Genomic DNA, 114,849 nt, shown 5'->3' with positions numbered 1-114,849 from the left:
ATCCAGACCCCATTTTTCATCTGTGATATCCCAATAATGTTACCAGCAATACTGGTGGGGTTTTGGTTTTTTTTTCAAACTCTGCCTGCAAGCTATCTACCCTCCCCCTTACCTCTAATCCTCCAACAATGCCTTTTCTGTGGGAGAGGGGACCTTGTTTTCATGTCTTTCTGCCCTGGAAGAGTGTACTCTTTGAGGTGAGTGTAGATTTTTCTATACTTTTTTCTTTCCTTTTGGGGGGAGGAGGAGAGTGTTGCCTTGTGTGTGCATGTATGAGATGAGGGAAATTCCTACTAGAGGTTTGCCTTTAACCTGAGTAAAAACCCTCTGCACATCTATTTGGCCAACCTACTCTATTGGTCCTAAAGTAGGAACCTGGCCTCCAAAAGGCAGTTTTGATTTAGATTTTGTCAACAAATTTGCTGATTTTCTGGCCACTATCAGATAAACTGAAGAGGAGCTCTACCTGAGTTTCTTCCTCAAGGTGATTGAGGAGTTCACAGAGATACATTTTAAAAAAAGCTGTTGCAGCAGTAATAGTTTTCTTTACAAAAAGAAAAGTAGAACTCAAGGGCCCCACCCAGATGCAAACGATGTGTTAATGAAGGTCTCCATACATCTTGATCTTTAAAAATATGCCAGCGCCTGCTGGGGGGATCCAACCTAGAACCTGGCCAAATGCAAACAATGTGTGAGCAAACATCTCTATACATTGTCTCTATACATCTTGATCTTTAAAATTATGTCAGCCCTTGCTCGGAGATCAAGATAGAAGAGTATGGATCTTTAAAAATTAGCCAGCGTCTGCTGGCAGGTCCAACTTAGAAAGCGGACACAGAACACCCTAGAGCAGAGACAGGTATTAACAATCTAGTGCTTAAGGAGATAGAACAATGGGCATAACTTTGAGCAAAAGTAAGAAATTTAGCAGGTAATAAAAAGGTAAAGCCTGTCTGAATGGGAAGACCTAGGTAATTGGACTTGATTAATTTGATGTAATGTCTATTAAAATTCTTAGGTGTGCATCTATACTAATAATATGTAGAATTGAATGGCATTGGATTGATTGTGGTAAGTTTGATCAGCTAGCAAATAAGCTTCTCAGCTTGGGCTTGAAGTTGTGGGGAAGGGGAGAGTAGTTAGGATTTAAACTGCGCTCTGAGTTTTCCCATGTTTGGAGAATGAGCCACCTGTTCCCAAGGAAAGAAAATTGAAGATTTAAAGGGACAGGACCTCTCCCAGGCCTGAAAGTGTTGTTCCATGATATTTGTGCATGTATGTGTGTGTGTAATCATTTCCAGACCTGGAGGGAAGTTGAGATCCTTTAATAATAGAAAATGGAGCTCATTAGCTTATGTACAGCTATAATTGTAATAACTGCTTTGCATGAAGAAAAAAAGAAATGAGATTTTTGTATAAGAAATTAATTTACACAAGCAGTCTGATTACAGTGCAAATGTGAGTATATTGATGGTAAAAGTTGGTGTGAATGTACTTTGATTCCCTTTCATATAAACAGTAAGTTGCAAGGTTGCTTAATGGTATGTGTGTGTATACATATGTGTTACCATTTCCAAATCTGAAGGTGAGAGATCCTCTAATAATAGTACAAAATGGAGCTCATTGGCTTATGAAAAAGCTTCCTGAAATACCTATGATTGGTTGGCATGAGCAAGCATGAAGGTCTGGTTGCAGTATGAATGTGTGTGCCCCCAATGCCCCAGGGAATAAGTGAAGGGATCCAGAGACCTGTGATTGTCTGTGTGTATTTTCCCCCTCTTCCTTCTGAGTCATTCTTTGGGGGGAAGCAGGAAAGGGGGGGAGTGTGAGTGTCTGCTCATTTTTATCATGAGTGTGTGTATGAGATGCCCCCAGTGATACCTATGAAGGCTGTATATCCCCCTCCTTCTTTCCCTCTTTCCTTTTTGGGTCATTAAAGGGGGCTGCGGTTTTTCTGCTCACTTTAACACCATCTCTCTCCCTCTCTCTCTCTCTCTCTCTCTCTCTCTCTCTCTCTCTCTGATTTCGAGATATTTTGCTGACATTTGTAAATGTTTTAACATACTTAATGAGAATTTGCTTCCATCTGAATGGAATCTGATATTTTGGAGTATTGACTCAAAGTACCTCTTTTTTTTTAATTGCAATTTTTGGGTTTTTTTGAAGCTGTTCTTCTTCCCTCCCTCTTTTACGCCTGAGTGCATTTTTAAATGCTTATGAGTCAAGGTGCTCTATCCTATGATATTTTGCTTGTTTCTTTGTTTGCAACATAAGTTGTTGTCCCTCTTGGAAATTTACTCATCATTGCAAAAGTGTTTCAATTATAGAGGCAGTGGGAATGTCATGTTCCATAAAATTTACATCGTCTGCCTTCTGAAATAATGTTTGGATTTCCACACTTGGACAGAATGGGGGAAATTCCACAAGAGATTAAAGATGTGTCTGTAAAGAACTATATACTTGGCTTCTCCTCTTCTTCACCTCAGAAACAAAGGACTGCTAGCTCAAACCATAACTCTCAAATTGGCTGCTAGTGATTGCATCCTGATAAAACCTGACATGAGGGAAAAAAATTAGCCAAGCCTGGGACAGACTCTACCAAGCCTGACTGATTACACTTGCCAGCAAACTAAGCCTAGTACCATCCACCAGATATGAAAGAAAGGACCCTGAGATGGACAAGACCTAAAGATTCTTTTCAATCCCCAGAAGACTAAAGACTACGGGAAGGGTGGAAATTGATTATAAAGTTCTCTTTCTTTGTTTCCTTTAAAGAAATTCATTGTAAGGTTTTCTTTCTTATCTCATTTATATTGTAATCGGTTTAATGTATTCATGTAAGAATTGTATTTGAGAATGGCTAGCACAGCAAGTTCTGAACACCTTAGATTTCTGTCTAGTGGGAGGGAAATTTTGTCCAAAATGTCTGTATTTTCTGTATTGCAGAAGCAGCTACAAACAGAGAGAGAGAGAGAGGGAGGGAGGGAGGGAGGGAGGGAGAGACATAGAGAGAGCTCATTCAGAATTAGATTGAAACTATCTCCTCCACACAAAGCTTCTCCTAGGTTGATTTTTGCCCTAGCAGAAAAACCTAAGCAGTGATATCTCCCTGTTAATCCCATGGAGGTGGGTCAATTCCCCTCAGGTAATTCCCCCACTTAAAGTGTAGCAGAAAGGATCTTCAAAACCATGACTGACTCAAAAATGATGCTGCCCCATCCCTTCGAAATGGGCAGCCTGTAACTTAAAGGAAAAGCATGGCTGTGAGGAATTTTGGGACTTCTGCTTGCTTGAAACCTGTCTGGAAGCTCACAGAAAGTGATATCTGATACTAATTGGCATGGAAAATTGGACACTGTAAATTTCTTTCCAGAAATTGTGCCCTGGCTACTAGACCTTCATGGTTGAAAGCTCTCTGGGAGCCACTGAAAATATCCTTCTGCTGTCTCTCTCAATGGCTTTCCACCAGGAAAAAAAAATTAAGTCTCCCTGACCTGACCAGTTTTATTTTTTTCCAAGAACGTGTGTGTCCCACTCACATTTTTTTAAAAAGTAGGGATTATGGGAAGTTATCATCCAGCCCTCTCCCAGAAAAATGAAATATCCTAGGAAATATTGAAATGGCAGAATATTATGTTTCCCTAGATGTGAAAAGGAAGAAACATGTTTTAAAGAGAGAATAGCTCCCTGCAGCTTCCTGCCCCCACCCCCTTTGTCAATGGGCCATTAAGAAGGCCAAGCCAGTCCCTTTACATAATAAAGAGTTCTCCCCTTCAGCTCCAGGGGGATGGGATTAAGGCATGATAATATTGGTCCTTTACCCAACTCACCACATGGCATCTGAGAACTCAACCAAACCTGGATTCAAAACAGAGCCTAGAGAGCTCAATATCAAAGGCCAGAGAGGGCATAAAACCAGGGACCCAGCATCTCAGCCTCCCTTCTCTTCTCCACCAACGTTGAAGCATGCAATCACCTTTTTCTGTTCAGGACTCAAGCCATGTAGTCCTATCCACCATTAAAACCATCTTTCCAAGCAGCCTCCATGTCTCCAGTGTCTTTTTCCCCAGTTGGAGCCGAACTCAGAAGGACATTTCTTTCAACAATCCATCTGAACCTTTAGTTAGTTTTGTAATTTCCCAAAGTAAATAATCTAATTAGACCCAGAGGTGGGTTGCTCCCGGTTCGGCCAAACCGGTAGTGGTGGTGGTGGGAGGCTCCGCCCACCAGAAGCATTGTGTGCATGTATGTATGAACCGGTAGTAAAGCGGTTAGCAACCCACCACTGATCTAATCATTCTTTTGCTGTTTATTCCCTCCCCATCCCTCTATATTTTTAAGTCTTTAAACTTGGATTTAAAACTTATTTTGCTAAGGATTAAAGGAAACTTTCTTGGTACAATAAAACTTGTTGTCCAAAGGTTCCTAATAGCTGAAAAGCAGTTAACAATTCCAAAAATTATTGGAAAAAGAAATATACAAATATAGTGCCCTTTTAAAAGTTTGAACAAGATGGCTTTTGTCTCATCTTCCAGGGCTCTAATGCAGATGACATTGTTGTCTTACAGTCTGCTCACAAGAAACAACTTTTTGGAGTACTTGAGGACAATCTTACTAATTCCTCTCCTTGTCTGGAGAGGAAGTACAAAGAACTGGTCTAATGGCCAGCTCTTCATTCTGCTGCAGTGATTGCCATTTGTACACAAAGACATTATGGAGGCAATATCAGATGCATCACTACAAACTGGACATTCCTTTATATTATCTTATTTTTCTTAAATATTAGTTTAACTTTATTGATAGATATCCATCCTTAAAAGCTAGAAGCTCAAGAGTTAAAATATGTGCATTTAACTTTACACAGAATTAAATAATGAACTGATTGAGATATTTGCAAAAGATGACCATTATGAGAATATAAGCAATTTTAATGGGGCTACTACCTCTGAGGGTCTTTTATAGCAGCGAAATAACCCCCAAACACCATCACCTTTGTTTATAAAATCATTTTGTAACAAAGACTGTGGCTGTATAAAGACAAGCTTTGATCTTGTTTACATTAGAGGGGGACTCTGAATTTATATATTCATCCCTCAAAAAAAAAAAAGAAGAAAGAAATCCCCTCCCTCAAGTTTTCATTACAGTACTTCACTACAGGAATTTAAAACTGCCCTCCTCTTTTAAGGGATGCAGCATTTACGAAGGGAATGGGGCTTCTTTTCAGAAACACACCCTAGGCAGGAATCGAGTTTTGGGATTCTTGATTATGCAATCTAAATCCTTTCTCTGACGGTGGCAGGTGTGCGATCTGCGTTTGTTCGCAAGCCCGCTTTTGCTCATAACCACTGACAAAAATGTGGTGCGTCGCCGCTTGCCTTTCTCACTTGACCTTGTAGTCATTCTTCAGTTGCTGTATTCGCTGCTCCACGTCCCCAGCCTTGGTCTAAATTTTCTATATTATAGCATGGTGAGGAACCTGCCCTTTGCACGAGCCAAAGTGGTATTGGAGCTTGAAGCCAGCTTTGTATTGTCGGCGAGTAACTGTAACCATTTCACTACAGCGTGTATTATTCCCAAAGCTTAGCTTCTCTAACAGGTGCTACAGCTCAATTCTCCATTTCAGATCCAAGATTATGAATGCCGGTTCACATTATTTAACAGGTCTGACTTTAGAAAAGAATTGATACCCAGCGGAATGGGAAAGTTTGTTACACTATACTACTGCAGCCTAAGGGCTATTATACAAACCATTTGTGAACGTTTTAATATCACGCACCCAACCTTGTGCTTACTCTATCTCTAACCGGTTTAGGAATAGTTTGGTCGGTAGTACCTACATACGGGGATATGTTCTGGTCCTTTAATAATCAGCAATTGCTCCCGATACGCTAATTAGTTTAGATAACACATCCGGTTCGCTGGGCCTCCGAAAGAAAACACCTGCCTATAAATATTGCATAGCTTCCCTATCTGCCTTCCTAGCAAACGCAACAACAAAAAGTCGTTGTTATCCTGCAAGACATTCAGCTCCCCAACGGGACAGCAAGCTAAGAGATTGCCCTTGTCTGTGCCTCTCTCTCTTGGCCTCGGGACGGAAGTTGCCTTTCTAGTTGCTCCCTGGATGCCAGTCGAGAGCCAGCAATAACTTTCCTCTCGGCGCTTATCCTCTTTTTAGACGCCCCGCGTTCCCACATAGGAGAAGACAGAAAGCTCGGGACTCAGCTAGAGTGAGAGCCCGGCGTGAATGAAACGCCGCGCGCCAACCAATTGGCCCAGCAGACGCCCACCACCGCCAGCTGCAATTTAATTGAGTTGAGCAGTTTCATTCAAGGCCGCGCAAGAACCCGTTTTCAAACTAACTATGGAGACCGGGGCTACTCAGTCCGGGAACTACAAAGCCGCCAGCGGGTAAGGCTATTCGAGGGGAAACATTGTAGACGTAGTTTTAAATAGGAGAAGAGCTGGAGATATGAGAAAGAGCAAAGGGGAGAGGCTTGTCCCGGTTTTTATTCCTCTCGGCTGCAAGTTGCTCAGGGCGGGGTAGAACAAGCAGTGTGTATTAGGGACATTTCGCAGACGGCGTTTTGACGGAGAAAAGCTGCCTTCGGGTCTTGCATTTTCAACAGACACTACTATTTTAAGGGTTAACAAATTTAGGTTCTTAGTTACTCTGTTCTTAATTATCCTCGCAAAAACCACGCGCGTAGCCACGCGAGCCCTTTCCTGACCACACTACTTCCAACCCGTTCTGTGTTTGTACAACCTAAGCTAACTAGATGGTTAACAAAAGCTAGCAATAGGCGACGTTCTCCAAAACGAAGGCGCCAGCGCTCTTCAGCACAGTCAAATCTGGACTCGGGAGGGTCTCTCTCCTGTATTCCTTTACCCCGCCTCTTCAGCTGTTGACAGTTGAAGGTGGAGTTGGAGCCTGGCCGGCGACTGGAAGGGGAGCAAGTGGGAGGCGAGTCTCTTGCTTAGTTAAGGCGGCAGGATAAAGTGAAGGGTAGCTCCTTGGGGGCGACGGCTGGGTGCCGGCAAGCTGCTGGGCTTCGCATGCCACGGGGAGCAGAAGGAGCTTTTTGGCCCAGAAGCCGTTTAGCCTCGCTCCTCTATCGCACAGACTAACCAGTGATTGGGGAATTATTCCAAGTTTAGTGTTACCATGAAACCATAGTTTAAAAGATTCCAGGAGCTGCAGTGCAATGTAGCATATTTATTATTGGTGGACTAGGAAGAAGGGAGACTCATGTTTAAATTCATTCTTAACCATGGAAATTTACTAGGTGATTCTGGATTAGCCACTTTGCCTAATTAACTTTACAGGGTTCTTTTGGTGGGGATAACATGTTAGAGATTTCCATGCCAAGCTACCTTGACGTCTAAGAGGAAAGATGAAATATAAATATAAAATATAAATACTGTACAGTAGTAGTGCTGGATGGGGTTGATATGGCAACTGGAGAAGAGTGTAGTAATTATGTTCCTCTGGTGTTTCATAGTTGGAAACATTCCTAAAACTATTAACTCTGTTTAACTTTAAAAATAGACATGCTCCATATATTTGGTTTAGTTCTTTTGAAAGGAACTCTGATACTTAAGTCATACAACTAAGAGAGAACAGTTGACTCATATTGTTTTATTACAATAAGGTAACAAAAATACATGATTTGATATTGTATAAATGTTAACTATATTGTTTAAATTGTTATACGAGAGCATAAACTTATAATAGAAAAATTTAAAAAGTAGGCACTAAATATTTTTAATAAACAGAAATAAATTAGCCAAGCTGAAAGCTCTTTTCCTTAGTTAAGTAAATGAAAGAGTATCACCCATCTACTGTTCCAAACCATAAGTATTTATTCATGGTTTAAAGAAGACATGCCTTTTAATAACCAGGTGTTTAAATGTGAATAGTATTTATTGCCTTCCATGTAAAACCATACAAATATGTGACAATGTGAGCTTTGGAATGACTATTTTTAAAACCATAGATAAAAGTACTTAGAATAACACCCAGTTTTCAACAATGTGTAGGCTTTCAATCTCTGATTTGCCTGTGAACTAAATATTTGTAGTATAAAATTCTAATTAGAATTATAAATTCTAATTCACAGTTTCTAATTCAGAGTGAAATAAATTATTTCCCCATCTCAGTCTGGTTTATGTACTGTAAAAGAAACTCAAGAAGAAACTAATTTATTACAGTGTTTGTATATGAATTTTAAAGATTTTGGAGACGATTATGAGGCTTGTCTTCTGCTAAGTTAGTTTGTTAACTGTGTCTCTGTAATAATTACAGTGCCTCAATTCACACATAATATTAGGCTATGAGCCACAGTTTGCAAAATATTTTGACAAAGGTTTACAAACCACATTATTGCCTACTGTAATTTGTCATGTCCTAGGCTTCTTTTCTATTGCTACAGTTAAATGAATGTTCTAGTTCAATTTATATCAAAACTTAACAAAAATTAACTTTTTGTTTGCTGTTGTGTAGACTTAGATCTTTAAATACACTTGTAAATATATAATGGTACATAAAGATCTAGGGGTACACAACAGCAGAACAAAAAGTTTTCAGAACGAAAAAAGAGATTTTAAAAGGTTGAAAATTTAAATGGAATAAAATAATCTGTAGCATTTAGCCAAGATCTGAATTGCTGGGCCCTTAAAGCTTTTTTTTATTGGAAATCGATAGAGCCTGAGGATATGTTTTTGTGATTTAAACCTCTGGCCTGTATGTTTAGAGTGTCACTCAACAAGATATTTGCAATATTTCGAGACCTAGGACCTGATTTTTATCCAACACTCATTGTGAAATCTGTTACAGTTGTGGATTATGAAAGTTAAATTGTATGTAAATCAAATATAGCTGTTTATGAGTTTTTACACAGAAAAATGTTTGTTTTATGAATCTGTTAGAGATTTGTGATGGCTAAAATGATGAGCTAGATAGTTTTGAAGTTATCTATGAGCAATGTTTCTATTTTTCTTTCCTGATGATAAATCCCATCTAGTTTTGTCTCTGCATTATAAAATGTTCTGAAATTAGATGTGCAATTTGAAAACAGTTGCACTCCTTACCCTCTAGTGACCAGGGGATGCAATTATAGAAAGAGAAGTTATGTGTGCCATTGGTGTTAAAAGAAGATGTATCATTTTAGAAAGTTGTTTATATGCAGAAGGTACTTTTAAAAACTTTTTATCATACTCTTTTTCTTGTGGCATTCATCAGGTTGTTAGAATGGTTAATTACTAGGGGTCTGCAAATTTTTAGAGAGATGTTTCATAAGGTGTATTTTTGTAAACAAAAGCATCTCTGAATTTTTAAAGCAGCTGCATGTTTTGCAAAATTCAGATGGCTGCCTCAGTTCATGCAACATTTCTGCCAGTATCAGCAGAAAACCAGCTATTCATTCATACAGATATGTAGTTACAGGTAGTCCTCGATTTAACAACAGTTCATTTAGTATCTGGCAAGGGAAAAAACCCCAAGAGTTAGATATAAATTACTTCAAGATGCTAAGGAAAGAGGAGGTTTGGGTTTATCAGACTTGAAATTGTACTTTGATGCTTGTTGTTTGGTTGGCTAAAAGAGTGGATTAATCTTTAGAATAAGAGGTTACTCAATTTCGAGGGCCATAAATTAAAATTTGGATGGCATGACTATTTATGGTATAATGAAGTTATAGTTACACTATAATCTAAAAGAAAATTTCTATAAGATAATGTATCATTGGTATTTATATAAATCTGTGATGGCGAACCTATGGCACACATGCCACAAGTGGCACATAGAGCCCTCTTTGCGGGCACTCAAGCTGTACCCAACTCAGCTCCACTGTACATGCGCATGCGCCTCCTGCTGGCTAGTTGATTTTCAGGTCCCTGCTGCGCATGCAGGAGATGCACGTGCACGCACAAGATGATGGAGCGCATTGCATTTTGGTTGTGGGCACGTGCGCACTAGTGCGCGCATGCTTTTGGCACGTGAGGAGAAAAAAGGTTAGCCATCACTGATATAAGTTGTTAAGAATGTATAAAGATGTTTCAAATGAATATTGGAAAGATAAATGTAAAGAAGACACCTTTTATCATTTATGGTGGTTTGTGATAAGCAAAGAAATATTGGAGTAGGATTCATATCTTAATACAGAAAATTCTCAAAGTGAATATAAAGATAAAACCAGAAACTTCTCGAGTTGACGGCGCAGGAGGGTCCAGGCTTGAGTTGTTCAATCCTTATTTGCCCAAGAGACTAAGTCAGAATTGAAGCCACGTCTCCAGCTTCCCCTGCTGATATCCAATTCCAATTCAGTCTTGCCCGAAAAGAGATGTAAAATTTTTGACTGTGAGTGAAAATTGGTTTCTTTCTTAGAATAGTTTTTCATTTATTTATTTTTCTTTCATTTATCTTTAATGTTATTAGTGGAAGGAAGACGTTTGAACTTGGCTCACAAGTTCTTTCCCACCTATTTGTGTTAGAATAGTGAATTGTGCGGGCTGGATCCTCCTTGAGGTTCCCAGGTTCCTCGCAAGTAAGCAGCCGGCTGTGCCGGCCATTGGAGTCTATTGCGGCTCCGTTTGGCTTGATTCCGATTACTGGCTCATAAGGTTTCCCTGCGTTGCCACTGGTTTACGGGCTGCAGCGGGCGAACATCGAAGCTGCTGGTGCAGGAGCACCAGTGTGGTGCGCCGGCATTTCCGCGTAGCCGGAGAGATGACAAGAAGGCGTGATTGGCGCCGCCTGGACTTACGGGAGAGCTGCATGGCTGACCGGACGTTCTTGGGGCCATTTGCTCACCGGCACTGCTAGTTTTCCCCAAAGGCTTCTCCCTTGTGAGGGAGGCCCTGGGGTGGCCAGTTTTTGGGAGACCTTAGTGGGCGGTGGCCATCTTGGGGACGTCCTTGTAGCAATGGCCATTTTGTTAGTGACCATGAGGCGGCAGCCATTTTTGAGCATCCAGTGGGTCACATGGTCGCCGGCCATTTTGTTTCTGTTTTCTTGCTACCACGAGTGCCGGCTCCGGTTAGAATAGTCGCAGATTACTGTGCTGGTTCCTGAACTAGGTAGAGTGAGGCCTTGGGGCACGGAGATCGCTACAGTGTCATGGCTGATTCCCTTGGTTAAAGTAGCTCTGGAGTTACTTCAGCAGCTCCCTCTAAGAGCTCCAAGAAGAGGAAGGGTTTTCCCCAGGATCCTCCTCCACTGGTGAAGCACGCTCCACCCAGGCAAGGGGGTTCAGGGGATAGGGAGAAGTCCAGGCATGGAGGCAGAGATAAGGCTCCTCTTTCTTTGGTGAGGTCCCCCCGTTCCAAAGGGCGGCTCCACTTTCTCCATCCCCTTCTCCTTCAAGGATTTCTGGATCCCCAAGGGCCAGTTCCATCTCACCCCCATTTTTGGAGGTTGAGGACGAGAAAGGCGAATACCATCCACTTCCACGCATTATGCCTGCTCCTGAACCAGGACACAGGGACTCGCTGGCCCCCAGACCTGGGCCCAGTCATGACATTGGGGAATTTGAGGACTTGCCTGATAACATTCAATCTCTTATTCAATGAGCCATTGCACATGGCATAGCCCTCCAGGGTTGCCCACCTGACCAAGCCGATAGAGAGCTGTTGGAGGCCAAGTGCAGACATATCCAGACGTATTTCTTGCCCAGACAGAACACAGAGGTCTCTCCTTCGCTGAAGAGTGATGTTTCACTCCAGGAAGAGGAGGAACAAAAAGAGATGGAGCTTTCTGATGATGAAGGTTTGGCACCGTATTCCCCTGCCTTTGCAGGTTTGTTTCCTCCTAATTTGTTCCGTTCCTTGCTATTTAAAGCCAGGAGCACTGCAGCCTCTGAGACAGAGGAGGACAAACAGAAGGAGAAGGAGGCCGGGACTGAGGCTTCGACTTCTAAAGCAGCGCCAAAGAAAACATGTTTCTTTGTGGAACCCGTGGCGCGGAAAGAGGTGATCCCTGCACCGAAACTATTTCTGGATGTCATCCAGAAGCAGTGGGCCAAGCTAGATACTTTCCCCACCCCAGGTGGGAATGACAGACGGTTCTATAATATGGAGCCTGATTTCTCCCAGGCATTACAGGTTCCAGAGGTGGACGCTCTTGAAGCCGCCCTGGCTTCTCTAACCCCCATGGTGGTGAGTGATGTGGCTGACAACTTAAAGGCAGAAGATAAGAGGACTGAACTGGTCTTGCATAAGACTTTCCTGGTGGGCAACTTGGGCAATTAAGGCTGCTTCCTCTACCTCCTTCTTCAATCATGCCACGCTGATGTGGCTTGAGCAAATGCAGGACATCAGCAAGGTCATGGCTGCGACTCAGTTTTCGGCGGATGCGACCTTGAACACTGCTAAGTTTGCCTCCAAGGCTCTTCCTCTGTTTCAGTTAGGCAGATGGTGTGGCTTCGAAACTGGCAGGCAGAGGCCAAAGCGAAGTGGAAGCTGGTGGCCGGCCCATTTGTGACTGGCCCATTTGTGAGAAAAAAGCTATTTGGTGAGGTTCTGGACCTAATCCTCATTGAGGATAAGAACAAATGTAAGGTTTTGCCTGCCACAATTAAAAAGCAGGAACACAAGTACACACCATATACACGTAGGGTACCCTATAGGGGTATGGATCCAGATTATCATTACCAGCCTAGAAACTTTCAGCCACATCAGGACAGGAGGCAGGATAGGTCTTCCTACAGGGATATGTCACGTTTCCAACCCCAGGGTAAGTGGCCGCCCTGTCCCCCACCAGAATAAGTGAGTGGGTCTGGTGTTGTTTGCCGATTGATGGGAGAATATTACTTCGGATCTCTGGGTCCTCAATATGGTAAAGTTTGGCCTGCGACTGGAATTCCTATCCGTCCCCCTGAATTCCTTTCATACGTTTACGTCCTCCAAATGCGCACTTAAGAGATAGCTCATGCGCCAGGCGATAGACCATCTGATGGAGATTCAGGCGGTAGAGGTGGTTCCCCAGGAGGAGCGGGACAGGGGTTTTTATTCCAACTTCTTTGTGGTTCCAAAGTCCTCTGGGGGTTGGAGGGTGATCCTTGACCTGAAAAAGTCAAACTACTTAGTTTACAAACGGTTTAAGATGGCCTCCCTTTGTTCCATTCTGGAAGGTGTCAGGGAGGTGACTACCTTACTTCCATTGATTTGACGGAGGTTTACCTTCATGTATCTATCCTCCCTGAGCACAGGAAGTTCCTTACGTTTTCCTACGCTGGTAACCACTACCAGTATAGGGCTCTTCCTTTCAGTCTTGCCTGGCTCCCAAAACTTTCACGAAAATCGTGGCAGCCCTGGCTGCTCACCTCAGAATGGTTCCCATCAGACTTCATTATTATTTAGATGATATCCTTCTCCAGGCAGAGTCACCGGAGCGGTCCCTTCAGGATCTAGGCCTGACAGTGAAGACCCTGCAGAGGTTTGGGTTCTCCGTAAACTTCCAGAAGAGCCACATGTGACCTTCTACCAGACTGTTGCATTTGGGAGTGATTATAGATTCCTCCTCCAGCATGGTGTTCCTTTCCCAGGATTGCAGGGCTTGTCTAGTGAAACTGGTCAACCAGGTGCAGAGAGAACGGTGTGTGCCCATAGTCAGTTGTTGGGAAAGATGATTTCATATATAGATCTTGTCCCCTGGGCGAGGCTCCATGCTAGAACTCTCCAGTGGTTCTTGCTCCCGTACCAAAGGAGCAAGCGCAGTGCCTCATCTTTTCAAGTTCGAGTAAACTCCCACGTGAGACTCTTAGGTGGTGGGTTTCCCCAGCGCTAGCCAAAGGGCGTATGTTCAGGGAGCCAGAAAGACTACTCTGACCACGGACGCGAGCCTTTATGACTGGGGGGGCGTTGCTGGGGAAACAGCTTGCCCAGGGTCGCTGGTCCCCTTTGGATCTTGCACATAACATAAACTGGCTGAAGCTGCGTGTGGCTCATCTTGCCCTTTGACACTTTCATGTCCTTGTAGAGCAAAGACACATCCTACTTCTGACAACAACATGGCCATGAAGGTGCATGTAAACAGGCAAGGAGGGACTCATTCCAGAGCCCACTGGATGAAATATCAGCGCCTGGGCCATTGGGCAGAGAGGCACCTGTCGTCCATCAAGGCGGAGCACATATCTGGAGACACCAATCACCAAGCAGATTGGCTAAGCAGGGCCACGGTAGACCAGACGGAGTGGCAGCTGGAACCGGAACTGTTCAAAGAGATTTGCAGAACTTCTTTGCGTCCCTAGAAAACACCCAGCTCCCCAGGTTTTTCACCCAGTTCCCGACTCGGGGAGTGGAGGGGAGCAGTGCCCTATGCAGCAGGTGGTCCCTGGGTCTGCTTTATGCGTTTCCCCCACTTCCACTGATTCCAGGGATTTTGGGGAAGATAGTGAAGGAAGGGGTGGAGGTAATCATGGTCACCTCATACTGGCCATGCAGACCTTGGTTCGCGGACCTCTTAGGTCTGTCCATTGTCAAACCCTGGAGAATCCTGCAGAAGAAGATCTCCCTACACCAGGGGGTGCTGGTCCATCCGGAGCCTCAATGGTTCCAGTTGACCGCCTGGTATTTGAGAGGGAGATCTTAAGGGAGGCAAGGTTCTCCTCGTAGGTGATACGAATCATCGTGGCTTCCAGATGCCCAGCCATGACCAGGATTTATAATGCCATGTGGTCCACTTTTTGTACTTGGTGCTGTAAGGCGCGTGTGGACCCCAAACGTCCCTCGCTCCCTAATATCCTGGAATTCCTCCAGGATTGGCTTGATAGGTGGTTGGCCCATAACACACTTCGGAGACAAGTCTCGGCCCTGGTGACTGTCTTGGTCTTGGATGGGAGAGCCTGGGCTCTCATCCGGTGGTGAAGAGATTTCGACGGGGGGGGGGGGGTGGCTAACCTTCGGCCACCGGTAATTCACAGGTTCCCATCTTGGGAGTTGTCCACAGTCCTCCTGGCCCCAGTGGATCCCCCCTTTGAATCGCTGAGGACTGTGTCCTTGCAGTTCCTCACTTTAAAGTGTCGGCTAGGAGGATTTCAGGGCTAGGTGCCTTCTCTGTCAGGTAGGACCTTTGTATTTTCCAACCTAACGGTTATACTGAGGCTTGATCCCACCTTTATCCCCAAGATAAATTCTTATTTTCATAGGACCCAGGAGTTAATTTTGCCCTAACCCCTCTCATAGAAGGGAGAAGTCGTGGCACAAGCTGGATGTATGGAGAGCCCTCCGTATTTATATAAAGAGAATGGTGCCCTCCAGGAAAATGGAGGTGTTGTTTGTTTCTTTCCAGCCTTCTGCCATGGGGTCACAGGTGTCCTCCTCTACTATTGGATGCTGGTTGCGAGCTTGTATTGCCAGGGCTTATGAGGCGAGAGGCAAACTGGTACCACTGGGGATGACGGCTCATTCGACTAGGAGTGCGGCCACCACGGCCGTGTGGAACACTCAGGCCCCAATTGGAGTTGTTTGTAGAGCTGCGACGTGGGTTTCCCCTTCACCTTTTATTAAGCATTATAGATTGGATGCGTTTGCATCTGCAGAGGCATCATTTGGGCATAGCGTGCTGCAGGGAGTACATGTTCCCTTGGATGCCACGAACCAGTGAGTTCCCGCCCTAAGGACTGCCACTTTGGTATGTCCCATTCCTGGACCCTCCTGCGCCATCAGCTGGAGAAGGAATGTTGGTCCTACCTGAACGTTCTTCTCAGTGTGGCCCAGGACGGTCCAGGTCCCATCCTAGTTGTTGTTTTTGGTTAGGTCCAGGTCCCCGGGGCTACTAATGCTGCGGGCAGAGCCTGCTCTTCTTTTGTTTCTCTAGTTGGAGCTGCGCCTCATCGGAATTGGATATCAGCAGGGGAAGCTGGAGGCGTGGCTTCAATTCTGACTCAGTCTCTCGGGCAAATAAGGATTGAACAACTCATTCCTGGACCGTCCTGTGCCACGCTGAGAAGAACGTTCAAGTAGGACCAATGTTCCTTTTCTTCTGGGTCTAACGAAAAAAGACTTGCTTTGATTAAAGGAAAAAATGCAATTACTTGGAATTAACTACTTGGAAATCGCTTTAGGATTTTGTGCTTGAGGTGGGGAAAAATGGTTTTTATCAATTGATAATTCGTTATGTAAAAGTAAAATGTTGAGGTTTGATATTATTAACTTATTCTATTGCACGAAAGAAAGTCGAAAGTCAATGTCTTTTCTTTTTTCCCATTGCCCCACACTTTTCCTCTCCCTTTTTCATCTCCTATTTTCCTCCTATTTTCTTTTGAATTTTCATGTTATGTATTATAAAAAACAATAACAATAATAGAAAATTTATCAAACATAACCACCAAGTAAACAAACAGCTTATAAGAAAGCAGAAAACAAAAGTCTTGAAAGGAGAAAAGTTGTTAATGGTTTGTGTCTACAACAAGAATCAGTCATTCTTTTTTAGAAATTTTTACATGATTCTGTATATGCACAAATAACCTCACCTTATTGAAATCTTAAGATTTTTAAATCACTGCAAATGAATTTTTAAACAAAGTGTGTGTCCTTTAACAAAGAGATTGTTTAAATAAATCACTGAATCCTAACAATTCATTTAGTAACCATTCAAATTACAACTGCACTGAAAAAAGTTACATGACCGTTTTTTAGAAATACAACTTTGCAGCATCATTTTGATCATGTGATCAAAATTCAGATGCTTGGCAACTGGTTCATATTTATAACCATTGCAGTGTCCCAGAATCATGTGAACACTTTTTCCGACTTTCTGATAAGCAAAGTCAATGGGGTAGCCAGATTTACTTAACAACCAGGTTAGTAGCTTATCAACAGCAGTGATTCACTTACAACTGTGACAAGAAAGATCGTAAAATGGATCAAAACTCAACTAATGTCTCACTTAATAGCAGAAATTTTGGGCTCAATTGTGATCTTAAATCGAGGATTACCTGTATTAAGATTGAGTTTGCAAACTAAAAGATTGAAGGTTTCAAACCTCCCCTCCCAAAAGTCGTCTGGGTTTATGTACCTCAGCCTAGGTTCCTTCCTTATTGTATCTTTCTGGTAATTATTATTGTATTATTGAAGAGGAATAATTATAGCTGACATTCTGGAATATGGTAATCAAGAGACAGCTTTCCAAGCAAATCCTTGCATGACTGGAGGAAATAAATCAGAAACCAAAGACAAAGAGTTAGAGGAATGCCAGATTTCTTGGGAGAGTGTCTTCTGAGTATTTGACAATGTACTTAAAAGTTGACTATTACTTTTCAGTAGCTACCAGTAACTGTATAAATTTGGATCAGTTTAGACGAAGACTTGGAATTTGATTGAGATAAACGTTTCTGACAATCTAAATTCATGTCTTAACTCCAAGCCTTGTTTGAGTTCCTGAAACCCATTTTGGCAGAGCGTTAACAATTTGCTGCTCAATCTCCTAACGTTTTATCCTATTTCCAGATTGCATTATATAAGTAGTTCTCACTTAGGTTTTTGATTGTTCAACATTACAATGGGGCTTATGCCTGGGCCTCCAGTTATGGCTGTTGTAGTGCCCCACAATTATGTGATCAAAATTAGGGCACTTGACAACCTGCCCACTTTTACAATCAAACAGTGTCTCCCCCATCTATCTCTCTTAAATGTGTTATGTACTCATAACATATGAGTACATGTTATTGCTGTGGTATGTTGGTAAGAAGTTTGGATCACAAGTATTCCTCAACTTACACAATTCATTTAGCAATTATTTGAAGTTACAATGATGCTGAAAACAGTGATATGACTTGCACTTACAACTATAGCAATAGCAATAGCAACTATCACAGTGTCTCCATAGTCATATGATTGTGATTTGGAAGCTTGGCAACTGTTCCACATGTACAAAAATTGCAGCATCTTCCAGTCATGAGATCGCCATTTGCAAACTTCTCAGCCCGTTTCCGACAAGCAAAATCAATAGGGAAGCTGCCTGGAGGTTGCAAGTTGTGGTTATATGATGCCTTGCTTAATGAGCATTGGTGATTTGCTTAACAATCACGCAAAAATGTCATAAAAATTGGGTGTGATCCTTATCATTAATGCGTCACTTAATAATGCATGCTTATTGATGAATTTTCTATTGTGGAAAATAGAAATTCCATTCTATTGTGCTCATAAATCAAGAACTATCTGTATAACACCCTCCTTCCCTGATTGAATTGTGAGCCGCCCTGAGTCCCCTTCGGGGAAAAGGGCGGCATATAAATGTAATAAATAAATAAATAAATAAATAAATAAAATTTTTCTATGTTAGCACCTAACTAAATATAGGTAGTCCTCAACTTATAATCACAATTGGGACCAGAATTTCTGTTGCTAGGCAAGGCAGTTGTTAAGTGAGTTGTGCCTGAATTTCTTACCTTTTTTGCCATGGATGTTAAAAAAATCGCTGTAGTTAAGTGAATCACATTGTCATTAAGCAAGTCCAGTTTCCATCATTGAGTTTACTTGTTAAAAGCACTCTTGAAAGTTGCAAGTGATGATCACACGAGCTATTGCAACCATTGTAAATATATGCAGGTTGCCAAGTGCCTGAATTTTGATCCTGTGACCGTGGGATATGCAGTAGTCATAAGTAGGAGGACCAGTCATAAGTCACTTTTTTCGATTCCATTGTAACTTTCCATTGTAACTAAATAAATAGTTGTAAATCAAAGATTGCCTGTATATGCTGAATTATTTTTATATTACTCAAGTTTAAACAAATTGTTACTTTATTCATCAACTGAAAACAGCCCGATTAAATTACTTTCTTTAATTATTTAACAATGTAATTCAATTAGGAAGAATCATTTGTGTGAGAAAGAATGAATGAAAAGGTTTTTATGAAGTGTCTGATGTTTATTTACATTGTTATTTTAATTACTTTCCCCTATCTTTAAGTATTTAATGAAATATTATCTAATTTAGAAATTAACAATACTTCTATAGATGAAAAAATGGTTTTAACAGCATATTTGTGTTTTAGCTATAAATATTACTTTAAAGCTTTTTAAATGAAGTTTTCTTAATAAGCCGTTTAACTACATATAATTTTTGACTGTGATTATTCTTGATCTATTGATTTCTATAGTATTTGCACTGTTTAAAAATATAAATTCATTATAAAATATCTAATTAAGTACTCCTAAGAAATTCTAAATTATGGCTATTTGGAAATTCAATAGCTCATGAATTAGCTATTTCTTTTACACCTAATAGGTCATTTTCATAGTATTAATTGAAAGAAATTGGATAATACGTTGATACATTATGTCTATTGCTTTTGACAGAGGTACTTTTTTCCTCCTGAATATTAAGGGAATATATTAAATTCTATGTAAAATATAATATAAGCTACAATGTAAAAAGTAAGTGTTGTAAATGGGGATATTGTAGGGTCTCCTGCTTGGGCTTGGGGTTGGTCTAGATCAGTGGTCCCCAACCTTTTTATCGCCGCGGACCAGTCAGCCTGTGATAATTTTACCGTGGCCCGCTGAGCGCGCGCAGGGGTGGGGGGGAGGGGTGGGGGGGCGTTGTTCACGATGACACATTGATTGTTTATATATCAGATTGTTTTGATTAAACAACTTTTATTTTATTGTATTTAAACATGCCTTACAAAATAAAATACAATTACATAAATATAAAGTGCTTTAACATTTTAACAGTTAAACTTTAACTAAGCTCTCTAGTTACTAGAATCTACTGAATCAATGAGAACCCTGAGCTTGTTTTTCTGCAACGAGACGGTTCCATCTGGGGGTAATAGGAGACAATGACACCCGAAGTGTCTTGCTTATGTCCAGTTTATTTCGTTGTTTTGTTTTGGTTGCTGTCACTGCAGAAAACCCCGCTTCACACAGATAGGATGTTGGAAAAGGCAAAAGGGACTTAAGAGCTGTAGTGGCAATCTCAGGATATTCCGCCATGACTTTAATCCAGAACACCGGCAGAGTTGTTGTCTCAAATGCAGTTTTAAGGTCACCGTCATTTGCAATCTCCAGCAGTTGATCTTCTTCTTGCACAGACATGCTAAATTCGTCTGGTTTGTTGACAAATGGGTCGCGGATCCATTCCTTACCAGTTCGTGGGTCTTTTGTGGTTGGGAAGTAGCGCTCAAACTCTTCTAAAAGCAAAGACAGGTGATCGTGCACCAACTGGGAGAATGAATGCTCAGGCTCAGTCTCTCCTAAAATCCCCGCTAATGTCTGAAACATGTCCAAAATGCCTCTGTTCACACGCCGTCCCCACAACTCCAGTTTGGCTTTAAATGCAGCTACTTTGTCAGCCAACTTGAAAACAGTTGTCATTTTCCCCTGAAGGGACAGATTGAGTTCATTGAGCAGGCTAAATATGTCACACAGGTAAGCCAGTTTTGCAAGCCATACCTTGTCACTGAAATGTGCTGCCAGTGGTGACTTCTTTTCTGAGAGAAATCTTTGCAATGGCTCTCTTAATTCAAACACCCTGGATAGTGATTTGCCTCTGGATAACCATCTTATTTCTGTGTGTAAGAGAAGGCATCTGTGCTCTGTGTCCATCTCCTCACAAAGCTGCTCAAATAGACGCGAGTTAAGGGCGTTTGCTTTGATGTGGTTAATAACTTTAACCGTATCATTAAATACACTGTTAAATTCTGGTGACATTTTTCGGCTTGCCAGCATTTCCCTGTGAATGATACAATGTGTAGATTCGCACTCAGGTGCAACCTCCTTAATCCGAGCGGTTAAACCAGACAGCCGTCCGGTCATGGCAGCAGCTCCGTCTGTGCATATGCCGACACAAAAGGACCATTTTAGTTGTCCTGATATATAACCATCCAGTGACTTGAACAGTTCTGCTCCTGTGGTGTTGGTTGGCAAAGATAGTGCACATAATAAATCCTCATGCACATCCTCCCGATAAAGATATCGCACATAAACAAGTAGTATTGCCTTGTTGTCGATATCTGTAGATTCATCAACCTGTAGTGCGTACCACGGTGATGTATTAATCCTCTCCAACAATTGTGTCTCAATGTCTTCAGCTATTTCATCAATGCGCCTAGTCACGGTGCTAGCCGACAAAGGCACATTTGCTACCTTTTTTACAGCAGCCTCTCCTAAAAGTTCACGACAAATGTCTTTAGTGGAGGGCAAGATCAATTCTTCACCGATAGTGAATGGCTTTTTAGCCTTAGCAATACGGTTAGCCACCAAATATGATGCTCTCAGAGCATTCTCCTTTGTTGCTGTGGTGGCCCTCAGAAATATCTTCTGTCCTTCGTGTTCCCTTTTTTTTCTTTCAAAATACTGCAGGGGTTTGTCTTTTAATCCAGGGTGCTTGGCATTCAAGTGGCGAAGCAGTTTTGAGGGTTTCATTGCCTCATTAGAGAGCCGCTCACCACAAACTATGCAGAGCGGGGTTGGCGCGTGGGAATCACCTATCCCGATAAATCCATATTTCAAGTAGGACTCATTGTATTGTCTGTTAAAAGTTTTATATTTCTTTGATGCTGAAGGCTCTTCTTCTGTCTCTTCACTGGGCCTTTTCTTTTTCCCAAAGAAACTTTCTAACGACATCTGTTTCGCTAATTTGTGGGTTAAATTTGAGCAAAAACAATATACACCTACACCAACCACTGTAAAAATGAGAAAGTACCAGTGAAAAACGAGAAAAAGATGCAAAACATCAGCTTGATCTACCGTCAGGCTGTTGCTTGTAAACTGGACTAACTATTTCTAGTTAATTTCTAACTATTTGAATGGAAGATTATATGCTTATAGTTTCTATTCTTTTGTTAACACACAACCACATTTTTATTCTTCTACAGACACCATTTTTAATTACCAGGATAGTACACCAATGACAGCACCATGATCAGAAAATGTTAGATGTTGCATTATTTTCAATATGTATTTGTAAATATATGCCAAATAGATTGCAATCGCTTTCTGGACTTCCTTTAAATTTGCAGGTAAATGCTGCAATAGGTATATAGCTCCCATCAGATTGATGATCACCCAAAAATGTTATTCATTGAATTCACTGTGAATCCTTTCTTAGTAAGTGCATTCAAGCCAGCCTACTACTAGCTGGTAGCCTCTCTGTCCATTCACCAAATTATCTGGGACAGGGGTGTCAGAGTGACATCGAAAATGTCAAGGTAATAGCCATGACTATGAAATTAAAAGCCTATTTATTCTTTTATTTGCATCACATAAAAACCAAGATGGTTCCCATCTTGAATTTTTCTAAATACATCCTACATACAACCATGATGCAGGAGTTTTCATTCAGCAAGAAAAAGGACTTGAGCCAAGTCAACATCTGGAAATCTTATCCCAGTCATATCCAACCTAGCTTATTTTTTGAGATCACCTCAAGGCGAGCTGGAGCGGGACGCGCTGCGCCACGAGTTGGAGAGCTTGGAGAGGCTGAGCGCGCAACTTGGAGAGCTGCGTCTCAGCCACCTGGAGGGGCTGTGGGCCGACTGCGCCGCTCTGGAAGCGCTGCTGAAGCAGCTCCTGGCCGAGCACGAAGGGCTGCAGGAAGCGCGCAAGCCGGGCGCTCCGAGAAGCGGCAGCTGGCCTCCGACTACACGCTGGTACTGAGCTGGAGCTGCGCGCAGAGCCTGGAACGATACGAGGCCGAGTTGCGGGCGCTGCAGGTGCTGGAAGGGGGCTGCCTGGGCCAACAGGACCTGCGTGCGCAAGCTGCGCACGCAGAACCAGGAGCGCGCTGGGCGAGCGGCTGGAAGAGGGGCGGCTGGCGCAGCAGGAGAGCCACGGCGCCCAGCTGAAGTGGAGAGGCTGAGCGCCAGGAGCTGCCGGGAGCTTTGCGCGCTGGGCGAGCGGCTGGAAGAGGAGCGGCTGGCGCAGCAGGAGAGCCACGGCGCCCAGCTGAAGTGGAGAGGCTGAGCGCCAGGAGCTGCCGGGAGCTTTGCGCGCTGGGCGAGCGGCTGGAAGAGGGCCGGCTGGCGCAGCAGGAGAGCCACGGCGCCCAGCTGAAGTGGAGAGGCTGAGCGCCAGGAGCTGCCGGGAGCTTTGCGCGCTGGGCGAGCGGCTGGAAGAGGGGCGGCTGGCGCAGCAGGAGAGCCACGGCGCCCAGCTGAAGTGGAGAGGCTGAGCGCCAGGAGCTGCCGGGAGCTTTGCGCGCTGGGCGAGCGGCTGGAAGAGGGGCGGCTGGCGCAGCAGGAGAGCCACGGCGCCCAGCTGAAGTGGAGAGGCTGAGCGCCAGGAGCTGCCGGGAGCTTTGCGCGCTGGGCGAGCGGCTGGAAGAGGGGCGGCTGGCGCAGCAGGAGAGCCACGGCGCCCAGCTGAAGTGGAGAGGCTGAGCGCCAGGAGCTGCCGGGAGCTTTGCGCGCTGGGCGAGCGGCTGGAAGAGGAGCGGCTGGCGCAGCAGGAGTGCCACGGCGCCCAGCTGCAGTGATCATGGCCCCCGGCCGCTCCGCGGCCCGGTGCCAGGTACTCCGCGGACCGGCACCGGTCCGCGGACCGGGGGTTGGGGACCACTAGTCTAGATGACCTACAAAGTCCCTTCCTGCTCTGTTAATCTATCAAAATGTTTATCTTTTAAGATCAGGGTTTCTTTTGATACAATAAACATAAAAGTATATATTAAATTGTCTTTAAATTATTAATAACAAGAATTGGATAAAACATTTGGAAAGAAATTACTCATTTTGTGTGTGTGTGTGTGTGTGCGCACGCGCAAATAATGTTAAACAGTAAAATATTGAAATAGAAACTAAGTGTTCTCTAGCTTCAATTTCTTAAGCCATAGTTAATCTGCATTTTCTTCTTTACTAATTTCAGTTTTGACATCTGTTTACTGAGTGTACTTCTAAATTTCACTTTTTTATATATGTAGTTACACTTGTATTTTTATTAGCTTCTTGCCTTTTTCATTTTTTAAAAAAAATTCTTACAATAAGATGACTAATTATTGTATTTTTCGGAGTATAAGACGCACCAGAGTATAAGTCACACCAAGCTTTTGAAGAGGCAAATTTTTAAAAAAAGTTTTGAACTCTGCAGACCTCCCCAAAATGGCCCGTTTTTCTGAAAATGGGCCCATTTTTTGTCAAAAAAAAGGGTATGGATAGCATTTAGGAGGCTTATGGAATGTTCCTGGGGGCTGGGGGGGGGGAAACAGCCTGTTTTTCATTCATTTTTGTCCTCCCCAGCCCCCAGGAGCACTCTGGAAGCCTTCTAAAGGCTATGCATGGCCATTTTTGCAAAGGGGGCGAGGTTTCAGGAGGCCAAAAATTGCTGTATTCAGTGTATGACACACCCAGATTTTCAGCCTCTTTTTTGAGAGGGAGGGAGGTGGGGAGAAAGATGCTTTTTATGTTTGCCATCTCCAATTCAGGAAATGTCAGAAGTTGTTCATAATCTATGAAAAAATTGTTGCAGAATTTAAGAACCCCCCCCCCCAAAAAAAAACCTGTTGTGCCTATCCTGGCATTGTGATATTGCTGTTTTAAATCTTAATATATTGATCTTTAAAACATTCATCTTATTTATAACTTATTCTGAAATTAATGTAATTGTTGGTGAGCTTTAAATATCCAAATAGATAAATAAATGATTATAATCTCTTTGCCCACTTCATTATTCCATGATTTCCAGCAAACCTTAATGGTGGAGTGACAGTTATATGCACTTGGCTGCTAATATACTTTTCTAGCACTGTTGGTGTAATCTTTCTTGGTCTCAATTGAGCCCTTCAGGTGTTGGCTGTCATTTCTTGAACTTAAGAGTTCTTCTGAGATATCTCTAAAGAACAAGATCGTATTTCTTTGATCTGTGGGTAAGATTATTATGTCAAGGAGCTTCTCTGTTCCTGTGATTCTGGATCTGGAAAGAAGAGCAGCTTCAACAATTACAATATAACAAAAGTTGTTCAAGTAGATATTTTGTTATAATCACTTTCCTATCATTTTTGGTAACAATTGAGGAGCAAAGGTCAAGCCCCAATTCATGTATGCTATATGTAGCTTGAGGCCTAGAATTTTTTTTTTAATTTCCCTTCAATTCTTTTTATTTGCCTGTTTACATATTTTCTGTGAAATATTTACAATCTATATTTAAAAATAAAACCAGCTAAATAATTAAAAGAGGATTACTAAAGAATATTACTTGACAAGGAACAACTCAGATATTATTAGACCAGGGATAGCGAACCTTTTTTGGCTCGCCTGCTATAAAGAGAGAGCGCACAGGGGTTGTGCACAGGCGTGCCGCACCCATAATGCAACATGCAACCCCCCCCCCAGTACACATGCAAGCATGAGAGGCACTCCCCTCCATTTTTTGCATGCTTTTTTCGCCCTCCCCAGGCTACAGAGGCTTTATAGGAGCCTGGGGAGGGTGAAAACAGTTCCCCCGAGGCCCTCCGGGGACTTCAGGGACCTTCAGGGAAGCTCCTGAAGCTTCTGGAAGGCCTTCAGGGGGGCTCATTTCACCCTCCCCAGGCTCCTATAAAACCTCTGGAGCCTGGGGAGGGCAAAAAATGGCTTTAAAAAAGGCTGAACTCAGCTGGCCAGCGTGCACATGCCCTGACAAATGGCTCTGCATGCCACCTGTGGCGCACGTGCCATATATTCGCCGTCCCGGTACTAGACACACTGACATATGCCAATGGAGATTCTCAGTCATCCAGGTCATGGTTGTCCCAAAGGTGCTTTTTTGAAGTGGCAACTGGACTTTCTGGTTTTTCTTTGAATGACAAAGAACGTTTTTCTTGGATGACAAGCCAGAGCTGAAGAAACTACTTGGATGAGAAGCGAAACATCTTAAAAGAAAAACCAGAAAGTCCAGTTGCCTCTCGAAAATAGCACCTTTGGGACTCTGACACATACCATTTCTAGTTAATGGCTTTGGCTTCACAATTACCCATCTGAAAAACATACTGAAATGAACTAATCAAAACCAAACATTGGGTTCAAGATTTCTTTTCTCCTTTCCTTCTGAATGTTTGATATAACATTGATAGCTTTGCAGGTGGACAGTTTGAATATGTACATACATTTGTATGTATTTCCCGCCTTTATTATTTTTACAAGTAACTCAAGATGGCAAACATATTGAGTAGACCTTCTCTTCCTATTATTACATAATGGCTGTCTCTAGCTTGGTCTCTGATTCACCAGCCTCAGCCTTTATACCTTGTGCTTTTATATTTTTCTTTTCCTTCCATATTGAATCAGGAGTTTTTATTTCTCTTACTAGTCATAAGCAGCTGGAGTGGATTCTCTTCCTTCAATCTCCATTTCACCTTGGCAGAAACCTATCTTAGCAAAACCCAACCTTCATGCAAAGTATTTTTAAACTTCCTCATTAAGAGTGCTATCCTAAAGCTGTAATTCTAATTGAGATCACTTTAATTTTTTTCCATCTGGAATTATCTGCTGTGGTATATGACCTTTTTTGCAATAGTGCTAAACCCTATTATTAGTGTAGGGCAGGGGTGTCAAACTCCATTTTGTTGAGGGCCGCATCAAGGCTGTGTTTGACCTCAGGGAGCTGGAGTGAGTATGGCTGGGGTGGGCATGGCCAGCTCAATATCACTCATTTTGAGGGCGCCTTGGTGGTCTGAGCATTCTGCTAGTGAAAATGAGCCCCAGAACTCAGTTTTCAGCTGGGATGTCTTCCTACAACCCTCTGCCTGTGAACATGGAGCCTGAGATGGCTGCACACAGCCCTCACAAGCTCTACTTTCGACTGCAATGGCCTCCTGCAACCCTCTGCCAGCCAACACGGAGGTCTGTTTTTGCTGGCAGAGGCACTGCAGGCCAGTCCTTTGCTGTTTCCAGGGCGGCCCTCTGGGTCAGATCTAAGGATCCTGCTGGCTGGTTGTGGCCCTTGGGGCCTTGTGTTTCACACTCCTGGTGTAGGAGATGAGGGAATAGCCTTGAAGGACAGGAAGAACAGATGCAACTAAGGCAATGTTCAAATAAAAGGAGCCTGATCCCAGGATAAGAACATAAGTTTCTCAGAAAGTCCTGCTTTGCTCACATTAAGATAGAGGAAGGGGAACATATTCAGATTTGCAATATATTGTTACTATAATTTTACAGTATACGTAGTTCTGACCTACATGGCATTGGTTCATAGTCTGATCTATTTTGTGTAGCTAACAATTATATGTGCAAGGCGGAAGATGGCTGCTCGAGTGAAACGCTCGAGTTTTACGAGAACAGAGGAGTGGAATTGAGAGGGACGGAGCTCTTGGAATCTCGGAAGGAGAAGTCCCTTGTGGAGGTGATCGACCAGGCAATCCGGGGGTGCGTTTTGAACTGGAGGGGGGCTGCGTAAACATCCCCAGGCGCCCTGAATGAGCTGATTCTTCCCACCTATGCTTGCCTGTAGCAGAGATGGCATGGAAGATCAGCGGTAGAGATCAGCTGTAGAGCGGCTTCAGACCAGCTGTAGAACGGCTCTCTGAGCGGAATTGGGAGGACTTGGAGGTGACTGAGCTGGCTGTCCGGGGGTGCGTTTTTTGACCAGAGGGGTGTGTGTAAACGCTCCCCAGGCACCGAATTTTTCCATCTTATGCTGGCTTGTAACAAAGACGGCGTTGAAGATCAGCGGTAGACCCAAGAACAGCGCGGCTTGAGAGCGCTGTGGCCAGGCGTCCAGGAGATTCGTGCTGGAGCTGTTTTTACCGGCTGCTGGAGTCCATCACGCCCCGGGGGCTGAGGGCGCCCCGGCTGCCTGGGGGGGTGGATCCCAGGGGCTGGGTGGTTTGCTTGCTTGCTGGGAGGCGCCGGAGTTGACATCAAAGCCGCTGAGCCGCTGATTAGCTGTGGGGCCTGAGAGATTAACCAGGTTTCCCGGGAGTTGTCTGACCGTTAAAGAGAGATCACCGGGAAGAGTGGCCTGCTTGGAGAGACATTCCTAGGACGGAGCCCCTAGAACTTGAACTTGAAGGGAGAAACCCCCCGCCGAAGCTATCCATCGGGATATCCTGAGGAGCATTTTGGTTGGAGAGGGGTCGCCCGTTTGGGTTGAGGGGCAACGGTGTGTGGTTCTTATCAACTGGACCATGTCATTATGATTGATAGGTTGGTTTGTACTGCTGTTGCAACAGCCTTCCCCTCCCCTCCCCCCTCCTCGCTCTTGCTGCTCATTATCCATCATCTGCTGCCCCACAGGGAGACATTTTGCAACCATACGCTAGGTTGGGTCAGCCACTTTGGACTAATGGTGAGAAACAGAGGGGGGGTGAGGCGTTGGACTGCCTCCTGTTTTAACTCGGCATTCCAGGGACATCAGGGACATTATTCCACCTATTCCCTACTTTTACAATCGTCATCTACTCCACCGTCCACCGGACTGGACTTTTTTGTACATCCACTTTTTTTGTACATCCACCTACGAACTTCGCACGGTTGCGCAATTTTTTAACTGCTATGGCGAGTGTATGGGATTTGCATTGATTGAGTGAATGATCCCACCTTTTTATTGCCTATTATTGTTGTATTTTATGTGTTTTTTAATTACTACGTGGGGACTGCTTGGGGTGAACGAATGAGTGTGTCTGATTCGGAGGACCTGTCGAGGAACGCGGGGGTCATTGGGGTGGTCGGGGGAATTACGGACACGGGAGTGGGCCGGAGCATTACGGTCTTAACAGGGAGGGGCAGATATGGCGGGGACTTTAGGGCTGGCCATTACCGGGGAAGGAGGGCTCGCTACGTCACAGAGATCCCTCCTTCCGGCCCTACATTTTTAGACATTTAGACATTTATTATGATTTATAGGCCGCCCTTCTCCCTGAGGGGACTCAGGGTGGCTTACAATCACGGGAAGAGGGTGCAATAATACAAGACAAACAGTGAGTAAACAAGATAGATAATAAAACACCAACTTGCATTCAACAGTCAACCAACACTCGGGCGGGTAATTTAAAAACTTATCCCCAGGCCTGCTGGGAGAGCCAGGTCTTAAGGGCTGTGCGGAAGGTCTGGATGGTGGTGAGGGTACGAATCTCAACGGGGAGATCGTTCCACAGGGTTGGAGCTGCAACAGAAAAGGCTCTCCTCCGTGTAGTCGCCAGTCGACATTGACTGGCAGATGGAATCCGGAGGAGGCCCAATCTGTGCGATCTAATCGGTCGAAGGGAGGTAATCGGCAGAAGGCGGTCTCTCAAGTACCCAGATCCACTACCATGGAGTGCTTTAAAGGTGGTCATCAATACCCTGAAGCGCACCCGGAGATCGACAGGTAGCCAGTGCAGCTCGCGGAGGATGGGTGTAATGTGGGCGAACCGCGGTGCGCCCACTATCACTCGCGCGGCTGCATTCTGGACTAACTGCAGTCGCCGGATGCACTTCAAGGGCAACCCCATGTAGAGCCCATTGCAGTATTCCAGCCTAGAGATCACAAGGGCTCGAGTGACTGTTGTGAGAGCCTCCCGGTTCAGGTAGGGCCGTAACTGGCGGACCAGGCGAACCTGGGCAAATGCCCCCCTGGTCACAGCCGACAACTGATGGTTAAAAGTCAGCTGTCAGCTGACAGCTGTCGAGTCCCACTCCAAGGCCAGGTGGTGTGAGTAATCAGGACCCTGGCCTCAGGCTGCTGGCGCTAAATGCCAGGTCTGTAGTTCATAAAGCTCCTCTCGTTCGGGACTTAATTTTAGACGAGAGGGCAGACCTGGCATGTATTACTGAGACCTGGATGGGCCTGGAGGGAGGAGTCCCCCTCGTAGAGATGTGCCCAGAAGGTTTTCAGGTGCTCCATCAGCCGAGAGCTCAGGGAAGGGGTGGGGGTGTGGCCATTGTTATCCGAGAGTCTCTAGCACCTCGTAGGATCCCTGCTCCGGAGCTTGTCGGGTGTGAGTCCCTGCTGGTGAAGTTGGACCTCAAGGGTCAAGTGGGTTTGCTGCTAACGTACCTGCCTCCTAACTGCGTTGCAGCAGCCCTCCCCTCGCTCCTCGAGTCGATAGCCGAGCTGGCAGTTGAGTTCCCCAGACTTATGGTTCTGGGGAATTTCAATCTGCCTTCGCTCGGTGATCACTCGGACGGAGCGCAGGAGTTCATGGCTTCCATGACAACCATGGGCTTGACCCAAGTAATCCGAGGACCGACCCACTCAGCAGGTCACACGCTTGACCTCATATTCCTCTCGGAGCAGTGGAATTGTGACCTTGGTCTGAGGGGTAGTGAGATCTTGCCCCTGTCATGGTCAGACCACTACCTATTGAGGCTTGACTTTCGGAGACCAAACCCCCACTGTAGGGAGGAGGAGCCGACCAGGTGGTTCCGCCCCAGGCGACTTATGGACCCTTTGGGATTCCAGACGGAACTTGGGGTTATTCCTGATACTCTCGCCCGCAGTCCGGCGGAGACTCTGGTTGCTGCCTGGAACCTGGCAGCGACGAAGTCTCTTAACCGGATTGCGCCTCTACGGCTGCTCCGAGGCAGTGGATCCCGGAGGGCTCCTTGGTTTACTGAGGAACTCCAGGAGAGGAAGCGCCAAAGGAGACGCCTAGAGCACTTATGGAGGTCCAGTAAATCCGAACCGAACCGAGCACGTTTAACAACCTGCACCAGAGAGTACATTCGAGCAATTAGGACGGCTAAGAGAACATATATTGCCTCTCTGGTTGCGTCTGCTGAGTTGCGCCCAGCCACCCTGTTTAGGATAACCCTTTCCCTCCTAAATAGGAGGGATATGGGCGATCCGCTGCAGGGCAGGGCTGAGGATTACGTCCAATTCCTCGCAGACAAGGTTGCTCGGTTCCGGGCGGACCTGGACTCCAATTCTGCAGAACCAGCCGAGGCACTAAGGGATGATCTGGTAAGCCATCGCTGGGTTGAGTTTCAAGCTGTTACCCCTGAGGATGTGGACAAGGCGATGAGAGCTGTAGGAGCCTCCACATGTGTGCTGGACCCGTGCCCCTCCTGGCTGGTTGTAAACAGCAGAGAGGTGACACGAGGCTGGATCCAGGTGGTTGTTGCCACCTCTCTGCGGGAGGGGGTCTTTCCCCCCGCTCTAAAGGTGGCGGTGGTGAGACCCCTCCTGAAGAAACCATCTTTGGATCCAGCTGTTTTAAATAACTACCATCCGGTCTCCAACCTCCCCTTTGTGGGGAAGGTTGTTGAGAAGGTGGTGGCCTTTCAGCTCCAGCGGTCCTTGGAGGAAGCCAGTTATCTCGATCCTTTCCAGTCAGGCTTCAGACCTGGCTGCAGCACAGAAACCGCTTTGGTCGCGTTGACCAATGATCTCTGGAGAGCCAGGGATGGAGGCCACGCCTCCATCCTGGTGCTCCTTGACCTCTCGGCGGCTTTCGATACCATTGACCATGGTATCCTTCTGCAATGACTGCGGGAGGTGGGGGTGGGAGGCGCTGTTTTACAGTGGTTCTCCTCTTACCTCTTGGACAGGTCGCAGTCGGTGTTAGTTGGGGAGCAGAGATCGACCCCTAGGCCCCTAACATATGGGGTGCCGCAGGGTTCGGTCCTGTCCCCCCTTCTTTTCAACATCTACATGAAACCGCTGGGTGAGATCATTCGACGGCACGGGATAAAATACCACCAGTATGCGGACGATACTCAGTTGTATCTGTCCGCCCCGTGCCAACTCAACGAAGCGATGGATGTGATGAGCCAGGGACTTGAGGCTGTTAAAGACTGGATGGGGGTCAACAAACTTGTGCTCAATCCAGAAAAGACCGAGTGGCTGCTGTGTTTCCCTCCCGCGAATTGGCCAAGTGTTCCATCTCTCAGGCTGGGGGGTCAAACTGTATGCCCCTCAGACAGGGTTCGCAACTTGGGAGTCCTCCTGGACCCACAGCTGACCTTTGAACACCATTTGTCAGCTGTGACCAGGGGGGCATTTGCCCAGGTTCGCCTGGTGCACCAGTTGCGTCCCTACCTGAACCGGGAGGCCCTCACAACAGTCACTCGTGCCCTTGTGACCTCTAGGCTGGAGTACTGCAATGTGCTCTACATGGGGCTGCCCTTGAAGAGCATTCGGTGACTTCAGCTAGTCCAGAATGCGGCCGCGCGAGCGATCGTGGGTGCATCTCGCTTCACCCACGTAACACCTATCCTCCGTGAGCTGCACTGGCTGCCTGTTGATCTCCGGGTGCGCTTCAAGGTGCTACTTATCACCTATAAAGCCCTTCATGGTAGTGGACCTGGGTACTTGAGAGACCGCCTACTGCCAATTACCTCCACTAGACCAATACAATCGCATCGATTAGGCCTCCTCCGAATACCATCTTCCAGCCAGTGTAGACTGGCAACTACTCGGAGGAGAGCCTTCTCGGTGGCTGCTCCGACCCTCTGGAATGAACTCCCCATGGAGATTCGGACCCTCACCACCCTCCAGTCCTTCCGTGCTGCTTTAAAGATCTGGCTATCCCGGCTGGCGTGGGCTTAAGATTCTAACCCCACCCGAATTGTGTGACTGTTGTGTTTTCTTTTAATATGTTGTACTGTCTTCATGTCGGAAAATTGTTTGTCCTTCCCCCCCCCCCTTTTTGAACTGTGAGCCGCCCTGAGTCCCCCCAGGGAAAAGGGCAGCATACAAATAAAGGGAAATGAAAATGAAATGAAATATAAAACAGTATTTTCTTCCTCTATTAAATTCCAGGTGAACATTTGAATTTTATCTTTATTGAACCAGTAACGGACCTAAATCCACATTCTTTGGATCATTTTCCTCAATAAGTAAATGAACATCCTATCTATCTATCTATCTATCTATCTATCTATCTATCTATCTATCTATCTATCTATCTATCTATCTATCTATCTATCTATGTTCTCATTATGTAAATTTAGGATTTGTCATATTTGTGCAGAAATACTGAAAATTCAAAAGGGTTCACAGACTTTTAAACATCACTCTATATATCTCATTAATACTAGGCCCTCATGTACCATGTTTGCACCCCCTTACATCCTTCCTGATCTTTGCCATATATCCCTCATACTGTTCAGCATCCCCATGCACCTTTCTTGATCATCGCCATGTTTCCTTTACATACCCTCCCTACACGTGCCGTGCCTCCTTTGTATCTTGTGCAGCCTCCCCAACCTTTGCTGTGTCTTCTTATCACACTTGTCCAGTGTCATGCATCCTCCCCAAGCCTTACCATGCCTCCTTTGCATCCCTGCACAGCCTCCCCAAATTTTATCACATTCCCTCCTGCATTTTTCTCCACCCCTGTGCAACTTCCTTGAACATCATTGCACCTCCTTCATACTCTGCTTGAATGTCATTGTGTCTCCTTCACATTCCTGCATACCATCTCCAACCCTTGCCATTCTTCTCTCATGCATCTTTTGTTGGCTCCTTCACCAGGCAGCAGCCATTTACCTCCCTGTGAGCCTTGTGACATTTGCAACTTTCTGTTGGGTTTCTCCACTGATTTATAGGTGCGAAGCCAGCAGAAAGTTGCTTCACCTAATGAACATGGGATTCACTAGGTGAAGCAACACATTAACATTAACAAACAAGACTGCAGGTATTGTTACTGTTAATGGTGTATGGTCAAGCTTTGCAATTATATTGCGTAGTGTCATATAGAAATTCAAGTCCCATTTACCATTGTAAGTCAAGAACTATCTATAATTTCAATTTGTGTTTTGGAAATGGCAGTTTAATTCCTAAATGTTATTTTTTTAATGTATATACTTTGCCAATGGCTCTAATGCTAGTAAAAATGAAGAAGCCAAGATGGACAATCTTGTCTTGTTCCCTTCAGCATGTGTTAGCCTTTTGAGGTAGATCAAACTAGAAAACCAAATTTTGAATACAATTGCTACCTTTATCATAAACTTACCAGTAACAGAACATTGCAAGTCTGAATACATTTTCTCCTCTCTACCTTTATCTTTATGAGAACTAGGAATGGTCAAGTCTGAGAGAGTTTCTCAAGTTATCTTTTTGCCTGGGGCTCAGATTTCTCTTATCTGAATATAGCTTTAATTGAGACTCTTCCTCATGTTTTTCAAGGTTACCCCTACTGCCTATTGCAGCATAGCAGAGAACTATTAACTTGATTTATTGTTTTTTTTTTTAAAAAAAATTAATACTTTGCATCCATATGGGGAAAAATTAGAGTCGTCCTTCCTCTTTTCAGAATTGCAAATATAAAGTAATATTCTAAACTGTCAAATGCTATTTCTCATGAAGAAAAATTATAGCTACTTTGTGTTTTTTGTTGTTTTAATTTATTTTATTAATCACATTAAAATATATTTGATATTGTGTCTGTAATGGGATGGGTGGATAATCTTAAAGGATGATGGGAACAGATGTTGCCTAGGAAGCAGTCAGATAATAGAGATAGGTGCCCACAATGGCTTTACAGTCAGAAGTAGAAACTTAGGAAGAACCTACCTTAATTGTTTAGGCAATTAGAAATACATATGTACTTGCATATAGCCTTACCATATTCAAACTTACATATAGCCTTACTATAAGACTTGCATATTTAGGGGTCAACAGGAAGTTCTTCAGCTGGACAGATGTGGGGGGGGGGGCTCTCACATGAACCCTGTCTGATAATCCAATTCCAAGGTCCGTTTGGACCAGACATCTCCCCACCCCCAGAGGGGAGCAAAGAAGACAGCATCTCATCAGACTATGGGGAGGCAACAGAACCCTCACAGGTCGGAGTTTTGTCTTTTGAATCAGAGTTGGGGTGACAGCCTATAAATATGGCTGACAAGATGCTGAACTACTTGTCAAAGCAAAAGGAACAGGAGGGTTCGGAAGAGATGAAAGGCCAGTAAGATAATTTATGTAACCCACATCCATAAATCAAACCTGCAAAAGGCAAAGAAATCTTAGGAACATAAATAATATTGATGGTCAGATCGGAACTTTTCCAGAAAGGAAGGAAGGAAGGAAGGAAGGAAGGAAGGAAGGAAGGAAGGAAGGAAGGAAGGAAGGAAGGAAGGGAAAATGGAGGGTTAAAACACCAGCACCCCCAAAATTTATTTACTCAAAATAATTTTGGACAGAAAGGAGAAAGCAGAGAAATGACAAACCCACTCAAATATAAACTTTAAACTTGGTTTTGGATTTGAAAAGAAACCAAACACTTTCAAAGATTTATTCTGTTTGAATTTCTTCCATTGATAAACCTTAACTCCCCCCCCCTCTTACTGATAACTGATAACCTAACTTTGACTGTGCGGGAAGTTTTAATTAACCAACTGCCATAAATCAGAACTGAAAGTAGGAGGCAAAAGAAGAATACCCGAATCTAGCGGATTGCAAGTCTGTTTCAAGTAATATATTATGAGCAGCTATAAGAGACCGGACCCGGTAAGGGAATGAATAGCAACAGAATAATAACGGAATTCAAACTTGTTTTGCTTTGTTTTGCTTTCTTCTTCTTTATTTTTTTTCCACTTGGCAAAAGAGAAAGATGGCCCCAGCTTCTCTTCCATTTTGAATTTAAGGTGTGAAATAAGTTTGAAATAAGATTTGTATAACTAATTGCAATTTTGGATCTGGATATTACGGTAGAACGAAAGACTAAGGTGGTCACCTTCGTTTTTCCCCACAGCAATTGAAGCAGATAAATGTAAGGTGGAACAGAACTCTGAAATAAGAACTGCATAACTGTATAATTAACTGTAACTTTGGAACTGGACATTATGGAAAACTGGGAATTTGAATAACTGTGAAATTTAAAAAAAAATACGCATATAAAACAGTAAAATCAAGCCTAATTAGAATTTTGAATCCATAGAAGCAGATAGCTATAGAAGAACTCAAAGAGGAAGGGGAGCGAGACATTGAAGGGGGGAGGGAAATAAAAAGCAGACAAAAAACTTCTTTGCTCCCGGCAATAGTATAGAGAAAATTGTGAAAAGGGGAGGTGTCCCAAGAAAAGGGAAAAGAAAGCTGACGAAAGTGGTCTTGGAGGCTGTTAGTGGCATAAGGAAAATTGAAACAGGAGGTTATGCCCCAACAAAGAGGAATATAAACTATTCTTTTGGTCACTTGGGGAAATTTGAAGGGAGTGGATGTGTCAAAATAAAGAAAAGGGAGAAGACAGGAACAGAGAAATGGGACAAAAGACTTACCAGGAAAAAATCAGATAATTAGAAACTACTATATGGGAAAATATAAAGTTAAGATAAGGGCTTTATTCCTAAATATGATAATAAAATGGAGTTGCTAACTGGTTGAACAAGATAATGGAAAGATAACTAAATAAAAGTTAAAATATATGGAATATGGATAAATATGAAACTGATATGGGGAGCTTGTAAAGCAGAGGTTTGTGATTTACCTATTTGGCATGATAATTAAATTAAGTTGTGAATTGAGTGAATATGACAATAGAAGGACAACTAAGCATGGGTCAAAATCTATGAAACATGGACATATATAGAACCTTTAAGATAGTGAACAAAGTGAGATGTTTACCGCCTGTTACTCCGTATAATACATTAAGGGAAGTGCAATCAACACTGAATAACAAAGATTGTCATCTAGAGATAATTAAGGGTAATTTAATCCAAGGTATAGAAGAATGGAGAGGGAACGTGAAATATACCTACAATGGGAAACTATTTTGATAAAAAGACAGAATCACAAATTGGGGGCAAGTAAGGGTATATAATTATATAAAGATAATGATGAGAATAGCTGGGAATTGTAACCAGGTCTACTGCTCGACCAAAATTAGGTTGGGGTGGGGAGTTAAAAGCACAATGACTATATATGTATACTTTTCTGTTATACCACTTTTTTCTATTAAAAAGGAGGAGAAAAATTAACTATGTATATTGAAAAAAAATATAAATACCATCAACATAAAAGGGAGCTTGCTCAGAAGCTGAAATACACCAAGTAAATGAGATGAATAGTGGGAAGTAGAGGAAAAAGGTAAGGGAAGGAGGGAAATGAGGAGTGGTAAGGGGAGGGAGAGAAGGAGAGAGGAAGTTGAGAAGAGAAGAATGACAGAGGAAAGAAAGGAGGTAGGGAGGGGGAGGAGAGAGGGAGACAAAAGTGATGGACAAAGTACAAATAGGGTGTATGGAGAGTAGAAGAGCTAATAATTGGTTTTTGGGAGTTGGTAAGATGAATTGATATAAACATTTAATAATACAATATGATGTTGGTTATGTAATAGTATACATGTAAATTATATGTTATGAAAATGGAAAAATAAAAAAACTTTAATTAAAAAAGACTTGCATATTTAGTTTTGCATATAGCCTTACAATACTGTGAAGTGTTAGTACTACTTTATAATGCCTTGGTAAGAAAACACCTGGAATAGTGTATCTAGTTTTTGTTGCTACATTATAAAAAAGATGTTGAGATTAGGAAAATCCTGGAGAAGATAATCAGTAACAAATCTGCAAACACCTAGAAGCAAGTCAAGTTATAACCAGAAGCCAACTTGGGTTTGTCAAAAACAAATCTTATTTCATTTTTTGACAAAGTGACTAAAGTAGTGAACCAGCAAATTGCTGTGGACATAGTATACTTGGATCTCAATAAAACATTCGACAAAGTAGATCACAATCTACATACTTCTTAAGAAGCTTGAAAAATATGGGATAGACTGCATTACCACGAGATAGATTTGTAACTGGTTTCCAAACCACACTCCACATGTAGTCTTTAGTGAAACTACATCTACATGGAAGTAAGGAAGTAGGGGGATATCCCCCAAGATTCTGTTTTAGACCTAGTATTCTTCAATTTCTCATAAACTATCTAGAGGAAATAGAAGGGGAACTCATCAAATTTGCAGATAACATCAAGCCAGCAGAACTGGCCAATATCCCAGAAGTTAGCTTAAGATCCAGATGTATCTCGACTGACTCAAACACTGTTCCCTATCTAACAAAATGAAATTCAATGTAGAGGAAACTAAGATTCTATATTTAGGCAAGAAAAACCAAATGTACAGGTACAGATTAGGTGAAACTGCTGAATACCAGTAATGTGAGAAGAATATTGGAGTTCTAGTGGACAGTCACTTAAATATGAGCCAGCAGTATGTGACAACATAAAAAAAACCCTAATATAATCCTACGCTGTTTGCTGTTACATCAGTGACTACTTCTTGGATAATCAAATACATTATCGTTCTAAATGACTCTTTTAGTCTGAAGCTTGCTTGCATGCTTGCTTGGTTTATTGCACTGCTCACTAATACTTCTTGAATGGAATGCAATTCCAGAAAATTATGGTCTGCTACGAGATGTAGCAGGAAAATCATTATGGGAGGAAAATGATTGTGGGGGGGAAAGGAATCGTGATAGAATTCATCCTCTCTGGAAAAAAAATGAGTTTGATGAGTTTAAAGATATAAAGACTTGTATAGGAACTTTGTGACAAAAGCTGAGATTGGTTATCTTGTTAATTATGTTATTTCAGAAGCAAATTAATCTACTTTATTTGGATAAAACCCTCACCAGCAGGTTGAGAGTGGCATGTGATGAATAGTTGCAAGATCACAAGAGGAACATGAAAAAAAAAGCCTGCCAGAGGCAGGTTGTAAATTGAGAGTATGAAATTACTCTCAATTTCAGGGAGTATTGCAACTTTTATAAGGCAACCCATATGTAAAAAACTTGGATTTCTATACAAGCTGACAATAGCACTAAGCAATGAATAAAGCCAGCTAGTTTGAAAATAGATCTAGAGTAACTGAAAGGACATCCTATATGTTAAATTCTATTGGCTGGCTTGTATTTTCAAAGTTAATGCAAGTATTCAGGATTCCCTCATTCTCTGTAGAACTATAAAGTTATTGTTTGCATTATTATATTGTGGGCTTTCCCCTTTTGTTTTACCAAAATTGAATACGAGTAGTCCTCACTTAACAAAGGTAATTGGGGCTGGAATTTTTGTTGCTAAGCAACACAGTTAAAAAGTATATTACATGACCATTCCGCTTAGCAATAGAAATTTTGGAATTTCCAGTTGCCATTGTTAAGGGAATTACTATGGGTCATTAAGCAGGATATCATATAATCACCATATGTAATCTCCTACTAGCATCCCCATTGACTTTGCTTGTATGAATCCAGCAAAGATGATTGAGAATTGTAATCACATCAGTGCATAAGATGCTATGATATTGTAACTACAAGGACTAGTCATAACTAGCACTCCTTCAGCACCTTTGTTAGTTTGAATTATGGTTGCTGAACAATTGGTTTAACAGGTTTAACAACCACCTGTAAGAGCCTTTCATCCCAACTGCAAACTCTCATTTTCATAAACAGCATTTAGGAACTTCATAACAGAGTTCTCAAAACTGTTTCTTTGCCAAAGTTAACACTATTAAAATTGCTGAAAAATTATCTAAACATTTTATATATATGCACATACATGCACACAATCTAATATCTATTCTTTTTATAGGTATCATATTACAAACCAGTACTAAAAATTTTGGAAGCTGGGGTGTGAGGATTCTGAGACATAAAAAAGACTTCTCATTAATAATAGTTCTGGCCACCAAAGTTTATTTTTAAGTAGCCATGCCAGAACAGGTGACCTTCTCACTTGGAAAGGGGATAGTGTCTTAGGAACATAAATAAGGCAAATCTGGTCACTATTGTCTTTTTTTTTCTTTTTTCAGGCAAAAAATTAAGGGTCGTGCTCCCCAACCACCAAAGCAACCTCCCATTGCTCGTGATGTTAAGGAACATAAAGTAATCCCAACCCTAGGAATGTGGTCAAATCAGAATATCTTAACTGTGAAGGGAAATCTGATTAAAACCACAGTGGAAATTCTGGTAGTTTTTCCAAATGGAGAAGAACAGAAACATACTATACATGGGAGGTAAGATTTTTAATATCTGAAACAAATAATACTGTCCACAACTTTTAAAATACATGATAAAGGTATATGTAATCACACATATGTAACACCTAGAAGCAAACAACCAGTAGCTAACATGGGTTTGTCAAAAACAGATAATTCCAAACAAATCTTATTTCATTCTTCGACAAAATGACCAAATTAGTAGATCAGTAAACTGCTGTGGACATAGAATACACAGATTTCAGTAAAGCATTTGATAAAGTAGACCTCAAATACATCTTGGCAAGCTAGTAAAATGTAGGATAGAGAGCACCACCATCAGGTTCTTTTGTAACTGGCTGACAAACTGCACTCAACCTGTAGTCTTCAATGGAACTACATTCACATGGATGGAAGTAAGCAGTGAGATACACCAAGGTTCCATTTTAGGCCCAGCACTCTTCAATATCTTTATAAATAATCTAGATGAAGGAATTGAAGTGGAATTCATCACATTTGCAGATGATACTAAGCTAATAGGAATAGCCAACAGCCCAGAAGATAAGCTCAAGATCCAAAAAGATCTTGACATAATTAAACAGTAGGCCCTAGCTAACAAAATAAAATTCAGCATAGATAAAAATAAGGCTTTACATTTAGGCAAGAAAAACCAACTGTATAGGTATAGACTACATGAAAATTGGCTTAATCCAGTAACTGCAAGAGAGGTCTGGGAGTCCTAATAGGCAATCACATAAGTACGAGCCAACAGTGTGTGGCAGCAGCCAAAAAAGCAAATATAATCTTAGGTTGCATTATTAGAGGGATAGAATCAAGATCACATTAATTTCTAGTAGCCCTTTACTAAGCCTTAATAAGACCACATTTGGAATACCTCATCCAGTTCTGGTTACCACAATATAAAAAAGATGTTGAGGCTCTGAAAAGAGTGCAAAGAAGAGCAACAAAAATAATTTGGGAGCTGAAGGTTATAACATACAAAGAATGACTACAGGAATTAGATATGTCTAGTTTAATGACAAGAAGGACTATGGGAAGCATCATAGCACTGTTACAATATTTGAGGAGCTCCTACAAAGATGAGGGGTCAAGCTATTTTCAAAGCACCAAAAATGAAGACAAGAAACAATGGTCTTGGAAACTAACCAAGGAGAAAAGCAACTTATAATTAAGGAGAGGTTTTCTAATAGTGAGAGCAATAAACCAATGAAATAGCTTGCCTTCAGAAGTTGGGGGTGCTCTATCACTATTACTACTACTTGTGCCGTATCCATCATCGGGCATTGCCGATCATGTTAGCAATTCTACTTTTATCAACAGCCGTACAAAAAAGTGTTGCTGAATTTTGTCCAAACCAGTTCCTTAGATTTTGATGTTGTTCTTCTGTCTGAACTTCATTTGCCTTCAATCTTTCCCTGGAGAATTAAGTGAAGTATGTCATATTTTTCTGGGTGTCACATCACATTTACAAAATATTCTAACTTTCACTTTTTAATGGTTTTTAAGATTATCCCTTGGCTTTCCCAGGCGGTTTATCACTTCCTCATTTCTGATTTTGTCAATCCAGCTTATAATAATAATTGCCTGTAAATCCACATTTCAAATGCTTCTAGTCTCTTTAAGTGGCTTTCTGTCAGAGACCAACTACTTACTCCGTAGAGCAGGATAGAAAAGATGTAACATCTGACAAGCCTGATTTTCAATCTTAGCCAGTGACTGCAGAAGACCTTTTTCATTTTGAAGGATGTTGTTCGAGCTTTCTCTATCCTTGTTTTTACCTGGGTCATGTTGCAGCTGGAGACTTTCAAAAAGAGACTGGACAATCCTTTGTCTTAAATGATATAGGGTATCATGCTTGAGCAGGCGGTTGGACTACAAAGCCTCTGAGGTCCCTTCCAACTCTTATTATGTTCTGAGTAAATTTGCTGGGGGAATAGATTTTAGATAAGATTCAGAAGGTTCTTGACAGCTGTAAGCATTGAACCCTATCTAACAAGATTCAATGGTGAGAAAAGTAAAGTCCTGCTTTTAGGCAGCAAAAACCAATTGCGCAGCTACATAATAGTCAGTACCTGGCTCTACAGTAGAACCCATTGAGGATTTAAGTGTCCTGTTGAAGGATCTAAGTGTCCATATAGACCTCTGGTTAACTTTGGTTCAGCCGTGAGTTGAAACAGCCAGTGCGGTCCTGAGCTCCATAAACTCAGGTGTTTAGCATCCAGTTCACAAGAAATGATAGTACAGGTCTACACTGCATTAGTAAGGCCACACATTGAATATTATATCCAGTACTAGTCATTACAATGTACAAAGATATTGAGGCTCTAGAAAGAGTGTAAAGAAAAGCAACAAATATGATAAAGGGACTGGAGGCATAATCATATGATTTAGGGAGCTAACAAAGAGAAGGCACTCACTCCCATACTTGAAAGGCTAAAGGAAGAGGGGAATTGATTTATACTGAGGATAGTATAAGAAACAATGAATAGAAGCTTGTCAGAGAAAGATCCAACCTGGAATTAAGGAGAAATTTTCTGACAATGAAAATATTACTCAATGGAAAAGTTGTTTCACAAAGTTGTGCTCCATTACTGGAGTTTTTCAAAAGGGAATTGGATAATTCATCTGGAATGGAATAAGAAGGCAAAGCAATTTACCAGGGCAAGTGGGCATGGGGTTGGACTAGAAGACCTCCAGTGTCTTTTCAAGCTGTATGATTCTATGAGAGAATCATAGAATCAATTATAGAACTGACTTGCAGTAAGTATAAGTAATGTAAAAAGTTGAGGTCATAATTATATTAGTATTTTATTGTGTTGGAAAGAGTTGGAACACATTTTTCTTCTATCCTTTTTTAACCATCCTGCACTCCCCCTATTAAAAAAATATTGTAATTTATGCTATAATGAATTTTTAAAATCAAAAGAAATTTAATTTGATCCCCTATTATATTTCCTGAAGATTTTATTTAGAGAAGCAATAATATTTAATGATAATTGATAAGCCATCTCCTTGGTTAATAAAATGACAATTACTAACTATACTAATAAAAATATTTCCTATTGATTAAGGCCTCCACAACAGTCCCCATTTCTCATGTGCTCTTGGAAAAATTGCCCACTCCTCTGTAAAATGCAGATATATAAAAGATTTTGAACATTTATATTTTCCATGTTTTTAAAGTGTTTTCAAAATAATGACTTGATATATTTTGTTGTGATGTATGTTGTATAGGTATTTATTGTAAAATCTTCAAGAAAAGCCTATAGTTAATCCTAGTTCATAATTGGTCTTTTCATGAATAACCTTCAGCATTTTTTCCCCAGCAAACCTGTGATGGATCTGTTTGTAGAGTTGTGCAGCCAGTACCACTTAAACCCAGCAATTTATACTTTTGAATTGAAGTCTGGGGAGACCCAACAATCTTTGAGTTACAAGCCAAATACTTTGATAGGGACATTAGAGGTACAGAAGATACTTCTAAAATTGAAGGTTCCTGAAGAAAAAAAATTCAAGCGGCCTCCACCAAAGATTCCTGAGGTAAAAGAATTTTCTTATGATGCATTTTCTTGCATTATGGCCAGGAATAGAGAAGGGGACACTGTGTTGGATTATTTTAATATTGCTGATACAATCTTTTAATCCACCGAGTATCACAAGAATAGGCATCATTGGCCAAATTCACAAGGATCAAGTGATTCCACTGTTCCGATTGAATTTACAGTTAGAGGTTCTTTTGAGTAGGCTGTCAAACCTGAAAATGTGGTTGCTTTATGAACTGCATTCAGTTTAATAAATTATCATCTTAAATAATTTGATGTTTTTAAATAAGCAGTATATGAATATTTATTAAAATAAAAAGTGAAAATATGAATTAACTAATTGAAGCATACAAAAAGCTTGTGGCTTGGATATCTAGGTTTGACTTAAAAGTGAGGGAAACTCATTTCAGGAATGAATCATGCAAAATGTGTAGTATAACAGGCATACAGGTAGTCCTCAGTTACTGTTATTGAACAGTCCAATAACTGTTCAAGTTATAATGGCATTGAATAAATGGTGGTTATGAGTCCTCAAAATTCTGGCTGCCTCAGCATCTCCACAGATACATGATCATAATCTGGGTCTTGACAACTAGCTTACATGTAGGACAATTGCAGTATCCCATGGTGATGATTTACAACCTTCCCTGCTGGCTTTCCACAAGCAAAATTAATTACCCTCTGTGCACCCTCCTTTAGGCCCTCTGCACTCACACTGCTCCTCACTGGCCACCTGTACATTCTTGCATACCTCTTTGAGCCCCACTACACTTGTCACTGCCTCTCCTACTACCCACACATTCTTTTCCCTATCTGAGCTTTGCTGCTCTCACACCATTCCTCACTCGTGCAGCTCCTCAAACTTCTTTATGTGTTTCCCAACCACCTGCGCACCCTTCTCAAGCTTCAGTGTGCTTATGCCGTGTCTCACATCCCATTCATATTCGTGCATCCTCCCTAAGCCTCAATGTACTTGTTGTGTGTCTCTCCAATAACTCACACACCTTTCTCAGCCACTTGTACACCCTCTCAGGCCAAATAAATTCTCCATGGTTCTCATTTGCAGGTTTTGAAACTAATTTATGAGGAATAATTTAGGGAATCAGGAGACCTTATAGTGTGCATCCTTGTTTTCTAAGACCACTAAATCTGTTTGGTATTTTTTTAGTAAATGTGATTTCTCTTCAGTTACCTTTCTTTTCATTATTTTTTTGAGTGTTATATATGATTATTGCATATATAACATTATTGATTACTGTTTATTCATATATCTCTGCAGAATGTTATAGTGTTAAAATGAAGGTATAGTGCACATTTATATTTTAGTTTCCTCATCCAGTTTAAATGATCTATTTTAATTCTATTTTAATTCTATTGATGAAGTATTGTGCTTGGACATCTTGGTTGTTTTTTAATTGCTTTCCCCTAGAAAACTGTGAGACTGGTAGTAAATTATCTGAAGACACAAAAGACAGTAGTTCGAGTGAATCCTGAAGTTCCTCTTCAGAATATAATCCCAATCATTTGCGAAAAGTGTGAAGTTAGTCAGGAATGCATTGTTCTCTTAAAAGATAATTTCACTGGAGAAAAACTGGAATTGACAAAGTCATTGAATGACCTAGGGATAAAGGAGCTTTATGTCTGCGACAATACACAAGGTAAATCACGATCTATGTTAAATTATCATAGAAAACCTCTGTAAATATTAATGTGTATAAATGGGGACGTCCACTTTGAGGTGGCTAGTAGATCAGTAGAACTCACTTTGTCTTTCTATACATTGGTTCTTTTTATCCACGTTTAATATTAATTTTAAAGTTTTAATTTTTAATACCCTAAGTTTTTATGTTTTAATCTTGTAATTGTTGTATATATATGGTATTGGAAGCTGCTTAGAGTTGCTTGATAGTCAGATGGGCAGTATACAAATTGAATTAATTAATTAATTAATTAATGATGCAGTTACATACTCTCTTGATCTAATCTCCATGCTATTTAAAAACAACATGAAGTTGCTGGGGCAGATCATCTCTTGGTTCAGGATGCATAATCCTCAGTATGCTAATGACATCCAATTGTATATAATATAACAGAATTTTTATTATGGTCAGTGACTAATCCAGAAAACCTGAACTCAACTTTGTATTGCTAGCTTGAGTTAGAACAGGGATGCTATTGAAGTCCTGTCCTGGTAGATCTGAATGAAATCAAACGAAATCTCAATAAGATAGAGTAGCTAATTGTCCATGATGAATCTTGCTCAGTTTTGTTTCTCTTTATATTTTAATCATATATTTTTAAAGAATAAAGGAAATAGATAAAAAGCCTTATTGGAATTAATCTGGGTAGTTCTTAAAAGAAAGGATAAAACAATACAAAACCAAGTGATCAGCTGCTTTTTTCCCTTCCTGCACACAGGAAGGCTACACTTCTGTAATGAAAGGGCCCTTTTAATATCAACTCTCTAGTACAGTTGAATAAAGCACATTGATACAAGCCATTATAAATGCTCTGTAATGCTTTAGCTTTGCTACATTAGTTAAATAATTAGCTGGGTACTTTTTGATTACAGGAGTTCTTAAATCTGGATATTTGTAAACCAGGCATCTGTCCATATCACTTATTTCAGAAATACTTTTCAATTACACAATTTACTTTTCATATCCCATTGAAATCAGACCGGTGTATATCCTATTCCTAAGTTTCATATAAGATCTTTATTCCATTTAAGCCAGTGGTATGCAAAACTATTAAAATTAATCTTGATGAAAAATAAATTGATTTCAGTATAAAAGAAAAGAAAAGAAGTGAATCAGATTTATATTTCCACTAACATGTTTCTAATATTAAAGCTATATGTAAAATAAGCAGGGAAAATCTTAAAATATATATAAAATATCATTTCTGTATAATTTATAAAGAGTAATTATCCCAATAAATACAAACTTAAGAATCATATACCAGATGAGCAGTGGTTTTGCCTTGGAAGTTTTAATTGCTGCTGCAACATAATATGTGCCAGGGTTTTGCTACATTGACATGTCTTTCAATTTTGTATTATATTGAATTTGTCTTTTTTAGATTCAAGAACTCTTGAAAAAAATGCCAAGGCATTTACATAATTGTAACTTGTTCACTGTAAATTTTAGCTATTTTTCACTTATGATTATCTGATCTGGTTAAAAAAAACAAACTAGTTTTTGTTTTATGATAATTAACAATCTCTCAGTAATCTGCCATAAAATATAGTGAGCAACAAAAACTTTTTGTTGCTTCCAGTGACATAACAGTTACATCATCAAGACACAGAGCACCCATCAAAAGCTTATTAACTAATTTCAAGGTGAAATTTCTTTGTAAGCATTTGAATTGAATTGACATGACGTTACTTAATCACTGAACAAATTGAATCAGCTACATTAATAGGAGCAGCAACAAGCATTTATCTATTCAAATGTCTTCAGGTTTATTCCACAAAGTGTTTAAAATCAATGAAAACTATATATAACCCTTAATAGAAAACAATAGTGCCATATAGGCAGGTACTGCTCAATCTCTGTTAACCTTTATGAAATTTGTTGGAATCCTAACATAACTTGGATCCTTTCCTGCCCTTTATTTGGCCATTTAAGCATTTAACTTCTGAAGTAGTTATTTGGATCTATCATTGATGATGTTCCTACATCCCCTATAAGTACACAAGTATTGGGGATAGGGTAAGAAGGCCAATAGCTGGAAACTGGAACTCGACATTCCCCCAAAATAGAGTAAACTCGGTAAAGTTTTGTTTCTCCTAAAAACTCAGCTCAAATATGTTTCATAGTACTTATTTAACTGAATCAGTAATTAATGGTGTAAAGGCATAATTACCAGAAAGGAGCCTGTTCTTATCTTATGAAATACGACTTTCCCAATAAGATCTGGCCTACCCTGTATTGTCTTTGAAGGAGGGAATGCTTAAGACTTTTACCTCACAAAGAGGCAGGAATCTGACGATATATCTTCTTAGTAGTTGCCTGGTACTCTGGAATAGGTGTCTTTTAAGATATGGAATAGCCCAACCATTTGTTCTTGTCTAAGATGTTTCAGCTCTTATTATTATTCAGTATGTTTAGGCATTGATGGTAGAAAGACTGTCTTTACCTTTTTGGCTGCTAGTGGTGGTATTTTTATAGTAAACCTAGAAAAAAGGCAATATATTAAAATCTTGTATAAGTAAATAAATCAATATATTGCATAATTTCATAGTGTAACTTTCCTGTTGTTGCAGCTCCTCCATCAAAAACTCACTCTGAACCTACTGTGAATTATAGAGGTACTGTAAAATGCATTTGGAGATAAATTTTCCCTTTAGGTTTTGCTTTTGTATGTTTTGATATTAATATTTTTATATTTTCTGTTATCTCTGGAATCATAATGAATTTTAGCAAACAATAAAAAACTTTTTGTTTTGAATTAAAAAAAAGTTTTATTAGCATGAAAGTAAACTGTGTGTCAGCTGTGATCTGTAACATGCATGGTATCATAGTTATTTTTAAGCCTTTAAGACCAAAGCTTTCATTAACTATATAAAATGGGCAATCCACAGCTGTGCATTACCTTTCCCTCCTAGCACTCTGTTGCATCCAAGTCACTTGTGGAAATAATGGAGAGAAATATTCTGGCCTTTATGGGAGCTTTAAGGAGTGAAATAGATGCCTTAACTTCTTTAAAGGTTAAACAGACTTTTCTTGACTAGTTAGGCAAGAAACTGCAAGAATTGACTTCTAAGGACACAAATTCTCAAATATGTTGGCTTATTGTAGAAAACCTAGGAAAGCCATTTGTGAGAATCCAACCAATTGATATGAATTATCAAACACAACTTTTATTTTATTGTGTAATCAATTTTTTGCTTTGGCAATGTATTAATCTGATATCAGGCTTTTTGATCAACATTTATAACATTTTGATTTTTCACTCCTTCATATATTAGTGAATATATTTCAACATTCTAGTCTCTAATCTATGTCTGTCTGTCCATTTATCCAATATAGTATTTTAGCCTAAAACACCCCATTTGTGATTTTTTTCATAGAATTTGTCAGCTACAAACAATATAAATTATTCTTGCTACCTGTTTGCAGGTACTAGCTAAATTTTAATGTGTTATTTTGTGTAAAAGGATACAGATTCCAGAAAATAGTATGTATTATAATTATTTGTATATAAAATAAGGAGGGATTTATTAGACAATTTATGACTAGGCAAGAATGGGCAGTTGATAGTAGAGAAGCAATAATAAAAGGAGTGATAACAATTGTCTATACAAAATTGCCAAGTGGTATTCTTTGATGATAAACTTATGAGATAACAAATTGAATTTATTATTCCATGTTTAAAGGTATAGATATGAATCTATACCCACACAGATACAAAGAGAGAAAGTTTTAATATAAAACTTGGACTGAAGTCTAAAATCTAAAATAAGTGACTTGAGTGAATGCCATATGACTTTTTTTCCTCTCATGAGTAACTCAAAACAATAATAAACATTATTTTAAATATATATCTGTATCCTCTATGCAGTAGAGGTTTATGATTTCAATTTTCAAATAATAAGCTATTCTATTAAAATGTTATTTGAACTGGGTTGGAATAGTCATTGTGACTTGTGCATTTAACAGAAACAAGCCTATCATCTGGTTATGACATATCAGTAAAAGAAAAGAAAGGATTTCTTGGATTTTTTAGGACAAGTAAGAAAAACAAGGTAAATGCTATATTTGTTCATTCGGCTAGTGATTCCTACTTATCTTGTAAGTTTTGTCTTGTAGCTTGTACTTAGGGTGTTGCTAAAATGACTCTTATTGCATCTCAATTAAATATTGATCAGATAGATAGATAGATAGATAGATAGATAGATAGATAGATAGATAGATAGATATAGATAATAGATAATAGATATGCTGATCGTTGTATTTGGGTCTTTTTCCGTGTAAGATTGAGATTGTCTTGGCAACATTTCGGTGAGACATCAGCCTGAAGATGGCGAGTGAGACCTCGCCAAAACGTTGCCACGACAATCTCAATCTTACACGGGAAAAGATACAAATACAACAAGACCAGCATACCTACACTCGTGAAAATCTATGAAAGCGCACACACACACACACACACACACACACACACACACCTACCTACCTACCTACCTACCTCACAGTTGTAACCCAGAATCCAATGCTGCAGATAGGTATAGATTCATGGTTTATAGTCATTCTTTCACCTATCCCTTAGCTATTCCTCGTGCCATGGTGGTGCAGTGGTTGGAATGTAGTATTGCAGGCAAACTCTGCCTGCAGCTTGTAATTTGATCCTGATGCAATTTAAGCTTGACTCATCTTACCATCTTCCGGGGTCGGTAAAATGAGGCCTGGATTGCTGGAGGCAATATGCTGACATTGTAAACCAGAGAATATTGTAAGGCATTATGGAGTGGTATATAAGTCTAAATGCTATTGCTATTGCTTGATAAAGCCATAGTTTTTACTGTTCCTAATAAATTCCATTTACTGGGACTAAATTAGATTTTTTAAAAATCAAAGTAGTTTTGGCAAATGATCCTATGAATATCAAAGTATGGCAGCTATAGGACAGTCTAAGTTTATGTTTCAGCTCCTGAACTACATATTCAACAGCAAACAATCTAAACCCCTTCTGAACATTTTACATTATGTAAAATAACATCTCCTGATTTCCAAAAACAGGACAGTTAATCTTATTATTCCTAATATTGCTTTATATTTTCTACTAAAACTAATATATATATTTCATCTACTTCTTTTTATGGTTTTTTAACTAACTTGTAAAGATCAAGTCTCAGTGGCAAATGAATAAACAGAGCACGAGCTGCTACCCCTCCAAAGAACTACATAAAATGAAAATCTGTGTCTTTCATTTTGAGAAATGTAGATGTGATTTTAAGAACATTTGTTAAAATATTAGTTGTTTCTGCATTGTGCATATAATGTATATTATGCAGGTCAGGTATATATATGCAAGTCATTTACAGTACACTTAGTCCTTGACTTGCAACCATTTATTTAGTGACCATTCAGAGTTACAATGGCAATGGAAAAAAGTGATTTATGATCATTTTTCACATGACTAGTGCAGCATTCCTATGGTCACATGATCAAAATTTGGACACTTGGCATCTGGCTTACCCTTATCACAGTGGCAGTGTTCTGGGGTCATGTGGTCACTTTTTGTGACTTTCTGACAGACGAAGTCAATAGGGAAGCCCGATTCCCTATTGACTGTTAAATGGTGGTTAAATTATGTTATTAACAACTAAGACAATTCATTTAAACAATTGTGCCAACAAAAGTAATAAAACATACTTAACAACTGTCTTGCTTAGCAATAGAAATGTTGGGCTCAATTGTTCCAGTAAGTTAAGGATTGCCTGAATATCAATTGAGAAATGTACAATTCTTCTATATGCATTTTCTATGATTTACACACCTTAATGACTTAGCTCATATCAATCTAAATATCTATATCTATCTATATAGATGAGAGAGATAGAGAGAGATAGATATAGATATATGGATAAATGTTGTGAGGTAAGACTGCTCAGACAATTAAATGTTAAAAACAGTGTTTCAAAAAAATATATGCAGTCATAGATATAAATTATAATACTATGTTATGTAAGATATACTCATATTTCTAGAATAAAATATTTTATTCTTTAAAAACTAGAATAAAAGAATAACACCTTGGAGGTCTTCTAATCCCACCTCCTGCTCAAGCAGAGAGAGAGAGAGACCCTATACCAGTTATGGCTAACTTTTTTGTTGTTGGGTACAAAAATGTGAGGGTGTGCGGACGGTAGCGCACATGTGTGCTGGCACCCATAATACAAAGCACCTCTCCCCACATGTTTAGCATGCACAACCTCCCCACATGCACCACACTACTTGCTTCCAAGCTGAGCTTGGCATTTCCCCCAGGGGGCTGGCGGAGACCGTTTTGGCTCTCCCCAGGCTCAAGGAGTCTGAGGAGGGTGAAAAATGGGCCAGATGAGTCAACCAGAAGTTCTGTTGGCCTGTTGGGCCCATGTTTCGCTCTCCTCAGGCTCCAGAGGCTTTCCTGAAGCCTGGGGAGGGCGAAAATGGCTTCCCCTGGCCCTCCAGAAGGCCTAAAACCAGCTGGCCGGCATGCACATGCATGCTGGATATGACAGCTCATGTGCCAGCGGATATGGCTCTGCATGCCACATGTGGCATCGATGCCATATGTTCGCCACCACGGCCCTATACCATTCCAGATGGTTGTCCAGTCTTTTTTAAAGCCTCCACAACTTTTGAGAGGTACAGCAACATAGTAAGAGAGCATATTTTTGCTTTATCTTCTGGATTACAGCTGATTTCTCTTAGATATAAGCTTCCTAATATAAATTTGTCAGTTCTTTTCTAACTGAAACACAGGAGAGATGAGGATAATGACTTTGTTCCTCACCAGAGACAGAGAATCATTCCAGGACTGGCTTCTGACTCCTACAAACATGCTTTTTTTGGGTGGGAATTCTGGGTATCTTTTCCAGTAGGCTTCCCTACTGTATTCTGTGGAGTTTGACAGGGCAAATCTATTCATCTCTCTGTGCATTAAAATTGACATACACTTTCTATGTAATAATACTATAGATTATCTCCAGTCAAAGCTACAACTTAGATGAATCTGTAATATTCCATTTTCTAATTGTTCCTAAGGAAAAAATATAATTCAAAGAATGCAGAATCTGTTGTATTCCTTTCTCTATCCCATGCGCAGACTAACTACTTTTCAGAATATTATCAGTTTGCCAAATAATGACCAAGCAGCAGTTGAATCTGTGGTTAATTATACATTGTTTTTACAGACTTTTCTACTGAGTTTGTTCATAGGTGTGTAATATATTTATTAAAAAAATATAATGTAGGATTTTTATTTAAGTTTCAGGCAGAGAAATCCTCAAGAAGAAGCCTAGATCTGGGTAGTGGAGAATTTTTAAAATCCACGTATCGTAAACAAAGCCTTGATGTAAGTCCTAATTTAGTCATTAGATAGTGCTACTATGATATTTAATTCATTATAGTCTATCTATTTGTGGAAAAGTCCTTTGGGGTTATACCATTGTACCAGTGGTGAAATTTACCACTGTTCTGTGGGCGTGGCTTGGTGGGTGGGGCAGGGGGAGGATACTGCAAAATCTCCATTTCCACCACACTCTAGGGGAAGGATATTGCAAAATCTCCATTCCAACCCCACTCTGGGGCCAGCAAGAGGTGGTATTTTCCAGTTCTGCGAACTACTCAAAATTTCTGTTACCGGTTCTCCAGAACCTGTCAGAACCTGCTGAATTTCACCCCTGGATTGTACTCTTTCCAGTGGAATTAAATTCTATATTAATTATATTAACATGTAGGGTTGAAAGACAAAACAAAACAGGTCATGTACATTGACCAACAGAAAAAGTGGAAAAGGATGCTCAATTAGGCTGTTGCTATTGTTCTTAAGGCTGAAGCAAAACATATATGCCATGCTTCACTCCTGGTAAAGAACAAGCAGTTTTCTTTGGTTCTCCAAGATAATTTAATGGTAGTGTTTTCTTTGAAAGTTTCAGGGTCTTCTGTGAAGTGAAGTTGAAGATTTTTGTGTGCATTTGTCTTGCACTTGTTTCTTTTAAATTATTGATATTTTTCATGCTAATTTATACAATGACAAACACTGCTCCAGTCTCCGCTATTATGAAGCTTTACTAGATGGGGTAATGCATGGATATCATTGATGGAATGCTAGTGGTAGTAAGCATTCATATAGCCTATGACCTAGTGAAGAACAGTTCTGGTCTTAATTCTGCTGTTGGAAAGAGAGGATTAACACTGTTGCTACTGCCTGACCAACTTTGCTGGCATATCTGGCAGCTTAACTCAGGTTCATCCTTCCTCTTCATTTATAGCCTCTCATTTTAATAATATGAAGTTATTTGTATTTGCTTTATTTTTAAATTAATATGATTAGTTAGAAATAAGAAAAATAATTTGATTGATCAAATTTATATAGTCATCCATCTCATGTAGTTACTCTGGATGGTATATAAAATAAAACAATCCATATTGATAAAAACCAATTAAAAAACAACCGAATTACATTAAAAAGGTGAAAACAGAATAGTAGAAAAACATACAAAATGCATTTAATCAGTCACTATGCAACCATCTAGCAGGGTATAAAATAGTCAGACAGTTAACAAATGCCTTCTGAAGGGCCAACATAAATATCAGGCAGCATTTTGTTATTGTTTCAGGTAAATTTATAATAAATGGCTTTGAAACGTCACAATAAATTTTGATGGTGGCTTGTTCATCTGATTATAGGAAACAATGATCGCAGATTCTTCACAAAATTTATGTTCTGTAATGGTGACACCGTCATTATCGCATGGAAATTCACAAGGGGCAATTGCAAAAGTTGAAATGAAGAAGCGGAGAGCACCACCCGTACCAGTAATACCACCCTTTTCTGGTGGGAAAGCCGAGAGAGAAGAAAAAATGCCAAGTCCGGTAAGAAACCTACATTAGAAATATAAATTGAATAAATAGTCATAATCTGAAATTACTACGGCATGGTCAGTATTCAGCTCATGCAACTCCTTTTAAAAGTTTTATTCCTGCTCAGAAAGCCTAAATTAAGTATCAGGTTCAGAGACTAAGTATGGTAGGTTGTTCAGGATTTGGAATTGTTGTTTTGCATGAACTCGTATGATAGGTATTGGTCTCACATTGTTTCAGGAATTTTTCCCTGTGTGGGAGAAGGCTTTGTAATAGGCTCTTTTGCATAATTTTATTGATTCTCAAGGAGAATTGAAGTAACATTGGCATACATACTGGTAGGAAATTCACTCGGGGGAGTTTCTTATGTGACCTGGATTTTCCAAAATGAGGTGGCACATATCACTTTGATGACCCTGTAAGGAAATTGAAACAGAACTTCTGGATAGTTTTGTAGTGATACAAATTAAAAAGAGAAGAAAATGGAAAAATCAAGAATCACCAGAAATATGGGGTTATATTGCTCTTTGTTTTCCTAATGAAATGTTTTGTTCAAGATAATTTATAAAATAACATTGCTCTATAGGATTTTTAGGCTGACATAATTTAATTTCCTGTTGACAGTATACAGGATATTGCACATTCTTTCCAAGTTGATTTTATGGGTGTGTAGCAAAGAAGATATAGAACAAAATGTATAGCTCTGTCTTTGGAGACTCAGAAATGGAATTGTTTACTTATCTTTTAATAAATTCAATAATATTTAAAAGACAATGCTTTTCTTTCTGTAGAACATTCCAAAAAGTAATTGTATGAGTCGGGATTCAGGAGTAGATATCTATTTTGATTTATTATAGAAAAATATTTAAAAATGAAGGCCATAAGCATAGAAGACATTAATTTAAATTCTTTTTCATCAAATTCAGGCAGTAATATCTTAAGTTGGTAGCTAATCAATGTAATGCTGAAGCATCAAAATGGCAACAGTTTACATTATTGGGATATTTAATTCTAGAATTGAAATTCCTTGACTGTTAAATTTTATTTTTTATTAGAAGACGTATTTCCTGAAGAAGAGGTGGGGGAATAGTCTGCTATCTGGGTAGAATTTTGGAGAAACATCTGGTTATCATTTGAGAAAAGAACAGAATAGCTGGAATGGACTTTGGTCTTCTAGTCCAATCCCCTGCTCAAGTAGGAGACCCTGTACCATTTCAGACAAGTGGCTGTCCAGTCTCTTCTTTAAAACTTCCATGATGAAGTTCCCACAACTTCTGAACCACTTGTTCAGGTTCATTGTTTTCACTGTTAGGAAGTTATCTCATGCACGCATGTACAATGGGGGGGGTGTCACATGTTACATTATGGATGCCCACACATGACCCCCATGCACTCCCCCCCTTATGGCACACGAGCCAAAAAAGGTTAGCTATTGCTCCTCTAGAGTCTAGGCTTTTAATCATCTTAGTTGCATTTGTCTGTACTTTATCCAAAGTCTCAACATCTTTTTTGTGGTGTGGTGCGACCCAAACTGAATGCAGTATTCCAGGTGGTTTTACTAAGGTTTTATAAAGCGGTAATAATACTTCATGTGATTTTGATTCTATGCATCTGTTTATACAAGCAAGGATTGTATTAGCATTTTTAGTTGCTGCCACCCATTGTTGTTGGATAGAGCCCATTGTTCATGTCTGTCAAGATCTTTTTTGTATCCTGTGTTTGTCTTCTGGGGTTTTGGCTATTCCTGTCATCTGCAAATTAGGATTTAGATTTAGATTGTTTATTTGTATGCCGCCCTTTTCCCTTGGGGGACTCAGGGCGGCTCACAATCAAAAGGAAGGGGGGGAAAACAGACTTTTACATATAAGACAGTACATGATTAAAACGCAACATTCATACCATTCGGGCGGGTTACAATCTTTAGCCCCAGGCCTGATGGGATAGCCAGATTCTAAGGGCTGTGCGGAAGGTCTGGAGGGTGGTGAGGGTACGAAGCTCCACGGGGAGATCGTTCCATTGGGTCGGGGCTACCACCGAGAAGGCTCTCCTCCGTGTGGTGGCCAGTCGGCATTGGCCAGCGGATGGAACTCGGAGGAGGCCTAAACGATGAGATCTAATGGGTCGTGTGGAGGTGATCGGCAGTAGGCGGTCTCTCAAGTACCCAGATCCACTACCATGAAGGGCTTTATAGGTGGCAAGTAGCACCTTGAAGCGTATCCGGAGATCGTCAGGTAGCCAGCGCAGCTCGCGGAGGATAGGTGTTACGTGGGTGAAGCGAGGTGCACCCACAATCGCTCGCACGGCTGCATTCTGGACTAGCTGAAGTCGCCGAATACTCCTCAAGGGCAGCCCCATGTAGAGCACATTGCAGTACTCCAGCCTAGAGGTCACAAGGGCACGAGTGACTGTTGTGAGAGCCTCCCGGTTCAGGTAGGGGCGCAACTGGTGCACCAGGCGAACCTGGGCAAATGCCCCCCTGGTCACAGCTGACAAATGGTGTTCGAAAGTCAGCTGTGGGTCTAGGAGGACTCCCAAGTTGCGGACCCTGTCTGAGGGGTATAATGTTTGACCCCCCAGCCTGAGAGATGGAATATTTGCCAAATTGGCGGGAGGGAAACACAACAGCCACTCGGTCTTATCCGGGTTGAGCACGAGTTTGTTAGCCCTCATCCAGTCCCTAACAGCTTCAAGTCCCTGGTTCATCATGTCCACCGCTTCATTGAGTTGGCACGGGGCGGACAGATACAGCTGGGTATCGTCCGCATACTGGTGGTATTTTATCCCGTGCCGCTGAATGATCTCGCCCAGCGGTTTCATGTAGATGTTGAAAAGTAGGGGAGACAGGACCGAACCCTGCGGCACCCCATATGTTAGGGGCCTAGGGTTCGATCTCTGCCCCCCAACTAACACCGACTGCGACCTGTCCGAGAGGTAAGAGGAGAACCACTGCAAAACAGTGCCTCCCACCCCCACCTCTCGCAGTCGTCGCAGAAGGATACCATGGTCGATGGTATCAAAAGCCGCTGAGAGGCTTGAAATTATGAGTTTATCAAATGTTTAATCTATTTTTTATCTAAAACGTTTAGAAAAACTAATAAAATAAAAAATTATTAGAATAAAAAGTGGTCATAGTGTAATCAGGGACTGCCTATATTGATGTTATAATTATGTTGTTTTTATAATACACAACTATGAAATGTGTATGTTCTGTATATACAGTATGTCTCTATGTCTTATATGTATTGTATCTGCCTGCCTGCTTGCCTGCCTGCCTGCCAGTCCTGGAAGATAGCAGAAATCTCCTCCCCACTTCCAAGTATAGAACATTTAATCATGGATTTATTTATGCAATTAGAATTCTATATTTAAGTATGAAGGGAAAGAGGAATACCTACTATCATTAGACACACATGCTTCCTATTTTAAAATGATCCCTCGATTGAAATTTATATTTACATTAAGTAGTTAAGCAGCAAGGTTGTTTCACTATTTTAAAGAATATTAATAAAGTTGTCAGTAGAGATAGGAGGTTAAGTTTCTCCAATCTAACAAAGGCAGGCATTGCTTCTTTTATTAATTTATATTATATAATGTAACAACTATTCTACTAAGACATTGGTATAGTTTATAGCATAATAATAAAGTTTGTAAATATAAAATATAAATGCAATGCAAATTTTAATCAACAATATAAAAATACCACAATAAAGTGACAACAATGCAATAATAACATAGAGTAACTATTAAATTATAGCAAAATGAGTGCTGAATTTGTACTGACAGACACATGATGAAATTTGAAAACAGAACATTTTAGTTTCTTCTCTTCAGAAAAGAAACAATTGTACTTCCTGCTCTCTAATAGAAAGATATGTGACAATGATATTAAATTCCTAGCAGTCTTTTGTCTTATTTGCACGTAATGTTACATAAATTCATACGTTGTTCATGAAACCTAGAGTATTTTTTTTAAAAAATCATTGACACTGTGCACTCATGACAGTGTGCTTAAAGTATTATCAATATAAAGTTAAGTTTGAGATATTAAAAAGTATTTCTCAATACTAATGTACCAAAGAAAATTTTTTATAACACTGAACAGGCTTAGTTGCTAAGCATAGAAAACAGTAGAAATAAAAGTGCAATTTTTATATTATTTAGATTTATATATTATTTTATATTAGAAGGAAGTGCAGAAAGAGGTCAAGATTGGGACCATACTTTTTCATTATGTTATATGGAGTCAGTGAGAACTGAAATGATTGAGTTAGTTCGGTTACTCAGACTTCTGTTCTGTTCAGGATAGTAAAATTAAAAACAAAAGAATTGAGAGGACTTTCAAAAGGATCTCTCCAAACAAGTAAATGGCTTTTAAAATGTGCAATTGCAGCTAGAAAGCAATGTGTATATATATATATATATATGCAGTTCTCATTTAGCTACCACAATTGGGACGCGACTTAGTCATTAAGAGAAGTGATGGCTAGATGAAATCATAACTGTCCTTATGATTTTACTTCCGTTTTTCTTTGATTGTACCAGATCTTTATATGTAAGGATTGTTCTCAAAGTTCCTTTTTCATTGCCATCATAACTGTTAAATGGTCACCAAAAAAGGGAATTGCTAAATCAACGTTATTAATATCTGAACTGGAAAAAACTGATCAGGAAATGATTTTGTAATAACAGTGGATATGAAAATCTCAGAATAATCTAAGAATGCTGTGAAAAGCATAAATTCCAGGCTTGGAAGCATTAGGAAAGAAATTGAAAATTTTGTAATTTTTTTCATATAAATATATAAGATTATAAACAGTTCTAATCATTACCACCTCAACATGTATTAAAGGAAATTCTTTATGTGCATGCATGCATGCATGTATAATATGAACTTGTATGTAGATATATAAAAGCAAAATTTATAAGAATTCTCTATGAGATTAATTATGGTAAAAACAAGAAAGACAGACATAAAATCTGCATGGCATGGAAAAGTTAAGATTTTTTGCCTCTCTTCCATTGAAATTAAACAGGGAGATTCAGAAAAAAATATCTGCACACATGCATAATCAAGATATGGAATTTGCTTTCCTTAAGTGTTACAATGGTTATCATTGTACCGTTCACCACCCCCCCCCCAAATAAGACAGGGTTTATTTTCTTTTGACTCCTGAAATAAGCACTTGGTATTATTTTCAGGGAGGTCTTTTTATTTTTGAGATGCAGGAGGCGGCAAACATGGTTACTTCATGGCTGCTGCTGCGTTGCAATACTTTCTGAGAGGGCTTATTTTCAGGGGAGGGCTTATTTTAGCGCATGCGCTCAAAAGCCCGATTGGGCTTATTATCTGGGGAGATCTTATTTTGGGGGAAATGGGGTAAACAGTTTGAAAAAAATTAAATGGCTTATAACAGTATAGGATAGCTTCCTAGTTTCATTTTACTCATACTCCTCTATCACTAGCTAAACAGACTAAAATTGTCAGGAAATAATATCCATTAAAAATACCCAAGTTCAATTACTGAAATTGTTGAAATTTTCTCTGTACAATCTAATTATTAAATCTCAGGATTATTTCCACTTACGGAAGTCAGTTTGCATCACCAAATATTTTCTCAGGCATTGAAATGTAGAGACTTCACTGGTCTGAGGATGTTTGTTTTGGCAGAAAAAATCCCCATCTTCCTTTTTCCCCTAAATAGAATCCAATTTTCTCTTTTGCCAACTTCCTGTAAGAAAAACAGAGAAAACACTCCAAACATGTTCAGAAACCTCCAATATGTAATATGTGGATTCAGGATTCCTATAATTTCCCACTACTGTCAAGGGCAGGCATAGGATGGGCAGAGAAATCTTATTTTCCTTAAATGGAACTCATCCATCTCTTCTCTGGTAAATTAGAACATATAGATTGTGTTCTAATAACTGCAGTACTTGCAATTATTAGAAATGAATATTGTTTGTGCTTTCCACAGTTAAAATTTCACATACTGTGCTCATACTGGCAATGGTTGGCACAAGACTGTAATGCAGGGACAGATACAAGGAAAAAGAAGATGGCAATCAGCAGGGTGGATGATTTACAGTGGTGATGAGGACATTGTTGAAATAATAGGGTTGGGATAGAGTAAAAAATGACGATGTCCCATATATATAATTATAATCAGTCAGCCAACTATAATTACAATCCATGGATATTATACTATGGATATTGTATATGTGTTGCAATACATAATCTTCCTGAGAAATATACTTTGCCTTAAGGAACCCTTCATATTTCACAGTAGTTGTGAATTCTCAGGTAAATTAGTTGCCACTCTATTTTCTTAATCTTCCTAATTATTTAATTGATTTATGAAATTTAACTGTCCTTTCTCTCCTTGAAAATATATCAAACAAAGCTAAAGCCCTGTGCCATTGTTGTATAACCTTTTTGTGTTAGTGATATTTTTAAGGTTTCTGCTGGCTAGAATTCCATCATCTATCCCTTATTCATTGCCCTTCATTACACTGATGATGCAACTGCTTTGTTCCTATATGGAGATTCTCAGTCATCGAGTTCCTGGTTCTCCAAAAGGTGTTTTTTCAAGAGGCAACTGGACTTTCTGGTTTTTCTTTGAAGACATTTTGCTTCTCACCCAAGAAGTTTCTTCAGCTCTTCTTCAGCTTCTTGGATGACAAGCAAAATGTTTTCAAAGAAAAACCAGAAAGTCCAGTTATCTCTTGAAAAAGCACCTTTGGGACAACTGCTTTGTCAGTTTCATGACAATGCCTCAGAGTTTTATTGTTTCATTTTGCTAGTGGGTTACTCTGAATTAACCAAATCAATATTTGTGATGTTCTCCTTAAGTCACCAATTAGATTGTTTTATCTTTTGCTTTAAGTCTTCAAATTAGATGGGTGACTAATGAGAAATTTATTGAATAAGTTAAATCTTTTGAGTAATTGGGTCTCAGACCTGAACAATTAGGCCACATGATAATTTAATTAGCTGATTTATTGCTCAAGCCTATATTGTGTCTGGTTGAGACTAGATAAAGTTCATGTGTGAGTGTGTGTGTGTGTGTGTGAGAGAGAGAGAGAGAGAGAGAGACTGACTGACTTTGCTCTCCTGTCAGGTTCGCTGTGATGTAGGGCCCATGTAGAGATTTTAGACTAAGTCCCTGTTTGACCTCTCCCTTGGCTTGATCAGTCTTTCTCCTCTGTTGGGTATTTAGATTTTGTCTTCCAGCTGTTGGTCAATTTCAAGTGAGAATAATAGCATTTCATGCGTGATCTAGGGGCATTATTCTGGGAGGCAGGGAAATGATGCTGTACAAAAGCTAGGAAATATTGGATTGATTAATTTAAATATTTTAGTCAAAATCCTGTTTTGATTCAGCCTGAGTTTTATCTAGATGAAAAGCAGAAGGTGCAAGCAACAAAAGTTCAGAATAAGCCAAGTTAATATTAATTTGTCTCTTTAGAGCCAAATTTATCTAGCAAGATGAGATGGACCAGGGAAGCCCTTCCCCCAAATACACGCTTCAACCAGATTTTGAGTCAGTAGAGTCTTATTCAAAACCCCAAGCCTAAGTCTATCCACACTGAAGCATTAGAAGTCATGAGGAATGACTGTTTCACTGTCACGGACTTCTAGCCTTGGGGTTTCCTTATAAATACACAGCTGAATTCATATAGCATTATACTCAGAATCTTGGCTTTAAATATCTTATTTTCAAACTAATTTACAAATGTAAAAATGCAACACTTGTTTTTCGTATGAAGCATTTTTGCTACCGGTTCGGAACTGGGTGCGCGTGCAGGGCGCTTCTGTGCATGTAGAGAGCATCCCTGATGATGTCTAGGCGAGTGGGTGGAGCCGCCACCACTACCTGTTCACTCAAACTGGGGAGAACCAGCAGAATACCACCTCAGCCCTAGTTTCATTTTTAATGTATCCTATATTGTGGCATTAGCTGGGGTACTACTTCTTTGAATAACGATTGAGAGATATGCATATCATCCATATAAAAGCCATCTTATCTGTGTGATTTATGGACATTGTATCTACAACATACATTAGAATTACATTTACATATCCAAACCAGTCAACTGGGTGTTCTAATTAAGGTTAGAAAATGGGAAACCATGAGTTCTAGTCCCACCTTAGACACAAATCACATTTTTTTAACCCTGGGAAGCAGACAGTGGCAAATCACTTCTTAAAAACTTTGCCAAAAAAACTATAGTGACTTGTCCTGGCAGTTGTCAAATGTTAGGTACTACAGGTACCAAAACAAGTATCCAAAGTTGATTAAATTCATAGTTTCAATAGTCAATTTTAATTGTTGTTGTAATAAATGACATTTTGTTTCTGTTCAATTGTCAGAAACTTCTAAAAAGTTTAGAAAATTCATATTAATAGCTATTTGTAGCAGAAATTTCCTTGAAAATCTAGTTTAATAAAAACCAAGAATTAAGAGATGCTATTTTAATCAAAGTCTTTTTAGATTAGATTTGGATTCATATCACGACTCATTGTAGCTGAAAGTATCTGACAAAAATTTGAAAAAATTACACAATGGGTTTTAATAATTAGTCTTAATGTTTCATTGGTCATTTTCCTCAGGTAATATAAAGTGATACAAAACAATTCCTTTATTGTTTTTAAATATTAAATTTAATATAAGAACTGCTAATACTAGTATATACTTATATATATGCTATATATACGTTTTACATACTAGTATTAGTATTGAACTTGAAGTTCTTTACTTTATAGCAAGAATATTTAAAAGCATTGGGAAACAACACTGGCTGGAAAAAATAACCCAACTGCAAAGAGTTTTGAAAAATATCTTCCACTGGATTTTATTCACATATGTTTTCATTTTTTAGTTGCAGCATTTATTTCTAATAGATAACTTTCCTCATGAAATGCCTTTTTTATAGAATAATTGATTGTAGGCATTTATAACCTGCCATTTTATGAACGTACTTATACAGTATATCTCCACAGTGCATGCTTTTTAAAAAAATGTTTTATATGATTCATTTTTATTGGTTTCTTGTTTTTGTTTTCTTCTTCTAGCTGCATTGTTTTGCTGATCAATGTCTGCTTAAATAAAATGAAGTTTGCTAATGAGTTATCAAAAATACTGAAAGTGCTGAGAACAGTGAGGAATTTGTTGCATTTGGCAAGAGGTGTTTATAACAAAGTTGGGTGGGCAATTGCTTCAAATGATGATGTTAAAGCTTGATTTTTTATAAAAGAAGCAGCCAACCATAACAAATTGTTTTCAACTTCTATTGTTTTGCTTTCTATCAATATGCAAAAGAAACACAATGTTCTTTGTGTTTTGCTACTTCCATTAAGCCTTCTGTAACTATAAAGTCTTGCAAATTGTGTTCCACAAATTTTATGAGCAAGCTTTTACTATATACTCATTTTGAAACTTTTAAGGAAGCATTTTAACTCGTTTCACATGATCATGACTACATAGCTCTTCATTATAGAATAGCTATTTGCCAAATCTCCATTACCGAAAATGGGGCACACTGCTTTATACCTTTCTATAAAAGTGGGTTTTTTACCTAAATACTATTCATGCTCTACTTTAGGTATAAATTTATAAAATTATAAATGTTTGTGCATGTGTGTATGTGTTTGTGTGTGTATATGTAGACAAACATACTTTTTAGGAGATTGTATTCTGGTAATCAGAGACATGGGATATAGAAGAGAATAACAGATTTGGAAGGGACCCTGGAGGTCTTCTAATCCAATCCCCTGCTTAGGCAGGAAATCCTACACCACTTCAAACAAATGGTTATCTAATCTCTTCTTTAAAACTTCCAGTGTTAGAGCATTTACAACTTCTGGAGACGAGTTGTTCTACTGATTAATTGTTCTAACTGTCAAGAAATTTCTCCTTAGTTCTAGATTACTTCTCTCATTGATTAGTTTCAATCAAGTTCTTCTTATCCTGTCCTCAGGTGCTTTGGAGAATAGTTTGACTCCCTCTTCTTTGTGGCACCCCTGAGATAACAGAAAACAGCAAGCCCTTCAATTTGGACCACGATCCCCTGCTTATTTGATTTATCAACAATTTTGACATTTCACTTTAGTGTCCCTATTAAGGTCAGCAAGGGCACTGTATCTGTTATGCTAGGACACAGAGAAAGCTTTGTGTTTATGGTTCATAGCTCTCACCCTGACAGATCCCACAGTGGTCCATACTGCCCTTCTCCTGCAGGATCTTTGTAGTTGAGGGGACTGATAGCGTGGCAGATCAATAGAGTAGAATGGTTGAATTGGATGCCTAATTTCTGCTTGGAGAGCGGAGATTAGAGATTCTAGATAGGTAATCTGTCCATGTAGACTAGTAATTTCTTTATAAATAGGACAATATCCAAGTTTGAAAAAAGTGTTACGAAAGACAGCTGCAAGACAAGTATTTTACTGAACTAAGCCTGAAATAAAATATGTTCGCCATCTCCGATGCACTTATCCTAAATGTTTTGGATTTTTACATAATTTGTGTGCCATTAGGGCCGCCGTCCACTACCTTTGTCCTCTGTACTCCCTCTCAGTATTCCCTACTCACAACCAGTAGCTCCTCCCACCAGCCTCTGGAAGTTGAAATATCTTAGAGAATTATGCCAGTCTGTTTGTGAATACCAAAGAGAACTCCGAGGAGAGAAATCATATTTTCACAAGTATTTATTATATCTTGATTTTCTAAATTTTTTAAATTTACAAAATAAAGATACAATATTACTTGTCAAAGTATCTTTCAAATGGTTATCACCAACTGATTGTGAATCAGCAAAGTGGTAAGGCTGCAAAACAATTTTAAGCTTTACGAACATAAATATTGCACTTATTCAACAAGGATCCATCTTAAGAAGGATTCAAATAAAAAGAGATTGAAGGAACTGGCAATACCACTGAGAAGAAGTGGTATTGCTACATTTTCAAGTACCTGAGGAAGCTCAAGACTTACATTTATTATGTTAAAAGATAAGACATTGATTAATCGCTTTACGTTATAGGAATATAGCTGCATGTTCAGTGAGTCATAGAAAACAAGCAATTGAATGAAAGATAAACTAAAGCAATTCAGTTTTCAAACCATGTTTATTAAAACACTCCAAAAAAGTAACCAATGGATTCCAGCATCCAGGCCAAGAGCCCTATATATAATTTGTAAAGGATTATGTAGGAAAAGATAGATTATCAATCATGAATAAGTCCTCCGGGATTGGGCGGCCTATAAATAAATAAATAAATAAATAAATAAATAAATACATACATACATACATACATACATACATACATACATCATACATACATACATACATAAATAAATAAATAAATAAATAAATAAATAAATAAATAAATACTTATATTTTCATAGATGGGGGAAAAAGAACTCTGTATTAGCAATAAGTACAGTAATTATCCAATTCCTATCCTGGAATTAATATCTTAATTTTGTCTTAATATCATCCCTGATGATATTACTACATTCCTTCACTCCTATATTATAAAATTACTGCATTTATATTACTATTATCTGATATTTTATCTGACATTTTTATACCTTACTCAGGGTCACATCAAATTGAGTTACAATGCTAAATTTAAAATTAACTAAAAAAACTTAAAATATCCATCTTTACACTTATCTTTTCAACTTTCAAAGGGAGGAAAAAAACCCACATTGTAAGAGCTGCTTAGTAGTGTAATCAATAATCCAATGAAATGTATTGATAATACATTTAATACATAATTAATACATAATAATGGGGGACTTTGTCTCCCTGTTAGGGTAGTCTCTGCATCAATCAAAGGATCAAACAGGTTCCTGACAATGCCTAGCTGATCAGAAACAGTACTGGCCATTTTCTGGCCATTCCCTCACTGTTGACAAGTAGAAACATATTAGTCAGAAGCATCTCACATTGCGTATCTGCTCATTCTAGAAGAGTTTAATCCTTCCAAAAAAGAAAAACGGTCTATCTGCAACAGTGATAGTAAATACCACTGTCTTCTCTGGATTCAGTTTCAACTTATCCCTCACCTAATTGATTATCACATATAGGCAACCATTTAGGGAGACAGACTAAAGATGTTGCCCCCCAAAATGAATTGATTATCATCAACATACCCTGCCAAATTCTCTAGATCATTTTTTCTTTATGATACCACAAAGTCATTGGAAGGCAGAAAACTGGTCAGGGAAGCAGTTGGGCCATGAGATAACAAAGGAATGAAAGCATTGTTCAAGGATGATACAGAGATTGCAGAAAAAATGAACACATTCTTTGCATATATCTAAAAGATAACTGTTTCTATGTACTATGTACTGACTTTTCCAGGCAGCATATTGGAGAAACTAGTAACAAGAAAACTCAGTGTGAATTAGTGAAACAGATGTTAAATTAGCATCAGAGATACTGTTTAATTGTAGCTTCAACCATAGAAATTCACTGGATCTCTTAGCATGCTGTATCTCAAAGGGAGAGAAATACTGGAAGAGGGAAAACCATGTTCATCACCCTGAATTCCTGAAGGGAAAGTGGGATAAAATATAATACTATAAATATCTTTTATTTCTTAGGAAATGATCAGATCTTAGACAATAAATTGAGTGAATTTTCAGGTAGTACCAGCTATTAAAGTTGGTAAACATGAAGAGATTGTAAAACTTCAGAAGGATGTTGATAAACTGAATGAAGGCTTATCCTTATGGCAAATGTGATTCAGGGGTCATTGGTGCTCTCTGAGTTTGCTTGTTTTCTTACAAAGGTTTCATTACTCTAACTAGGTAATATCATGCAAAGCACTAATTATGTTACCTAGTTAGGGTAATAGCAATAACTTTTAGACTTATATACTGCTTCCTAGTGCTTCTACATCCCTCTCTAAGTGGTTTACAAAGACAGCATATTGCCCACAACTACTGGGTCTTCATTTTACCCACATTGGAAGGATGGAAGGCTGAGTCAACCTTGAACCAGTGAGATTTGAACTGCGAAACTGCAGCTAGCAGTCAGCTGAAGTAGCCTGCAGTGGTGCACTCTGACCACTGCGCCACCTCAGCTCCTAATGTAACGTAATGTGACATCCTCAAGAAAACAAACAAGCTCAGAGAATACCAAGGACCTCTTATTTCAACCCTGTACTACAAATATTTTCCTTTAAATGTGATTCAATTTAAACAAATGTAAAAGTCATGCACTTGGGGACAAAAACCCCTAATTTTACATATACCCTGATGAGATTTGAGATGTCTGTAACTGATTGGGGGTGGGGGAATCTTGGTGTTATAATTGATGATTTGATGAATATTTTGACTCACTGCAGATGTTGTAAAAAAACAATTCCAAATTAGGAAGGAAAAGGACTAAAAATAAATTGGTCAACCTGGTAAATCCCATATATGCATATATGTATGGGTACATTTGCCCAGGAAATACTGGATGCACTTCTGATTATCACAACTGAAAAACCAAAAAATGTGCAAGAAGCCAAATAAAATGATAGTGGAATTAACACTATCTCTTCTATGTGGGAAAATGCTGGTGGAGAGTTTTCCACTAAAAAAATCACTAGGTCACTATGATCAAGGTTTATAAAACATGTACACGTGGAAAATGTGGATGGTTAATCCAGGGGAGATTATTACAGTTTAGAATATACAAAATACATTTCTTTTTTTTACATATTTTATAATAAATGAGGCTAATAGGTTTAGATGGGGAGTGATGATATACACAGCAGATAGTCTATTGAGGGTAATTAATCTTGGGAATGTAATTTTATTGCCAGTTTAGAGAAGAATATTTTCAAGTACTAGCTGCTTGAGTAAAGGATTCCTTAATGCCTTTGTCTTTAGTCTAGTGGAACATGGCACTGAAAACAAAGGCCTCAAATATTGGTCTATTAATATTTCTTCAAATATACAAAATATGTAATATATGTCCACATAATTTTTTTCTGTCTTTATAGTTGCCTCAAAGTTCATTGCAACATGAAATAAAAAAGAAAAAGAGACCTGCTCCTCCTCCACCAACTTACAAAACGTCGAACAGATTTGAAGAAACGGAAAATAAAAGACAAAGTACAATTGGTAAGGACGACTAGTTTTGACACTAATGCATGTGATCTTTGCTGCTTTGCAGGTTGTGTGATGCATCAACAATAATCCTAAAATAGATCCCAATTTACAAAATATTACTATTAACATAACAGAATGAAAGTCTGGAAACAATGAAGTATTTGATCATTTATTTTTTCTTTCTTTAATAATAATGTTACTAAAAATTTAATTCAAAATATTTTTAAATATTTAATTCAAAAAAGAAAAACAAGAAACAGTGCAGAAAAATAGAAAGAAAACAAGGATATAGCCTCCTTCTTCCTTCATCACAAGTATAAACAATTTTAATAACTTATCACCTTTCCTTAAAATCGCTTCTCATAATTCACTTCTTACACTTCTTATCTATAAAGAGATATTTCCAGCTTTCACTCCTGATTAGCAAAAGTCCCCCAAGGGTTATCACTATTTGAATAGATAATGATCAGATGAACTACCATTTACTTTTAACAATCTTGATTTTTAGTGCTTTCAAATAATATCCTAGAACTTGATTTTTTTTAAAAATCCTCTGTCTTTCTTCACTAAGTTCTTCAAAGCTTTAACATGTCTTTCTTGCAAATTGATTTAATGCATAAACATTTAAAAGTATGTGCAAATTTTTATGATGTACGGTATGTTAATACTTAAGGTGCGGTAAGCACATTTTTGCACATTTGAATATATTTTTGAAATATATTATCTGTTAATATAATACTTCAGTACAAGACTTGTTCTCAACAAAGATGACAAATGATTTTTCATTCTTTGAGTGTATAATTAACTAAGTAGGAATTGGCAATCTTTAATTAGCTAGATAAAGCCATAGCATTTGAACAGTATTTATTGAATAGTATTTATTGATTGGAAAGTTCTTAGTTAACACTAATATTAATACATTAAGATCCATGAATATGAATAAAGTTAACTGATTTTAACATTTTGTGATCTTTTCTCATTCACCAAAACACAGGAAACAACATAAAATTTTTTGCACATTTGTGCAGCTATCTGAAACTCCCATTGTTAGGCAGTTTATACAACTGGTAGAAAAAAGTAAAATAAATAATTCTGACACAAATGTTGCATTTGGCTATAAAAATTTAACAATAGCAATAGCAATAGCAGTAGACTTATATACCGCTTCATAGGCCTTTCAGGCCTCTCTAAGCGGTTTACAGAGAGTCAGCATATTGCCCCCAACAATCTGGGTCCTCATTTTACCCACCTCGGAAGGATGGAAGGCTGAGTCAACCCTGAGCCGGTGAGATTTGAACCGCTGACCTGCTGATCTAGCAGTAGCCTGCAGTGCTGCATTTAACCACTGCGCCACCTTGGCTCTTTTAACAAACTTAATGAAGCTGAAAATTTTCTTATGATTATTTAGTTTTATGTTTGATGAACTTTCTATCTTTTTCATGGTTTTTAAAATTTGAGATATGATTTCAGTCAATCAATCAGAGTAGAGATGGAGGTTGAGATCTTCTGGTCCAACCTCCTGCTCAAGCAGGAGACCCTATACTATTTCAGACAAGTGATTGTCCCGTCTCTTCTTAAAAACCTCCAGTGATTAAAAAAAACCCATAACCTCTGAGGGCAAGCTGTTCCACCAATTAATTGTTCTCACTGTTAGGAAGTTTCTCCTTAATTCCAGGTTGCTTCTCTCCTTGTTTAGTTTCCATCCATTGTTTCTTGTCCTGCCCTCTGGTGCATGGAAAAGTAAGTTGATGCCCTTTTGTAAAGAATCTGATGCAGTTTTTTTCTCTCCGCTGCCTGTTACTTCCTTGCCATCTTCTCTTTTAATTTGATTCAAATCAAATCTTTATTGTCAGAGTACAACATGTGTACAATGAGATTGGCTGAGCCTCTCTTCGTGCACCCCCCCAACACAATACAACTCACTGTGAAAGACAAAAAATCCCTAGCCCAGTGAATCCTGCTAACAAACAACTACTCCTATTGCACCATGTGAACTTATTACACATCTTGCGCTGGCTCGCAAATCAATCATACTATGTTATTGTAGAGTTATTTTTCATTCAGGAGTCTGACAGCCCACAGATAAGTACTGTACTTCAGCCTGTTTGTGTGGCTGCCTATGCTTCTATATCTCCTTCCAGATGGTAGGAGAATAAAGAAAGGCTAACCAGGGTGTAAGTTGCCTTACTGCTTTCTTGTTGTTTATATGTTGAAAGAATCTTTTTTATTATCTTTGACTTTTATTGCAAGTCTTTGTTCATTCTGAGCCTTTGCTTTTCTGACTTAATCTTTGCAGATTCGGGCTATCTGCTATTCTGCCTTAGTTATATATCCTTATTTCCATTATTTATACTTGTCCTTTTTGCTTTCAGTTTATTAGAGAGATCATTGTGCAATCAGGCTGCTTTCTCCTTGGATTTACTGTTTTTCTGTTTCAGTGTTATTGTGCTGGACTGGGATTTTATAATCATATTTTTCAGTTTCCCATGTTTCTTAAGTTGTTTTCTCCTTTAGAATTCTCATCCATGGAATTTTTCTTAGGCTCTCTCTGAGTTTAAAACACTGGCTGGATTATGTTCTGTTGCATTATTGTGTTTGCCTTATATTGAATTTCAATATAATGTCATCACTCACACCTAAAGTTCTGGCAAGTTAAACTTCCTCTATCACTTCTTCTCTATTAGTAACAATTAGGTCTAGGATAGCTTTTCCTCTAATTCTCTTCTCTACCTTTTGGATGACAAAGTTGTCAGCTAGGTTGGTTAGGAATCTGTTTGATCTCCCATTTGCTCCAGAATTTGTCTTTCAGTTGAAATCAGAATAGTTAAAGTCTCTCATTACTACTGTGCTATATTTTCTACATACATTTGTTAATATAAATTGCTTGATGACCTGTCCTGGTTCTCAATCTTTCATTATCATCAACCATGGTATCTTTTTGCATCAGTTGCGGGAATTGAAGTCACCGTTCTGCAGTGGTTCCATTCTTTCCTCAGTGGTCAATTCAGTAGGTAGCAGTCAAAGGGCATAGATTCTCCCATGGGGTATCTCAGGAATCAGCACTTCCCTTTCTCTCTCTGTACATGAAGCCACTGAGGGAGGTAATCCAGCACTTTGTAGTCTGATATAAATATGCTGATGATACACCCAATCATATATTGCAACTCCAAACTCTGGGCCAGAGATGCTATCAAAGTCTTGTTTCTATGTTTGGAGGCTATATGAGCCTGGCTGGGCGAGAATAAGTTTAAAGCAAACCTATTAAGTTGACAGTTCTGTTTATAAAACAGTGGTACCCTGAGCCTACTGCTTGGATATAGAGAGTATAGCCCTTGGAAGAGCAGGAGGCTTCAGATCCTCCTGAATTTGTGGCTCTTGCTAGATTAGCATATAAAGCCATGGCTGGAAGATAGTGAGAAAACGTCACTGCAGTGGTTCACCCCCTCATCACCACCCATGTAGACTATTGCAACATACTCTACATTTAATGATGATCTAGAAACTTTACTTTGTATAAAATGAGATTGCCCAAGTGCTCATGTTGGTTGACCATTTAATACATACTGCACTTGTTTTCAGATGCTGAACTGACTTCCTATTTTTTTCCAAGTGCAATTAAAAGTGCTGACACTAACCTATAAAGCACTTTATTTATGGCTTGATGTTTGATTATCTGGTAGATCACCTCTCTTCATTAGAGGTGGCCTGTGCACTCTGCCTATGCCAGATGAAGCAGCTGGTTGCCTCACATTTTTGGAAACTTGGGAGCTAAAGCCCAGAAACACTAGCAGCTAATCTTGTTAGCAGCTAATCTTGGTGGCATACAATTAAATAAATAAAGAGAAATGCAAGTTGGTTTGTACATTTTTTGGTTATGTTGGCAGTAACATTTTAATGAAATTGTATGAGCTATACATAATTTTTAAGATTATATGACAGTTCTAGATATATCTTTCTGTGTTTTGTGTGTATGCTAATTACAAAGGTCAGGTAGAGAATAATACATGTTAAAAAAAGATTAACAATGGATTATTTCAAATGACTCACAACGAAACATTTCATTTTGAGGAAGCAATGGTAAATGGCACACTAACTATTTATGTTGTGATATGGTTATGCTGCTTTGGAGTTTCAGATTTCCTTGAAAAATACATTAAAACTGATAAGCAGCTAATACTTTGGAGTAGTAATTTCCAAACACTAATCAGAAGGTGATTGTGATGTAAATTACTGCAAAAAGCATTGTACAGTAGAGCAAATGTGATAGGCATCTGATTTGATGGTAATAGTAACTAGTGAATTCCAATTGATTCCCCTATAGGTAATGAACAGCAAGTGCCTCAAAAGCCTCCTAGAGGCAATATACGAGATCCACCCCAGTTAGTGATCCCCCCACCCCCATCATACCCTCCTCCTCCTGACAAAGATACCTTGGACCCAGCTGCATTGTACAATGAAGCAGATGTTACAGACCCAACCCAGTTGGTATCTAAAAGTATGTTTGAAAAATTGTCTATTTCTCTTTCTTTTCCAGACTTTCCTCTGTTCTGTTTCCAGTCATATATGTGCTTGCCTTATCAATATGTTTCCTTTTAAAATCTTAAATGTATGATATGAACTTGACTAATATATTGAGTCAATCATGCCAAACCTTTTTTGGAAGTAGTCATTTAAGATCATGATTTCAGATATGACAATTTTGGCATTTGGATGGTAACACTTGAGTTTGATGCTACATTTTACTTAACTATTTTTTTTGTTTTTACTTTTATGGAATTTTATAGTCCATTTCTCATGAAAATAATAGTTTGGTCTTACGGTGCTTAATGACCCTGATACCGCTTAAGAACATGAATTACAGAGCCACTAAATCTTTTTCCAAATCTTGATTTTTCATAGAGTATAACAATATTTATTTCAAAAATAATGTTGAATCAATGCAAGGAGCCTATAAGAAAAAAGAGTGGTTCTCCCAAGCAACAATTAATCTAAAAAAAATAGTAAGAAATGTATATTTGAATTATTTGTAATTGAAATGTTAAAACATAATTACATTTGCAGTTTGGAATAGTGAATGGGAAAAGGAAAGAGAAAGAGATTAAAAACAGGCTATATTACTGGGTTTCTTGGAGTTTCTGGATAATTTTATAATATGTGATCAGGACCCACAATGACTATTTGTTTCCAGAGACTTCTTTCTGCTAACTATGTAGGGCCAGCATTCCCCAATATTAGCAGCTTTTAAGATGTTCAAATCCCAGAATATGCACCAGCTAACCATGCTGGCTATGGAATTCTGAATATTAAAATTGGAGAAGGGCTTATTGGTTACCTTCAGTTCTTGGGTAACCTTATCTGCCACCAAGTTCCTATTGTCTCTCTGAATGCAGCAGCACCTGAAAAATACACATAACTGCCATAGGTTAGAGCTGTGTTATTAACCAGTGCATAACTGCTTTATTTTGCCTTTCTCAGGTTTATGTCCACATTTTTCACATCTTCAAAAAATTAAAAGGAAATAAATATGTTCTGTTCAAGTACAATTCTGTCTTGTTAACATTTGGTCCTTTAAATATTTTGCACACAAATCTCACATTATCCATCCATAGTAGATTTTTCTGTTTTAGTTTACTAATATGATTTCTTATATTCTTCTAGCCTAAAATCTGATTTTGATCAAACTTTCACTTTGTGAAGATTTGTTATGATTCATACATTTATTGCATGTATAGTTGCTGAGGCTTTAATTAATTAACAGCTCCATAAAGGCCTACTAATTGGTATATCACATTAAATTTAGTAGAATTTATCTTAAGACAAATATAATTATAGCATATAGCATAACATTATTTGTGTCTGCTGAGGAGTAAACTGATACAGGATTGTAGATAGTGAGTTATCACTATAAATTAGGACCATTTGAAATATTTCAAAACATGATTCTATTTGGCCACAAGAACCCTATTTGTAGAAATATACCTGAGATTGTATGTGCTTGAATTATGTTCTTGCTGGCAGCAATAACCCCAGAGAATGAGTCACACTGTCAATTATGCTGTTGTTGTTATTTGATTTTTATAGTTTATATATGTTGTGTATGTGTATACACACAGTATACACACAGTAAGGTATATAACAACTGCATGCTCCAATTATGTATATTGATTTTGTCCAAGAATGTTACATTTTGAATTGCTAGTCTTTTGTGATCAAAGATTCTAAAAATATCTTTCACCCCTTTTTGAATATGCATTATATTCAAAGGTAACATATAACATCTGTGAGTTTTAAAAAGCTTATTTGGACAAAATATGTTATTCCTCAAGGATGCTTCCCTACATTTACTATTATTTTCATTAGTAGCTCTTGAACGTCTAAAAATATACTTGATTTATAGTAGTATATATTTCTAGATTAATAAATTAGGAGAGTGCCTTAAAGTATTTTCAATTTTCAATTTTTAATGCATTATTTGCTTTTTTCCCCAACAGTTTATTGTTGTGCATCATTTCCTTCACCTTCCAAGCCCATCTGATACAGTTTGGCTCTTGCTATGGTCTCCATCTTTCTGAAAACTGTTGCCTCTGCTGCCTTACCTATCTTTATGTTGCCTTTTCCCTTCATATGGAAAAACATTCTTCTTACATGAATGACATTTTCAATTTTTTTTTCCATATATGTTATTATTTTGCGGTGACACATGTTTTCAGCTGAGTGACTATTTGTGTGCTTTTTTAAAAAAATGACAGATAGAGGACATTTCTCAGTTTTGTTGTTGAAGTTGAAAAACTACATTTATGCTATTTTTTTCCTTATCTTTCCCTTTTCAAGAATACATTTACTACTATACATTGTGCTATATTCATATATATTTTATTTCTATTGTTCCATGCAATTGGGCACGCCTTAATGAAGCAAGGTAATGAATGATACACAATGGGGCCTTGTGTTAGTTTTCCAATGAGCTCAGAAAAGTTTTAATAGTATAAAGATAAAGCAATGTAGGCATCTAACCCTTTGGGGATTAATTCTAAGGAGGCAATAGACAACCCATGGGTCACCACTTAAGAAATATTACCAGATTCCTCAGTGCCATCAACAGTGGCAGAGCTTTTAATGTACTGAAAAGTTCTTAAAATTCAGTGAGATACTCTTGACATGTATCTGTCTCGAAAGTAGCCCATATTGAAGTATATGTCACAGACAAATATCAGAGATTGACCACAGGAAATGTTTGATGATATTTTGTATTTACATTATGCTCTTAAGATCATTTTTATATCATAAATTGGTTTATAAAAATTGCCAAATTTCAATTCCGTGGGACTCTGGGATCCTCTAATTTGAATCCATTCTGTAAGTTTTGCAATTTGAGTCACACTCGTTTGAAAGATTTTGCTTTATGGTGAACTGTTTCACCCAGTTAAAGTTTACAAACACAAAGAGTTTTAATAGCATATAAATAAATGGTTACACTGTTCCCTCACTTGGTTCAAGCAAGATATGTTTGTTTAGGATTACATTCCGGCCTGTTTATATAGGAATCGAGCTCATTGATTCCAATGGATTTATCTCAGAATTTTACCAAGACACCATTCAGAATGGCAAGATTTATTTCTGAATAGAGTTGCAGGGTTAATATTATGTTGAACATAGCAGTTATGTCTTCATGTCACATGAATAAGTTCAATTTGCTTGGTTTCTGCCAGTCAGAACAGACAATTAACAGTACAATTCAATCATAAAAATGCTTCAAAATGTTGCCTGATAAAGTAAATCACAGGATTTAATAGTATGTGGGAATGTCCTTAGAGATTGAGTAAAATGATCCTATCCAAGGAAAAGTCCCAAGTTTCAACTGTAAAAGTGATGGTAGGAGAATTGTACTTTCTGAATTGCAAGATTGATGTCAGCCTTATGAGAGAGACCAGAACAAACACGGCCAGATAAACTAATTCTACTTTATTTAAAGGTACATTAACAGAATCTTGAAATCTGAAATTACAGTTCCCCCACCATCACCTTTATAGCAGAATAACTTAGGGTGGGTCCCTCTTGAGCCTGTTGCTCTGTCCATAGCTATAGGCTATGCTCCCTCTTATCTGACCATTCCCTAGGCAGCATCTTTCAGCAAAAATCCCACATACCACTACATAGGAAGATATGCAGAAGATATAATAAATGTAGACTAATTCATTACCTTTCCTACTTTGCATACTCTTAACTGCATTTCAATATCTTGTTGTAGTTCTATTACCATATGCTAAATTAAGTGTGTTTTTGAATTAAATACTTTCTCAACTGTTTGATGGCAAATCTAATCCAATAGAGTTCTTTTTGTATTAGTTTGAGAAATAATGTTCATTGCTTTTTGTGTGTATTTCTGGTAGCATTTTTTATTTAGTAGAACTGTCCATTTTAAGCACCGATATTTATATAAAAAGCTATAAATGTGAACTTTATATATACTAAATGAACAGAAATAATATTCAAACACAAAACTATTTTGCATTCAAAAGGTTATGATTTTTTCTGATTACTTAATATGCTGCATTGATTGAAAAACTTGCTCTTTTTAAAAAGTCACATTTATCTTTGTTAATTTCTAAACATCTAGCAAGTATTAATTACCATTAATGCTCAAATTGAAATTTGCTCTCTATATCAGTTGGGATATTATTAAAGCCATAGCAGTTTTAATTTATTATACAAATATCTTTACTACTGACATTTTATGTACTATTTCCAATATGTTAAAGAAGTATATCAACAGTTTTCAAAGTAGTGTCAAGTCAAAACCTTTTACTGAGATCAGTACATTGAGAAAGCATCTGTTTTCAGCATTAGACTGGAAGATAATTCTCATGTTAACTAAGGAGAAATATATATGTAAGACTTCTACTTTTTCTTCATTTTCTTCTGTTATATATGTATTTACTCAGAGCTGTGCAAAGGAGATAATTCTGAGCTAAGAATAGATACAGTTTGTATACTCTTACATGTATCAAAGAAGAAAGAAAAGTTTTTATTATTTGGGTAAGAATTTAAATTTACACGGTCTTTCTTCCTAAGATTGTAACTCAATGGTATCTCATATCTTCTAAGACGAATCTTATCAAGAGGCGAATTTAGCAGTTAACCAAATCTCAGGGTCAGAGGACAAGATGCTTTAAGTGAAAGTAATTTTGTTTATTAAAGGAACAGGCCAATAGTTTTGTTCTCTTGTTCTCTAATTTTCTATTACCAGAAAAATTAATCATCTACAGTACTGTATGTAGACATTGGGTTTACACATCTGAACTGCAAAATCTAGAGCCACAGCAAAGAGACATAGAAAACATTAACTCTGTGATGCTATGTTGTGCTTTGGATTTTCCAGGCCAGATATGATGGGCATGCAGAATCAAACCCCTTATGGCAACCCAGAAATAACCTATGTCCTAATTGTTGTTTATTACAAATTATTTAATTATCATTTGTATATTAAAATTAACAAATTTTAGTTTTTGATTTGGTCCCAATCACATTCTTATGCCTGATCCCACTGTTTTACTCAAATAGCATGTGAGAAATAGGTTAATTAATTTTTGAATAGAATACCTATTTATTGAGAGCTTAATGAATTACTTACTTAAGGTAGCAGACTAAAAATTGGGAGTTTGTGAGTCCTAATACAATCATAGACACTAAGCCACTTGGGGGACCTACTTCCAGTTTTGCCTATCAAATGTTTATTTACTCAGAGTTGTGCAAAAGAGTTATAGCAAAAATGCTGTTCTTTTTGTATTTAAGTTTTAATAACAACATTATCAGTTATTACCTAATTTCATCATTAGCCTTCAGATGGAGAGTTGAGGTTAGGCCATTTTTACCCAGGACACTAATATTTGTTTTTATTCTTTTTTGTTTATTTCGTTTTAATAAGAAAAAGAAAAGTAATTCAACAGAGCAAAGGGGGTATATATGCTAACAATAAAAAGGAAAGGTGGGAAATTTACTTCGCTAAACCTGAAGATTATCCTAAAAGAGTTTTATTTGTTGATTTGAAAGCATGTGGGTATTATAATTTTGTTTATTTGTACTTGATCATGTACTTTTCTTAATATATAATCAAATAAATGCATTCTAAAGAGAAAAATATTCCTCAATATTTTCTTTATCTAATGCAATAAATATGAATTTTACTTTAAATGTTCAAAAAATACCATTGCAAATCTTTTAATGTGGCTGAGAGAAAATGGTATACAAATGCTAATTGAGTAGGGAATTATTTTGAAATTAATCTGTGACTTGCAAGAAATTTTATATTGAGGACAGGCAACTTGTCAAAAATGCATTTGTAAGATAAAAGCATTGATGAACACACTCACAAAATTACTTGCTCTTCACAGAAAGTGGTTATCAATTTTATGTTGAAGCATTTGTAAGATGAAAAAATGTGAGGAATACACTTAGAAAATGACTTGCTTTGCACATAAAGTGGTTATTGTCTCAGGCATACATAAAAGACTCATTATGGGCATAGTCTGATAGGTACCTACTTTGGAAAATGCGGCAGATGAGGGAGATAAAATAATACTTGATGGCTTTATTGCAGGTTATAGGAAATCTTATAGCTCAGATATGGGCATGCCTAAGACCTTTCAATGAGTGCTTTACTGTCCAAAGTGCATGCTGAAGAGGCTAGTTAGGAGATCAGTTGACACACTCAATGGCCAAGGACTTGAGGCTGCTATCTCCTTCTGAAAAGACTGAAATTCCTTGGGTACTATCTGCTTAAACTACCAGATCTGTCTTTCCTATGTTAAGAAATTAGAATTTGCTGATGGATATGATGCTGTGCATAATGGAGGTACTATTATTTATTATCACTAGGGATTTCCAGAATAGAAAGCAGGAGTATTGGTGGAGGACTGTCTTTCCATGCCAGTTGCCTTTTAATTGCTGTGACAGAGTAATAGAGAAAACCTTGTAGTATGCAGATGATCATTTCATGCTACTTGACAGTCTGAACTGGCAGCTAATGAATTGTTGAGAGAGTGCAGGGGCTTGACTTTGGCTTAGGAAAGATCACCTTTTAAAATTGCTTACCTCTTCTTTATAGGAAGTCCATGATGTTAAATGTCAAAAAGATGTTCAGGAAATCTTGCAAAAAAGAGAAGGCTCCTTTCCTTTGCAGTGCTGGTCAAAGAGTTCGTTTACTGAGTAATTTTGGCAAATGCTGTGGAGATTGTTTTCAGGATCTTTCACTCTAGATAGCTTAGCAAATGCTGCAGGCAATCATTAAGTTACCCATTTTGGAAACGTCTTAGACATAAAATAATAGGATTGGAAGGGAACTTGGAAGTCTTCTAATCCCATCTTCTGCTCAAGCAGAGCTTATGCCATTCCAGACAAATGGTTTCCCAATCACTTCTTGAAAACCTCCAGTGATGGAGCAGCTAAATTTCTGTTCTACTCATTTATTGTTCTCACTGTCAAGAAATTTCTCCTTGATTCTAGATTGGAGAAATTTCCTGGACAATTAGAACAACTAAACATTAGACAGGCATCCTCTTTCACAGCATTAACAGCAAGAATTAATTTACATAAATTAATTTAGAGAACAATTAATTTAACTTCAGACAGTAGATCTCTTTCACAATAGTAGCTAAACCAATTCATGCAAATCTGTTTCTTCTTTTCAAGAAAGTAAATCAGTTTTCTTTGTGACACAACTTGTTTTGCCAAATGGCTTTGCAGTTTATTTTTAAATTCAAAAATATTTTTTAAAACCAGTGGATTGCTTCTGGAGATAATGGATTGTTGCCCATTGGTACTATAATGTTTGATAAATAATTTATGTAAATGAATTTGGTAAACATGAAACAAAACAAAAATTAATGAATTAATGCCATTCTTAAGTCTTAAGGTATGTATTATATTTCATAAAATTTAGACCTACTGGATATTCCCCACCCACCCTCACATTTCTCATTTTTTGTTAATCTTATTAATCTTTATGCTATTCCTTAATTTCATGTAAAACTGATCATTGGTTTCATTTCACAATATAATGCCTCTTAGATGTTTATGTATTTGTCAATGTCTATAGCAACCCCTTCAATGTGCAACTCAAGGCAGCTTACAAGTATGGTAGAACAATACTAAATAAATGGTTAAAACATAAGTAAATCAGTTATGGCAAAGGCAATTTGACCAGGTTTTTAGGGCTTCACAAAACAAGATATGGATTTAAAAGGATTGAGCCTGGCTCTGTTCCTTACTCATCAGATCTTCGTGGGTTCCAGAATTGTATCAGAACAGTGAGCAATCACTTGAATAATCATGGATGAGATATATAATTGGGCGTCCTCAGCATTCTGAAGATTCTTAACCCCATCCTGATGGATGACTTCCCCCTGCAGCCTTATATACTGTAGTTGTGAAAAAGAAGTGGAGAGAGAATCAAGCTATGAGACACTATACAAAACAAATGTTGGGATCTGCATCACCACCTCCTATTACTGCCAACTACAACCAACTCTGGAAGAAGGAGAATTGCTGTCATGCCGGGTCCTCATTAATTAATATATCAATGGCCACTGATAGATTAAGGAGGTCCAAGATGGATGCACCACCTCATCCTGATCCCACCTTAGGTATTTAAATAATCTGTCAATTCCAGAGCCTTCTGATGCTGCAGCCCAACTGCATTTTCCACAATTTTTTTTCTTTGGAAAAGGAAAGGTTGGAAACTGGTCAGAAATTATCCAGTATTGTTAGGTCCTCATATGGGAAGGATTACTGCTTCCTTAAGCATAGGGGAACCAACCCTTATCTCAAGAATTCCTGAACCCAATCCAGGGAATGTGACCAATTTGGAAGAGCAAGGTTTTAATAAAGTGGTTGTCTCACTAACAACTGAGGATTCTTAAACTTTCTCAGAAGCAAAAACATAAGCAACAAAAAGCAGAATGAAACACTCCCCATATAACCTCTGCTGGAATGCTACATAGCTGGAATCTAGTTCAGAGCAAATCTTATTTGACAGATACCAGAAAATTCCTCACATCAGGCTTACAGATGATGACCTGACCTATCACAGAAGAGAATAAGTTGCCTTAAATAGGATAGCTAGATAATAGTCAACAGATGCAATCAACATGATAAAATACACATTTTTTGCCATTTTTATTATCATACAATCCTTTAAAAATGCCCTTGCTCATGTGTTGTGGATTTGTTCCTTGTCTTCCTCCAGTAGCATTGTAGGCATCTCTTCTGTTATTTCATCTTCTGAAGTTCTTATGAAAGTCAGAACCTTTAGGATCTGCATTCATAGAGAAGCTGTGCAGATGCTGCTGATATAAGGGCATAGTCATCTTTACATTCCAAGAAGAAATTAAAACTTTAATTGGATGGTTCTCAGAAATACCAGTGGGTATGTCAGTTACCTGGGATAGACCAATTAAATGGATCATATTTTCCCAGCAGAATAAAGAGCTCCAGACAATCAAAGGGTGATCTATCAATGACACGGGATAATTTGATATTTCCTCCAACTCCAGGTCATGTGCTTGAGATTAAACCCCTTACTGTTTGTTGGATTCCTGATAATCTGATCGGAGCTGATGTTGCATCTAGGGAAGAATTTGAAGCAGGTTGTAGTATCCAATTGTATAAATCCAGTTCTCATTTTAAAGAAATTGCTTCTTGGATCTCCCTCTAATGGGCTCCCACTCATTGCTTCTTGTCCTACCCTCAGGTGCTTGGAGAGTATAAGTATAATCTTTATTGTCATTGTACTTAAATACAATGAAAGTGGTTTTAACCTCACTGGTGCAAAATTATAACAGAAACGAAAAAAGAAAGGAAAAGAAAAAAAAACTTGCATGTGCATGCAGTGATTGTGGTTGTATTTAAAAGTTTCACAGCTGAAGGATAGAAACTATCCTTAAATCTTTAAACCTGTTTGTTCGGCTGGCTATGTCTTCTGCCTAATGGTAGAAGTGCAAAGAGACACTGACCAGGGTGTGAATTACCTCTGAGTATCTTCTTTACTCTGCTAAAGCAGTGAGATCTGGCAATGTCATCCAGTGGTGTCAGGGGGCAACCAATGGTTTCTTGTGCCAAATTGATCATTCTCTGTAGTGCCTTCCTGTCTGCAGCTGTTAAACCAGTATACCATACTGTAATACAATATGTGAGGACACTTTCTATGGTGGACTGATAGAAAGAGGTCATCAGCCATTGTTCCACCTGATTTTTTCGCAGGACTCGAAGGAAATGAAGTCTCTGTTGGGCCTTTCAATCACCAAAGATGTGTTGTTTTTCCAGGTGAGATCTTGACTATTAAGCAGTCCCAAGAATTTAAAAGAGGAAACCCTCTCCACACAGCCCTCCTCGATATACAGTGGGGCAGGTTCCTCTCTGTGCTTCCGGAAATCTTGTCTTACTAGTATTTAGATGTAAGTTGTTTCTTGAGCACCATGTGGATACCTTCTGGACTTCTTCCCTGTATGCTGATTTGTCCCCTCCAGTTATGAGACCCAGCACTGTTGTGTCGTCTGCAAACTTTATTATGATGTTGGATGGATCAGAGGATATGCAGTCATATGTATACAGCAAGTACAGGTAGGGGCTGAGCACACAGCCCTGAAGGGATCCTGTGCTGAGCTTCAGCATGGAAGATGTAAAGGATCCAAACCTTACTATTTATGGATGATCCGTCAGGAAGTCTTTGATCCATTCACGAGTGAGGGAAGGGAAATTCAGATCGGTCAACTTTTCAGTGAGAATTCCTGGTAAGATGGTGTTAAAGGCCGAGCTGTAGTCTATAAAAAGCATTCTGACATAATCCCCAGATTTCTCAAGGTGGCTCAATGCAATATGTAGAGCAGTGGTGATGGTGTCCCCTGTCAAACTGCTGCTTCTATAAGCAAACTGGTGTTGATCAAAATTTGGTGGAAGACGGGACCTGAGGTGTTGTAGGAGCAGTCTCTCAAAGCACTTCATCACTATAGATGTCAGGGCAATGGGTCTATAGTCATTCAAGCTTTTTATGGCTGCTTTCTTTGGAACTGGGATAATTGTGGCTGTTTTCAAGCATGATGGGACTCTAGCCTGATGCAGGGAGAGGTTAAAAATCCTTGTTAATTGGTCAGCACAGGTTTTTACCACTTTCCCCAACAACCTGTTTGGACCTGCAGCTCTGTTGAGATTTACAGCCTTCAGCTCAGCTCTCACTTGATGTTCATCCAGGGTGAGTGGCTGGAGGTCAGAGGGCCTTTGGGCTAGAGCCACAGAGACTGATCTTTTGATCTCAACGCGGGTGAAGAAGCTATTTAGCTTCTTTACTAGCAGGACATTAGCATTGGCTATTTTTTTCTATTTGCCCTTATAGTTGGTTAGGTGTTGTAGCCCCTGCCGCACCTGTCTTGAGTTATTATCTTCCAGATACTTCTCTACCTTTTGTTTGTATTTCTGTTTAGCCACTTTAATGCCTCTTCTCACGTTTGCCCTGGCTTCATTGTATTTGTCTTCGTTTCCTGCCTTGAAGGTTGAGTTTTGGGCTCTCAGAAATGATTGTACTTCTGCTGACATCCAGGGTTTACGATTACTGTAAACTCTGATGTGCTTATTGACTGTAACATTGTCTGTGCATGTTTTAATGTATGAGAGTACAGTGTCAGTGAATTCTTGCAGCTCCCAATGTTCAAATATACTCCACTCGGTAGTCTCAAAGCAGTCCTGCAACTGGCAGAGTGCTCTCTCTGGCCAGATTTTGACAGTTTTCAAGACTGGTTGTATCCTTTTCCTAAAGGAGATATGTTGAGGATTCAGAAAATCCTCCACTTACGACCGGGAGGCCAGCAACAGTCTAGGCTGCACCCTGATTGGCTGAGGCGCAGCATAGCCTGTTGCTAGCCAGCCGAGCCAACCTGATTGGCCAGAGTACTGCGTCAGCAGTTGCTAGACGCTCCTAGGCCTCCCATTGGTTCCCCTGTTTAAACTATTGTGTATAAATACCTTGGCACGGAAATGTTACTTTTGAATCGCTGTCATATTCTTGCTTGAATAAATCTGTTGTGTTGTGAAGTCCTGGCTCTCGCGTCGTCTCTACCCTCGATCCATTAAACTGGCAACGAAGGTGGGATTCAGCAATTCCTGACTGCAGAGCCTAGGACAGAACGAGAAGGAATTCAGCAGAAGCCGCTCAAGCTGCGTCAACCCGCCGGTGCGGCGAACCGCTGATATATATTTTTTCCTCTCTCTACGCCCTTCTATCACTCTCTCGCGTACCACACTGAGAGATCTCTTACAGCTACCATGGCATACACCTTACCACCTTTTGCTCCCTTCGGAGCCGCTGGTGAAACCTGGGAAGGTTTCATGGAGCGCTTCGAGTGCTACCTTATAGCATCGAAGAATCACAACCAGCCAGAGGCAGAAAAATGCAGCTTCTTTTTGAGTTGTTGCGGACCTGCGATGTTTGCATCCGCCAGAGCCTTAGCCTCTCCACGACCGGTGTACCAGCTCAGCTGAGACACGTTAATGTCCAAACTGAAGAATCACTACGCCCCGGCAGCGTCCCGCATCTCTCGCTGTTACGCGTTACGCCGATGTGTCCAGAAACCGGCGGAAAGCATCAGCCAATTCCTAGAGTCGCTCCGCGTAACGGCGGTCCAGTGTGACTTCCGCGATTTGGACGAAAACCTTGTCGAGCAATTTGTATGCAGGATGAAGGACGTTCACCTACGAAGCCGCCTTCTGTGGCACCCTGACATCACAATGCAGCAGGCTGTGGAAGCTGCCAGAGCAGCTGAGCTCTCTGAGCAGTCCACGGCCGATATGCAACGCCTGCAGCCCTTTCTGCCGCCTCCTCTGGCGCTTCCTGTGTGCCCTCCACCTGCCGCTCAAGCCTGCCTCATTGACGAGCTGGTGCCACCCAAAGATCCCAGCTCTGAACTAGTTGGCCAGCTCCGGGCACAGCCCAGGCGCCCACCACCACCGCCAGCTGCCCCTGCCTCGTCTGGATGTGTAGGTTGCAGCAGCCGCCACGCCCGCACAGCTTGCCTCTTCAAGGGCACAGTCTGCCGCCATTGCAACAAGAAGGGCCACATTGCCCAGGTTTGCCGCGCCTCCCTGCTTGCACCATCCTTCCTACAGCAGCCTGTCACATCTCAACTGTAGCCGTGCTGCCAACCGACGCGGCCCGCTAGGCGGGCTGAAGACTGCCACACCATTTACCAGCCGGATGCCATTGGGGAGACGGTCAGCCAGGTGTCAGCTGGGGCCCGCAAAGTTTCCGCCGCACTCCAGCTCGAAGGGTCGGACTGGCCGATGGATCCGAGTGGAAGTGCCACTTGGATCAACTAAGGAGGCGCCTCCCTATGGAGACCAGCAGCCCAAAGGATCCAGGGCCCAATGACACAGCTGCCTGCCAGCCAGTCCCAACGTTCCAGGCCTTCCCCAGGCAGGCCTCTCCTACCCTATGTTTCCAGAGTTTCAAGCTACAGTTGCTCCATCTCAATCTGACCAGGCGCAGTACGACAGGGCCTTCCCCAGTTCAGGCCCTACCTACCCAGATGTCCCCTGTTGGCAGGCGTCAGCAAACTCAACCCGAAACGGTTTTACCGCCAAGTTCCAGCTACAATCCTTCGCTGGTTGCCGCCTCCCGGCAATGCAAAGTTCCCTCTGTGGCCGCGCCCCCTTGGCCCGGCCTACCTGTTTTGTTGAGCCCGCCTTCTGGGCCGTTCCAAAATGGCGTCGCTCGGAGCTCCACTCCCTTTGGGGAGGAGCTACCACGAGCAGGTCTCACCCCTCCGACGACTGCAGGCGAACTGCGAAGATCTGGGCGGGTCTGGCACCGCCCCGCCTACCTAGAGGACTACGCATCCTCCAATCAGGGGCATGCGCTCTAAGCCAGGGGGAAGGGGTGTTGAGGATTCAGAAAATCCTCCACTTACAACCGGGAGGCCAGCAGCAGTCTAGAATGCGCCCTGATTGGCTGAGGCGCAGCATAGCCTGTTGCTAGCCAGCCGAGGCGACCTGATTGGCCAGGGTACTGCGTCAGCAGTTGCTAGATGCTCCTAGGCCTCCCATAGGTTCCCCTGTTTAAACTACTGCGTATAAATACCTTGGCGCGGAAATGTTACTTTTGAATTGCTGTCATCTTCTTGCTTGAATAAATCTGTTGTGTTGTGAAGTCCTGGCTCTCGCGTCGTCTCTACCCTCGATCGATTAAAAGATATATTTTGGGCACAATAGCAGAGAGATGTGGTCAGACGTACCCAGATGGGAGAGGGGGATTGCTCTATATGCCTGTCTTAAGTTTGAGTACATATAGTCTAGAGTATTGTTACCTCTGGTGGTACACTGCACATACTGCACAAACCTAGGGAGAACAGACTTTATACTGGCTTGATTAAAATCCCCAGACACAATAAAAGCGCCCTCAGGGTAAGTTTGCTGCTGCCTCTTGATGGCATCATCTAACTTAGAGAGCGCTGCGCTATTATTTGCATCAGGTGGAATATAGACAGCAGTGATAACTATAACAGAAATCTCACTAGGTAAATAAAATGGCCGACAAATGACAGTTAAGAATTCCACATCTGCAGAACAGTGAGTATAAGCAACTCTACTGTTAGTGCACCAGTTATTATGTGTGTAAATACAAAGCCCTCCACCTTTGCTTTTACCAGAGTTGCTGTTCCTGTCAAAGCGGTGTGTGGTGCGGTTAGTTAGCTCCACTGATACATCCGGTACAAGTGGATGAAGCCCGGTCTCTGTGATGATCATCACACAGCAATCATGAATGAGCTTATTCGCTGCCATCCATACCTCTAGTTCATCAGTTTTGTGGACAAAGGATCTAGAATTGGTTAGAAAAATGCTTGGTAATGCTGATCTGTGAGGCTGCTTCCATAACCGAACTAGCAAATGAGTTCTACATCCCTGCTTCTGTTTTCGCTCTCTTCGCTGCCTCCTAGGGCCAACAACAATCCATGGAGAGCCTAGCAGTTTTACTATGTCACTCAGTATATTATGAGACTGCTGGAAGTCGCTGGTAATAACTCCCTGCGGATATAGACTAGTTTTTGCCTAACTCTACTGTGGCACCAGGAGCTCAAAGCCGCAGCATCTAAGCGTGCTGCCATTGGGGGGGGGGGGGGACCCCGATTCTTTTCTCTGTGACAGCTTTTTAAGTATTGAAAGAGACTATCATCACCCCTCAGTCTTCCCTTTGTTAAGCTAAACATACTTGGTTCCTTTTGCCATTCCTTATACAATTCAGCCTCCAAACCCTTATCTTCTTTGTTGCTGTTCTCTTTGCTGCTGTAATCTTTCTTGAGCCTGAGCATTTTTTTTGTATTTTGATTATAACTGGACACAATATTCCAAGTGTGGTTTCTAATTATTGCATACTAATAAGTTATAGGTACTATCTCTTTTCATGATCTTGGTGCGACCCCTCTTAATGCATCCTAGGACTTCATTGCTTATTTTGACAGCCGCATCACATTGCTGGCTCAAACTTAAATGGTGGCTGAAGAGGACACCTAGATACCTCTCATAGTAATTACCATTAAGTCAGGTACTGCCTACTCTGTATCTATGCATTTGGTTTTTCTTGTATAAGTGCAAGACCTTACTTTTTTTTTACTTTTTGAACAGCATCTTGTTGGATAAGGCCCAATGCTCAAGTCTCTCAAGATCCTTCTGAATCTTAAGTATATCTTCCAAAGTGTCAGCAATTACACCAATCAGCTTGGTGTTATTTGCAAATTTGATGATTTCGTCTTCTATCCCTTCATCTAAATCATTTATGAAGATGTTGAACACTGAGCCCAGGGTAGAACTTTGAAATATCTTATTGGATGCTTCCTTTTATGTAGGTATAGTTCTATTGAGGACCACATGCTGAGTGTGGTTGGTCAGCCAACTGTATATCCATCTGGTAGTGGTACGGTTTATTCCACATTGTTCTATTTTATCTAGAAGTAGGCTGTGGCTTATTTTTCAAATAACTTACGGAAATGTATACTATGTATACTATTTTTATAGCATTTTCTTGCTCCACTAATTTAGCCATTTTATCAAAAAAGGCAAAATTTGTTTGAAATGACCTTCTTTTAACAAATCCATGCTGGTTTCCAGCGATTATGTTTTTTCACTGTGGTCTTTGGTTTTCAATACTTGTAAATCATTGCATTTTCAACTTATCAATATAATATAATCAGCATAGTGCATAGTGCTGGTTTTTTTCTTCCAGTTTTCCCAGTTTCATCTTCTTCCAATCTAGCTTCCTTTAATATATATTCAGCATCTAGACTGAAATTAGATCCTAAGCATTCTTTTGCTAGCATGTGAAATTAAGGTCATTGTACAATATGTTAAGTTGCTGTTTATAGGTACAGGTAGTTCCTTACCTATAACTGAGCATAAAATTTTACATTGCTATGTAAGACAGTTGTTAGTTTTGTCCCACTTTATGACCTGTCTTGCCACAGTTTTAAGTGTATCGCACTGCAGTTATTAAAGTACTAACATTGTTCTTAAGTAAATCTGGCTTTCCCATTGACTTTGCTTGTCAGAAGTTTGCAAAAAGTGATTCCATGGCCCTTGGACACTGCAGCCATCATACATGTCAGTTGCCAAGTGTCCAAATTTTGATCATGCATGTCCATGGGATGCTGCAACGTCATAAGTGTGAAAACAGTTATAAGTTACTTTTTTCAGTGCCATTATAACTTTGTTCACTAAACAAATGGTTTTAAGTTGAGGACTATCTGTATTGTAAGGTAGATTGACCCCTTCCAATCTGTTGGCCCCTCTAGTTTTCATAAGTATTTCATAAGATTTAATTGTAGAGATTTTGTTTTAAGACAAGTAAATTTTAATCGCCTTCTCCAATCAATGTACAGTTAAAAATCTCTTATCTTTTTTGCACAAGCAAAAAGTATATGCCTTAAACAAACCTCCAAGCATCAATATAGCTAGAATTATTATTTGTTTTAAATCTTTCTTGATATATTCTAAAAAGAAAGATGTGCTAGTAATGAAATATCTAAATTGTAGCATTTAAGTTTCTGTGTGAATTACTGGAGCATAGTTTCATATTGTGATACAAGAAGGATCTTCTTATCCAAAAAGAAGTTTTCTTCAGTGGGTATAAAATCTGGGGTGAAGAATATCGGTTAGGATAATGGGTCAGAAATGTTTTGTAGGGAAAAAATTGAAGTTACAAGACAAAAAACAAAAAACCAAAATGAACAACTTCAAATTCATCAATAGGTTTTTCAAATAGAAAGAAAAAAGTGACAGCCACCATTCAAAGCAATGACTGACCTTCCCAAAGCTACCAGAACTTGCCACCTTTTTTGGAAGTTCTGATAGTCGCGCATGTATCACTGCAGTCACATAAATGCACTTTTGCACTTTGGCAACTGACTCATATTTAGAGCTGTTTTCAGCATCCCAACATCACATGATTACAATATTTGCAGTTTTTTGGTTTAGCATTTAATTCTGGTTTCTAGCAAAAAAAATCCCACCCATTGTTAAAATTGATTCCCTTAACAACCGCAGTGTTTTCTTAATGAACAGTATTTGCTTAATAACTGCCACAAAAAAGGTTGTAAAACCATGCAACTTTCAGATAGGCATATGTTACACTTTCAAATAATTCTGCTGAGAAAGTGTGATCTTGAAGAATATGAGATTATAAACATGATCTACACATAAAAAAATAAAAGTTCACAGTTAGATTTGTGTGTGTGTGTGTAGGTGTAAAGTTGTCATGTTACTATTTGATAAGACTATAGAGTTTCTGCAGTAAAAAGGAAAGTTTTTCTAAAGACTACCTACCTATTATAATCATCTATAGTATGTCTCTAGAAATATATATATTAATATATAATATATAATATATAATATATAATATATAATATATAATATATAATATATAATATATAATATATAATATATAATATATAATATATAATATATAATATATAATATATAATATATAATATATAATATATAATATATAATATATAATATATAATAATATATAATAATATATAATAATATATAATAATATATAATATATAATACATTATACATTATATATTATATATTATATTATATATATATAATTATAATTTTTATAATAATAAATATAATAATTATATTATATAATTATAATTATATAATTATCTGTGTGCGTGTGCGCGCATTGAAAGATGAATTGGGTTTTATATGTCTGAAGATGATAACATACTATAGTGAAGGTGATTTAATCTGTATTTACTAGTAAATATTTTGGGTTTCTGAAAGAAATTGCTTTTCAGAATTACCGAATAGAGGAGTAGTTCTGTTAGCTAAAAACTACTTTGAGTAAGATGTTGTTACTTTAAACTATTCATCTTGACAATTTTTGATGGATTTATATATAACTATAGGCCTTTTCAAAGAAGAAGGAAAAAAAGGAAAGGAAAAAGGAAAGTTCTTCTGAGCTGAGTTGGACTAAGAGAGAATGGACCAAGATCACTAAACTGGTTTGCATGGTGAAGGCAAGACTTGAAGACAGCAATGAATTAGGCAATATGATTCCAAACAATGAAAGCTTCATTGTTCACTTTTTTCCTGTGTTTTCTTTAGGAAATGTTCAACTTTCACATACTTATAAAGGAGACACTATAGAAGAAACCAACTCTTTCAGCAGTTGTCCAAAATGTAATAAAACTACTAATTTATTCCCTGTTATTGTACCACGGGCTTTTCAAAATGATGGCATAAATTCAAGAAACAAATCTATTGTTGAGAAGACCTCGGCTGAAATACATCCCATATTGTTTGCAAAAGGATGTTCTGTAAATAATGCTTCCTTTAAAAATGATAAATCTGAGAATATTAAACAAAGGTAAGTTACATTTTTGAGATGATGTGCAAGTTCATTATTTTGGCATAGCTGGCTGCAGAGAAACAAGTAGTTTATAAATTTTGTCAGGGGCCTAAACATACAATTAACAACATCCAGACTTTACTGCAGCTAGTTCTTTTGCAAAAAAGGCTTGGTTGTCTTAAAGAGCAGACTTGCAGAATTTTGCTTTGTGTTCCACTCCCTTTGTTGAGTTTCTGATCCAAATAAGAAACCCAACTCTGTGTCCCATCCTCTGACTCCTCCCCATCCTCTCACTTAGTACATGATAGCAATTAATAATGGTTCTTTCTGCTCATAGAGTCTAGACTATGCTCCAACCTTAAACAAATTAGAGGAATTCAGGGCAGATTGTTTTACTTGCTTGAGTTGGGGCAAACAGGTCTAATCTGTTATCAAGAGAAATATAATTGTTAATGTTTTAATATTTTTATTGTTACATGTAATTTTAAAGCAATTTGGTTCTGTGGGATTTAATTAAAATATAGGCCATCAATTCAGTGTTGAATCTTAGTCACCACATAAATAGACTTTCTCCAGCATGGTATATCCCCAACCTTCAGGTCTACCAATGGTATATACTTTAACTGAGATCATCCACCTTGCATCTTATTGTCCTCTTCTTTCCTTCCATTTTTCCTAGAATTGTAACCTACATCAGAGAGCTAAGTCTTCTCATAATGTATACGTAACTTGTTAATTTGAGTCTGGTCATTTGTACCTTTTATGAAAACTCTGAATTGATTTGTTTGATGATCTGTTTATTTTCTTGGATATCCATGGTATTCTCAAGAGTTTTCTCCAACATCGAAAGCATCGCTGTTCTTTCTGTCCTATTCTTTGCTTCTGCAGAGTCCAGTTTTCACTTCCAAAAAGTGTTACAGGGAAAATCATTGCCTACATGATTCTGATCTTTACAGGTATACATGTCGCGTCTTCCAATGCTAGATTATCAAGTTGATTGCTGATTCTTTTACTGTTGAAAGTTGATCCTATAAGGCTGAAGCTATCCAACATTTCAGTACTTTCATTGACAGTTTTAAGGCTGGTTACTATATCTACTACTGTTTTGATCTTTAATTCCACTTTCTTTCTTTCTTACTGTGTTCCTTGACTTACAAGAGCTTGTAGATCATTTGCATTCTCAGTTGTCAGAATAGTGTCATAAGTATAGCTCAGGTTTCTTCCCCCAGTTTTAAAATCACACAATCCAGCCTCCCTTAATATATATTCAATGCATAATCTGAGTAATTAGGAACTGTATACATCCTTGTTTCACTCCTGCCAATCTGGAGTCATTCCAGACTCTGGCTTCCTATTCTGTATATATAGGATTTGTATGAGGACAGTGAAACATTCTGGATTCTTATTTTCCTGAGGACATTCCATAATTTGACATGGTTGAATAGTTGAAGGCCTTTCTATAATCAGTACAATGCATATTGACTTATTTTGACTTGTTCCTTGGCCCAAGTCACTGCTTCACCCAAATTATAGTATTAGTATGATTAGCCCTGCTAGAAATCAGCAATTAACCAAATGTCTTCATAATACAGGGCTGATGGCAGAATGATGGAAACCAAAATTGAGAATACTGATAAGTTTATGGTTGCTGGTGTGCAAAAGGTTCAACTTGCACTAGACAAAAGCCTGGCAGGTAGGTGGAAATTGATCTGCAAACATAATAGAAAGGAGGAGGAAATAATAGTAGAGAATGTACCAGAAAGGTTTAAAAGATTTTTGTAAATCTCCAAATTGGAGAAAGTAGTAATGGTAATATAATCGCCTATCATAACCTAGTAGCTTCATTGAATATTATGCCAATAAAATTAGACTTATTTTTCCCTCTTTAGTCATAAGTCTCTTATTATAGTTACATTCAATGATGTGTTGAACCTTGCTCACTCCAGCTTTATAGTTAAATTTCTGGGAACTTTAAGAACAAAGGTGAACCGTAATGGCTAATATGCTGGTCCTTTGTTCCATGGCTAAGGGCTAGGCACAGTACCAGCAATGAAGCCAACAGAGCCAGTTCTTAAAAATAGTATGCCATATTACAAAAAAAAAGAAGTATATCACTGATTATTATATTTATGAGAGCAAGAGAATGAATTTCTAAAAAGTATTATTTAGATGCATTGTTGGAAGACTGAGTATTCCATCACAGAAGGAAGGAAATTTTTTTAGAAAATTCTATTGTCTATGTGGTATTCAGCTAAATTATTGAAGATAGATAGATAGATAGATAGATAGATAGATAGATAGATAGATAGATAGATAGATAGATAGATAGATAGGCTGGCCGGCAGGCAGGCAGGCAGGCAGGCACATCAGAGGTGTGTTGCTGCCGGTTTGGCCCGAATTGTAATAGCGGTAGTAGCGGCAGCGGGAGGCTCCACCCACCTGCCCAGACGCTTATGTGCATGCGCAGAAGCGGTGCATGGGAGCACATCCTAACCAGTAGTAAAAAAAATTAGCAACCCACCTCTGATGCACACATGTACACATATGTAGCTTTGATGCACATATGTACACATAGTAGCTTTTGATTATAAAATTTTGCAAAATGTTGCCATTTCATTGTAAATAGTTTTTGAAATAATTTGTTGACAATATTTGCAGTGACGGAAAATATACGTAATGATCCTAAAAGCCAATCGGTTGTCTTTGAGATGAAAGGTGCATCCAGCCCACTGCCACAAAAAGCTGAGAATCCTTCTGATGTTTCATTTCCTGTGCCAGTGACAATTATTGATGAATTTCCAGAAAATAATACCATTACTCATTCCAATAAAGAAGAAGAAAAAGATTTGTTTTCTACGATAGAAACTAGTGAAAATACTCCAGTTAAATTGACTGATCTAGTTAAATTTTTTGACACAAATAAAAATATTGAAACTGTAAGTAAGAAATGTGTAGGAACATCTTCCTATTCACCTAAGAATTTGTCACAAAAATTTTCGACAGGAAATATTTATGAAAATGTCATTGATGAACTTAATAAATCTCATCCAAAATTGAAAGGTGTATCAGCAAAAAACTCTGATGAAGAAGAATCTGACCCAACACAATTTCCATGGCAACGTAGTAGTAATAATAGAAGTAAAATCTATCGTTCTAAAACTGGCTTGACAACTTTTACAGTAGTTCCTCCCAAACCCAAAATGAGAGATGTTAATAGAAATCAGTCTCCTTATACTGGTGCCATTAAAATAGACGAGTTAGGTAACCTAGTGAAACCTAATGATGGTCATGCTAGAAAAATTATAGTAGATGCATCCTCCAAAGTAAATGTTTTTGACGGAGATAAAGAATGCAAGAGGTCAAATACTACAGAAAAGCAAACTGAAGGATTACCGTTAGACCATTCTATTGAAACAGAGATCACCATTAATTCAAAACAACCTAATAAAATGTCCATAACTGAACCTGATTGTATTAGGAAAACAACTTGGCCAATAGTTGGTTCCCATTCTGAAAATATTGTTGGACCAGTTGAAACAAAAGTCCCTAGTAATACCTCCCAGTTTTCAGGAAAAACTGTCTTAGCCTCTGTGATAAGCAGGAAAGATTTCGTGCTTCAGATGCCCCCCAAACAATCATCAAAGGACTATTTAACCACAACTGTTGCCAATTCCAATGATCTAACCCAGTTTGAAACCATTCAAGGAAAGCATTATGAAGAACTAAATAAAACAGAAGGAATAAAAACTGAAATGGAGCCATTTTCTAAAGGATGTACTGTTGCAGCCAAATACTGCCCAATGGAAACAGAGCCAGGAAAAACCAAAAAACTGTATTCAAGTACCTTCAGTAAAAATGTGTCAAATACCACTCCATCTTGTGCTGATCCTAGGGTATCAAATATCAAGATACAAAAACAAAACAAATCTACTAACAGCATTAGTGGGACATCTACTATAATAACATCTAACAAAAACAGTATCTCGGAACAGGAACTCATTCATGATTTAGTACAAGATGTAACAGATAGAGAAATTACTTTTGCAGTAATAAAAAAGCCATCTGATCAGGTTAGCTCTCCCTTTTTTCTTAGCAAACCTAATGCTGATTCATCTGCCACAATATTTAGCTCCCATATGAAATCAAGCAATTTACCATCAGCAACAATAGTTAACCAAACAACTTTAGAAAAAGATGAGAATCTTGGCAAGGCAGAAAGTAAACTCTGTTCTAATAGAATAGAGGACAGCATCTACAATATTTTTGGGCCAAAGAAGAAGTTTAAATCAGTTATCCAGAAGCCACTTCCAAAAGATACTTCAGCACATAGTGCTTTAATGGAAGCTATTCAAAACTCAGGAGGAAAAGATAAGCTCCGAAAGGTAAATATTTATTGGGTAAAAGCAGCTTTGGATGAAGCACCATTTCCTATAAGATCAGAAGTGGGCTTGTTTGTTGCTGTTTTTATCAAAGTTATAACTATTTTTTATAACAATCATTATTTCCAGTGACCTATTAAGCTACTATAACACTATAAAACTTGCATATTACCAAGATACAGTAGTAGATTACCATCAGTTCTATACATGCTATTTGGTACTATGCAACAGCCATAACAGCTTCATATATGTAACATTTGCTGCTATGACTATAGATAGTGTAACAGACTAATCCTGTCCTAAAGAGGTGATAATTGTCATGCAATGTATGCATAATTCATATATATATATATATATATATATGTATATGTATATGTATATGTATATGTATATGTATATGTATATGTATATGTATATGTATATGTGTGTATATATATATATATATATATATATATATATATATATATATATATATATATATATATATATATATATATATATATATGAATATATACTAATATATATAACTATTAAATTTATAGTTTTATAGTAATAGAATAGAACAGAACAGAATTCTTTATTGGCCAAGTGTGATTAGACACAAGGAATTTGTCTTTGGTGCATATGCTCTCAGTTTACATAAAGAAAAAAATAAAATATATTCATCAAGAGTCATAAGATACAATACTTAGTGATAGTCATAGGATACTAAAAAGCAATAAAACATACTAAGAAACAAAAAGTATTTTATTATAGTATTTTGCATATTATATTATAGTATTTTGCAAAGCTGCTTTTATACATATATCAGTATATTCAGGTCAGATAAAGGCCAAAATTAGGTAAGTCAAAAAAATAATCAGATATTACTCATGTTTCCAAATTTTAAGTTTAAAAAAAATAAATATATGTTTTATTATATGTCAGATTTCACACAGTGCTGTAAGTGGAAGTCCGAAAGAGTCAAAGTTCATGGAAACAGAGGCTGAGCGTTCAGCTCTTTTGGCATCTATTAGAGGGCACAGTGGAGTCTCAGTATTAAGAAAGGTAATTCTAATTGCACTGCTATATTTGTAATTTAACAAGATGTAATTAAAAATCCATTCTAATTTGAAATCCTAACTCTGGTCTTAAACATTTGCTTTAAAATTATCCAAGGAAGGTTGAAGGGATCTCCAACTAACATTCTGGTAAATCTGTCGGGTCAAAGCAGAAGGTACTAAATGACTAAAGATTGTCCTCATCTAGCAAAAATAGTTTGTTCACTTTTAAATCTGCAAGTAGAATCAACAAAATATTTAAACTATTGCAATATAGCAGTTGTAGTAAATTTTAATGCATTTCACTTCACTTTCATTGGTTTTTGTATTTTTGCTGCTAGCTTCATGTAGGTTTGGAGCTTTTTTTAATTTATAATAGTTTGGTACAGCCCTTTGGATTTGAATAGAAAAATTGCTTACATAGTGTTTGTTAGCAACAACTTTTTGGAATTATGGTGCAGCCACAAACAGTGGCTGTAAGATTGAGGGAAAAGATACAGCTGCTTTAAGGAATTGTTTGTAGATACTGTATATGTGGTTATGTTTTCAGTAGTCCCATGTAGCAGCACTGCTCCATGAATATTTTGATGCTCAGTGGCCTTCTGGGTGCAATTCTGAGTTCAGGATTTCACCTATAAAACCTGCATAGCATATTTGAGGAACTGCCCATCTACTTTGGTTTCTGCTCTACCCCACCAGGTAGAGCAGGTAAAGCATGTTCTGAGTCCCTGCCATTAAACAACATAATGTTGGGGGAGCCAGAATTGCCCTTCTCTGTGGCAGCGCTTGCCTTATAAAGTAGAATTTATCGGAGATCAGCATAGTCCCAACTCTGTTATCCCTTTGTAAAATATTCTGTAACTCCCCCAGCTGTTGCATCAGATAGTTAAGTGAGCTCTGCTGGTTAATGTTGCTTAATACTGGTTTTTAAATAAGATGGATTGTGTTTATGGCCTTGAGCATAGAAGTTGTTAAATTGTCTTGTTTGCCTTGTCACTTTCACAAAATAGGTGGTCTTATCAATTGTTTAAATAAATAAATTGTAGTTTCCAAGTCGTATTCAGAGGTGGTCCCAATAATCCCCAGAGGTTATAGATGCATGATTAACATTCACTAGAACCAGATCCATAAATAGTCACATCTGACAACTCAGCTGTAACTGGGCAAACATTGTTTTTCAGCCTCCTGTTCCAGTAGTAGATAAGATGAGATATTTTAGAAAAAAAAAAGCTTTATCTATATCTGTCATCCTACTCAGCTAAGGAGGTCCTCACAAGAATTAAATATAGTAGTATACTGGATAAGGTATAAACTTAGATTAAGCTTCTCAATCACCAAATATAGTTAATTTGCAAAATATCTCTATATTCAAAAGACTACTAAAAGTAATACTTGAATAGTTAGCATGATAGTCTGAGAGACGTAGCTTCTGGGTTTTTTTTCTGGTTCTCATCCTTCTATATACATAATGACAATAGAATAGAAATGGAAAGCAGGATACCAGCTGATCCCCGCCCTATTTTGAACAATGAAGAATACATTCTAATGTGTGGGGATTACATTCTAGTGCATTACTCAGATTACTCAAGATAATATTGATGGCATTTCACCCAAAACCAATGGAAGATCTCTCAGCAGATTTGTGTTAAATAAAAAGGAAGAAAAGGTTGTCTCTGGGGATTCCATACTGGAGTGGTGAAAGACAGGCTCTCTTGTCTCCAACAATCAACCCAGCCAAGCCAACCACTGAATCAACCAAGCCAAGATAGAATGGAAAGTTTATAAGCTCTGTAAACTTCCACTTCCTGCTGAGGCTTGACTTTCGGAGACCAATCCCCCACTGTAGGGAGGAGGAACCCATTAGGTGGTTCCACCCCAGGCGCCTTATGGACCCTCTGGGCTTTCAGATGGCGCTTGGTGTTATACCTGATACTCTCGTCCACAGTCCGGTGGAGGCCTTGGTCTCTGCTTGGAACTCAGCGGCGTCGGAGGCTCTTAACCGGATTGCGCCTTTACAGCCTCTTTGAGGTTGCGGATCCAGGAGGGTTCCTTGGTTTACTTGAGGAACTCCGGAAGATGAAACACCAAAAGAGACGCCTAGAATGCCGCTGGAGGACCAGTAAGTCTGAGTCAGACCAAGCACTGTTGAAAACCTGCATCAGAGCTTACCTCCTGGCAATTCGGACAACAAAAAATACATACTATGCCGCTCTGATTGCTTCCGCTGAGTCACACCCAGCTGCCTTGTTCAGGATAACCCGCTCCCTCTTGAAAGGGAGAGATGCGGGCAACCCTTTACAAGGTAGAGCTGAGGAATTTGTCCAATTTCTCGCAGATAAAGTTGCTCGGCTTCGGACAGACCTGGACTCCAATTGCTCAGAGCCAGCCGAGGTACCGGGGGAGGGTCTTGAGCGGAATTTATGGATTCATTTTCAACTTGTCACACCTGAGGAAGTGGACAAGGCCATGGGAGTAGTGAGTGCCTCCACTTGCGTGCTCCTGGCTGGTTGCTAACAGCAGGGAGGTGACACGGGGGTGGATCCAGGCAATTGTTACCACCTCTCTTCGGGAGGGGACCTTTCCGCCCCTCTTAAAGGTGGTGGTGGTGAGACCCCTCCCGAAGAAGCCATCTTTGGATCCAGCCATTTTAAGTAACTACCGTCCAGTCTCCAACTTCCCCTTCGTTGGGAAGGTTGTTGAGAAAGTGGTGGCCTCTCAGCTCCAGCGGTCCTTGGATGAAACCGATTATCTAGATTCCTTTCAGTGTGGATTCATGCCTGGCTACAGCACAGAAACCACTTTGGTTGCGCTGATCGATGATCTCTGGAGAGCCAGGGACAGGGGCCATTCCTCTGTCCTAGTGCTCCTTGACCTCTCAGCGGCCTTCGATACCATCGACCATGGTATCCTTCTGCGGCGGTTGCAGGAGGTGGGAGTGGGAGGCACCATTCTTCGGTGGTTCTCCTCCTACCTCTTGCAGTCGGTGTTGGTTTGAGGACAGAGGTCGACCCCTAGGCCCCTTAAGTGTGGGGTGCCGCAGGGTTCGGTCCTGTCCCCCCTCCTGTTTAACATCTACATGAAGCCACTGGGTGAGATCATTCGGCGGCACGGAATAAAATACCACCAATATGCAGACGATACATAGCTGTATCTGTCAGCTCCGTGCCAACTCAGTGAAGTGGTTGACGCGATGTGTCAGTGTCTGGAGGATGTTAGGGTCTGGATGGGTGTGAACAAGCTTGTATTCAATCCCGACATGACTGAGTGGCTTGTGTTTTTCCCTCCCAATAATTGGCCTTGTATTCCAACTCTCAGGCTAGGGGATGAAATTATACGCCCCTCAGACAGGGTTCGCAATTTGGGAACCCTCCTGGATCTACAGCTGACTTTAGAGCACCATTTGTCAGCTGTGACCAGGGGGACATTTGGCCAGGTTCACCTGGTGCACCAATTGCGTCCCTACATGAACCGGGAGGCACTCAGAACAGTCACTCAAGCCCTTGTGACCTCAAGACTGGACTACTGTAATGCGCTCTACATGGGGTAGCCATTGAAGAGCATCTGGAGACTTCAGCTTGTCCAGAATGCAGCCACGCGAGCGATTGTGGGTGTACCTCGGTTTCAAGGTGCTAGTCGTTACTTTTAAAGCCCTACATGGTATCGTACCTGGGTACCTGAGAGACCGCCTTCTACCAATTACCTCCCTACGACCAATTAGATCCCACAGATTAGGCCTCCTCCGGATTCCATCAACTTGCCAGTGTCGACTGTTGACCCCCCAGGGGAGGGCCTTCTCTGTGGCTGCTCTGGCCCTCTGGAACGATCACCCCATGGAGATTCGGACCCTCACCACCCTGGCTGTTCCAGCAGGCCTGGGGCTGATGAGTTCCCAGCCCCACTCAAATGGTTATGGCTGTTGAGAAGTTTTTAATTTGTTTCTTTGTACTTGTTTTGTCTTCTTTGTTTTTTGTACTCCCCCTTTCCCTATTTGGTTTGTTATCGTTCCAGAGGGCCCCGAGTCCCCTTGGGGAATAGGGCGGCATACATGTTTAATAAAATAAAATCAAAATCAAATATGTGCCATCATGCTAGTTTCATCTGGAGTCTCTTTATTTCTTTTACTTAGAGATATTGAGTTAGACTGAGCATTTATAACCTCAATTTTCAGGGTTTCCAATGCTGCTTAAGTTATTTTTCTCTCTAAGATTTCCTTCCATGGAATCCTTCCCAAGATGTTCTGTTTATTGAAATCATCTGTCTTGAGATCTAAGACACTCGTTTGACTTTGTTCTATTGCTTGTGTCTCCATTATGTTGAATTCCAGTACGATATGGACATTCTCCCTTAAAGTTCCTACAACTTCAACCTTCTCTATCATTTTATCTTTGTTAGTAAGGATTCAGTCCAGTATAGCTGGCGTACTAGTTCCCTACTATAGTTTTGGGTGATAAAGTTGTCTGTTGGTTTCATCAGGGACCTGTTTGATTTTTCAGTTGCTGCACAGTTTGTCTTCCACTTTATGTCAGGGTACTTAATATCCTCCATTACTAGTATAGTATACTTTTGTACTCCTTAGGTTTGCAAAAAGTTCATTTATTTCCTATTTAGTTGGGTGATTTCCTTTTAAATGCGTTCAAAAACATTTTCATCCTTGAAAATCCTTGTTTTACTATTTTTATTATTTCTGATTCTGCATATTATTCTTTCCAGAATGGGTGTATTAGTTTCAAATATCCTCGTCATGTTGGATTTGATCTGTAATAATAATAATAATAATAATAATAACAACAACAACAACAACAACAACAACAACAACAACAACAACAACTCCGCCGTTGCCAGTCCCAAGCCCGGATGAGAAAGGAGGAAGGTTGGGGTCAGGTTGGCATCTGGTCCCGTAAAAAAAACCCCGCCAACCCATACAATATGGTGAAAAAAACAAATAAGAATTCCATACCGCATCGGTCGTCACGCGGGTTAACAAGGGCCGCGGCGGATGTTGGGGTCCCTGGACATCCGTCGACAAGTGGGCTACAAGTGGACCAGCCAACAAAACGACAAAAATATAGTGCAGATGAAAACCGTGCCATAATGGCCTGTTACTACAACTCAGAGCCAGAAAAAAGAGGCTATTTAAAGCGAATGTATGAATTATGGAAACAACAATATCCAGATTCAAATGTTAGTAAACAACGACTAGCAGATCAAAGGCGATTTATTATACGGAATAAAGTGTTTAGTGAAGTTGAACATGAGGAAATTCAGGCAAATTGCAAAACCCAAAAAACAATATCACAAGCGGAAATAACTGATATTCAAGACACAACTAAAGACATTATAGTAGAACTCCCAGAAGAAGCTCTCGGTGAGGAAATAACACCACCACCACTAGAACCAGTTATCACTGAACCAACTGATGAACTAACTCAAAAACAAAAAGAATTGAAGGATAAGATCATGGAACATTTTCTGCTTAATGAGGAAAGGCAACGTTTACCATCACTAAAAACTGTGCCTAAGAAAATTTTGGCCCCTATCATGAAACTGGTTAATGCAGTGTTTTCAACAATTGAACCGGGATCCATCTTGGAAACAAACCAGTTAATGTACAGCGCAGCTGTAATAGTCACTAATGAACTAGGCATTAAAATTAAAGTACATAGTCACACAACAGAAAAAGCATCAAAGCCAAAATGGAAAATCCGTTTAGAACAAAAAATCAAAAAATTAAGGGCAGATGCTAGTAACTTAAAGAACATGCATGAGCAACGGCTTAAAAACAACAAAATCATAGATCGGCTAATCAGGAGATATAGATTGGATACAAGAAACATCAATGAAGCTGTAGAGATTGTAAAACAGCGGATAACAGCAACAGCTAGAAAAATTGAAAGATATGAGGCACGAATCATCCAATATAAACAAAATCAGCAATTTCGATCAGGCCAACGGCGTTTTTATCAAAGTCTTAATGTAAATGGTGACACCAAAAGTGAAAAACCAGAAAAACAGGCCACAGTTGAATTCTGGAAAGAATTGTGGGAAAATGCAAAGGACTACAACAAGGAAGCAAAGTGGATACATGACTTTGAGAAAAGCATTGGCAACAAACAAATGCAAGTATTAGAAATAACAACTGAGATGGTCAAAAATCGAGTTAAAAAGGTAAAGAATTGGACATCACCTGGAAAGGACCAATTACATGGTTTCTGGCTCAAATATCTGACCAGTTTACATGCAATATTGGCCAGGCAACTGAATGAAATTTTACAAAAGGGCCAAATTGATGAATGGTTGACAACTGGAAAAACATACTTGATTCAGAAAGATGCAACTAAAGGAACAACACCTGAAAACTACAGACCAATAACATGCTTGCCAGCAATCTTCAAATTACTCACAGGCATTATTGCAGATAACATGATGGATTATTTGGAAACAAACAACATCTTGCCAGTAGAGCAAAAAGGCAACAAAAGAAGGAGCAGGGGCACCAAAGATCAGCTTCTAATTGATAAAATGATATTAGAAAATTGTAAGAACAGAAAAACGAACTTGAATATGGTCTGGATTGATTACAAAAAGGCATTTGACTCACTGCCACATAGTTGGATCATAAAATGCTTAGAAACAACTGGCATTAGCAAAAATATTACATCCTTTACTGAAAAGGCGATGAAACAATGGAGAACTGAGTTGGCAGTAGGGAATGAGATCTACGGAATGGTTAATATCAAGCGAGGAATTTTCCAGGGTGATTCACTTTCACCTCTTCTCTTCATCATCGCAATGATCCCACTATCAGTAATCTTAAAAAAAATGAAATTAGGCTACCAAACAGCCAAAGAAGCTGAAAAAATTTCACATTTATTATATATGGATGATTTGAAACTCTATGGAAAGTCAGAAATAGAAATCCAATCATTGACAAACACAGTCCGAGTATTCAGCACCGATATTTCAATGCAGTTTGGCATGGAAAAATGCGCCACTGTATCCATAAAAAGGGGCAAAATCACTGCATGTGAGGGAATTGAAATGCCCAATGGCCAATTAATTAAATGCAAAGAAAATGAAGCCTAGAAATACTTAGGCATTCTGCAGTTGGATAACATCAAGCATGGAGAAGTAAAAACTATTGTCAGGCGAGAGTACACCAACAGAGTTAGGAAAATTTTAAAATCTAAATTGAATGGTGGAAATACAATCAAGGCCATAAATACCTGGGCAATACCAGTTATAAGATACACAGCTGGTATAGTTAACTGGACACAAGCTGATTTGGACCTTTTGGACCGAAAAACCAGGAAACTAATGACAATGCACTACAGTTTACATCCACGTGGTGATACTGATAGACTATATCTGCCCCGAAAATCAGGTGGCAGAGGATTATTACAAGTGAAGCAAACAGTTGAAGAAGAAAAACATGCACTGGCTGATTATTTAAAAGAAAGTCAAGAACATCTATTAATCGAAGTAAAGAACAAAAATCTACTGAAGGCCCAACAGACGAAACAAGAATACAGAAAAGATGTGATAAAATCAAGAATGGAGAGTTGGCTGAACAAAGCACTGCATGGCCAATTTCTGGAAAAAATAAAAGATAAAGTGGACAGTGAACAAACTTGGTTATGGTTAACAACAGGTACATTAAAGAAAGAAACAGAGTCACTAATCCTGGCTGCGCAAGAACAAGCTATCCGCACAAATGCCATTAAGGCCAAAATCGAAAAATCCTCTGATGATGCCAAATGCAGACTTTGTAAAGAAGCTGATGAAACTGTTGATCACATACTCAGCTGCTGTAAAAAAATCGCGCAGACTGATTATAAATTGCGGCACAATTCAGTAGCACAAATGATCCATTGGAATTTGTGCAAAAATTATAATATTAAAACAGCAACAAACTGGTGGGAACATCAGCCTGAAAAAGTCACCGAAAATCAGATGGTCAAGGTCTTGTGGGATTTCCGTATACAAACCGACAAAATACTGGCGCATAATACACCAGACATCACACTGGTTGAGAAAAATAAGGTCACAATCATAGACATCGCAATACCAGGTGATAGCAGGGTCGCCGAGAAGGAACATGAAAAAATCGCAAGATACCAGGACTTAAAAATCGAAATTCAACGACTATGGCACAAACCAGCAGTGATAATTCCAGTGGTAATTGGCACACTGGGTGCTATTCCAAAAGCACTGGAATTACATTTAAAACAGTTAAAAATTGACAAAATCACCATCAGTCAAATGCAAAAAGCCGCACTGCTTGGATCTGCACGCATATTACGAAAATACGTTACGACGTCCTAGGCCCCTGGGTGGGGCCTGACTAGTAACCAATGCCAAATCCGGCGAAACAACTGGCCGCTGTGATACAATTGTATAATAATAATAATAATAATAAAAGATCATTATTTCTTGTTTCAATTACTGTGTATTTGCGATGGGTAAGCACCATTTCTTCTAGTAGCTATGCATGTTGGTTGATTGCTCAGCCAACAGTCCTGAGTTCTGTAGCCCATTTTTCACCAGATGTCCAGGAATTCCAACATCTAGCATGGTCCTTGTTAATCCATGCAACAATTGAGCTGGTGTGGATTTCTATAACTTACACCTCACTATATTTTTTATAGGGGAGACACATCATATGAAGTGCTAGTACCATTTTATACTGTAGTATTAAGACCATACTTGAATATTGTGCCTAGTTTTGGACACCTTGGTACCAAAAAAAAAAATGTTGACACTCTAGAAAGAGTGCAGAGAAATGTATTCTAAAAAAGATATTTAGAGCTCTGGAGGCTAAAGCATACAATTAATAGTGGTAGGAATCTAAGACTGCATTGGCTCTTTGGCAAGAGCAACACACTGCTGGCTCAGACATATGTGATTGTCCGCTAGGATATCTAGATCCCTCCACAATTACTGCCATTGAGCCAAGTACCATTTATTCTATAAAGCATTGATTACTTTTAATTTAGCCTAGTGGCCAGCTAACCATTTTTCCTTCCTGTGTGAAAAATAATAATAGAATAATAATAAAGCTTGAATTTTCACATCAAAACTAATTCCTTAATTGTGATTGTCAGTCCTTTTGGAAGATATGAAAAAACAGGAACAGATGTTCAGTCGTAAAAATAAAATTTGATAGAAGTTTAATAATTGAAAATTCAGATTCATATTAAACTGCCTTATATCAAATTGTTGCTATTTGTGTATCTCTTCTGTGAACATTTTTTTTAATTTTCTAATTTGTAGGTTTCTTCATTTGCTTCTGCTGAGTTGCAGAGATTCCGAAATGCAGAAGAAGTTTTGAAGAATAAGAGCAACTCTACAAAAGAACAACAATATGGTCCTCCACCACCACCTCCTTTGCCATTATCTCATGCACAGTTGAGAATGAAAAAAACCCATTCTCTTCCAAGAATGACAGACAGCCCAGGGAATTCAAGGCAGGCCTTAATGGAAGCAATCCGCTCAGGAGCTGGGAAAGCACATTTAAGAAAGGTAAAAAAAAAGTATTTGTAGGAAGGATATTTATATGAGAGGAGAAATGGTAGGGTAAAAGTGTGTTCCAATTCTTAAGCACCCCAAAAAGTTGATTAGATGAGTAGCAGCTGTAACCTGAATTGTTGTGGTAAGATTTTTCATACATTTTTCTAACTCTGTAAAAAGCCTGTCAGGAAAATTGACTGAAACACAAAAATACAGTTACCATATTTTTCAGAGTATAAGACACACCTTTTTCTCCCAAAAAAGAGGATGAAAATTTGGGTGTGTCTTATACACCGAATGTAGCTCCACCAGAGGCCAAAAACACGAGGCATGGAGGCAGTGATGGTCTGTGGCAATCCCTGCTGCCTGGAACAACTGATTGGGGGTATTCTGGCAGTCCAATCCATCCGCCAATCAGCTGTGCTGAATCAGGCTGCAATAAGTGCTGAAGCTGACCTGGCTGGTCAGAGTTTGCAGCAGCAATCACATTCAGAAAGCACAGTAACTGATTCAGCAGGATTCAAAACAATAATAATAATATACAATACATTACCAAAAGCAGGGTGTCCAAGGGAGCAGTAAATACAAGCAAAACACAAACAGTTTCACTTTCAGTTCTGGCTAAGCCAAGCTCTTTCCTGTTTCCTTGTTGCTCGCAAAGCAAATTTCAGAGTCCAAATAGCCCTCATTGGCTGATTTAGTTGCTATGCCTATTCATTGATTGATCTTGTTACCATGTGTCAGCTGAATACCATGGATGCTGGTAAGCAGAGGCAGAATTTTTTTTTCTTATTTTCCTCCCTAAAAACTAAGATGTATTTTATACTTCAAAAATGCAGTATATTAGGCTTCCATATTCTTATACCAGTTGAAGCAGCTCTTACAAATTAGGTGCTATAGCTAGTAGATCTTTTTATGACAGGAAAGTGAGTGTAAGTTATATGTTAGAGCAGTTCAGTTACCATCTCTTTTAGTGAAAAGACTGATGGTAGAATCATATCCTCTTCATTAAAGGAACATATCAAGCATCATCTCTCCTCCTGCTTCTGACTTGCAATAAGTCCAAAAGAAGTGTTATTACTTCTCCACAGAATAGTTTGACACAGAAGGTATAACATTTAAACATATTATTTGTGTGAAATCACCTTGACAGATTTGCTTTCAGATACAGTTGTAAAACTGTATGTGCATAACTTACATATCATGGCATATATAAGATTTGAGAAGTGAATCCCTAAATCCTTTATAGGTTTGGAAAAAATTTCTCAAGACCTAGAAAGCTCAAGTTTGAAACCTACTGCTAAAGAGACTAAAGTACTGGAATTGTTGGATCAGTAAGTCTCACGCAGACTCATACAGGAAAATATTGAAAGGCATCATTAACAATGCCTGTAATAGGGTTAGTAGAAACAATTTGATATCTCTTGATATCAATGAATTTCCTAGTATATTTGAAGTATACCTTAAGTACATCAACACAGATAAGTATGTTTGTATTGTTATGTGTGTTTTCACAAACAATGGAATTTTTTCATCTCGGGCTGCAAGCCTATAAATATGGCAGTCTAATCTGCTTGGAGAATAACTCATAAAAATACACCTTTCAGGCCATTTTGTAAGGAAATATGCATAGCATAAAGTTATCTAGAAAAACAAAATAGTGATATGGAAATGATAGCATTAAAATAAGTAAAGTCAGAAAGCAATTTCCCAAAACAAGGCACTATCCAAATCAATAATCTTTTATACATTTAGTCTCAGAATTTATATCAAATATGATGCCTGAAAAATTACTTAAAAATGTAAGAATATTGCAGCAAAGGAAAGTTTTTCTTTCTGCTCCATTTAATCTTCTTCACTGTTGAAAAGAAACCTTTGAACACCTTGTCCATAGATGGCAGAAAAGTATCTTGGATCTGAAGGCAGAACATTTTTCCTTGGCATTAAGTTGGGGCAGAAGATCCCAGACTTCCAGTTGTTCCAGAAAAATGCAATCAATTGGAAGAAACAATTAAAATTTTATTTCATATGTATAAATATTAGAAGGCTTTTCTAGATACATATGTACATTCAGAAGGAATCTAGGAAAAGACTATAAAAGAATCTCATTTGAAAAATGCATAACAAGCTATTAATATATGCTTATTTTATTTCAGGTGCCTCTGTGTGAAAATTAGATGCACCTGTCGTTCAACTCTGAAGCATTGTGATAGATTAAAATGGTCATCCCTAATAGAAAGAATGAAAATCTCTCCCCAGTTTGTTTACAAGCAACATTAAATATCTATGTAGTCCTCTAGATTCAGTTTATGTGCCAAGGGTCTAGGAACAACCTATTTTCAGAATTATATCAAGCCAAAATAGCAAGTTACCAAATTCATGAACTTGGAATGAATAGTCACTGAGAACACTTTTTAGTTCTTTAAGACTATTTAAATATATTTATGGAGAAAGTTGATTACCTTTATAGATGTACCTGAAACACATCCCTCTTTTTTTCATTAAGTGAATTTAAACCATCTAGCTGTTCCAAACCATTTATTTTTATTTTCAAATATAAAAATATTTACAATATTGCAGGTGATTCTTTTGCAGCTTCAAGATCTTACAAAAGGAACAAAGGCCAAATTTCACACATTCTCTTTTTGGTGGTTTTTCTTGTTTGTTTGTTTGTTTTTTGTATATGTTCTTTTTTACTATTGGGATTAAAGGAAAAATGGGTCCCTTATTCTTTGTTGTGACTTAAGTCACCTGTTTCATCTCTAAAAAGAATCTGAAACCCTTCCCTAAAGCAAGTTTGGGTTCATTTATTTTGGAATGAGACTTTCAACATACTACACAAGCCTGATGTAACCCATGAGCCAAGAGTTTACACAATTCTGCAATAAATGCTTTAAAATAAACTAAAAAGTGATTATGGTAGAAAATGAATAGCTTAGAATGCCATATGTTGAAATTGCCACTTTTTAGTTAATTAAGTTGCAATATTTGAGCTATGCAACTTATTATTATCAAAATAGAGAAGAATCTATTTGATAGACTACTTTAGGGACATGAAATAGTAATATCTACAAATTTGCTAAACTGGGATGAAAAATAATGCTCACCTATTGTGTCAGAGTCTACTAACAGCAATTTCTGCAAGCATGTCTATTGTATTTAATGAGAACATGGCAGTGCCCTTTCACAATTCCCAACAGTATGACTCGCAAAATGAGAATATGTTGGTGAATAATGCTCCAATTAAGAAATCTAATCTGTTGCTACCCAGATGGTTTATGGTTCAAAATAGTCAAAATAGTCCTGACTAGGTTAATCTAGATATGTTACAACTACTCCATTCCCTTAACATGTTTCAGTGATACGGGAAAAAAAACTGATCATGTATAACTTGAGGAAATCTGCCATTAAATAAAATTAATGTATGAATGATTTTTGTTTTTCATGGTATTGAAGATAATGAACTATGTTCATTGTATTAAGTTTAATAATTATGATGATAGTGCACATGGGAAGCACTGGTTTTTCAGTGTATATTACTGCTAGATTACATAATCTTGCTCTTCTTTCGAAGTGCTACTGCTCATCTGCAGTGACTACATGTAATATACTGTAAAATATTAATTTAATTTAGTGCCACGAATGAAACAATCACAAAACATATGTGATGTTGGCTTCAATTTTGGATTTGGATTTTCATTTGATTTATGAGAATATGTACTATATTTGTGTTTTTCAAAAAAAATAAATTGCCAATCCTAATATATGAATATTTCGTCTTCATGTTTTATTGATAAATCATGTTTAGTCTTGAATTTTCATGCCGGATGGCAGTTTTGATTAACAAAATATGGGAAGCTCTAAGTGTTCTAAGAACAACCATGCTATATTCCTCTCCATAATTGGCATTTCATTTAAACCAGATAATTCCAATGTTACATGCAATGTTACTGCATCAGAAACCTCGGCTAACCCACCACTAGTACATGTAGAACTACAGAATCATTTTAAACATAAAATATATTCTCCAACATATAATTAACTGCCAAGATATAATTAAAAATAGGAATGCTAAGTTGACATTTTCATTGAATTGGCATGCCTCTGAGAATTACAAATTGTCTCAAGATGGTAATTAATAATTTTATGGTATGTAAATTCCAGTTAAGTCTTAACGGTTTCTCATTGCAATAGCTATAGTGCAAAAATTATGTAATTTACTGAAAACATCATTGAACTAATCGTTAAAAAGGACACTTCTCTGCTGATGCCAATTGAGGGGAAGGTGTCTTAAGAGTGTGACTTGGCAAGTTACTACTGAAATTTGAAACAAATATTAAGAGAAGTTTTTGAAAAATATGTAGGTTATTCTGTTTAATATGTTATAAATTGTCAATCACATCTGGTTCTTTTACCAGATTCTATTGGATTCCTTATGAATATAAATTGTTAACTTAATGAAAGTATTTTATTAATATCTAAACCCATTTCTTTTCTGAGAAGATACTAAATGCATTCATTCATTCATTCATTCATTCATTCATTTACTCCTTGACAACTTCATTCTTATTCCACCAATAAGCAAGAAACAGGATGATTCAGGGGTGATTGTAGAGAAAGGTTTTCAGAAAGAGACTAGAGATTTGTCAAGAATGATATAGATTTCCTACCCAAACTGGAGGTTGAACGTGTTCTAGTCCCTTCTATATTTATTACTGCATGTTCTATATTCTGTGCACTACAGAATAGATTCTATATGCACTATAGTTTATTTCTATCGCTATTTTTACTGTTTTAAAGACAGCCCTATATTATTAAAATTGACAATTTGTTCTTTCCAAATAGCCTGAGAGTCATCTTCGAACTTAGCCTTTTTATATAATTTTTTAAAATGATTTTTTTCTTTAACATCCCTAAGAGCTTGGTGAACAGTGTATTATCTGGGTTGATATACTTTGCATTCAATTCTGATAATAATACTACCATTTAAGTATACATAATTGTAAATTTTCAACTTCTAACATTTGTATATATAGAGTAATTATAATATGTTATATTTCAGTATGGATAATACTATTTTCCCAAATTTCTATTTTCTACTTATTTTTTCTAATGCTTAATAAAATAACCACCATGTTAAAAATTATTCTATATCTATCTATCTTCTCTTGCCCTTTTTAGAATTTCAACTCTTACTTTTTGGTGAATTTTTCCTGCTTCTCCACTGGGATCTTGTAACTCCTTTTATCATGTTTATTTAATCTAAATATTTCCTCTGCCATAACATCTATCTCTTGCTGTTGAATCTCTAGAGCACTCATCTCCAGTTCTCCCATTTTAAGGGATCTTTCTCTTTATTCTCTTTTCTCTTTTGAATTTTTAAAAAAATATTCTGTTTGTTCTGGGTTACAGATTATTGCTATTTCTTCCATCTCTTTGTCTGCTTGTTTTTGGAATTGTCTCTTCTATTCTCTCTTTGTCTCTTTCTGGTTTCTCCTCTATTTTCTGAGATTTTTATTTATTCTTTATTGTCATTTGCTTGGGTTTTCCTAATCTCACAGTATCTTGCATCAATTCCATCATTTCCCTATGATTCCTTGTTATATCTTCCTTAATACATTGAAATATCGATGATATTTATTTATAAACTGCATTTGTTTTCCCCTGCTGAGACATTTTGTGCTGTTATACTACACTAATAACTGTTCAATATTCCACAAAAAATTCAATATTCCAATTGTCCAGAGACTCCAAAAACACATTAATAAAATTTAACTATCCTGGAACTGTTCCTCAAAATCCCCTACATTTATAGTCCTTAAAATTTTCCAATTTGCACCCTCTAAATTTTCCAAATGTTTATGTCTTATTCAATTTTTCTTCTTTTGCCTCACAGAATGTTCTGTCATTTGTATCTTAATAATCCAGATTGGCTCATCAAATTTCCCCAAATATCTTTAGCCCATAAAGTTAGATATTCAGTTTCAAGGATGTTTCTTGTTAATTGTAATTCACCTTGCCTTAAAAATCTTCAAACAGCTCACTAAGCAGCCAAAACTCCAGTAGATACGAAACCAAAATAAAAAGGTCTTCCAGGTGTTGTTTACCTTTTACTATTTTCTTTCTTTTCTCTTGTTATTTTTGTATTATCCAATAATATTCAAATAATTATTACTTTCTAAGGTTATTCTCATGAAGCACTAATATAATATCATCTTTGACCAGTAGATGGCACCCCCGCTCTAAAATCCAGCTTTAAACACAGCAAAGCTCAGTGAAAAAATATAAGAAAATAAAATACAGAGTTCCTCTTTCTTTATACAAATTCTTACAACAATCAAGCAATATTATCCACAAATTAAATCACTTTTCATGCTAATAGGTGCAGTCTAGTTCTTTTCTATTTTAAAATTTCACAGTCTTTCCTTGCCAGTTAATTTCACTTTTAGGTCTGTAATCTTTCTCTATGTAATAAATTGCCACTTTCTTAACATTTTGGACAATCTTTTTTAAAGATTTTTTTATTTGGGCTTAAATCTCTAATATACAACTTGAAAATTGTCTCACCCAGTTTCAATCCCCTGCCCACAAATTGCTCCAGCACATTTTCTTCTTGTCCTGGTTGTCACAGCTTTGGTCTTGCCAAAATGTCCATCTCTGCTGCTGATCAGGAGGGTTTTCTTTGGATCAAATGAGGAATTTGCTGTTTCCTCATGATCTAAAAAGCATCCCTCCTTTCTTCACCACCCCTCCGGGTGGTTTTAGCCCCGTAGGGTCTCCTGACAAGCAGGTATCAGCTGGGTATTGTGGTGATCACGAAGCGCCACTATCCATAACCATCCTGCTGTGTCCTGTTGTGATACCAACCAGTCAATCCCCATAGCTCTTGAAGGAAGGTGTTAATGTTCCCCAGCTCTGGTGCATCCTCTTCATGGAGTTGGGTCACCTATTTCATTATCTCCCCTTCCAGATTCATGCTCCATATGTGGACCATTTCCTGGTCGCTTGGGTAGTCAGCCACATGGTTGTTTATATGAACCCATACCTGATTCAGGAAGAATGCCAGTTTCTCTGAGTCCCTGTTGAAAGGTGGTTTTTGGGAGACGGGCATCTGGGCAAGGTGGAGGAGGTGGTGGCATCCAAGCCAGAGGCCATTGTCCTGGGATCCAGTTGGTTCTGGGGTAGTATGCCTATAGTGGGGGTCCCTGCCACCCCGGAGGGTTATACAGCCAGGTGGACTTGCCACCCAATGGTGGCATAGCAGGCTTTGCTGTGGGCCTGGGATCAACTGTGCCAGGGAAGGGCTAGCCGACCGAGCTGCTGCCACTGGAGCCGGACTGTAGTGGGGTGGGAATGTCAGTTTAGGTTGGCTCAGGATCGCACTGGGCAGTTAAAATCTACACTCTTGTAGCATCCTCTTGATGCTCATCTGATCAAATCTCTCCCACAGATTCTCCACAGTCTGACTGGAAAAAGTTGTCAGGTATCTCCATTCTCCAGATTTGTCTAGTTCAGGGGTGTCAAATTCAAGGGCTGGGGGCCAGATTCAGCACACAGGGTGCTTAGATCTGACCTGCAGGGCCACCCTGGAAACAGCCCATTTTCGCTGTCAGAGCTCTTGGGCTACTCCGGGCACCCCTGACATGAGTGATGTATAGCTAGCCACCCCCACCCCGCCTTCCGAGGTCAAACCCAACGCTCATGCGGCCCTTTATGAAATTGAGTTTGATGCAATTGATCTAGCTCAAGAGGCTCCCTTGCCTTTCAATCCGTCATTATGTGGTACTGAGTCTACCCATTAATGAGGGAAAAAATGAATTTCAACAATTTGTAGACTCAGGCCGCAGCAAAATTGACAAAAGTGAAGGGGCTGTGAATTCTTCTGAATGCATTGTATAGATAGTGGGTGGCAGCCCTTCATTCACTTCCACTGATTGAACACTGAGAGTTCAATTCCAGGTAGCAACAGATGTTTCCTTCCTAGGACGCAAAGAAAAAACATCTTCAAATTCTATGTGGTGTTTATTGTACACACAAACACATGTACACACACATACACCTTTTTAAATAACTCAAGGTGGAGAGCATATCTAATACTCCCTCTTCTAATTTTTCCCATAACAATAGCCCTGTGAGGTGAAGCGGGCTGAGAGAAAGTGACTAGGCCAAAGTCACCTATCTGGCTTTCATGGTTAAGGTGAGACTATAACTCATTCTCTTCCATTTTCTAGCCTGACACCTTAAGAGACTACACGTTTATTTTTCTAATGCTGCAATACCAGTCTTTTGGCTGTAGTGAGGATGCAGAAAATTGGTTTTATGTTGTCCATCATCAAATTCCATATACTAGATATGAAGTTCAAGAGAATATTACCATCTGAAATGTTTAACTTTTATCATAAAACCATAAGTACATAGTCCACTATTTTCTCCCAAACTTTAGTAAGTATAGGAAATTGTAGAAATATGTCTTTATTACACCTCTAATAAAATGCTATTCTAGGCAATCTTGTTTATTCAAGTGTAATGAAGTCCAATGTTATTTTTGTGGTAAAAGTCAGCTGAAGATTCATTGGCACTGTCAGTATACAAGTTAAAGCACTCTTTCATTGTTTAGGCAATATAAGAACTATAGCAATATAGAATTATTTCAGACATACAGCCTTAGTGATATATAGTGTATAGAATAGGTGGAACATGAGTCAATATCAATAATTTCAAGAAGGATCTTGGAGTCCTAGTGGACAAATACTTAAATATGAGCCAGCAGTGTGCTGCAGTTGCCAAAAAGCCAATGCAATCCTCTGTATTAACAGAGTGATAGAATCAAAATCACATGAAGTGTTAATACTATTTTATAATGTCTTGGTAAGGTCACACTTGGAATACTGTATCCAGTTTTGGTTCCCACAATATAAAAATGATGTTGAGACTTTAGAAAAGAGTGCAGACAGAAGCAACAAAGATGTTTAGGGGTTGGAGGCTAAAACATCAAGTTTAGTGAAAAGAAAGATTACGGGTGACATGATAGCAGTTCCAGTAT

At 38.8% G+C, this 114,849-nt stretch overlaps 2 protein-coding genes across 2 annotated transcripts; one reads left to right on the top strand and one right to left on the bottom strand.

The window, feature by feature from the left end:
- Nucleotides 1-19,596: 19,596 nt before the first annotated feature.
- LOC116522409 (SCAN domain-containing protein 3-like) lies at nucleotides 19,597-21,816 on the bottom strand. The gene has a single exon (XM_032237305.1). It carries the CDS (start codon nucleotides 21,564-21,566, stop codon nucleotides 19,716-19,718), a length of 1,851 nt encoding a protein of 616 aa, XP_032093196.1. The 5' UTR covers nucleotides 21,567-21,816; the 3' UTR covers nucleotides 19,597-19,715.
- Nucleotides 21,817-34,666: 12,850 nt separating this feature from the next.
- Nucleotides 34,667-109,486, top strand: COBL (cordon-bleu WH2 repeat protein). Its single transcript, XM_032235891.1, has 16 exons — nucleotides 34,667-34,737; nucleotides 39,574-39,777; nucleotides 43,086-43,299; nucleotides 44,731-44,959; nucleotides 47,572-47,616; nucleotides 48,968-49,053; nucleotides 52,281-52,367; nucleotides 53,705-53,890; nucleotides 67,878-67,998; nucleotides 72,308-72,481; nucleotides 90,637-90,898; nucleotides 92,473-92,573; nucleotides 93,539-95,262; nucleotides 96,187-96,306; nucleotides 105,570-105,818; nucleotides 107,963-109,486. The coding sequence occupies exons 1-16, from the start codon at nucleotides 34,667-34,669 to the stop codon at nucleotides 107,981-107,983; spliced, it is 3,894 nt and encodes a 1,297-aa protein (XP_032091782.1). The 3' UTR covers nucleotides 107,984-109,486.
- Nucleotides 109,487-114,849: the final 5,363 nt, after the last annotated feature.

This window comes from Thamnophis elegans, chromosome Z (genome assembly GCF_009769535.1).
Source record: "Thamnophis elegans isolate rThaEle1 chromosome Z, rThaEle1.pri, whole genome shotgun sequence".
Classification (NCBI taxonomy): domain Eukaryota; kingdom Metazoa; phylum Chordata; class Lepidosauria; order Squamata; family Colubridae; genus Thamnophis; species Thamnophis elegans.
The sequence above is the reverse complement of the archived record's forward strand: the minus strand, read 5'-3'. Positions and strand labels throughout refer to the sequence as shown.

Excerpts from the sequence above, each read along its gene's own strand:
- LOC116522409 (XM_032237305.1), bottom strand. The coding sequence starts at position 21,566 with ATGTCGTTAGAAAGTTTCTTTGGGAAAAAGAAAAGGCCCAGTGAAGAG.
- COBL (XM_032235891.1), top strand. The coding sequence starts at position 34,667 with ATGGCTGACAAGATGCTGAACTACTTGTCAAAGCAAAAGGAACAGGAG. Across the intron at positions 43,300-44,730 it reads CTCCACCAAAGATTCCTGAG|AAAACTGTGAGACTGGTAGT; the intron begins GTAAAAGAATTT and ends GCTTTCCCCTAG. Across the intron at positions 96,307-105,569 it reads GAGTCTCAGTATTAAGAAAG|GTTTCTTCATTTGCTTCTGC; the intron begins GTAATTCTAATT and ends TCTAATTTGTAG.